This window comes from Denticeps clupeoides, chromosome 2 (assembly GCF_900700375.1).
Source record: "Denticeps clupeoides chromosome 2, fDenClu1.1, whole genome shotgun sequence".
Classification (NCBI taxonomy): Eukaryota; Metazoa; Chordata; class Actinopteri; order Clupeiformes; family Denticipitidae; genus Denticeps; species Denticeps clupeoides.
The window spans coordinates 3982082-4109828 of NC_041708.1; the positions used below are offsets into that span (position 1 = coordinate 3982082).

At 46.0% G+C, this 127747-nt stretch overlaps 8 protein-coding genes and 1 non-coding gene across 24 annotated transcripts in view; 2 read left to right on the plus strand and 7 right to left on the minus strand.

The window, feature by feature from the left end:
• The window catches only part of jmjd1cb (jumonji domain containing 1Cb), an 83732-nt gene extending 66799 nt beyond the window's left edge, over positions 1-16933 (minus strand). For all 3 annotated transcript variants that reach the window (XM_028968553.1, XM_028968552.1, XM_028968551.1), the window contains exon 1: positions 16504-16933. In XM_028968553.1, coding sequence (XP_028824386.1) covers positions 16504-16659 — 156 coding nt within the window. In that variant the 5' untranslated portion in view covers positions 16660-16933. The remainder of the gene's footprint in view (positions 1-16503) is intronic.
• Positions 16934-19295: 2362 nt separating this feature from the next.
• reep3b (receptor accessory protein 3b) lies at positions 19296-33320 on the plus strand. 2 transcript variants are annotated; one of them, XM_028968558.1, is made up of 8 exons: positions 19296-19651; positions 24641-24713; positions 28730-28806; positions 29080-29200; positions 29316-29429; positions 30757-30901; positions 31980-32122; positions 32489-33320. In XM_028968558.1, exons 1-8 carry the CDS (start codon positions 19620-19622, stop codon positions 32561-32563), a joined length of 780 nt encoding a protein of 259 aa, XP_028824391.1. In that variant the 5' UTR covers positions 19296-19619; the 3' UTR covers positions 32564-33320. The 2 variants fall into 2 exon arrangements, with proteins under 2 accessions (XP_028824391.1, XP_028824392.1); XM_028968559.1 differs by having other exon boundaries at positions 32492-33320.
• Positions 33321-49925: 16605 nt separating this feature from the next.
• On the minus strand, positions 49926-52356 carry cyp26a1 (cytochrome P450, family 26, subfamily A, polypeptide 1). The gene is made up of 7 exons (XM_028969615.1): positions 51952-52356; positions 51642-51866; positions 51262-51543; positions 51024-51173; positions 50813-50947; positions 50546-50698; positions 49926-50437 (listed from the first exon to the last, which is right to left on the minus strand). Exons 1-7 carry the CDS (start codon positions 52138-52140, stop codon positions 50099-50101), a joined length of 1473 nt encoding a protein of 490 aa, XP_028825448.1. The 5' UTR covers positions 52141-52356; the 3' UTR covers positions 49926-50098.
• Positions 52357-54399: 2043 nt separating this feature from the next.
• On the minus strand, positions 54400-85171 carry exoc6 (exocyst complex component 6). Of its 11 annotated transcripts, none has more exons than XM_028967315.1 (24): positions 84996-85170; positions 79751-79922; positions 78460-78507; positions 78235-78325; positions 77828-77873; positions 76634-76838; positions 76139-76291; positions 75278-75346; positions 72649-72732; positions 72501-72547; positions 72308-72428; positions 69632-69703; positions 69351-69448; positions 69150-69255; positions 68827-68936; positions 67564-67675; positions 67292-67426; positions 66743-66922; positions 66027-66056; positions 63353-63494; positions 59272-59345; positions 55803-55915; positions 55679-55690; positions 54400-55515 (listed from the first exon to the last, which is right to left on the minus strand). In XM_028967315.1, the coding sequence occupies exons 1-24, from the start codon at positions 85118-85120 to the stop codon at positions 55383-55385; spliced, it is 2478 nt and encodes an 825-aa protein (XP_028823148.1). In that variant the 5' UTR covers positions 85121-85170; the 3' UTR covers positions 54400-55382. The 11 variants fall into 11 exon arrangements, with proteins under 11 accessions (XP_028823148.1, XP_028823149.1, XP_028823145.1 ...); XM_028967316.1 differs by lacking the exon at positions 84996-85170 and adding an exon at positions 84185-84349; XM_028967312.1 differs by having other exon boundaries at positions 55679-55915; positions 84996-85171.
• A 2939-nt stretch (positions 85172-88110) lies between these two features.
• adam8b (ADAM metallopeptidase domain 8b) lies at positions 88111-96805 on the minus strand. Its single transcript, XM_028967516.1, has 24 exons — positions 96647-96805; positions 96422-96525; positions 96224-96312; positions 95867-95945; positions 95705-95781; positions 94381-94561; positions 94243-94308; positions 94101-94172; positions 93694-93863; positions 93517-93598; positions 93272-93408; positions 93019-93196; positions 92769-92858; positions 92350-92545; positions 91080-91179; positions 90429-90597; positions 90183-90260; positions 90014-90095; positions 89322-89442; positions 89089-89245; positions 88911-88958; positions 88697-88747; positions 88523-88605; positions 88111-88439 (listed from the first exon to the last, which is right to left on the minus strand). Exons 1-24 carry the CDS (start codon positions 96681-96683, stop codon positions 88409-88411), a joined length of 2478 nt encoding a protein of 825 aa, XP_028823349.1. The 5' UTR covers positions 96684-96805; the 3' UTR covers positions 88111-88408.
• Positions 96806-96914: 109 nt separating this feature from the next.
• Positions 96915-103866, minus strand: tubgcp2 (tubulin gamma complex component 2). 3 transcript variants are annotated; one of them, XM_028968802.1, is made up of 18 exons: positions 103692-103866; positions 103203-103361; positions 102791-102919; positions 102519-102695; positions 102238-102397; positions 101942-102149; positions 101533-101732; positions 101253-101442; positions 100814-100959; positions 100560-100740; positions 100308-100488; positions 99976-100148; positions 99761-99889; positions 99549-99669; positions 98097-98240; positions 97841-97969; positions 97531-97694; positions 96915-97232 (listed from the first exon to the last, which is right to left on the minus strand). In XM_028968802.1, exons 2-18 carry the CDS (start codon positions 103350-103352, stop codon positions 97157-97159), a joined length of 2658 nt encoding a protein of 885 aa, XP_028824635.1. In that variant the 5' UTR covers positions 103353-103361; positions 103692-103866; the 3' UTR covers positions 96915-97156. The 3 variants fall into 3 exon arrangements, with proteins under 3 accessions (XP_028824635.1, XP_028824644.1, XP_028824626.1); XM_028968811.1 differs by having other exon boundaries at positions 103203-103419; positions 103642-103708; XM_028968793.1 differs by having other exon boundaries at positions 96916-97232; positions 103642-103716.
• Positions 103867-107672: 3806 nt separating this feature from the next.
• On the minus strand, positions 107673-109332 carry rbp4 (retinol binding protein 4, plasma). The gene is made up of 6 exons (XM_028967918.1): positions 109224-109332; positions 109011-109131; positions 108782-108918; positions 108578-108684; positions 108132-108344; positions 107673-108040 (listed from the first exon to the last, which is right to left on the minus strand). Exons 2-6 carry the CDS (start codon positions 109110-109112, stop codon positions 108006-108008), a joined length of 594 nt encoding a protein of 197 aa, XP_028823751.1. The 5' UTR covers positions 109113-109131; positions 109224-109332; the 3' UTR covers positions 107673-108005.
• A 7581-nt stretch (positions 109333-116913) lies between these two features.
• On the minus strand, positions 116914-116985 carry trnaa-cgc (transfer RNA alanine (anticodon CGC)). The gene has a single exon. It is a non-coding gene; the product is annotated as a tRNA-Ala (tRNA).
• Positions 116986-118612: 1627 nt separating this feature from the next.
• On the plus strand, positions 118613-120357 carry LOC114784624 (gastrin/cholecystokinin type B receptor). Its single transcript, XM_028970143.1, has one exon. The coding sequence runs from the start codon at positions 118639-118641 to the stop codon at positions 119851-119853; it is 1215 nt and encodes a 404-aa protein (XP_028825976.1). The 5' UTR covers positions 118613-118638; the 3' UTR covers positions 119854-120357.
• Positions 120358-127747: the final 7390 nt, after the last annotated feature.

A 127747-nucleotide genomic window follows, 5' to 3' on the forward strand; every position in this document is an offset into this window, starting at 1 on the left:
TCCGTCGATATTCCCTCGGTTTCCTTCTAGCAGCAGTTTATATGGTTTTGAAATGTTCCTCTTGCAATAGTTCTGGGTGGTGAGTTTTGTCGATCTTTTTACATACCAGCATCAACGTGAATAAAAAAAAAACATGATCGCTATTATTATTTATTACGGACTTATCTGCATTTGAGTGTGTGAAGGCCTTGTACGAGGTCCCATCTTCATGCACATGGGGTTTTTTTATTGATTTGACTGCATTTAAGCACAAATCTGATTTTTTTTTTTTCTCCAAAAAGTACCTGCACGCTAAATACTTGCTTGCTTGAAAACGCACTCCGGTTTGCATTTTAACGGTAAACTCGGAGTAAAAGCGGTGGCCCACAAGCCGCGTCTGAAAACGGCTCTGGGGCTCGGAACGGGAGGCCCGGCGAGGACCTTGTTCGACACCGACAAAAGCAGGTCAACTGCATTCCTGTGTAATTGGTTATTCCAACGGTCCCCCAACGCCGGGCCTGTTGGACGTGGCGCAGGAGCACATGCGAGAGGCAGCGGGCGCAATTTATTCACCGTAAAGAGAGAAGGACAGCAGCGCCGCGGCCATTTATTCAGCCCTTCCCTTCGGTGGAGGAGAGGAAGTAGCAAGATGGAGATGATGGGAGCCAGGAGCCCCCCCCCCAGCCATCTGTCCAAACGCAATCTAAATAGCGCGGCCGTTTAACCGGGCGTCGGTGCCACGCGTGCACGCCCCACAGGAGGCGCCGTCCCTACACGGCGCGCGCACACACGCTCCCTCTCGCTGCATGCACGACGAACGCCCGCCGGTGACGCCGTGGCGGGCGCGCGTGGAAATTATGCAGCGGGCAAATGTACTCATGCAGACCGGCAACAGCAGCCGACAGGTTCGCCTCCGATTCAGCGAACGCCCGCCTGTACGACAGGAACCTCGGGGAGAGAGAAGTGCATTTGTTTTTTAATAAAAAAAAAAAAAAAAAGTGTGTCGATGAGCCAGCAGCGCACAGACCAGACGCTTAATCGTCTCCCGTGAACCCGATCACCCACGGCCCGGCTGAACCCGGGCTGGCGCCACCATACAGAGAGCCCCCGGTGCCCAGCGTACTCGCATGCAGGCCGGTCACGCCCCCACCGGAGCGTTGGGGTGCACGAGGCTGTAAAACGGAGGACGTCTCTCGGGGACATACCAGGAACGGGGCTGGCTGCGAGACAATCTGGCAAATGTCCTCGTCACCACCGAAGTGACGTATCAACCGGGTGCCGACTAGAGTGTATTTCGTTACGCTGAACACTGTGTGCAAGACACTGTTTTTCTGTCTTTGTTGTTAAAGAATTCAGTGCTTTATGATATAATTTTTTCCTCTTCCGTTACAGATAAAAAGCCAGATATCTGATTGTAACAAAGAGATACTGGAATTTAATTCTGCAATACACGGTGATTAATTTCTCTGACGTGTTTACTAAAGAACAATTCTCTACATGACGCACGAAACGTGTTTAATAACACAAGTTACTTTATGCCCATAACTAGTGGTCAGAACTACGAACGAGTGTGACGTGTTGTAGTACCTGTCGTGCCGTACTACTGGGTACTTCAATAGAAAGTTCCGACAAAAGCCAGACAAGCAGAAAACTTGTCTCACTTGTTAAAACCAAACTCTGTGAACTCTACGAGCATTAAGACAAAACTATTGCACCAAACATTTTGATGTATAATGGGTGTCAAAACTGTGCAACACTTCAATTAAATAATGTTTATGCGGTACCAATATATGCAATTAAAATTACCAAGATGGTGTGATGCACGGGACGACAATGTCACTGGTCTAAAAGCTACATGAGTGCTGTTAAGTTGTGCTGTTCAGCAAGTACTAAGAATTCAAATGTGGTGCATTGTATGAATATTTTAATTAAGCTGGATTCATATAAATATAATATTTGGGGTGTTAGAAAATACCAATACAGAAATATACTGTGATATATTAATGTGGTGATATTGTATCGATACAAGAACATCAAATATCAATATTTTTGTATACAAATTTTGTCCAAAATTCAGTTCCGAGTTATTTTGATTTGGCTGAATTATTAATGTAATGTGATCCATACAGATCGTCGACAGCATCACGTATGTCAGCTCTGTTTTTACCTTTTTGGTGAATTGTAGAATATCGCAATATTTACGGTGCAATTATATCATGATATCACAAAATATGTATGTATTGTGATTCATGTCTTGGGATCGTTGCCAATACACCCCCCTATAAAATATATAAAAAATTAACTTTGAATATGCTAATAATTTGCTTTGAATTTCATTAAAATGTACATAGCGAGAGGTAAATGTTTCAAATGTCTGCAAAACATTCAGGGTTTTAAATACATTTAAATTATGTGACGTTCCACATTATCTGAGTACACATCTTAAATATTAGGACAAGTAAAAGTGCAAATATTACAGATATTTTTTAGCATTTTGGTTTTATTTTCCAGAGAAATGCCCCAAAATGCATTATAGGTCATAAGGAAAATAATACACAACTCAACGTTTAGTTTAGTTTCAGTTAGTATAGTTTAGTTTAGTGTGTATATACATATATATTTTTCTTTTATGATTGCACTATGGGGGGTCTGTGTGAAACATTATTTCAATACACAGTATACTGTGTATACTGTTGTACTGACAATAAACCAATCTGGAATCTTGAAATTCAATTTTCCCATTTAATTCACAACTCTTAGTTAAATAAAGAATAAAAAATTATGAAATTTAGTAAATAAATACTACTGTGCTAACACTACAGTAGTGTGTTACACTACACTCGACTTTAGTACATTATGCTAGAACAGGTATTTCTCACTCAGTACACAGTATTACAGTATAACGTTGGTCTCATTAGAATAACATTTTAGTGTATATATCCCACCTCTAATGCCAACAGTGTTGTGACTATAGACAGGAGTTGGCACCTTCAACGATCTTAGCTTGACTCATTTACCGTTTAAGTGCTGTTACATTCGAAAATACATAAAAATTTAAATCAAGCTAAATCTCTCTGCTGTTATATCAGAGCAAAAATGTCTTGCCGACAATCTCCATAGCAACTGGCAACAGCCCTTTTTTTGTTGTACCCCCGCCATACACGAGGCACATGACGCGACATTCTGTGACCTTTATCTGCCGTGTGCGGCCATTTCCTTTCCACTCAAACAAGGTTTTTGTGTGGACTTAATGTCTTTCAGCTGTTCGGAGAGACGAGAATTCCTGCCGCTAACGCATAAATCTTCCCCCTCTCCCGTACGCACTGCGGCGGTGCTCTTTGTTCCGAACGCAGCGTCGTTAGGCCAGCGGAGATGCAAATCGCCTAAAGAACGTTTCCATTGTTCTCGGGGAGAAGATCGCGGAACCGCACTCGACTGACTTGCCAGGTGAACACAAAACAAACAAAAAGAAACAGGAAATTCGATTTTTTTTTTTGCCATCTTTAGCACACGCCCGATGAAGGGAGCCATTCCAGTTCACCTACGCCGGGGCCAGAACCTGACATCATGGAAAACAGCTTTTCACTTTTCCACAATCGTCCCCGGCAACAAGGCCCGAGCTTCCCACCGCAAATTCTGGCTGGAGCGCCGCAGCCGTTTGCAGTGGTCGCACCGAGGACAGCAAGGGCACACGTGCCCAGGACAAGAGTCGCCACGAATCACAATCACGTTCTTTTTTTTTTTCGCTGCCTACAGCCAAAAAAAAAACATATTCTTCATGGATACGCGAGGATAAATGAAAAAAGGCGAGGCCGAGCTGCGGGCGGCCCACCATCCTGTAAGCTGCCAACAGGCTGTTGCAATGGCGCAGCTATTCATTTACTACGTTTACTGTCTAGCAGGCCGCGCGGCGTTTCACAACACCCCTCCCTGGTGAATTAGTAAACTTGGACAGTAGGCAGGACACAAGGCTCAGAGGTGAAGCGAAGTTAACCGGGCCCCAGGCGGAGGAACCGATTACTCAAGAATGGACGGGTCTCCGCGGGAACGCTCCAGACGCCGGCTCCACATCCGCAACAAGGCGCTTCATAAATCGTTCAAATCGTTCGGAGGCGGGGCACGCCGGAGCGTGGTGCTTACCATTTATAAAAGCACTGTCAATCGCTTACACCGCCATTTTTTTTTTACTAACACCGTTAGCTGTAGCGTTGCATCTAGGGCTATGTGACTCATTTACAACTACATTTACATTCTTATCCAGAGTGACTTACAATCAGTAGTTACAGGGACAGTCCCCCCCTGGAGCAACTTAGGGTTAAGTGTCTTGCTCAGGGACACAATGGTAGTCAGTGGGGTTCAAACCCGGGTCTTCTGGTTCACAGGCGAGTGCGTTACCCACTAGGCTACGACCACCCTGATAACCAGCACTGTGACTCAACCTCGCGACACACCGGAGTCACAGTGCTGAATAATCGGGGATTTTGCCACCCCGATGGACGGATACCTGGTAGCAATTTAAAGCAGTTGCTGAAATCCTCCAGTCAGTAAAAATCTGCATCACTCACTCCCACGTGGCACTTAGCAAGCGAGAGCGAACGTAAGGGACCAAAAATGAAAAGGAAAACTTTCCAACAGACCTCGGCAGGGTTATGACGTTTTTCTAATGGAAGACAGACCGCCATGGCCAAATTACCACAAAACACAAACAACCACAAGCAGAGAAAATGGAAAAAGTTCAAGTCCACGTTCCAAAGGAAATTTAACTTGTCACTGGGCCAGCTGAGATAGGTCTCATGCCAGATGTTTCTCATATATATATATATATATATATATATATATATAGAGAGAGAGAGAGAGAGAGAGAGAGAGAGAGAGAGAGAGAGAGAGAGAGAGCGAGAGAGAGAGAGAGAGAGAGAGATTTATCATAATCACACCTTCACAGAGAATCTTGTTACAACAGCAATTAGCCCAGATCTCCGAACCTTTTGAAAACATGGCATAGGTGTATATTTTTGAGGCAGTAGCACGGTGAGTTCAGGATCATCGGATTTGCCAGTCAGGATTCGTCAATGATAGCTGCATGTTTGGTTTGGCTGCAGATGTGGACCCAAGACAGTGTTCTGGATGACAAACTGTCAGGATCCGGTCTGGAAGGGGCTACTCCGGACCCGGGGTTTCGTGCTTGTCCTGTGTTCGTCCTATTAGGTTTCCTGATTGTTTTCACCTGTGTATGATGGTATAAAGCTGCCCTGTTTGTGTCTGTTCGCCGCCGGGTCGTTGTTTGGGGATGTTTCTCCTGTCCTGTGCTCAATGTTTGCGTCCTTCTTCCTCGGCATGTCCAGCCATCATTACACAAACAATTACACACCAACCAAATGGTTAGTTAGATCTCTTCTTCATGATACAGACAACTAGCAGGCAGTCCTTTCTTGATTTTATCCTCTAACCTTAGAGCTCACAGTAGTTAATGCTGAAGAAAAGGAGCCCTGGGTTCAAGTGGAGTTTGCACATCCTGCAACCCAGACCTGGCTAAGCTGGCTCAGGACGTGGCTGGATCAGTCAGAAATGCAGGCTATGTCTCACCATCCAGACGTACGGCGTCACCCACTCGTCTGCGCGTCTCCTGATCTCCCGTTCTCAACCACAAGTCAGGGCAGAGTCGCGTTCTAAAAGCTGATTCATCAGCTGGAGCTTTCATTTTCTCCCAAGCAAAAGTGCAGCGAAACGCAGAATGTTCTGGCATTTCCAGCATTCCATTAGCACAGTGTCACATTCCGTGAGGACACAGCCAAACATCCCAGCATGGCCGCTCTGTGAGCACAGCCTGCAGGCCTTTTTCAGCGGGGGAGGGTCTAATCTACCCCACACCAAAGGATAATAATACGCTCTGGGGTGGAAATCGGCCAATTAGAGGCCGCAATCAAGTTCAGGCCAGGTGAACGCTGGACGCGGACATCCTTCGCTCTCCCCGCGGCTGGTTCGGCAGCCGTTCAATCTTTTCGCTGCCGCCTGTGAGGGCCTCAGTGAGATAATTGCGATGCTAAATGAAGCGCGGCCGCACTGGTGCACACGGAGAGGAGGCGTCTTGCCGGGCTGGAGAGCTGCGCTGTCGTAGCAGGTCAACTGGAGGCATGCACGCGACCTTTTATACTGCATTCATTCAGCCGGGCGAGAGTTCACGTACAGCGGGGCCGCCATACACGTTCATATCATACTGTACAACCTGCGATGTTCTACAGTTCACTGAAAACGTAAAAGCAGAGCTGACATACAAGATGCCGTGTACGATCTGTGTGGATCACATTACATAGACAATTCTGCCAAAACAACATAACTCAGAACTGAATTTTGGACTAAATTTGTATACAAAAATATCGATATGTGATGTCCCTGTATCGATACAATATCACCACGTAAATGATCACGATCATTTTGCTGTATGGATACACTCCGAACGTCCAGTGATGTAGAAATGCTAATGCTAACTATGCATCATGGAGAAGCGAAACAGACCAAAGACTGACATTCAAAGATTACTTCGCTCTAATTCCTCAATCTGAATGATTTAAACCCCACCCATCAATACGTCAGAAGCGCAATCATAATTAAAACTCATGTTTCTTTCTTGTTTTACCCATTTATATAGATGCAGAAGAGGCTTTACACAAGCAAACGAGGTCCATGCTTAGCATGCAGTACTGTACAGTTCAAATAGTGTTTATTAAGCATGATAAATTCGGTTAAAAATGGAAAAATCTGTTCGAGTGACTGTTTGTAATTGTGATTTGTTTTCCCCAAGTTGCTGTAACTGAAGAAATGTATGATATGAAGACTACACCGTCACACTGCCAGTTTAAAAATGCAAACGAATCCAAGATGGTTAGGCACAGATCAGGTTCAAATTAGAAAAAAAGTGAGTGGGGAGGAAAAAATATATATATTACAGCAAAAGACCCCGGGGTCAGATTTCTGAAGGAACGCGATGGGAAAACATCTTTCACACGGCAGCCAGGAGAGCTAAATAAGAGGTGGGAAGAGTGTGGGAGGAAGAAGGGGGCCCGTGGGATCTCGGCACTACGGCCAGATTTCCACAGCTCTCCCGGCTCCCTCCGCGAACCCCTGGAACCGGAGAAAAAATCCCACACATCCACAAGCTGGAAGGCGCAGAGAGCTGCAAGACAAGGGCTGGATAAGATGAGCCGAAAGCTGCGCCATTTTCTCCCGCCGCTAATGAGGACAAGGCCGCTACACAGCGCCGCTTTTGAGCGCGCCGTCGCCCACGCTCGGACGAAACCGCACTCTGACATGTTCTGGCCAGACCCCCGAATTCAGGCCCTGGGGGGACCAGCCGGCAGAGGGCCGGGTATTGCGAAAGCAAACAAGGTTCCAGATGAAGCCCTCCGACAGGATGTCAGCCAGGGCGTTAGGAAAAATCCCCATTCCCAGAGCTGGAGAGAAATATTTTACATTTGTACATCTGCTAACATGGAAGGGCACCGGATAGGCTCCCCCGTTAGCTCCTTGACAAATCCGACATATTTTAGTAAAAGATTCAGGTGAAGGGGCAAAACAACAGTCATGTGGAATGCTGTAGGACCGTAATCCCGGCCAATGTCTGGTTCTTGGGCTTTTTTTTCCTTCTTCTTGGGAAAAAATGACCCCCTTCCCCACCCCTACCAATATTATGAGGATTTGAGAACATTAAAAAAAGGTACCATAACACAGCATCGTCCATGCCTGAACGATGCATGCAATTTTGCAGCTTAATTTCAACAGAAGCGTGTTTTCGCAATGAAAGCTGCTTCTGTGCTTTTTTATTTATTTATTTATTATTTTCCTAATTTTATTTTTAGATTTATTATCATCTCCTTGGTTACAAGGCTCAAAATATCACCTTTAATCTCAGCAGCAGAGAAGAAATATGCAGAAAACTACTACTGTTTATGCCAGAAAAACAGAGCCTTGTGGCCTATTTCTGCTGAATAAGCAGAAAGACGATTAACACAGAGGCACATTACTGGTATGTCTCATGTGTTAAATCTTTAGCAACTGGCCAATTCAGATTATTAAGACAATGAATAGGAAGACCTGTCTGCATATTTCACTATTTATGACTGTTGTGACCATTGTGATCATTTCCCGTGGATGTTAATTGCTTTTTAGCGCTGCTATGAAATGCAGGATTAGGACAAAAAAAAAAAAAAAAAAAAAGTCTACTTAATATTTTTTAGGAAACCATGATGACATTTTGTGAATTAAAATAAAATAACATTCCATCTTATAAATGCTACAAAATATATAAAAGGATGTCTGAAACGTATCTCTCTGCTGAACTCTCTTTCCTTACAGCGAACTTGACTGGGAAAAAAAAAAACCATCTTATTACCCCAGCAGAACAATGGTCTCCAATTTCCCCATGTCGCAGCACTCCCATCTTTCCCTTCAGCCTGTGACATGGAACACGGGGCTGCCCGGCCACCACCTGCAGGATCCGGGGCCTGAAACGGTGGGAACAGAAACGCACCCAGGGCCCGTCCCCTGCAAGCCTCCACACAAAGCCAAACTATGGCCCCCACTTCTGCAGGCCCTCGCCACCAGGGCCTGGAAAGGAACAGAGCTCACTCTGTTTCGCCCTCCCAAATCCCATTCCAGGGCAGACATATCTGCAGCCCCCCCCCCCTCGTCCCATTAGGCAGGCCTTCAGGGACTTCCATTCACATAAAATTCACAACATCCTGCTCAGTAACTAAAAGCAATCAGCTGCCAGGCCTCCAAATGTCAGGGCATAAGCCAGTCTGTTTGATGAGGCCGCTTCCTCCACAAACAGTCCCGATTAATATTTTAAAGCACTTCTGATGATTGTTTTATTTGGTTAGGAGAAAATGCATCAAGCCTATTCCATGCCCTCAAATAAAAACTAAAAAAAAAAGAAAAGAAAGATGATTACTTTCTCAACGATCTATTTTGCGCTCAATACAGGAACGATGCGACGCGATGCTGCACTACTTTACGGTCAGTTGGCAAGGGAATTGCCCTGTTGGAGGGCAGAAGCAGATATTCTCTACGCAAGGGACCTGGTGAGATGTTTCTGGCCAGTCTGACACATTTCGTTGTGTCACCGTGTGCTGTGCTGCGGTGTTTCACGATGGCGATCACAATGATATGTAGGGGCAGTGGTGGCCTAGACGGTTAAATGGAAGGTTGCCGGATCCCGAGCTGCCAGGGTGCCACTGCGGTGCCACTGACCAAAGCACCGTCCCCACACACTGCCTTTCATGGCTGCCCACTGCTCACCAAGGATGAAAAAAAAATTCAAAATATAAAAACAACTACCCAGCAGTTCTTACCTGATTTATACATTTGCATAAATCCTGAGGACATCTGACCTTACACTAAGCAAAGAAGCTCCACAGTTTGAAAATAGCACCCAAAGTGCTGTTTCAGTGTTCCTAAAAGTCCTAATGAAGCCCTACAGACCCTGCTCTACCAGCCAGGGCCCTCCACGGCTCCCCATCCTGAAGGTGACTAAGATTGAAGAGATGGCATTTAGGTATTTCTGGGAAGCAAACAGCTCAGCTACCGGTTACGAGGACAACAGCGAATCAATTTGTTTTTGTCCTTTTATGACACGATAAGATGCAGCTTCCTTTCATGTGACGTATCCTCATATCATCCTAATCAGTGTTTTCAGATGCGGCAGATTCCCATTTTTGTTTATATTTCCTTTATCATTTAGCCTAGAGTTTAATGCAATTGATTTGTTGGATTTAGATAAAGTGTTTTTCCCCTCTCTCTAATCTTAAATGTGGCTTTCCAAAAAAAAAAAAAAAAAAAAAAAAGCCCCAGTTTGCCTAAAAAGGTACAAACATTATGGTTTAGAGCAACCGGCAAGTCGGGAAATCGGGAAGTGTGACCGTCATGTGACCACATGATGAAAGGCAATCCCGCCACACTCTAAATGAAGAGCTCTTACGCTCGGTGCCCACGGCTGCTCGGCTTGCCCGTCCGCTTAATCACAAGTTGCAATTTTGTGACACGCGCGGCCAGAAGACGACGCCGCCGAACCTCAACCCACCCTCAGATGGCAGGGCCCGGCAACTTCAAACGGTTGCACGAACGGAACATGCATCGGTCCAAAGAAATGGTTTGGGTTTGATGACGACTTAACAAGACAAGTCATGCTTTTTCGTTTACTGGCAAAAGTATTGCACCAGTTCCAATCTCACGCCGTGATTGGCCGACAGGCATTTCATGCATCAGGACCGACAGTACAGAACTACACAGCTCCAATCTAGAGCGAACACTGGGCTATGAAGAGTTAAAATATTGTTTTATGGTGTGTGCATTAAGTATTGAGAGCCTAAAAGCAAACTGCATGATTGATTAACAGCAATAAGATCACAGAAATGTTTGTACCCCATTTCCACATCTATTGTTTCATTGTTGTTATTAAAGCGTTACTCATCATGTCCATAAATTAGGTCTGCGCACCAGACACATCCTTCTTCAGACTCATTTTATAAACCATGACATTCTTACCGCGTGAATATTGCAAAATGAAGGGTGCAGCTATAACGTCTCCTACAGTTTCTACTCTATTCTATGTCAGTGTCTCACGGTCCATGCATTCATTCATATATTTATGGATAGTAATCATTTTAATCTCTAACCTGTACATTAATCATCCTTTACACATGGCCTCTTGTGAAACTTTGCTATGTATATTCGTTTCGTCTGGTTAAACGTAAAAGCGCATTACATTGTGCTCATACTACGTGCGACGACAATACAGAATCTAATCCAAGCGCCGAAAAAGGGGAGAGAAAAAAAAATGGCCGCACAACGCGCTGAGCACTCAGCTGCTGCTGAAGATCAAGCGGCTGGGAATTCGGCGAAGACGCAGCCTCAGCAGATCCCCGGGTCGGCGCACGCCTTTTGAGGGTCTGGCCAGAGCGTGGAAGGCCAATACAGAATCTTGCAAATTACCTGTCAATTTTCTGCCATTTGTTGCATTTGTTGCAACAAACGTGCACCGTTCGTGCATTTGCTATACATAACCAGCCGTAAAGATGTTGCAATCGGCTAGAAGATTTCACCATGGCAACCAACAAAAAACGGTCGCCGAAAAACATGCGAGTGCTTCTGTACGCAACAGCTGATGCAATAGCGGTTGGACGCGAGACGATGTCAAAACATCCTCTTTTAGTGCAATTTCACAAGGAATCAAACCCAGCGTGTGACAAAGAAAGACCAGAGGAAATGTCTAGAACCTCCGTGGGTGGCAGTGGTGGCCTTGCGGTTAAGGAAGCGGCCCCGTACTCGGAAGGTTGCCGGTTCGAATCCCGATCCGCCAAGGTGCCAGTGAGCAAAGCACCCCCCCCCCACTGCTCCCCGGGCGCCTGTCATGGCCGCCCACTGCTCACCAATGGTGATGGATTAAATGCAGAGGACACATTTCACTGTGGGCACCATTATCACTTTACTTTATTAGTAAGACACTCGCCCACTTACTACCATCGTGTCTCCAGGGGGGGACGGTCCCTGTAACTACTGACTGTAAGTCGCTCTGGATAAGGGCATCTGATAAATGCCGTAAACGGAAACGGACAATTGGTGACATTTTATGCTTACTTTTGCAGAATTCTTGACTAATGACAGAACGTAAGAGCACGCCCGTCTCCTGAGCGCCGCTATCTGGGTCAAACTGAGGTCTGCTTTCGCGGCGCATCTGCACCGAACGTGAGAGAAAATGACCATGTCGTCCTGCCTGGCGTCGACACGGAGAACATACGAACACGTCCCGCACCGACACACTTTTAATTACGTCTAGCCACGTTGTGATTAAAGCCACGGCGCACTAGGGCGGCGGCGTCCCTGTTTTTAATCAGCGCGCGGCATCGCCGGACTCGTCTTCTGCCGGTTCTCGACTCCAGGCCGCCGACGCAGGAAACGGAAAAGAAAGAAAAAAAAAAAAAAAAAAAAAACAGATACGGCTACATACAGAGACAATTTCAAACGCTGAGACATCCACCGCGAGTCACACGACCGAGCCCCTCCGGGTTCGGCGAAAATCGCAGCCGGCTGCTGCTCACCAGGATCTTCTTTTCCGTCTAACGAAGGAACCTTTTGTCCAAAAAGGCATGAATCACAGCGGTGTCTCGCACCGTTAGGCGCGGTGACATTTGCATGAGAATATCCGGACGTGCTCTCCTTGGAACACGTGTGTGTGTGTGTGTGTGTGTGTGTGTATTTTTTCCAAAACCAAGAGAGCTGCTCATTTAAATAGAGTCAACGGCCTGGTTTCTCTCGACGGCCCGGGGGGTTGTGGGGGGTGTGTGGGGTGGGGTGGGGGGGTGTGGGGGGGTTGTGGGGGTGTGGGGGGTGTGTGGGGTGGGTTGTGGGGGGGGGGGGTGTGGGGTGGGGTGGGGGGGGGTGGTGTGTGTGGGGTGTGTGGGGTGGGGTGGGTGTGGGGGGGTTGTGGGGGTGTGGGGGGGGGTTGTGGGGGGTGTGTGGGGGGGTTGTGGGGGGGGGGGGTTGTGGGGGGTGTGTGGGGTGGAGTGGGGGGGTTGTGGGGTGGGGTGGTTTTGGGGGGTGTGTGGGGTGGGGTGGGGGGGTTGTGGGGGGTGTGTGGGGTGGAGTGGGGGGGTTGTGGGGGGTGTGTGGGGTGGGGGGGTTGTGGGGGTGTGGGGGTGTGGTGGGGGGGTTGTGGGGGGGTTGATACGCCGACTCCTCCGTCGACATAACAAGGAAAAAGCTGTCTGGTCTGCAGATCACGCTGCGCTCTGGCGGCGCCTCCAACATCTGCTAAAGGTCAAATTTCCGCTGTATGGAACCAATCAATGGCGCTCACAGAACGCTCCCCGGCACCCGCAAGACGTCCCAAACAAAGAATACTGTTCCACACGAGAGCGGGAACCGCGCCCCTCGAGCCGAACGCGCAACTCGCGCTACGGAGCGCCGCTCTTTTTCCCACAAGCCCCTGCACCCCCCCCCCCCCCCCCCCACCAGGTTAAACAGGCTTCGGGGCAAAAGCAGGGCCGGGCCGGCAAACGTACTCGGAAATCTAACTCGGGACAGTGATGTCAGGAAGAATAATGAAGGTGCCGCGAGGGCCGCCGTCACGAAGCCTCCTCTCACTTGCGGCCATCGCTCTCGTAGATCCGGGCACGGCAAAACCAAATACGGACCCTGCCGAGTCGCGGCGGTGCGGGCGTGACGGCCTACGGCGAGGCGGCGGGGGGTGGGAAAAGAGACAAAAACAGCTCGGGCGGGGACGTTCATTTGTTTTCCAGATGTGCCGCCGCCTCCTCCTCGCGCGGGTTGCCGGGGCCACGGAGCGACGACTTCCCGCCAGAAAGCGGGCGCGCCTCGACGTCCTCGCCGCCGCGGCTACCTTCGCAAGGTTACAAGAGTTGACTTGTCTTTTGGAGGGAATTTAATTACCGCCGCATTCCTGCAGCCTCGTCAAGTGCCCGGCGCTGCCGCCTTCTCCTCCCCGCGCCGCCGCCGCCATAACGCTTTGAGCGGAGCCCTCGCGGTAACAGTCCATTTATTTGATTTGTGAAAGCGTGCGCCGAGAAAGCGAATGTACGGTACGGGGGCCCGAGTACGGAAAAAAAAAAGAAAAGAGGACAACATCTGGATTCACTATTCGCGGTGGGGGCGGCGCGGCCCTCGGAGATAAAGCCTCCGAAGGAATGAGTAATGTTGTTTGTGTTTTACGGCGGCCCACTTGCCGTCTTGGGCCGTCGGGGTTGTAAAGTGAGGGGGGGGGGGGGGGGGCAATATAACCATAGTTACCTTTGTCTTTAACCGGCAAAAAAAAAACCTCCATTCAACCACCGACGTGATTAATACAGTAAAAAAGACGAATTTGCCTCCGCTAACGTAAACCGACACACCCATGCTTATATTTACGGCATTTGAAAGTGAAGTAACTGTAATCTTGTGATACACAGCAGCACAGCACACGGTGCACACGGTGAAATTTGTCCTCTGCATTTAACCCATCACCCTGAGTGAGCAGTGGGCGGCCATGACAGGCGCCCGGGGAGCAGTGTGTGGGGACGGTGCTTTGCTCAGTGGCACCTCAGCCGATAGGGATTCGAACCGGCAACCTTCCGAGTACGGGGCCGCTTCCTTAACCGCTGGGCCACCGCTGCCCCAGACGCCCTTATCCAGAGCGACTTACAGTCAGTAGTTACAGGGACAGTCCCCCCCTGGAGACACTCAGGGTTAAGTGTCGTGCTCAGGGACACAATGGTAGTAAGCGGGATTTGAACCCGGGTCTTCTGGTTCATAGGCGAGTGTGTTACCCGCTAGGCTACTACCACCCTATAATATACTGGATACCAACGGATGAATAATGTACGATGCACCGCGTATCGATTTATCGTCTCGTCTTGAGTAATATTACGGAATTGACCGACGCCCGCCCTGTAATTAAAGCCTAGAGCCTTTTTGCATGTGACGCGGTTCTGTTTGTAATCGTGCATCCACCTACGCCGCGTACGGACGCGTTCGGTTTGCGGACGAGCACAATGGGAAGCCCCTACGACGGCGGATAATGGGATATTTACATTTACAGCATTTACCCGACGCCCTTATCCAGAGCGACTTAAAATCAGTAGTTACAGGGACAGTCCCCCCCTGGAGACACTCAGGGTTAAGTGTCCTGCTCAGGGACACAATGGTATTAAGTGGGGTTTGAACCTGTGACTCTGTAGTCTTCTGGTTCATAGGCAAGTGTGTTACCCACTAGGCCACTACCATCCCGTATATGCCCCCCGACTTGGAGCTGAAAGTGTTAAGTGCCAAGCTGTCATTCACCGGGCTAAGCTGCTGTTGCTATGGGATGCAGTCCAGCCATTGGCGAGCGACGCCCCGCTCTCTCTCTCTCTCTCGAGCGCGCTATCTCGCCCTGCTGTCAGTCAGAGCTCAAAGGTCCGGCCGACACTCGTAATGAGAGATTCCGCTCCGTTCCTCGCCACCTATTACGGGCAGAGTCGATTACCGCCGTCCCCGACGCCGCCGTTACGGGGGTCGGCGCCGTCATGTTTCCCCGCAGACGGGGAGACAACAAAGGCAACAAGTGGGAGGTGCACGTACGGGCGGGTCAATGGACAGTCGGGAAATAAATAAATAAACGGAGGTTATGCAATTCCAGCGCGTTGCAACACCATTGTTCTCCGACGCCAGATGCGCGTCTGCCCGGCCTGTTGGATGGAGCGAAACCGGACAGGAAGTGGGTCACTCCGGGCCACGTTCTGGGAATCGCGCCTGTCTCGGCGCGGAACTGACAACAAAAAAAAAAACGAATTTCCAAATCTATTATTCAATTATCAGACTCCTCCCCCGACTCGCCCGATAAACGCCATCACACTCATCGCTGTCAAATGTCCCAACAGCTGCTAATTCAGCACAGAAGGGGATTTTTAACGGGGTTACCGAGCAGAATAAATAAAGGGGTCGTCGGGTCGCGCCGACGACGGGGAGGCCGACTTCAGACCCGGGTCGAGGGCGCAGGTATAAATCACTACCACGGCGGCCGGGAGTCCGGCCATAAGGAACAAAGAGCCGTTCCCATGCATCACACGTCCGCGAACCCGGCGACGGTTCTGCCGCATCTCCGACGGCCAAAGCGCACGTCCATCGGCCGGCACAGCAATAACGTGGACGAGACGTTCTGCGGTGAACGTTTATCCGACGTTTGCAGGTTTTGTGTCCGGTTTGTAAGTGTGCAGTTACGCCGTCAGAGGCCCAGAACTCACTCTACACTCACCAGAGCCGGCGCTCACAATCGCGGCGCCCACGGTTAACAAACGGGCCATTCAGCGTGGAAAATTCTTCCCCCGGCCCCGTTTCTGCTGATGAGCCGCAACGCCGCGGCCGGTGACCTCAGGCCACGTCCCTGAACACGCTCGCGGCGCACTGTACGGCCCTCACTGTATAACCACAATGGCACCGACCCGCGCCATTCACCGCCGTCCAAACGTCCAGGGAACGGAGGACAATGAACCGACGTGTGCACCACACCACAAATTGGTACAGGTATTCGGGGGACAGTGACGTGCCAGTGATGGATAGTTCCAGGCTCGATGATTAAATTCCCTTTTCCACGGGGGGGGGGCTGGACGTGGCGTGTCACCGTCCACGCAGCAGCCTCGCACCTGAGTCTCTTTAATAAAACTAGGGGACGGCCACGCCACTCGGGTTTACAAAGGGACTGCCCCCCCCCCCCCCCCCCCAAAAAAAAAAAAAAAAAACAACAACAACAACAACGAATGCGCGCACACCTCGCGCCGTGGGCTGCGTGGAGGGGGGGGGTGCACGGAGAAATCCTGCATTTCGGCGATCTAACTCCACGCACGCAGCGCGGCTGTCGTGTACGAGCTCCGGTTATTGATTAAGAGGCTCGGACGTCGGTTTTTACACGTACACGTACCGATTTCCACGCAAAAAAAAAAAACAAAAAAACACCACCTCAGGACATGAGTCGGTGCGTGGTTCGGACAGGACACTTACCGCCAGCTCGGGATTGTCGTTGTCGCGGTGGGTGACGGCGCGGACGACCCCGGCTCGCCATCCCCAGCGCCCGATCTCGCCGAGCTCCGGCGGCGCGTCGCCGCCGACGCAGAGGAACCGCTTCCCCACCAGCTCCGGCCGCGCTTCCACCGCCATGGCCCTTCGCGGAGAGGGAGAAAACCCCTGGAAAACTTCAGCCCCGATGCCCCGGCCGATCGGACATTTACCACGCGAAGCGGTGCGTAAGAACCGAAAAGAAAGAAAGAAAAGAAAAGGGGGAAAAAAGGGGGGGAGGCCTACGGTTTCGTCCCTGGGTGTCGAGCGCGACCCGGGGGATTTAAATTTTCTCGCGGTCTCCACCCGCAAATATTCACTCTTTCGCTCCGCCGAAACTGAGCACTGGTGCGCATCACGGCAAACGTAGAGCCGGTATCCCTCCGCGCCTCCGCGCTCCGGCCGCGGCGCGCGCGCCGTCCGCTTCCGCGTTGCCGCTCGCGCGGAGCCAGACTAGCACCAGCCTGGCAAAAACTAGTGCGCGTTTCTTTAAAGGAGAACCGCTCCGATGCGACACTAGGCAACAACGTGCAACCGGCCACCAAGGAATGCAAGGGACAGGTGATGACAACATAGTAAAGCCAAACACTGTGCATCTTTAACAAAAAAAAAGGGGTTGTAACAAGGTTTCTGAACCATATTTTATATCTGTTTTTTATAACTGTTAATCTAAGATGCTTGCAATTTTGTTAACATAACCAACCCCCTATGTCAAACATTGATTGGATATGGATTTTAACCGAAACCTTTTATTATAGAATGTCTTTATTTTCATGAAACAATTCCATTATGTCTGTAGAAAAATAGACTCTGTTATCCCTTTGTTCTCTGAGCAGTGATAATATATTGTTCATCATCTCCAGCGCATCTCTAGATATCAACATTAATTTATAATCAATATTATTTGTGTGCTTTAGTCCTGTCCTGAACACAGAATTTCACAGTTACTGTCGGGAAGATTCTGTATGTGTGTACAAATTATCTTTGGCTGATATAGACATTCAGGGAAGATTCTGTGCTTACAGTATATTTGTTTCACATTACACATTAGCTTGTCCTTCTGTTCAGGTTTAAAAAAAAAAAATCAATGATGTTGTAGGTTCTGTTGTCCTCCATTCACTGCTGGTTTACAGCTACCCTGAGGCTGACCGTATGCGATGTGCTCTGATGAGTGTAAAAGGAGGGCTGTTGCATGTAAAGCATGACCACCGGAGGCAATCAGCCCCGTGTCACCTTCAGGTCAAGGCAGTAAGATGGAGAAAGACATCCAGCCGCCAACAGAATCACAAATCATAGTGCCTCAGACACAGCTGTTAAGGTGTGGAAATGCAGAGCGGCCAAGCCAGACACGCTGAGGCTCAAACTGCCAATGCCACACCTCAATTTTTTTCAACACACACAACTGGATCCAGAAAATAATCACAAATTTAAATATAGATTTTCATTACGCTACTGTGTTTGCAATTTAACCTAAATTTAATTAAATAGTATTTGGTTATATCAATACAAATCTGTATCTTTTTAAAATATGAAATAACATATTCATAAATAATGTATTAAGTTATGACTTGGATTGATCATTAGAGACAATATCGTTTGGATACGAACATAAATAATTCATACTACCAAAATAGGCTAATTACGGTTACCATCTCCATGATGTGCATGATGACAAATTGTATTACCTCAACCTGCAATTATAGCACAGTGAGAAAATTAAGCCTTGTGCCCGCTGTTCGTAGACCTCAGAACAGCGTTTTCTTATCTTTAAAAATGCGATTGTCACACATAGCTGCGTGTCTTTCTCAGTGTCTTGTGTGTGTTTAAATCTGGATTAGGTCATGTGAACTTGGATGGTGTGGCCTTGATCCCCTGTGTAGTAGGCATTAATCTCTAACTGCAAAGCCTTCCGCCATGTGTTAGCTGAAACAATGACCCTGTATTCTCACGGAAAAAACGATTTTTGTGCTGGATTCACCAGTTTTATTCCACTGACTCTCAAATCAGTACCAAAATTCTTGAAAAAAACAAGCAACCGAATTGTTCAAACATGCAACGATTGAATGTGCTTATCCAAAAAGTAACAATATCCAGTGAATCTGCTTCTAGCACATTACTGACTGTATGTGTGATTTATTATTTATAGTTCTACTTCCAAAAGGATACCTAAAGTACATCCTGTGTATTAAAACCAACCATAATTTATCACAAAAACATGAAAGTGGGGGGTTGTAATATTTCATAATATTTAATAAAGATTTCATGATAGTTATTTTTTAAATTGCACTCCGGTTAAATAACCGAATGTAGGCTGTGTTGTGTTCTGTTAAATTCCACATATATGGGACATGTATATCGACATCTACCATAAACACTCTTTTTTAGAATTGTATGAAAACTTCGGTGCAACTTGGCTGTAAAAAAAACTGTTTGCGGTTGAGGCGACACGTTTTACAGAGATTTGTGAAAACGAACTCAACACACTGTATCTAATTCGTCCGCCAAGCCGCGCTTAACGTAAAAACCAATCCGTGTCCAGTGCGCTGATGTGCGGTGCGTTGTTTTTATAATTAAAACAAGGCTGCGCAGTGTGGTTGGCAGATCCGTCACCCAATCGCCTTAAGAGTTTATCGTAAACAAAAATCCCTGTCCAATCGTAATGCCTCGGGGGCGTGTCTTCCTAATCTCTGACGTCAGAGTCAACGGACGCACCTTGTTACCAAAGCACAAAGCAACAGAGGAGTGGAGGGTTGGGGAGGCTAAAGGGGGGGGAGTTGAAAACAAAAAGTTACGCAGCGGCGAAAACCTGCCTGTCGCGGTCGGAGCTGCGAAACATACCGAGGCCATGGAGTGAAAGCGCGGAGTGAAAAGAAATGTTCGGGTCCGGAAGAGTCGCGGTCGGCGGACGTTAAGAGCTCGAAGTTTCCCCTGAACTTTAGAGACGGCTGGCTAGCAGATTAGCTTAGCCTAGCTTAGCCTAGCCTAGTTTAGCCCTAGAACCCGGCGCCGGGCCTGTCCGTCCTCCTCCCCGCCTCACGTATGCCCTGACCCGCACAGGAAAGATGGTGTCGTGGATCATCTCGAGAGCTGTGGTGTGAGTTGTGATCTGACGCTATTCTCTGATTTCCCGCATCTCGGTTGTGTTGAAAGTGGAAATGTATCGCCAGCCATCGTTTTTTTTATATGTACGATTTTAACGCAATCGAGTAACCAATTAACATTTTGGATCACCTTTACGATGTGTAGTGTCACAAATGAATATTTACGACAGCATATTCGCTTTAGTTGGAGCAGATGCAGACAAGACTGTTGTGTGTGTATGTGTGTTGGCGTATTTATATCTCTTTACCTTGCTGAGTTAATTAACTTAAATGATATTAAGTTCATATGTAATTATACATTATTTCAGCGTTGTCTTGATTGCACTTTGCAGTGTTCAAATTGCAGTTTTATTGCAGTTTTCACGAGTCTTCAATTAGTATTTTCTTTAGAACACATAAATAGATAGCTTCACCAAACCCTGCACACTTGGAGGGCCGTGTCATGCTGGAAATGGTCGTCCGATTTCACCTGATGTGTTCTTTTCATTTCTATTCAGGCTTTCAAATCTTGTCTAGGTAAGTAGGCGTATGCATCTGTCCAACTTATCGAGGGGGTGTAGAAAAGCATTAAAAAACGCTGTATGGCCTGCGTCTAATGATAAGGCCTCGTCAGTGTTATCGCTAAATGCAGTTGTCTGAAATCGAAGCCTCGATCATGCGATTTCGTCGTTCAGAAGAAATATATTTGGTATGTAGGGGGCAAGTATTCGAGCCTGCCACACCCTAAACATGCCCTTTTAGGCCTCGTTGTCTGTGTTGTTTCGACCTTGTTTTCTCTTCTTTTGTTCATGCCGTGCTGCTGGAACAGTAAATAGCGGCCCTCGCTTGAGAGGGTGTAAGTGATGTTTCAGCCGCCCATGATGAGCGGTATACTGCGGTACGTGAGGGTGTGTACTGAGATATGTTGCCTCTGCAAAATAAACGAAACTGATAATAAACTTTATTGTTTTTTTTTAACTGTATTATGAAACACCGAATTCAACGTTCCACGTTCCTGAAAAACAAGAGTGAACTGTCAGTGAAATCTGGCCCGAAAGCGAGCACGTGACTGGAGACGTCCGTCAGAACGAGTCTCGCTGCATTGCTGCCCCGCAGGTCGGTGGGGGCCGACCTCCTCCCATAGCACAGTTCCTGTCCGCTTGCTTCGTGCGTATAAACTGCCTGTTACTTTATACCCTCCCAGCTGTACGCCGGGTTAGAGAGCGGGCCGACCTGATTTTCCTGTGCAAGCAGGCTTTGATTTTCCGTAGGCACGGCCGCTGCGTTCCATGCAGCATGCTGAATATATTGATCACCAACCTTGCATCCTCCTTTTAATTGGTCGTTGAACACTTTTGGTATTTGCCATTAGTTTCATTAGATTTGCAGTGAGTAGAATTACAGCCTTTATATCAGTTTTATATTTGCACTTTATATCAGTTATGTGTATGAACGTAATGTACTTTAAATTCAGTTAGATTTTTTAAAAATATGGTTTTGTTTCCACGACGATATGAGTCTAAAAAAGGCATTTTCTTAGAAAAAACGCTGTTTGAAAACCTTGCAAATATTTGCTATGCAGTTACTTTGACGCGAATGATGACTGAAACAGACTTTCAGTTCTCAATACATGGACACTGGATACTGTACTGAAATACAGCCATTCATACGTTCCATAAAATGTGGGGAAAAGTAGAGCAAAAGGCATCTAAACTCCCTGCTACGCGAGTTTCTAACAGATTTGCCTTTTTAAGGGAAAATGGCAAGCCGTTCCAAACTGAACCAGATGTTTCCATTACAGGACCAGAACCGTATTCCATTACAAGCCCCCAGCATCTGGCTCATCTCGGGCCGGAGCCGGCCCTGGCCCTCGTGGGCGTACAGCGTTAGGGTTTCTGAGAAGGAAGCTCGAGGGCTGACCTTAACGCACAACGTCAAGGCCTGTCTGAGAGTCGTATTTTTTCAGCTGGGCCCCGGCCTCGCCAAATTGTTTCAAGAGCTCGCTTGGCAGGGCCCGTTTCCTCCCCGGCGGAGGAGCGATGTGCGGCGGCCTTGCTTGTTTTTGTTGTGATGGGAGTGAATGAGCTTTGCGCGGCAATTATTGGATCCTAGTGGCCAGGATGTTACTTTGATACCATGATATTCACAATAATTGGATTTATACCCTCCTCCCTTTTGCCTTTTTGTGTGACAGTGACAGAAAGGAACTTGTGTGAAAAAATGATGCAAGACTTGCTTTTAGGATGTTATTACACCTGTATTACTGGAAAGTGCAGCAATTATCTCTTGACGAACATCAGGACTAATTTCCGGCCCCAAGAAGGAATAATGAGTCGATTACACAGGCCTTGGTTGGGTGAGGTTTGTGTTTGGTTGTGTAGAGGGTGTGTTTGTTGGCAGTTAATACTGCAACCTGACCCTGGAAACAAGAGCTGCCTCAACACGGCCTTGGCCTCTGCTAAATGTTATAGCTAGAAAATATGCCAACCGCCGCACCGTTGAGCGATGTTGCTACACCGCACTGGTAACTGGGCCCGGTGCAACGTATCCCCGTGTCCCATTAACAACCGGTGGTGGCGTCTCGTGTGTCGTGGCCTTGTAGCATCAGAAAGCTGCTGTATAATGCAACACCGAACAGGCAAACCTGATATCCCTAATGTAGCCTGCATTACTCTCATTATCTCTGGTACTGGCAGAGCGCGGCGATAATAAGGACAATAAAGATATTTACATTTATGGCATTTATCAGACACGATTTACAATCAGTAGTTACAGGGACAGTCCCCCTGGAGACACTCAGGGTTAAGTGTCTTGCTCAGGGACACAATGGTAGTAAGTGGGTCATGAACCTGGGACTTTATGACCGAAAAAGATATGCAATATATGGCCATCAGGAGTGATCAGGACTTTACATTGGAAAATGATATCTGTTGCATTATTTTTGATCACATTTTAATCCAACTGGATTATATTTTGATATTGCATACACATTGCATGTTTTTAAGAGTTGCAGAATGATTTATGTTTTTCATAAATGCTACAACATGCCATGTAGTTGTAATTAGTTGCTGAAACTGGTCATTATATATGAAATATCTTAATTTAAATATTTAAAAATGTTAGTCTGTCAAACTTGTTATGAGATCATGATATTGTGTGTCTTGAATAATATTTAGAAAAATACATTTTACATTGTGCAAGTGGAGAAGGTTGTAATAACCTAATGGGATAAATAATGTTGTAGTATTAATTACATGTTTTATGCACTGAAGTATGATTTTGGCACAGTTCTACATGGTCCGTATTGATGGCAAAGCATTTTTCTGTCTGTTCAATGGCGTGCTGCTAATTTTTATCTTTGTCCACCCTAACAAGCCGAGGATCCGTCCCCATTTAAGCTGATTAGAACTGTGGTCACCGTGAATGAAAACCACCAGTTATTAGCCAGGCCCGACCTCGAGTAACACAAGTAGCAGTTACCCGGAGCTTCAAATTACAGCGTTCCAGGTGAAGGAGAAACGCTCGTGTGGCGCTGCTGACTATTGTTAGAGCCTCGCTGCTCCGTAGTTTCTATGGCAACGAGAAAATAAACGCCTGCCGAGGTGGATCCCTGGACGAGGTCCAGGGAACATGAGAGAGAATGAAAGGGTTTTTCTTTCTTTCTTTCTTCTTTTCTTCCTTTCATTTTATAGAAATACACTTTCAACGCTTCATCTGAAGTGATTACCAGAAAGACCTGTTTCCTTACGTTTAGGGGAAATGGTCCTGGAACAACTATGTGCCATTCTACGGTTACACTTAATATTAATATACGCATAATGAGATTGATTCCTGTCATACGGTGTACTTTAAGAGCATTGTCTAGTTTAATACACATAGTGAATTTTGCGGCTGTAATAGTGCCGGACTTGGTGAATGTGGTGGCGGATGCGAGGGTGAACGCCTGCCCAGTTTAAATCCACAGAGAAGAATGGGGTAGCATTACAGCATTAGAATTATTAAATGTAAATGAATTACATAGTATAAACCATATGTAAATTGGCTGTAAAGAACGTATGATAATTGGCTGTTTTTTTTTTTTATTTGTTTTTGCCAACCCGACACCAAGGCCGGATATGATTTGCTGGGAGAAATGAACAGTGCAGCTTAACCGTGGGTTTCTCCTTCAGACTGAATGGGGAATTCAATTGAGATGCTCTCTCTAAAGTTCGCCACTATATCGTCACGAGCTATGTACATATAATTTCAAATTAAGGCACAGAGTCGATATTTAGACTATTGTAGCCTATAATATGTTTTGATGCGACAGACGTTTGCCAATGAGAAATGTGTTTTTGCATGAAAAAAGGGTTTGAATGAATATTGAAAATGCGTTAGACACACGTGTTTATTTTTTGACAATTTTTGTCACTGAGGTGATTTTTGGTTTTCGAACGTCAATAAAGCAGTGCTGGTCAAATGAATAAAACAGAACCCTAAAATGTGAGAGGGGGGGGCATCGTTCCCCAGGGCTCGCCCGCAAATCCTAGCCGAGTGGAACGTTAGAAATGAGGCTCAGCTGAGCGCGCAGCTTCCAGATGATGGACCTGGCAACGTTCCCACCTGCAGGGGCACGAGCTCGGCGCAGGTCAACCCCTCGCCGGCCGGACGGGGACGCCGCTGGACACAATCACGCCAGCTCTGCGTGTGAAATATGGGCCTTTCTTCGCCCCCCGCCCGGTTCGCAGGGGAATTATCTGCCATGTGTTGAGCGTCTCTCGAATTTGGCACGGGCGAAGGGAGAGCGGAGGAAATCGCTGTTTATCTTGCGAACGCAATCAGTGGCAGGAAATTCACGGGGTGCCTCCCGGTCCAGGCAGGACACCCAGGCGGCTAACGTATACAACACCGGCCTGTTCTCCTCTTTTCAGTGTTATTTATCTCTCGGGGGAAGTGTATTGTTCCTTTTTTTTTTATTTTTTTTTTAAATTCTGACTCTGCACAATTCCCTGTCTCCGTTTCAGGCTGGTGTTTGGCACGATGTATCCTGCCTACAACTCCTACAAAGCGGTGAAAACCAAAAACGTCAAGGAATACGTAAGTACACAAGCAGCCCAGCAGGACTTCAGATTCAAGCATTTGGATGTTGGGATGTGGATCGATCCAGAAAAAAAATGAGCGATTATGCTGATTTTGAACTGCGGACGTCTAATTGCGCTGATAAGCCCAAGTGTTATAAGACCAGTGCAAGTTTAGGGACTATTTCTGCCTGGGTGTCTGGGAGGGATGGCGTACTTTCTGGTCACGTGGAAGACAAGCTGTTAAAACATGTTTCCCGTTGGTGAGGTGCTGGCAAATGTTTGATTTGCACCATCAAATGCAACGTTAAGTGCCTTGCTTAAGGGTGCGGTAGCCGTCGGAGGGTTTGTACCGCTCTGGCCTAGTTTGGTTTGCAACATACCTCTTCGTTCTGGACCGAACTCAAGCATTGGGATTGGTGAGCCAGTGGACTATTCACATTACTGTTAGTTAGCTGCCTGATAGCTAGGCTGCAGGTCTTCCAGGTGGTCCTACCCCACTCGGCCCCGCCCTGCTGCATGTGATCAGCGGGCCTGAACACGAGGGTGGGAGGCGAGGCTCCCTCCCGATCCCTGTCGGGACTCGCAGCCTGCCGGGCTGGGGTTTTTGCCGTAGTGACTGTGGGTGGTTGAGGTGGGCGGGGTGCGGAGACCTCACATGAGCGATTTGAGCAGGTGATCTCACAGGAATGCTAATTTGGGGCGCAGCCGAGGCCGCGGTCGCCCCACACCCGTGACAATGGCGGTTCTCCCAGCGAACACGACTCTGTTGCTGTTGCTGCATTATTCCCACCAATCACGTGCATTGTTCCAGGACTTCCATAACCCGCTTAATCTATTTGAGCTGGATTAGTTTTACCCCGGGAGGTTCCGAAATGTCGCTTTTCAGTGATTTGTACAGGATAAGCAATGCGTGTAATGTTCCCCAAATTACCACAAGGTAGCCTTGAGAACAGTGTTCGGCTATTAAGTGGGCTAGCTAGCGTGCAGTTCATTCAAACATATCAAATGCCATCGCATTGTGTTCTGACATGTTCTTTGCATGACTCTTCATTTCCCAAACCATTCCAATTGGGTTTTCGTCAAAATTGGCGGAACTCTCGGAATATCTTCGAGGCCGGTCTTGCACAGTTTTTTTTTTTTTTGTCGTCAGTAAAAAAACAACAAAAAAAGGGGGTTATTACATTATGGCGCATTTAAATTAAGCAGGTCTTGTCCAGGAAGCAGGTATGCATCGACATTAACTGAGGTTTCTTTGGAGCATTATATCGGCCCTCACCGAATGGTGTTTTCCATCAACTGAATTGCGTAATTCCAAGTTCATGGGTCTGATGCTGAAATCAAGCCTGAAGGCTTTTAGAAGAGGCCGAGACCCAGTGCTGATATCCATCTCGTCCAAAATGGATTTTCCCCTCCTGGCCAATGTCTGATTTCCTTCAGAAAAGTATAATTAAAAACCAAACCCGGGGTCCCTACAGTTTTAGAAACATTATGGGGGGAGTGAGTGTATTCCTGCACGTGTAACAGCTTTTCGGACCCAGGCGAAAAATATTTCATCGACCTGTACGTGATTGTAGTGTAAAAATAGTTTCGGGTTTCGTGGAATTAATGGAAGTGTGTGTCGGAGGAGTGAACGTAGACGGGGGATTTGATCGATAATGGCAGCCCTGGGTGTTTGTAATAACCGTTTTTGTCCAAACAAGTGCATTAGCACCTCATAAAGAAACGGGGAGCTCTAACAATGCGACAGAATTAATTATCTTGCGTCCTTTTCGGCGGGAGGCGATGGTTAAACTTCCGCCGGATTTTGGTAATGTAACGCGAGGCGTTCACGGCCAAAAGGTTAGGCTTGTTTGTGCCGTTCTCTCCAGCCTCGAGTGTTCGGGATGGAAACTGGGAGCGCGTTCCTGCAAAACACGGTTACTGGCAGGCTCCCGGAAAACAGAAGTTCCAGCGCCCACTGCCACAAAAGCACTTTCTGTGCTCCAAAGAAACATGTCACGACTGCGGTCGGGGTTCGTCTTTGAACGGCAAGGGAAAGGCAGGCCCGGCGATCTGAGAATCACGTCTCTTTCTCTTTTTTTTTTTTTTTTTGAAAGCCGACTCCAAAATAACCGGGACAAACACAGCTTTGTGTCGGCCTTCTTTTTATATCCCGCTGGCGTGTTCGTGCCCAGGGAAGGCGCTTCCGACCGTTCCCATGCGTGATTCACTGTACTCGCTGCTCCAGGGATCACGTGAGGCAGGTCGCTCGAAGAACCGGTCAAATTTCGTAAAAAAACGGTGTCCGTCCAGAGAAAGTAAAGGAGAGGGCGATCTGCTCCTTTAAGGAAGCCAGAACCGTGCAATCCATCACATTTTGGAGGTTTTATTTCTTTTCTTTCCCCCCCCCCCTCCCCTCAGACGAGGAATGCTTGTCTTGGACCAGAGCCCGTAACTGCTGGCTGAACAAACCCTCCGGTTTTCGGCCGCGGTGATGAAGCGGACCGGATTTTTACCCGGTTCCCCGTGCGTTTTCCGCTGCCGCTCTTAGTCCCTTCCCTTTCGGCCGGGAAGCGCGTTTGGATGCGGCGCATTGATCGGCCCTTCTGGACGATCGCCAGGCCCAGAGCCCCCGCAGGTTCACCGCCAGGTCACCAATTAAATGTGACGACGCCTGTCAGGCTAGTAATTCCAGCGCCGCGCAGATTCATTTTACTTTGTTCACTGAGCCTGAAAATATCACCTAATACTTCGGAGAGCCGCCGACTGGAGGGGGGCGGGTCACATGACCGACTGCACCACCTTTTGAAATTGAAATGCTAAGAAGCCCCTGAAAGCCGGTGCCGCCTGGAGCCGCGGCTGAGGGAGAGGGCAGAGCATACAAAGCAGGCTGCGCCGCTTCGGAGAGGGAGAGAGAGGCGGGGAGAGCGAGAACTCGCCGAGATGGAAATTAAAGTCGCGGTGGTAATGATCCCCCCCCCCCGTTTCCTTTTCTGCACTCGGGCCGCGCTTCCGCCGTTCTACGGGAGACGCATTGCGATTGGATTGACGTTAGTGAACCAATCTCTGTGGTGAGATTAGCCGCCCGTCGGCTGAACGCAGAGACCGCCTGAAGAGGCGGTCCAGGGCCCGGCGGTCGGCGTTCCGGCCAGCCCGGAGCCCCTCGGTAGACTGCTGCGTACCAGGCGGGGCTCGGTAACGATAACGATCGGCGGCGGCGGCATCGTTCGTGAGCGCCAGTGAGTCACTGTCGGTGCGGAACGGGCCGCGCCGGCAGCTGGGAACGCTCGGCGTTTTAGCGGCCGCCATCAAAGCCGTGTGACGAACACTCCCAATTAACGCAGGTCATAATCAGGGATGATGATCCAGCACCAGAACTTCCCTTTTCGTGGACACAAATGGTTTATCTGCTCTTTTATTCGCGGTTTTTAGCACGCGGCAGCGCCATAAATTCTTGCTGTTTCGTAATCCGGAGACGATCATTCTTCATGTCCGTCTGTCAGTGAGGATGAAAGTCAATAAATTTCCAATTATTGCTGTCGGCGCCGTAAGACGGGCGTTGCAGCCGTCCTGCTCGCCGGAGGAGGGTCCCACACAATGCTTGGGATTGCAGCTCCTTTGTTCGCGGCTTTTCCGTTTTTAAAGACTCCTGTATCATAACGCGCTGGGGTTCTGACGTCTTGAGAAGAAAGGGGAACGTCCAGATTAATTTATTACACCATTAATCGTGCAGCCTGTAATTGTGCCCTGGGGGTGGGCTCCCTTTTTTTTTTCCCCCCTCGGGTGCCCACGGCGTCGTCTCGGGCTCTGTGTCTGATAAGCATGCCACCGAGCAGATAAATTTGTCCCACGTCTGGAGAAATATGACACGGGTGTTAATTAAAACCGACTCGAATGCAAACCGTGCCGCGGCGGCGGTCATAAAATCGGGACAAATAGCCGCGCTCCGGTTCCAAGTCCGCAATGTGAGGTGGCTCTCGGTTGGCGTCTCGGGTGGCCAGGAAGCGGGACGGCGCCCTCCGTGCCCTCTGTAATGACCCTCTGTCCTCCCAGGTGCGCTGGATGATGTACTGGATTGTATTTGCGCTCTACACCGTGGTGGAGACCATCACAGACCTCACCGTTTCCTGGTAAGAGCCTCGGCACAAGCTGCTTCGTTCACCTGAAACAAGCAGGCAGTTCTGATGGTGCTTTTGTTATGCTACACAAGATCTTAGGGGCATGGGGGGAACGATCAGGGATCATTGAAATGAAACTTTCCTTTTTAATTTGGAACCTGGAGAAATCAATTTGTTGGCATTTAGTCATAATGACTGCAATTATGTTCCTGATTAATAGAATGTCATTTGATTCCTTGTTTGTGTGTGTGTGTGTGTGTGTGTGTGTGTGTGTGTGTTGCGAAGGTTCCCCCTGTATTATGAATTAAAGATTGCTTTTGTGATCTGGCTGCTGTCACCCTACACCAGAGGGGCGAGTCTCATCTACAGAAAAGCCCTGCACCCACTTCTGTCCTCTCGAGAAAGGGTAACTCGCCGAGTTAATGCAACGCTCCTTTACCCGGCCATGGGGGGGGCGGGAAAAAAAGGGAGAGGTCCATAATGTCCCCCCCCTCACAAACCAACCTTGTTTTTTTCGCCAGGAAATCGACGACTACATCGTTCAAGCCAAAGAGCGGAGCTACGAGACCATGGTGAACTTCGGCAAGCAGGGCCTAAGTATAGCCGCAACTGCAGCTGTCTCCGCAGCTGTCAAGGCAAGTGCAGAACTGCCCTGTGTGTGTGTGTGTGTGTGTGTGTGTGTGTGTCTGTCTGATTGTCTCGAGGTCAGTGTCTTGCTAAGGTTGCCATTTCTGTATTAACAAGGTTGTCGGAATTCTAGCATTAACATTGATTATTGTCTCTTGTGCAGTTGATTTGTTAAAATGTAGTCAAACCCGATATGTTGATGCTGAACAAGTGTGCTGGTCATCCCGGAACTACGAGAAGTTCCCGCACATGTTTAGAGCGATTGCTTTTGCTTTTATTTAGCCGGCAACAGCCCTAGGTATCGTTTAAAAAAAAATAAAAAAATTAATTGATTTTCTATGCAAATAAGCCTTCGTTTTGGTATCCTCATATAGTACTGCTATGTTATGTGTGAATGAATTTTGCATATGGTGTAAACCAAAAAAGTAACTCCAAAACTTAATGATCAATGTGTTGACTTTCATATTGTGACGTTTCGTCAATGTTACCCAGCCCATGTTATGATGGTTTGGATTTGCCAACAACTCCCATTTTAAGAGGACAAAAGTGATCAAATTGATGTCTTAACTACGCACAGCAACACAAAGCACTGCTTTCAGGGGCGAGCGCCGCAGACCTGCCAAAACAGAAAAGTTCCCCTCCCCGAAGGACAGGCCCACAGCCATGCGGCGGAGGGTGTTCCTTTCATTCCGGAACGCTCGACTGTAAGAAAGGGTCGACGCGGTGTAGGGCGAACCTCTCAAGTGGAGCCAGTGAGCTTGTAAAAAAAGCCCCGGCCTCCATTAGGGATGCCATTGATCATGTTTTCAAAGGCTGGCGCTTTGTTTTTTTTCTTCTTCTTCCTATTCTCCGACTTTCCTTCCTTTCTTCTTCTTTTTTTTTTCTTCCCTCGCCATGTCCTGCCTCATTGTTGCGCCCTAACTCTGCTGTCGATCTCTTTCTCCTCTTGCCGTAACACTTGATTCTCTGTCTGATAGGAACACCGCTCTCCTTGCATCTGCTCTCTCAGCTAGAGGTAATGACGCCAAAAGATCTCTGCTGCATGGGCCACTAAAACCGCCGGCACCGTCACTAACGATGGTCCCAAAGGCCGATGGTCTCGGTTACTGTCGTCCTGCCACGCTTCCTGCCGCTGGCGGCGTGCTAACCGATGATGATCCCGTAGTCATCTTCCGTGTGCAGTGTCCCAACAGTAATAGTGCTAGCGCATGGTCTGTTGAATGCCTGAAATGAGAACGGGGGTAGATAGTGGTTTTTCGGTGAGTTGTTGCGTACGTGCCGCGGCGTGGCGCGCCGGGCATTCCCATCCTCTCATCCCGCTGCTCTCTCCTGCAGGGCCAGGGAGCCATCACCGAGAAGCTGCGCAGCTTCAGCATGCACGACCTCACGCAGATCTCCGAGGACCAGTCGGGAGAGCAGATGGGCCCGCCCTACGGCAACCCCGCCGTGAGGCGCAACTACGCGCAGCCCGACGGTGCCGGTACGCTCCTCCCTTCCGCTGCCCTCTCGCGCGATTAGATCTCAGACCCCGGCGATAACGCTCCCTCCAGGTAATAGATTGGTGTTTGTCGGAGCATTTTAAGGCCGGTTGTGTTCTGAACATGAAACGCTCCGGTGTGGCTTCCTGGCCAGATGAGGTGGGGGAAGAACGGAAGGAGGGGGGAACCATCTCATAGTCGGGTTCTGAGCGGAATACGTAATGCGCTCTATCTCGGTATGCTAATGCCTCGCGTTTGAAATTCCACCGGCATCCAGGTCATTTTCATCTTGTCTGCAACGAGGCGGTCATAAAGAGCACCGGGGAGAAGCGCCGCTGCTTTCTCGGAGCGGCAAAAGCCGCGAGGCTGCGCGCCCAATCAAGTGAAACGCTAATTGAGGGGCTTCGAGTGAAAAATAATTATTGGCGACAACAAGCTTGGAATGAAAGATCCGACCCGTATTACCGACTACGCCGCCGTTCAAACAAGGAACTGCCAGCGTGAGCCAGGGTCAGCTGAGGGTACTGAGCACATGGCGTCATCACACAGATTTCTCATCCCTCTCCCCCCTCTAAAGCCACCTCTCTCAGCCGGAACAGGCGTACCACAGCCTGCGACCAAAACCCTATCCTCCGCGTATCCTCTGAACCGTGCGTGCGTATGCTACATGCAAAGTCTTCTGGGAAAAAAGCAGTGTAAATAATAATAATAATAATTGAAGAGGCTACGTTAATTGCAGGGATCCAAAAATGTTTGAGGCTTCGGTAGCAAACAAAGGAAGGTGGGATGTGCGTTTTTCCTGTGTCTCCAGCGCCCCCTGCTGGGAGGAGTGTCACCTGACCATCGTGGTTTATTTAAGTCACGTTAGAGGCTACATCAGTATTACCGTGGTGTGGCGTGCGGTCTGACTGCCACACCGCTTGGAAAGTGGGAGAGGAGGAGCGCGTTTGCAGAGCCAGCACCCGTGTTCGGCACGGAGATGGAATCACATGAGCCGGCCGATTGGAGCCCGTCAACACAATACGGCAGGCGAATACTCACTATTTAGTGTTAATTTCTGTTTGTCTCCGCCCCCTTTAGAGTACTATGGATATGACCGGGAGGAGAGGACTGATGAGGAGGAGGAGGAGGAGCCCACGTTCTCTGAGGATGAGGCTCTAACGCAGCGCGGCATTCGCCGCTCACAGAGCGTCAAAATCTCTCGATCAAAAGTGCGCAGAGATGTAAGTCTCCAGAAGAGCCTCTCACATCATTACTCTGGCCGTTTTATTGCAAACAGAGTTCTTCCCATATCTCAGTTACACAGAAATATGTCCTGTTTTTGAATATACAATATAACTAGAACTACTTTTGGTACTGCATCAACAAAAGAAATAGAGGTAGTTTAGCTAGCATCGCTATATGTAACTTTGCTCCACTGTCAATATTAATATCTCAACCTAAAGTAATTAACCCCAACACTACATGCCCATGACTTCAGCGGCACTATGATGTGAGAGTCCTGATAAACAGACTGGCTTTCATGTGTTTATATGCGAACGTTTTTTTCGGATTACAAATTTTACATTTATTTATTTTTGTTTCTCAAGCAGGGCCGTTACGGATCATTGAAAATCAAAGGCAAGCGAAGGCCAGCGCTGAGTTCTGTCAACTATGCGGCGTGAGGCGATCCAGGATCTTAGTACTGATCAGAGCGACAATCAGCTGTGAGAACGCTCGTGTTGGTATTCATATCAGTGTGTGTAAGTGTTGTAGGCCTCTGTTTTGATGAAACTGTGCCCATTTTGACACCAAGTTTATTTATTGTGCAAAAAGCCCAAATATGCAAGGACGTGTGCGTTTGTCTGTAGGTTATGAATTTAAGGCGTTTTCTAATGTTATTATATCCTCAGTTCTAAGGTATAGGATCAGCTTTTTGATCATTGTAAAAAAACATTTTATATATTGTCGGGTGTGGGTTTTATTTTGCTGTTACTTTCCATGTGCTGCCTTGCAGATTGTATTAGTAGTAGACTTTTTAAATTGTAAACAACATTTTTGATCAATGAAAAGCAGACCAAAAAGTGTCCCTTACCTTTTATTGAGGAAAATACCTTTGAGATGGATAAAGGGATTTTTTTTTTTTTTTTTTTTTTAAGAAAATATGTTTTTATGAGTGAAATTTTAACCAGTTGACTTGTGCATACAGCTGTCAGACGGTACAAAGACTTTTTATGGAAACCTTTTTTGCACTTTGTCCTGCCTCTCATCTCAACCAGGATTGTAGCCCTAGTTTGGGACCAAACGTGGGAATTACACTCTTAATACCATCTGTGTACCTGCTGGTGGGGTGAGGACTGCTTTGGGAAGTGCGTGGATTGGGTGTTTTTGTTCTTTGAACAAACTGTAATTGTGTGACTGAATAAAGCTGGTTGAGAGGTACACGAGGCTCAGAGTGGTTGGTGTGAATGAAACAATACAAAACAATACAAAACCGACAGTACTGATTGGTTGGGTCCTGTACTTACTCCGTTGCCCTCATATTAGTACATGGAAGGGTGTCAGACGAATAACCATGGTTAAATGAACTTCTCTGGGTTCAGAAAAGCCTCTATGATTTTGTATGGAACGGAACTTTATCACAACCAACAATTAAAATGAGGAAAAAAAAAAGGTTGCCGGTTCGAATCCTGATCTGCAAGGTGCCACTGAGCAAAGCCCCGTCCCCACACACTGCTCCCTGGGCGCCTGTCATGGCTGCCCACTGCTCACTAAGGGTGATGGGTTAAATGCAGAGGACACATTTCACTGTGTGCACAGTGTGTTGTGCTGCTGTGTATCACAATGACTCACTTCACTTTATCACAATTTGTGGTCCCAAAGAGAGCGCATGGCTTTGACAGTTAAGACGTGAACGTGAAACATACATTTTCTTCAACAACATTCATTTGAACCTGTGGGCCGATACCAAGCACGCACTTTTAAAGTTAAAACCCTTCAAATTTAGTGGCACCTTTTATGTTCCTTTGTTTTGAGCTTGAATGTGAATCTTCATATGTTGGACAAAGCATGTGCAAAAAAAGCATAGCATAATACCAGATATAAGCACGACAGTGGTTAAGCCAAAATAAATACAGCGCTTAATGTTTCTTTAAACGTATCTGGGCATTACTATTGTCTGTTAAAATAATTTTCTCCTTTGACATGAATATATCAGGACCTTAGCGTCGACGTGACTGAAAGCCCGCCATTTTCCTCGTGGTTCTGTTTCCCGCCTCTAGGTGGCAGCATTTCCACGTCTCCGAAACTTAAATTTAAATTTGTTCAAATAAATTAATTTTGAATGCGTTGTATGCTCTTAACAAGGTCATTTTCTCAAGTACCTTTTAATATCATCAGCAAACCACACGTAGTGGTTAAGACACTCGCCAATGAAACCGGAAGACCACAAAGTGCCAGGTTAAATTTTTACTGTTTTTTTTCTTTTGTTTGTTTCAACAATTTTGGCTTCTTATTTATATTTAAGTCTGTACGAGCAGTGAAATGCTATTTTGAGAAAACAATATTCAAATTCAAATCAAGCGTTTTCTTGCTATATGACAATGGCACACAGACGGCCGCTAGGTGGCACTGCAGCAGTACTAATGAACATGTAAGACTCCAAATTGGAAATAACTCCAACACATGCATTTAAATAATAATTTGAGGTATTTTTTAAAAAATGTGAATAATTATGCTGGCCATGTCCTGTTCTGAATGCAGTTTCGTCATTCATCAAAAATGCAATGTAAGGTGTTCTCCCTCACCCCACCCGCCCCCTATGAATTCATGCTCTGGTGTCAAATAAGCAAGACTCGAAGCAGGGGGACATGAGGATTCAGTGTTTTCATGAAGCTGTGTCCTGCATCGCCCCCTGAAGTAACCCCTCATGACAACCATCACACCGGCGTGCTAAGCTGAACCGCAATTCCCCGTGCCACGCGCCACCTATGTTATTGAGCTGGAGTTATGAGGAGAGTGGGTCACATGTTGCTGAGAAGACGCCAGTGAACTGACAACTGCCTGGATGCCCTCCTGGCGGCTGTTTATTTCTAGGGGGGCTTATATGGGTGGCGGTTTACAACAAGCAGGCCTTGTTCCAGAAGCAAGTTTGAAGCTCAATGTGATTGGGCAAACAGGCATCCACGCACACTCACGCCCACAGGAACCAAAACAGGAGTTCATAAAGGGGTTCAGCGAGAGGTCAGTCACACACTTAACCACACGGCTCCTTCCACCACTGTTAGTGAAATGTTTCTTTAATTGCTTGAATTATAAGGTACTTGTCCTCCTTTTTGTGTGCCCTCCTCTTCCTCCCCCCTTTAGCAGTCCCCATGACCCCTCAAAGACACTCAGGTGGGTGGGAGTGTGTGTGGAGTGGGAGGAGCAATGCCTACACTGACCCACGGCTGAACTTTGCCGAGACTTCCTCTCGCCTCGGCAGACAGGGTGCTGGAAAACAGCAGTGGGGTACAGATGGCTCTCATTCTCTCTTTCCCACTCCTCTCTCTCTCTCTCTCTGTGCCTCAGCCGCTCCGGTCCATTCGTCTACCGCACATTATCTGCATTTGCTGTTGTTGTAGCGCCAAACCCCCCCCCTTCGCTCCCCTCCCCAGCTCGACCCCCAGCACCCTTCAGCGGCACTGTTTGTGAAGAGGTTATCACGACACTTTGGGCCACAGGGAGGTCAGTTTGCCTTGCATGTGTGGAAGGTCATTTTAAAATGCTTCTATATATATATATATTTTTTTTTTATTTTTATTTTAATTTTTTTTTCGTTTTCACATTTAACGTTCTTCACAAAAGCACACAGATGAATAAAATGTGGTGAAAACTCAGGTAGCGCTCGCCTGGCCACGAAAAGAGCCCCAGGAGCCCCACGGCTGGTCTTCAGGCTTCAGCGGAGTGAACATGCGCCGAGACGGATCATGCAAAACAGTTAGTGGGGACTAAGCAAACAGTAGGACCCTTCAAAGTGAGAGGACGTGTCATAAATCCAGGCTGGTGACAGCAGGCGGTGCACCTCCTTGGCTTCCGCGGGCCACTGCTCCTCCCAGGCAGTTCCCCGTACGAGCTGCTCAGCAGCAGCCAAACAAATAGCTCAGCGTGGAGGAACACAGGTGAAGCCGGCCCAAGGCCATCATCCCAGTTTGTCACCTGCTTTGTCACCCGTAGGACCTTTTCCTACAGCTTATGTGGAACTTTTTTTCTCCAAGTGTGGCTAATATGAAACTGCAGTGAGAGAAGTTCACGTGTGCTGGTGTACGTTCAGGTCCACGTGGTGCAGAGAGAAGCTTTCAGGTTTGGGTTGCTTGGTCAGTCTGGAGGTGTGTGTGTGGATGGAGTTTGGGGCCAGATGTGGTGACCGTGGTCACCGAAGCGCCACCACCGTGGTCCATGTTTTGAGTGTTCCACCTGCGCATAGTTGAGACAAATGTCGCTGCAGAGCGAAAGACTGCATTGTGATCAATTTTTCCACATTTTGTTATGTTACAGCCATATCCCAAACTGATTAAACTCATTTTTCCACAGAATTCTACACACAACACCCCATAATGTCAGCATAAAAAAAGTTTACTTGATGATTTGGCAAATTCATTAAAAATAAAAAAACGGAGAAAGCACGTGTATATAAGTATTCACAGCCTTTGCCACGAAGCTCAGGTGCATCCTGATTCCCCTGATCGTCCTTGAGATGTTTCTGCAGCTTAATTGGAGTTGCATGGACACGATTTGGAAAAGGACACATCTGTCTATATAAGGTCCCACAGTTGACAGTTCACGTCTGAGTGCAAACCAAGCATGAGGTCAAAGGAATTGTATCAAGGCACAAATGTGGGGAAGATTACAGAAGTTCACAACGAGTACAGTGTCCTCCATCATCCATAAGTTGGAGAAGTTCAAAACACTCTTCTGGAACGATTGGGGGAGATAGGCCTCAGTCAAGGAGGTGACCAAGAGCCTGATGGTCTCTCTGTCAGTGCTCCAGAGGTCCTCTGTGGACAGAGGAGAACCTTCTAGGTGGACTCTCAGCCCATGAGAAACAAAAGTCTCTGATCTGATAAGACAAAGATTGAACTCTTTGGTGTAAACACCAGGCATCATGTTTGGAGGAAACCAGGCACCACTCATCACCAGGCCGATACCATCCGGTGATGCATGGTGGTTTTTCAACTGAAGGAGGACTAGGAAGGACTAGTCAGGATGGAGGGAAAGATGACTGCAGCAATGTACATCCTGGATGAAAACCTGCTCCAGAGCGCTCTTGAACTCAGACTGGGCCGACGGTTCATCTTTCAGAAGGACAACAACCCTAAACACGCAGTCAAGATTTCAAAGGAGTGGCTTCAAGACAGCTCTGTGAATGTCCTTGAGTGGCCCAGCCAGAGCCCAGACTGGAATCCGATTGAACATCTCTGGAGAGATTTAGGCCAAGCTGGCCAAGGATCGGTGTGCCAAGCTTGTGACATCATATTCAAAAAGACTTGAGGTTGTAATTGCTCCTAAAGGTGCATTGAGCAAAGGCTGTGAACTCTTATGTGCATATGATTTCTCTCTTTTTAAAAAGTTTAACAAATCAAAACCTCAAGTAAGAATTTTGTAGTATTCGGAGCGGAACGAAATTTATTTAATACATTTTGGAATAAGGCTGTAACATAACGAAATGTGGGAAAAGTGAATACTGTGAGTACTATATCTGCTGTTTGAAGAGGCCTAAATTTGACGTCATAAAAGATTAAAAATATTGAAACAGTAACAAATCATGTCACAAAAATCCTATAAGAAATCTGTAGAGACTGTAGGTCTGTATCTGGTGTAAGTTTGCAACTTTGACTTTTTTTTGTTGCTTAACGGGAGCAATCCGTGAAAGCCAAATGGAGGCAATCTACACACACACACACACACACACACACACACACACACACAGCTGTTATTCACAAGCCCCAGCCTGATGGCCACCAATAAACAAGAAAAGTTCACATTCCCAAAGGTACAGGGGTCGGGACCTCAAAATAAAACGGACAAATCTGATGGCGGAATCAGCGCGTGTCGCTGTGGAAGGGGCGGTGTGTGTGGGCAGGGGGTGTCGGGGGTAAGTGCAGGGCAGATTTCCTGTGGCTGTCCCCTCGCCGACCCCCTTGCCTCCTCCGCAGATAAATGAGCCTGTGTGTGTGTGTACGGGTGCCTGCTCAGCTCACCTGTGCCCGGGTTTTCTGCCGAGGCGCGTCCCCGTGGCAGGTGCAGTTGCGCCCCTGAAAACACGCCGCCGCTCCTACGTCCTGAAGTCCCGGTTCATGGTTGACACTCTGGTGCCATCGGTCCTATGGGGACGTGGCAGCGCGGAAGCTGTCCCTACCCCCTCTGGGCGAGTCATGAAGCCCTGGACAGCGGGGACCATTTGCTCCATGGCTTTCTGGCCAAACGTACAGGTGCTGTTTCTTTTTTTCTGGCACACGGGTCATAATCGTTGTTCATTACGCACGAACCCATTGAATTAGTCCAGGTTTTTGCACAAAAACAGGCCTCACGTTGAACCTAATGTTTTGACGCCCTTTTGCCGGGCAGCTTTTGGCCGCAGCTCAATGCCGACTTTTGTCTTGGCCTCCTGTCTTTGTGTTAGACTGATGAAAGTGACCCAGTTGAGCGCTCCGAGTGCAACAACAAGGGACGGGAGCGTGACACAGGCTGACCCACAAACCACCAGGCTGCGGCAGCGGTTCCTGCGGCCGCCCACAGGAGAACTGCAAGGTGCATCCAACGTGGGTCTGCGGGGGGCTGCGGGTCTTAAACCGCTACTGATGTATTCATATCGTCAGACGTGACCACTAGTCACTAATCAGAGTCAAGAACAACCAACTGAATTTCGCCATCGGGCGGGCTGCCTGTCATGGCTGCCCACTGCTCACTCAGGGTGATGGGATAAATGCAGAGGACAAATTTCACTGTGTGCACTGTGTGCTGTGCTGCTGTGTACCACATGTGACAATCACTTCACTTAGAACTAAAGCATTAGCGCCGAGGTCGGGCGGTTAAGCTCCTGCCATTGCGGCTCTCGCCGAGCTCGACCCTCGCCGAACCGGAATTTCTGCCCTGTTCCTGAATGGCTGCGGCGTCGTTTATGCCCTTTAATTTGAGGCCGGCCTGAAAAGAGCCGCAGCGTCACTCCCCCAGCAGCCGCCTGTGCCACGGTCGGAGTCGGGTTCAACCGCAGTTCAGGGTGAGGCAGGGTGAAAGGAAATGTGCCAGTCTGCTCTTTTAATAGCTTCCACCCAGAGCTGAAGTGTTACGGCTGAACACATTAAACGCTGATGGAAATTGTCTTTGTCACCATAGCAGGAGCTTTATTGGATCAGTGGACATCATAACAATTTGCCACAAGGATCCATATTCACCCCCCCTCCCCCCCCATCTGTTTTTCTGTGTCTTCTCAGGCCAGCTGTGTCTGTATAACTGGTTGGCGTACCGTTAATGGCGATAGGAATGATTAGAATCTATCATTGCAGAAATCTCGGGTGTTTATGGGGCACATGGTCCCAACTGATAATGGAAGTGCATCCCCACGGTTCCTTATGATGTGGTTTGATGGTAAAGGACACTTCACTCTCGCTGTAGAGTTCAGCTTGCTGAAGAACTTCCCCAAATAGAATACAATACAACTAGTTTTTTGGATATGAAGTAGACAGTTGGTTTAGTGTATTAAGAGTCAGGAGTGTAACGTGGAGCAGAATGTTTGCTAATGTCACATCCACTTGTTCACACATCAGAATATTTGAAATAACCTGCATGTTGGTGTTGGTAGTGGGCGTGGTCACGTTTGTGGCGTCCACTGACATGCCCTGTGCACCGGGGGTATTAGAATGGAGTGTAGAGAATGGAGGGAAATGGGGGTGAAAGGGAGGAGGTGGATGCTGCGCTACACCTGGGCATGTGACGCGTTGGCAGGAGGGGGTTTAAATCACCCAGAGTGAGGAAGTAGGGTGAGTGAGAGCTGTCAATCGTGCTAAAGGCTCCTGCTCTTTTTACGCTGTTCATAAAAATATGTTGCGGATGTCGGGAATGAGAATGCACCAACAAAAAGTGTGGTTAGTTCCAACCCTCCAACATCACCAGCATGCAGTGCTTTCTTCCTGTTTATTTCTCCAAATCCAGAAGACACTCTCACTCGCCATGGACCATCATCTCATTTAGCACCATGAAAAATGTGCGGAAAGAGAGAAACAGCCCCATGTTTATCAGTTCTGCCACCACTCCTTGTCTGACAAGGATCATAATTAACCAGGCCATGACACGTTCCCTCACCGCAGTCCTCTGCATATCTCACCCGCACTCTGTCTCTCTGCATTAATCGGTCCCTTTCGGTTCCTGCCTACACCTGACAGTCCGTTCTCCGTCTTCGCTGATCCTGTCAAATTTGCCAACAGTCTTTTTCCTCTCGCTTCTGGCCACCTTCTGATGATTGCCACAGATGCTGAAAAGATTTACCGGCTCCAGTATTTTCAGTCATGCCTCATTCGATTACCTGAGAAATGCTACCTGGATGTTAAGAAAGAGTTTTGTACAGCTTGCACGTGTTTCAATGTCTCGGCTGACAGTCGGGTACCAGTGTTGGAGGAGCATCACACATGGAACACAGATCCTGTGAATCGGGTGGAGGTTGCATTCTTGGTGAATTCTGGCTGAACCCAGATCTTCTGCAAACCAGAGAGGCACTCTTACTGACAGACGGAGAGGGATGGCAGCCTCTCAAGGTGAACCGGAGGGCAGATCAACCAGAATCCCAGAATCCCTTTTCTTTAAAAAAAAAAAAAGACACGTAATGCCACTGCCGGTCAAGTATGGCTCCTTGCAGCGTCTCCTCACCTCCACAACCTCTTCCCTTCTCAGAAAAAAAAGACGAGACCGTCCTTTGATGGTGACAATGAAAGATGGGCAATGCTAAAACAAACATGTGGCTATGATTGATCATTTGATGCATGGCCTTAACAAAAGTGAAAATGGATGACGAATGTGAAGCTGAGGGTGGGAGGTCTCTGGACCAAGGGAGGGGGCGGGTATCTAATGCTATTTTTTAATCCTACCTGAAAAGCAGATGCCAGATTGGTGGTGAAATTCCGAGAATGCACGAGCTCATCGACTCAGAACTTCTTCCTCTTTGTCATGTCCGCATTCACCTACCCCCTGTGCACGAACAATTCCAACGCTGCTATCATTAATATGCCCTTACGAAACAAACATGTATTGCTATATACTAGAATTTACATTGCAATACATCGGTAAATATATTTCAATATACTTTACCATATATTTGCAGTTATATATAATATCATTTAATGTAGGAGATTTTTTCAGTATATATAATAATGTATTAAATAGTATAACAATGTACAGTATAGTTCTCAGAGGTGTTTAGCACTTGTTGGCCCCTTTTCTTTCACTCTGTGGTCCAGCTCACCCCAAACCATCTGGATTGGGTTCAGGTCCGGTGACTGTGGAGGTCAGGTCTCCACTTTTTGTTAAGTACATAACTCCACATGTGTTCATTCATAGTTTTGATGCCTTCAGTGAGAATCTACCAACGTAAATGGTCATACAAATAAAGAAATGGTTTGTACTGTGTTCAATATATGAAAACGGGAATAATTGTAGTATTTTCATGGGTGGTAGTAGCCTAGTGGGTAAAACACTCGCCTATGAACCAGAAGACCCGGGTTCGAATCCCACTTACTACCACTGTCTCCCTGAGCAAGACACTTAACCCTGAGTGTCTCCAGGGGGACTGTCCCTGTAAATACTGATTGTAAGTCGCTCTGGATAAGGGCGTCTGATAAATGCTGTAAATGTAAATGTAAATGTTTCATATATTGTCATATATCCTATTTCATATATTTATATGTTGCTTGCATGTAAAATATATTATTATAGAATATATCAACATATTTTACTATGTACAGTTCGCAATATATAAACACCCACAAAACATATTGTCACAATATATATTGAGGACTATATTTTTGTTGCGTATGGATGTGCGAACAATGATAGCATTTCGACCTTTGACACAATGTTTTTTGAGGTCAGGTTAGCTTTCATTAGTGCATCTAGTTCTTCTTTTTAGCTGTAATGGTCTCCCCCTCTACCCCAGAGGAGTTTTTTGGGATAATTGCAAGACTGGAAGGTATTTCCCTTCAAGTCAACTGGTCTTATTGCCTCCATGTCCATCCCACCTACCCAGACGTATTGGGGGTCCCATAAATGAGGAGTCTATCAAAGCATTTCACTGGAGCGTCTTTCATTGCACCACCTTTACACCCTCCGAAGTGGGAGGTGGCTGAAGATCTGAAAGCATTTCTCTCCCACAAAACAGCGCTCTGCCTGTACCACAATACGACCTACGTGTGTCTCGGGCGTAAAATGCAAAGTAGCCTGACGATGGCACGAGGATAGCCCAGTTCAAAGGGGCCGACGGCGCCTCTCTGGCTTTCTCTGGGGGACAATGTGCTACTAATTACCGTGCTAATTGTGTCCTCCCGACTGCTACGACCGCCAGTGTATGCGAAAATATCTATTATATTTATTGCACTACTGCTGCCTGTGCCTTGAATGGCCCAGCAAGCTTGTGACACGCTAGTAAGAACAAGACGTGGGAGGACATCGTGAGACGGCGTTTTGACAAACCCGCACCCCTGGCGTTTCCTTGCCACTCCTAGACGCCTTTGTACTCCCTTGTCCCTGGGTCCCTAGTCCCGTTTCTGCCCCCCCCCTTTTTATGAAGAGCCCTGAGACTATTAACATCTTCAGGGCTGACAGGAAGCATGAGGAGCAAAGCTTACAATGAAGCCTCCTCTAGACGCTTTGACTCCAGCTTAATGACAGCACTTAACAGGTACCACTTGAGGCAGGAACGTGGCGAGCTTGTGCCGGTAAACAACTTCTTATCTTGGCCTTTGGCCTTTCCCTCCCTCCATGATGTTTCCCTGGACGGGTTTCAGAAAACCTGTAAGGTGCAGAAACTTGCGGAGAACTTGAACGATATTACAAACACACCGGCCTGTGAGCCAGAAGAGCACAAAGTCTCAGGTTCACACCCCACCTACTACCATTGTGTCCCTGAGCAAGACATTAATTAACCCCGTAAGTCGCTCTGGACGAGGGCGTCTGATCAGTGCTGTAAATGTAAATGTAATGACGAATTTTGGCATAAATCAAAGTGGCACTTGAGTGGATGAAGCATTGCACTTTAATAGGCCATAAATAAGAATTAGCATCACAGGGGTTGCGCAGAGGTCAGCGGAGGCCGGAGAAGAGCGATGCAGAGTTCACCGGGAGACACGATGGTTAGGGACCCTGACTGGTTTCCCAGCTGTACTCTAAACTTAACACCCCCCGCTAATCACCGACCATTCCCCCCTCATCTGTCCCTGTCTGTCTCAACGTGGCGGCACCTGGGTCACCCCGTCCTGTCCCACTGTCTCCGACCACACCCAACCCGCGCTCTCTGATTCCGCACTGACCTGGTCCTGCGGACCTAATGGTTTGCACGTGTGTGTGTAATATCAGCGTCTGGTAATGCGGTGAAAGTTCAGAGACCTCAGGCTGGAGAAGGTTTGAGCGTTTTCCCATGAACTGAAGGGGACACCATGTGCCTTTTTAGTGGCCATGGCCAAAAGTTGCCCTTGAAAATCGGCCACAAAACGTTCTTGCAGCGCTTATCATCTTGGGAAAGAGCACGCATTTGACTCTCTGAGGCAGTCACGAATGCTTCTACTGTTACTATTGTGCTATTTTGATGACATTTAATCCTGATACCAAAACTGGGTATCGCACAACAACATCCAGACATCTGAGACAGAGAGGGAGAACATCCAGAGCCTGCGCGATGTCCCGCGTCGTGGCCGGGATTAAGAACAGGAGAAGACGGCGGCGGCTCCTGATGGATGGACGATATGAAGGATGAGGTGGCTGAAGGGCGAGTAAATCTATCTGCATGGCAGAGCACTCTGCAACAGATAACAGCTAAAAGTGTCTCCGGGGGTCAGAAAGCACAGCTAAATGAAGTCCAAGACACACGAGGGATCACATCTGTGTTTGAAAAAGCTCAGATCAATAACAGCCCTTCTTTTTTAACAGGTTATAGGTGTTTGGTCCCTATTCTGATGTCCAGCTGAGACACTGCACTACCTGACATGGGAGTGAACCCATGGCAGGGTCAGTCGGGGACGGTAATGGGCCCCGAACGAGGGCGAAATGTTGCAAAGCGCCCCTCTCCTCTTGTGGAGGGTAATGGGAGATTTGTGGCGGGCCAGGCAGAGGTAACTCTTTCAGCATATGTGTGCGGAGAAGCATCGCAGGCAGGTCAGCCTCGGCCGGCGCTGCCCTCCGGGTGAACCGGGCAGCCCCTCTCGCTTCGAAACGCCCGGCGCGGCAGCCGTCCGAGCCTTCCGGAACTGGCCGAACAGTTAACACAGTTGCCAGTGAACCAGATGAAAGTGAAAGTAAAATGATTGTCATTGTGATACACTGCAGCACAGCACACGGTGACACAACGAAATGCGTCCTCTGCTTTTAACCATCACCCTTGGTGAGCAGTGGGCAGCCATGACAGGCGCCCGGGGAGCAGCGTGTGGGGACGGTGCCTTGCTCAGTGGCACCTTGGCGGGTCAGGATTTGAACTTCCTCAACCACTAGGCCACCACTGCCCCTACAGATAGCCACAGAGTCACAGGTTCAAACCCCTCTTGCTACCATTGTGTCCCTGAGCAAGACACTTAAACCTGAGTGTCTCCCTGTCACCACTGATTGTAAGACGCTCTGGACAAGGGCGTCTGATCAATGCCATAAAGGTAAATGTTGTGTTTTTCCCACCCGACCATTGCCTGGGTTCACATGCCAGAGCAAGTTAACAGAGCTCCGCCTGTCCAAACTGAGCACTTGATGAATGAAGCGACAAACCCACCAGTGAGGCATGATGATGTGCTCAAGAGCTTCAATAAAGAGGTCAGGCGTTCGCTTTTCAGACAGCTGGTATTTCAAACGAAGGCTTTAGTCGAGTTTCACGTTGTCCACCACTGACTGCGGCAATTTACTGCAACGTTGCAGAAGCAGAAGGGCCAGGCATCATGCTTGTTTTGTGGGGACATGAATTGGTGACTCTTAGCTGCCCACGCTGTAGGAGGACCGGAGTTCATGTGCGGGACACATGACTCCCTGGGGGCGAGACCGGCACAGGTGTTTTGCTCAAAATCTCCATGTTTCAGGAGCCTCGAGCGATCCGATGAGTTCAGCGTGGCCCCTCGTCGCACGTCTCCAGCCTGGGTCCAGGGTCTTTAAAGAGGCAGGTGGAGACTCGGGCCAGAGCTGGACGTGAGGCGTCTGCGACAGCGGCTCCTCTGTGATGCAGAGATTAAGCTTAACAAAGGGGGGGAGACAGACTAGAGCCTCCCTTATCTGGCAGCCCCACAGCCTGAGCGCGGCGCCTGTTCGCTCAGATTCTTGCGTGGCGCGTCTCGAGGAGGCGTGTCGAGTTGGCCCCTCGCTGGCGCGCTGATCAGAAACCTTCACGCCCAAACCGACCTCCGTACGACTTGTGGCATTTTCCCCGCGTCCCTTCAGCAGAAAAATTGTTTCATTATCTGAGGGTGAAACGTTATACCTTTCTCTAGGTAGCAAAGCCAGAAATGTCATTTTTAATTTATACTGTCATACCAACACTCATATAATATATCAATAAAAAGACACATTAGTATCAATACAGAATATGAAAGTACAGTCAGTATGGCAACATCTTATGAACGTGCGTCTGTTTATGTAACAATGTGCAATCTCTCATTGCTATTGTTGTTATTCTTAATAATTTGTTGTTTATGCCACAAAATAAGTGAGAAGGGTCGGAAATGAGTAGAAATTTCGTGACATTGCCAGGTTTTCTTCTGTGCATGCCTTAATAGCAGGAAGTGCTCCAACAAGACACTTCCCGTGACGATTTATAAGGACACTAAAGTCATTCCTACACCACACGTTTCGGTGGCTTAGCGGGCAAGGAAGCAGACTCGTAACCGAAGAGGTGCCACTCAGCAGGGCACCGTCCCCACACGCTGCTCCCCGGGCGCCTGTCATGGCCGCCCACTGCTCACCAAGGGTGATGGTTAAAAGCAGAGGACACATTTCATCGTGCGCCATGTACTCTGCTGTGTATCACAATGACAGCACAGCACGATCACTTTTCACTTCTGCACCGGGCCAGTGGTGGCCTAGCGGTTCAGGAAGCGGCCCTGTAATCAGAAGGTTGCCGGTTTGAATCCCGTCACTGAGCAAAGCACCGTCCCCACACGCTGCTCCCCGGCGCCTGTCACAGCTGCCCACTGCTCACCAAGGGTGATGGTTAAAAGCAGAGGACACATTTTGTTGTGTCACCGTGTGCTATGCTGCAGTGTTTCATAATCACTTCACTTTCACTTTTTTATTGTTTTTTATTTTGTTTCAGAATGTAGAAATGATTACCACAGCAGACTGGTGGGTGGGAGGTGGTGGCAGCGCAGGTACCTGGCTACTTCCTCGCAATGCAATGATTTTGTTATTGTGCCACTCGGGACAATGTTCTTCAAAGGCTCAGCTCACAGAAATGTGTCAGGGACGTGTCACATCCTCTGAACAGAGAGTCCTCTGGCCCCATGAGGTAAGAACGGCCTGACGCCCCCTCGTTCGGGGTTTATGACTGCAGACGCATTCGCATGTATGGGATCATTCAGAGGCCTGTGAGGGGAGTGTATTGTTCCACCTTGACGCCTTATCAGGTTGCCTGAGTTCAGGCCCCAGTCAGTCAGCTATATAACTCATAAGATATTGCCCTGGCTTTCACAGTGAGGACGGATAGGTGTGACATCCTTTTTTTTTTTTTTTTACTGTTAGGGTGTTGTTTTGTCAACAAAATCATATTATATTATATTTTCAGGTTTTGTATTTTTATTATTGTTACTATTCTGAACACCTCCACATTCATGGACAATGTTCCAACTATGGCCCATTAGGTATGGGAAACACCAACATACATTTTAAGAGGTTTTAAGAGTTAAAATACATGCATTTAAATTATGATATACCATTTAAATCAAACTTACATTTCCCCCCTTTCTCTGTTGCTATGATTACTGAGCATGCAAAACAGTATTTTATATTGTGTGGTGTAAGTGACAGTAACCCAAGGGACACAAATGTGAAATGATGTAAATATTACATAATTTTTATGGTTGACACTTTTGTGTATGGCAATTTTCTTTTCCTCTTCCCATCAGCAAACCTCTATGACCGGCATTACTCTCCGTGTTAATGGATCTGGCCCAGATTACTCACCTACCTGGTGACTGCTGGGCCCTGACAAAGTTCATGGCTGCGCTGAACTTTTGAACTTATCGTGAAATGTGATAGGGAGCGAGGCGGGGGGGTGGAGGGGGGCAATAAAACGTGTAACTGAAAAAAAAAACAGCAACTCTAAAGACTCAGCAAAACGTGACCTGCTGGCAACCGAAATTACAATTTGCCCATAAGAGAAAGTTTATTTAAAATGACCCCAAAATTCTGATTTCTGAGTGACCCCTTTTGTCATCCATAAACACCTAAATTATTGAAACACCTAAATTCAATACTATTTTGTAGGATAAGTAGCTCGTCCAACCACTTATCTAATACATTTGGAATTGTCCTAACGAACTGTATGTATGTGAGGCTTCCACAGGAGGCTTTTGCGAGGCTCCAGACCTGCCGAACCCCATTACCAGGATGCCAGGATGGCATGCCCGGGGCCCTTGTCAGTAACGGGTTATGTTGGAGGACGCTCGAACTTGCCCGCCAAAGTTCAGAAGAGCGTTGCCGCCGGAATGCGGCTGCAGCAGATGTCGTGGGACAAAGGAGGTGATTATCGCTCCTCTCACCTCTGCGTGTCCTGCTATTACTGGTGTCCCCTTACGCGTTCAGGTCACCGCACCTTCTCCCGAGTTAATGTACTGCACGGATGCTCGCATCAAACACACGTTACGTATTTTTTAATGCAGAAAAACAACCTGCAAAAGGCAGAGCTGGTCACGGTGCTGGTCTTCTATGAGCCAGAAGACCCCAAAGTCACAGGTTCAAACCCCACTCACTACCATTGTGTCCCTGAGTGTCTCCGGGGGAGACAGACTGTCCCTGTAACTACTAATTGTAAGTCGTTCTGGATAAGGGCATGCCATAAATGTAAAATGTAAATGTAGGTAAGCAGGAGTGGTATATAAAATCATGCCGCCAAGCATCAGCCAATGGCCTCCAAGCTTCTCCAGTGCTCGGGTCCAGCGCGTGAGGTCACTTTTTAAAAACTCCATTTCAGCTCACATGGCCAGATGCTTTTCCTTTTCAAAAAGTGAAAGTCTTTTTTTCCGGCGAACCAGGTAACGTCATTAATCACTGTCAGTTTTCCGTGGCCTCCTGATGCAGAATCAGGTTTCCTCTCTCGAAGTAATGGAGGGAGTTGGCTTTCATGCATTGCCCTCCTAATTGATGGTCTCGTCTTATCTGAAATGAGTTAATTTTCACTGAAAATGCAGTGAAATGCAGTTTCACTGAAAGCCGAGAGGTGCCCAAAGAAAGGTGGCATTTGAACCTTAACAGGGAACCGTACGCAGAACGTCTCTCTGCCAAAGCTCCGCCCCCCCCGCCTTCCACCGTACTTCAGGCTCACCAGAAAAGAAGATCTCAGCACTGGGACGGCAAACCCCCCCCCAGCAGGTCCCGTGTCTGATAACCATTCAAACACACGCACGCAATATTTACTAATCGATTAGTTGCTTCGTGTTTCATGCAATTAATGGGTTATCATCAAATGCAGTTCTTTTTGTTGCATCTGCAAGCGCGGGCAGCGTAGAGAGGCGGGGGTCTTCAGATTCTCGAGAAATGGACGATTTCATGTCCCCGTGAGGTCACATCTCTCTCTCCTTTTTTTTGTGAGGATGGAGGGGGGGGTTGCTGAACTTTGCCTGACCCAGAGGACCTGTGTAAAGCCCCCTCTTGATTATAAATAATAGCAATGGGCTGCTAATAGGTAATCCGATTGAGGCCGGCAGGGCCTGATATGATACGGTGAAAGGGCAAGAGTGCAGCAGACATGTAAATGCTTTTAGGGCGCGCCCTCGTCGACTTTCATGGTAATGAAGAAGTCGTTCTCACTCTCGTGCAGGAGAGACACGCACATCTGTTAATGGAGCACCGCAGGCTCGTCACCTCTTCCGGCGGGGCAGAAACAGGGGTCAGGGCGCCATCGGAAACACCAGATTCTGTCAAAACGTCCTGAAACGGCTGGCTCGGGACCAAGTATACACATTTCCAGCTGCACCTACACTGATGGGCTTCAGTCCCATTTTATTAATTATTCTATAAATTCTGCATATGCTTGCAATGTTGGAATAAAAGTGACCATTTTAAAGAAAAGGTTTCCGGTCACTTCAATTAGACTACAGATCAGGCGGAAAAAGTTCATCTATCGCCGGGAAATGGACCTGTGGTGATAGAAGGGTGGGGGGCATGAAAGGTGTCAGAGGGCCACTTTTCCCGAGAAAGGGCGCTTGCACCTTGGAGTCACATGACCCCCTCATATTACTGCCATGTTTAAACTGAGTGTTACCAACAGGAGTTTTGTGGTCTTGCTGGAACATGGACATATATCAAGTACAAGTGAAGTTGTGATATTCTATCCACTTGAAACACCAGAGGTCTGATTTCCATGAGCCATGACCAACAATTAAATTAGATTTACATATTTATCCATACATTACACACATTCAGCCCAAGACTGAAGAGCATGAAGCAGATTTCAATGTAAAATGTTTTTATTAAATAAAGCTCATAATGTGCAGCTCATTAAATAGGTTTGCATACAATAAAAAAGCCTATATATATATATATATATAAAAAACTACATTACAAATGTACATCACAGACACTTGAAAGAAATCGCAGTGATCCATGAAACAGTAGTGCCCTGTGTTAAAAAAAAAAATAAAAAAAATTATATGTACACAAAAATCATCTATTGTATTAACACAGCAAAAAAAATAAAATATGATAATATCATAATAATAATAAATGTTAAATACAAGGCGATAAATCTCTACACATTTTAAAATAAGTCCTATGTACAGGCTCTCGTGCTGACGGGGCTAATTGCTGACGCGGCTGCTGAACTTGGTGGGGAGATTGTCCACGGGGTAGACCGTCGGGCCGGTCTTCATGGTCGGGGGTCCGTTCAGCAGAGTCCAGTTGCAGTGCTGGCTGAGCTCCACCAGGAAGATCTTCAGCAGCACCTTGGCGAACTCCTTGCCGACGCACATGCGGGAGCCGCCACCGAAGGGGATGTAGTTGAACCTGGAGCCGTCCTCCGAGGCCTTGGCCATGAAGCGCTCCGGCCGGAACTCCTCTTTGTTGGGGAAGACCTCAGCCACGTCGTGAGTGTCGCAGATGCTGTAAATGACGTTCCAGCCTTTGGGGATCTGATAACCCTGGGAGAAGGAAAAAATATATATATTATAAGTAAATATAATAAAAATATTAAAACTTTTTTGTCGAAGATGCGCATTTTCTATCGGGTGGCGCAGCGGGACACTCACATTCAGCTCAAACGTCTTTAGGGCGACCCGGAAGCCCCCGGGAACGGGGGGGTTGATGCGCAGGGTCTCCTTGATCACGCACCCCGTGTACTTGAGCTGCTCCAGCAGCTCCATGGTGAGGGTCTTCCCTGGAGAGTACAAGCCCATCTCCTCCTGAACACAAGAAAAAGTTAATTATCATTAATAATAATAAATGGCACCATATATATATATATATATATATATATATATATTTTCTCTCGAAGCGGAAATGGTTTCCCGACCCACCTTCTCCTGCAGCTCCTCCCTCACTTTCTCAACCACTTCCGAATGGAGTCCTAAGAACATCACCAGGGACGTGGCGGTGCTGGCGGTGGTCTCGTGGCCCCCGAATAACAGTTCAGTGGCCGCCTCCTTGATGGCCTGAGAACCACATTCAAATCACGTTAGCGACGGTTGTTAGGCGGGTAGACGGGTCGGTAGGTAGGTAACCGCGTACCTGGACGCTGAACGGTTCTCCGGATCGCCTGCAGTTCTCGATCAGCAGCTGCAGGGCGTCTTTGTGCTTGCGCTCGCAGTCGTCATCCTGGATCTTCTTCTTGATGTTCTCTTCGATTTTCGAGTGGATAAAGTTGCGTGCCTTCAGCCCCTGGGAATTCGGTTCAGTGTTGTAATGAACGATTCAGGAGACTCGATTAAAATAAAGAAACTTTTTGTGGACTTTTGTGGAAGCTCACCCTGTAAAGGCCGCTGAAGGGCACGTCGATGGGCAGGGAGAAGAGGTTCTTGATCATCTCCTCGAACGCCTCCACCAGCTCCTGCTCGTCCGTCCGGATCTGGTCGGGCTCGAAGCCCAGCAGGATCCTCATGGCGATGCGGAACATGAGGCGCTTCATCTCCAGGTAGACCAGCACGCAGGGGTCGCGCCGCAGCCAGTCCCGCAGCGCGCCGCGCACCTCCTCCTGGATGACCGGGACGTAGTGCTGCAGGGCCTCGCGAGAGAAGGCTCTCACCACCGCCTGCGAGATCGGGGACGGGGAGAAGGTCGAGGCGGAGTTAAACGGGGACCCCGGTGGGCGACGGCGGCTCGGTGCGCGACTCGGGCCTGCGCGCTCACCTTCTTCTTGTTCCGGTGCTGGGCGCCGTGCACGTTGGAGAGGGTGTCGGAGCCCAGGATGGTCCTCACGGACGCCGGCCACTGCACGGAGACCAGCCTGTGCTCGCCGAGGAGGATCTGGCGCACGTTGTCGGCGCCCATGACGCGCACCGTGGGGTTGCCGAAGAGGTGGGTCTTGTAGATGAAGCCGTACTTCTGGCGCTTCATCCTGAGGAACTTCCTCCGCTGCTTTCCAAAGATGGAAGAATTAGCGCCGCGTACCTTTACGCACCCCAAAAAAAAAAAAAAAACCGAGCCGCGCGGAACGTACCTGCAGGATGAGCTGGAGCGTCTCGCCGATGAACGGCATTCCCATGGTGCCCGGCGGCAGGGGGCTCGGGCAGGCCGGGTCGCGGCCGCGGACCACCAGCACCTCCCACAGCTTCGCCGCGGCCAGGAGCAGCAGCACCGGCAGCAGCACCGTGCACAGCAAGGTTACGGCCAGCGTGTACAAGCCCATGGTGCACCGCGTCGTCTGCGCGCGGCCCCCGGCGGCCGCGCGCTTTTATACGCGCGCGCCGCGCCGGATAAATTAGTTCACGCAAAGTTCATCTTTAATTGTCGCGCTCGCCCCGCCCACCGACGCAGGAGCCGCCGTTTGTCGCGGGGGCGCGTCTTCGTGCCACCTCCCGTCGCAGCGCGGACAATCCCGGGGATTTCACTGTGAAAAGGGGGCTTAGTTCGCGCCGCGCGGCGGGACGCGAATATTCCGCGAGGGGGAAACGAATTAAAGCCGCTCGCTCGTTTATTAACGTGTTAATTTCCACTTTTTTTTTTTTTAATTACATTTCCAACCGAGCATTTTTTTCCCCCCCAAATAAAATGTACAATATATATTCCGAACGAGGGTTCGATCCGACAAACTTCTCTCGCACGTACAAAAACCTTCTGGAAGCGTCTCTGTCCCACATTTTACATATACGTGTATTTTTGGGAGAGAAAATGATAATATTAAAAATTACTTCTCGTTCATTAGAAAGTTTTGTCTGGAGGATGAGTTTGAACAGACTGTATAAAAACCGGCTGCAAATGTGAACAAATTGTCGCAGCGACGATTTGGTCGCACTTTATAACCAACAATAATAATTATGTATAAACCGGATTTCATTGGTCAACTGTTATATTTGCGGGTTCGAGCCCCGGTCCGTCGCGTCGTTTACCGACACCGGACGCTGACGTAAAGAATATGACGCGCCGGGTTCAAACGCGGGTCAGCCAGCGAGGTCGCCGGTACGCAGCAGCGGAATTCGCCTTCGACGCTTCCCTCGACGCTCGGATGCGCGTTTTTTTTTTTTTTTTTTTTTTTTTTTAACGCGACGCATCGGCAGTAATGCTCGCATAATAAACTCCCGGACGTTTCGCGATTTCTTCTTTTTTTGGTGCAAGTTCAAGTGTAGTTCACGATAAAATTTTATTTTAAATAAATAATAATAACCGATCACAACAAATCGACGATTTACTGTCCGATCCCAAAAAAATGAAAGGACTGGACGTTACGGCAGTCACGTGACTGCACGTTTATACCGTAAACGGTGCCGTAAAGGTACACTTCGCTCAGAATCGAGATCAAAATACATATTTATCCTTCCATAAACATCCACCCGCAGCAATGGAGACCATGCACTGGTCGTGTCCCTTAACCTTAGCACGTTTCATGCTTTTTTTATTAAGAAATTCCATGGCATATTAGTGTTATTATAGACTCCCAAGTAATATTTGCATATGCACATATGTCCCGTTACGATGTGTTTTTTTTTTTCTTCTCTTTTTTAGCGGCATTTCGGGCGCGGCCGCTGACCCGCTTGTGACCCACAACACGGACCCTGACTTCCCGGTGAACCCTGGCGAGCAGCGCGCCAAGTTCACTGCCCGGCGCCAGTTACCGCGGCGGAGCTTCATTATGTTTCATACATGCACCCATTTTATCTACAGTCTCAGACCTCCTCATATATGTACATATATCTATAAAAAAAAAAAAAAAAACGAATCAACCGCTTTATAACGGGCTATGACGCGACATTTCACCACGTGACCGTTCACGTGCGATTTATGGCTTTTACGCGGCACATACGGCGTACGTGGGCATATATACACATACATATATAGAATATATATATATATATATATATAAAACATATTTTTACTCCATTATGAGGCCCATTAACCTGTTTTTTTTTTTTTTAAAGAGGATTTATTTTAAGCCTTTAAAAAAAAAAAAAAAAAAAAAAAGCACCCCATGCGCAAAAGAAATCAATCAGTTTACATTTACAGCATTTATCAGACGCCCTTATCCAGAGCGACTTACAGTCAGTAGTTACAGGGACAGTCCCCCCCTGGAGCAAGTTAAGGTTAAATGTCTTGCTCAGGGACACAATGGTAGTAAGTGGGATTTACTTGGGTCTTCTGGTTCACAGGCGAGTCTTACCCACTAGGCTACTACCACCCTACTGTTGTAATTGTCATTGTGAAACACGATGTGCATGTAACCCACCACCCTTGCTGAGCAGTGGGCAGCCATGAACGTTGCCCAGGGAGCGGTGTGTGAGGACGAGCGCTTTGCTCAGTGGCGGATCGGGATTCGAACCGGCAACCTTGCGACTGATCCGCTCCCTTAAGAGCTAGGCCACCACTGCCCCCGCGGCCCCGGTCACATTACTTCCTGACAATTCAAGAAACCCTTCGAACAAAACAAAAAAAAAAAAAAAATGGTCCTCGCAGATAAATAATTCAAGTATCACATTTTATTATGGCAGACAAACGTACTGAAATGGGGAGGAACTCTCCGATTCTCTCGGCCTTCACGCCGGAATGCCGTGTGCATTCGTTTGGAATACGACAGATCTGCTCGACATATTCAGCATGAAGGAGATGCATTTGGGTACAGCCACCTCTTAACATTGCTGCCGCAGAAGTAGCTCTTCTGCAGTTCTTTTATTTTTTAAAACAAAATAAGTGGTGTATGTACAATGGCAATTTAATTACACACGCAATATATTAAAAATGTAAAAACTGAAAAGAACTCAGTGCAAATAAACGTCCAAATACAGAGCGCAGTTCAAAGTATGTCGAGAAGCGTTAATCGAACAAGCAATAAATGTTGATGACGTTGCCAGTAGACCAATTATTGCTTTTTCCCGCTTCATCTTAAGCATTCAGCTTCTAAAGCATCAGAACCAAAAAAAACTTTCATTTCACCCTGAGGAGAAAACAAAAGGAAGAAAATTAATAATAAGAATACATTTGCATTTTGGATGCAAGCAAACTGCTTTGTGACTTGAGAAAAAAAAAAAAAAACTGATACATTATTTATAAATAAAAGTTCCACCAAAAAAAAAAAAAAAAAGAAGTCCTCTGCCGTTTTAACCTCGAACAAGAAGCGACACGTCATGCTTTTTCCCCGCTTTGTTTTTCGTGCTTTTGAAGTGGAACTGCGGACCCAACTCGGCGCCAGCGTCGCTGGCCGAACGGTATTTACAGGAGAACGGCGAACGTCAGTCTCACGCGTGGACTTCATGGTCCCGTCCTCACGCCTCCCGCCGCTACCTCCCCACGGCCTCCTCTGAGGCGATACAATCATTGCACTTTCACACAAACCAACAAACAAATGAAAAAACATATAAAAATAATAAACAATAAAAATGACACCCCTCCCGGGCCCGCCTCTTCATCCTTCCTATGTACATAACTGAATGACACGCGGCCCTAGGAATGCTGGGACATGCCATTGACCAGGCTCCTCAGCTGCTTCACCACCGTCTCGATCAGCTTCTGCTTGTCTCTGTCGTTCTTGCGGAACTGGGAGAAGATGTTGTTCTTCTTGCCCGTGTCCTTCATCCTGCGGACGAGAGGTTAAAGGTTAACCGATTCGTCGCTCTGACCTGCCACCCTACTTTCCTCCCCGTGTGGCGTGGCATATGGTTACATCACGCCGCGGCCCCGTATGCAGCACGCAAAGCGAAGGAGCGTAACGAGATGCCCTCGCAGCCCAGGGTACGTACCCTCGGTAGACTCTGGAGCGGGTTAGCGTTGGCGAGACAGAGAAAGGGAAGGAGAAGGATGACTAAAGAAGCAGAAAGGCATTCCGGGCGCAAAGAGGCAATGATGAAGAAATAAGACAAATACTTCTCCAAAAGTGCGAGGGCGGTGGAGGGGTTGACCCGCAGGTACTTGGAGGTGGGCTGGCCGTAGTCCGCAAGGTATGTAGACCAGTCCCACACCATGAACAGGTCCAGCAGCTACAGAGAGAGAGAGAGAGAGAGAACATTTTATCGGTTCTAGAAATATCTCTCTTTCTTCTTCTCTTGGCTTCTCTCGGTTAGGGATCGGCACAGCAGATAGTGGCCCGCACAATCGATTTTGGCATGTGGATGTCTTTCCTGACTCAACTCTCCCCATTAACCCAAGCTTGGGACCAGTAGCAAGAATTTCGCCGTCACCGGTAGGTATTTGTGCTCATTTTTAAATCCAATCACAGAGCAACGCTTTGCACGTTTTCAACCCATGGCGGTCGGTGGAGATAATGTTTTAGGGGAGGGGTGGGAAATTCTCTGGCCGGACAAAGCACAACAAATGGGAGGTAACCTGTCCCCTTATGATCACATAAGGGGACAAATTCCAGATCAGACCGTCTGGGCTGCCACTGTCTGAACAGCGAAGCAGAACGGCCAAAGCACGCTTACCGCCATTTCTAGCAACTACAGGACCATAGACAGGCCAGGGGAACACGTATTAAATGTTAAATAATCTCACAAAATGACATTTTCGTAATAGAGCACCTTTAACAAATAGCTTAAAGTTTCAAATGGTGCAAAAAACTGCAGCAAAAGCCTAAGGACAAACATACATTTGAGTTATCGATCGTTGTCATTCTGCCTCTTTTATGATTCTAGCAATTTGGGCATCATCTGGACAATAAATAAATAAGGACAACTATATGTGACCAATCGGAACTATAAAAAAAATAATAATACAACACTTCCGAAGGCACAAAAAAAAAAAAAAAAGTCAGTCAAAGCTTCACGTGAACATATTTCAGTGCAGCCCTGAAGTAAGTCACAGCTGCTGCTGGGTCATAAGAGCCCCCTTTTGACCTAAACTGTGTCATACTGAGTCTTACTACCTCGGTGGGTGCGTGTGTGTGTGTGTTGAATGTAGGGTTGGGGGGTCTGCTGAGGCAGTGGGAGTGGGGGGCACTTAAAATGCAAAAAAGGGGAAAAGAAAATCTCCTGGTGACCTTTGGTTAACCCAACCAGGGCCTGATCCTCCTACCATGCAGCCCAGGCCGCGGCGCTACTGTGGCCCTTTCGCACCTCCGACTCAAACGGCGGCCGTCACAGCCAGACGCTTTGTACTTAATAAGCTGTGAAGAGGGGAGATTGCAGGGCCCTCTGAGAATGTAAATCAATTATCAATTAATGGAGAAGGGGGTAATTGCATGCGGACGTTCGTTACGGGGGCTGGAAAGAGGCGGGGCCGCAGGGATCGTGCCATTTTCACACCTACTGTGAGGGCTTGATTGGAGGAGCCTGCTTTTTGATGGCTGCTATTTAGGGTTGTTTACTGCTCCTGCTGGGCAGTTACATGCTCTTTCCCACCCAGCACTGGAGTGAAGAAAGGGGGAGGGAGGTGGGGTTCGGACCCCGGCGCAGAGGTATCACACAATAAAATGGACTTTAGAGGCCTATTTCGATATTTATGTCCCAGGATACTGCCATGCTTCCTATTCAAGCTGTGCACGGTAGACTTTGGAAGCTCTATAAACAGCAAACTGATGTTTTTTTTTTTTGTACAGTTGGTTTGCATCAGCCTGTCGAAAAGACGATAAAACAACATGTTTTTCTGCATTCTTAACAATAGTTTTTGTAGTGCAACTGCCAATTTGTGGCGTGCGCTAGGCTTGTCATGAAACTGACATTTCAAATTTGATACAGATATTAAACACTTTAAAAATATATATATAAAAAAAAAAAAAAAAAAACAATATCTGTAGATAAATATACACACATACGTACACTATATATATTATATACACAAACACACACTATATAGAGTAAATGAATAAATACATTTTTAAACCACTTAACATATAAATAAATAAATAAATACACACACACACACACACACACACACACACACACACACACACACACACACACACACACACACACACACACACACGGAAGTTTGCCCCAAAACTGAAACAGCACTTGCCCTGGCCCACAACTCGCATGGGGGGGTGACGGGAGTCGAGCACTGGGGTGTTGAGTGATACGAGATGATATCAGTATCAGCCTGCAGTTCTGACTTCGAGCCAGGAGCTCTTTAGGGTGAATGCTAATCCCCTCTAAATTGCATTCTTCCACGGGGCAGAACACTGCAAGCTGGGCCCTAACTCACGATGGCCGCGGCATGAGCTTTTGGCCTGCGGTGACCTAATGGTCCCCGTTTCACCCACGTCCTTATTTTAATCTCACCCATCAAATAATATTGCTTTGCTCCCCTGAAGATAAAAGAACCCACTTCCTTATCTCAGTTTGGTTTTGACATGTAACACTGGCAACAATTGCGAGAAAAATCCCAACGGCGGCAACAGATTTCTGCGACAAGCTCAAACTTGAGACCTTTGTGGAAAACACTGAACGTGATTTTGAGACGAAATGACATCACAAAGGCAGTGAATTTCTTAAAGCCCTGTTTAAATCTAAATAAGTCAATACAAACATCCAGAATTCATTAAATGCTTTGACTGATCTAATGTTGCTTGTCATTGATGGTAAATTCACATATGGGCAAGAAAGGCCAACTGTGTAACTAGGTAAGCAGCAGACACCGGCTGACCCCTGCACCGAGGGTCAAGCAATTTCCACTGGATCAGTCCATCCAGATGACCACCGCTGGCTAAAGGCTTCTCGCCGGTTCAGAGACCCCGAAGAGTGAGCCAGGCATGGGGTGAAAGGTCATTCGAAGCTCATGGAGTCTGACCCTGCCCAAACCTCAGGTTTGCACTGTTGAGACACCTGTACGTCATGCAGAAGCAGCTGACTTATTCATTAATCATATTTACCTCAAAATACCTGCAAAATGTCCGATAACACGGTTTGGAGGAATACAGGTACAGGCTCAGAATTATGGGCAATCTGGATAAATTAACATCAGAAATTACTAGGGGGAAAAAAAAACATGGAGCCGTTTAAATGATGTAAAGCAAGCGTGGAGTAAAGCTGGGTGCCGCCGGCCGGGGCGGCTCAAAGAGGCCGCGCTCTTGTGACCTCCACCAGTAACAACAAGCACCTCGGGCCCAGCTTAAGAGGTCAAACTCCAGTCAGCCCCAAAACACACACACACACACACACACACACACACAGGGTGAGAGAGAGAGGCATGGCCCCAAAAAAAAAAAAAAAAAAAAAAAAAAAAAAAAAAAAAAAACATGCTCCACATCCCAGCCATGGATCCTCCAAGCATCTGCTGAATTCCCATTCAGAGGAGGAGGGCTGTGGCTGGGGCGGGGCATTCCTCAATACACGGGGGCTGGCAAGACAGAAAGAGAATTATATATAAAAAAAAAAAAAAAAAAAAAAAAAAAAGGTACCTGTCTGAGGTCTATGAAGGCCAGTTGTAATGTGTCCCCCTGGAATCCTGGTACTGGCTCTGAACTGGCAAACACTGCAAAAAAAAAAAAAAAAAAACATAACACATTAAAATACATGTGAACTTTGATTTTGGAAAAACGCATACTTATAGTTTATACCACAGTCTGGGTGAATATTCCACCTGAAAAGTGCTAAAGATGAGTTTAGAATGCAGTCAAGAAGTCATGTTAAGCCGATTCTATTTAAATGGATGTCAAAAAGTTTTATTACCTTTGGCAAGTGACTGTGCTCTAAATGGGATAATCTGGCTAATCTGTAAAATTGCCTGGATTATCCTGAACACGGACACTGCTCTGAAGTGTGTGCTTTACTAGAGCACGGTTAATCCACGGTGACATTGACTTCAGTAGGTAATTGGCCTCTTAGGAAACCTTAGAGCACTGTAGCGCCGTCACCCGTCACTCTGCACGTGATGCATTCAGAACGTGAATGAAGACGCCTCTGAATAGACGAATGTCATTCACTCAGCAAGACTCTCGACACCCCGCCCTAAACGCACCGGCCGCCTCCCACAATCCTCTGAACTGCCGTTTGAAAACCACCTTGCACGATGCTTCTCTCAATACACACACCAACACGTCTGCAGGGCGATTATCTGGAAAATGAGGCCTAAATGTTAAAATGTCAAAGTTCAGTGTGTGTGTGTGTGTGTGTTATACTGAATAGTGCATCAGCCTTAATTAAAATATTCATACAATGCACCACATTTGAACTCTTAGTCCTGGCTGTCATATGTTAAATTTAACAGCACTGTTGTCCTGTGCATCACACCATCTTTATAATTTTAGTTATAATTTTTATCATTTTACTGCATAACCACATTATTTCATTGCACAGTTTTGACACCCGTTATACATTGAAATATTTGGTGATAATTTTGTCTGAATGCTTGTAGAGCTCCCAGAATTTTATAGTGGAAGTTGGTTTTAACAAGTGAGACTAGTTTTCTGTGTTCCGGGCATCACATGGCACATTTGCAAACTGCTTGTGTGGCTTTCGTCAGAACTTTCTATTGAAGTACCCAGTAGTACGGCACGACAAGTACTACAACATGTCACACTTGTTCATAGTTCTGACCACTAGTTATGGGCATAAAGTAACTTGAGTTATCAAAATGTCCTGTGCATCACAATCGTCCTGCAGATAGTGAAGGTGTTCCACCTCAGACACTTACTCCACACTCCCAGCCCCAACCACAGCATCCAGAACACATCCAGCACAAGATTCTAGTCTGTCTATCTGAGCAGTCCAGGTTAGGAGGGAACTAAGGATGATGAAAAGCAGGAAGGCAGTGGCTCAAGATGGCATCAGCTCAAGGTTTGTCACGTCCTGCGTGGATCAACTGTGATGGGTGATGCTGCACATTTTTAACCTGAGCCTGAAGCTGGGAGAACAACAGATACCAGTGCCGAAGACTCCACATCCTAAGGACTTCAACAGATACATGCCATTAACACTGAAGAAAGTAAGGAGCTTGTGGTAGGCTTCCGGAGGTACAAACATCCTCCACTGCAACCAGTGATCATCCAGGGTCTGGACAGGGAGGCTGCGGACAGAAACTACTGGAACCTTGGCGTTCATCTGAACAAACTAGACTCTATTCAAGAAGTAGAATGACTTTTTGGGGGCAGTGATGGCCTAGCGGGTAAGGAGGCGGGCCCGGACTGCATTCTTTTACAAACATCATAATATTTCAACGATAAGACAGAAACATGCAGAAAAACAGGTACACACATTTGTAATGTCAAGAAATTACTACTGTAATGCTGCACTTATTGGAAGCCTGGCATCATCGCTCAGGAAACATTTCACATCACACCAGTTCTGTCTTTGCTTCATTGGCTACCTCGCACAGCCTAGAAAATACATCCAAAACATACAAAGCTCAATATAGACTGGTCCCTGATCACCGGAGTGAATTATTAACAGAGTACCGCCATACGCGAGAATTACGCTCACAAGACCCCGGGCTCTTACTGGTACAGAAAATGAACAAATTCTCAGCAGGTGGACAGATTCTGCTGCAGAGCTCACCTGCTTTGGAACAGCCTTCCAACAAATGTTCGGAACACAGACACTGTGTCAATATTTAAATCCAGGCTAAAGACATCTCAGTGGCCTGCAAAGTTGAAGCTACAAATCCATTTCCTCAAATGCCCCGTATCATAACAGTTGTGTTTAGGTTATATACTACCGGACATCGAGCTGCCTGCACTGATTCCAGATCAATCAAGATGGCTGAGATTAAGTGTCGGGTCTCCTAGGTATCAATATTATAATATCCCTACAAAACATTAAATTCTATGGGCACTATTTTCAAACTGCCGCTAAGCATTTGACATTTCTCAAGAGTTTTCTAAGGATTTATATAAATAAACAGATAAAACAATCTTTAATGATGTTGGCGCATGAGATGAGTCTATGGATAAATAATCCAGAATGAGGAAGTCGCTCGATTAGATACCCACAAAGCAACAAGCAACTAGTTCTTTCTTGGTTTATCTATTTCTGTAAATCCCAATGACGCCCTTGACCTTACACCAGTGAAAGATTTACATCAGTGTTTAATTTCAAGTGGATTAGCCTTTCAGACATTGAAGAGCGAAAGTGAAAACTCATCCTACATACTGAACAGTCATACTTGATCTCTAACAAGGGCTCCGCCCCTTCTGTATTCGCCACCGTGGATGTTCTGATAACGCTGTGTTACCTGTGAACAGTGCATTATAATGAGAGTGGGATTGTGCTATTACTCTGACTGCGGCGGGCCAATGAACATGAGCCGCCGAATCACATGCAGTCTTCAGCCGACACCCACCACCATTTTCCCGTTTTTTTCCAACATGTTCCCAAATCAAAAGGCAAGGGGTCATTTGACGGAACTACAGGCCCTCAGACATGCACCAATTCATTTCAGATCGCCCAGGGTGGTAATTTGGCGTCGGGCTGTAATTACACTAATAGTGGGGCGGCTGTCTGAATGTGGATGTGGCACGGCAACAGGTACTTTTCAGGGAAGTGGATGTTTTCCCTGCTGGGCGGGAAACCACAGGTTAGCAGGTGGGTGGAAAGTACAAACCTTGCAGAAGTCAAAATCCCGAGGCTGTGGACATAAAGAGATTTGGAGACAAACTGTTCTCAAGGTGGAACATCAGTTCCATGTACCGGAGGGCACGAATACTACGTTTGTGAAACCTGCAGTGAAATAATGGACTATGAGCCACTACATTGCAATTATGAAGACTCCTCCTTAAACAATAATTACAGGTGGAGTGAGTGTTGAGGTGATATCGTACATCATTTCTTAATAGATTTCTTAATCTGCGCACATATCGCAACAAGCCAGAAGACCCAGGTTCAAATCCCGCTTACTACCATTGTGTCCCTGAGCAAGACACTTAACCCAAAGTTGTCCCTGTAACTACTGATTGTAAGACGCTCTGGATAAGGGCGTCTGATAAATGCCGGAAATGTAAATGTAAACTGAAACCAAACCAATCACATAAACTGAAATTAAGTCAAACCATTTGCATTCACTCAAAATGGTGAAACCATTGAAAATATGAATCTTGGACACACTTACTCAATGGAGTCTATGGAGACTTTAAGACTGTATTTTGAAGACTAATAAAGGAAACAGTTTGTTCCTTGTTCTTTTGTGAAACAGACCTTTCAGCTCATGAAAAGTTCTCCTAGCCCGTCTATGGTCCTGGAGTGGCTAGAAAAGAGTGCTTTGGCCATTCTGCTTCATCATTCAGAGATGAGATGGTCTGATGGTTGGATCTGGAATCTCCCCTTACGACACCATAAGGGGAAAGTTTACCTCTCTTTTCTCATGCTTTTTCCACCCTCTCCTAAAAAAGTAACTCCACCAGCTGACAGTCAAGGGAGCCTCCAAAGATCCAGTGGGTTAATTGAATCTTTTCTGGAAAAACGACGGCACGACATCCTGTCTGCACCAAAGACTGTGGTTGGTGAATGGTGGTGTTGATGACGTCATTTCCGACGCTGCTCACTTACATTCACACTGTATGACATCCAGGTTGAACTGCTGAATGGCCCCCATGCTGATCTGCTTCAGCTCGGTGTCCAGCAGCATCTGCATCAGGGAGGTGGCCAGGTGCTTACAGGCCGACATGCAGGCCGTCTGCGCCACCTTGCCCTGATGGAGAAAACAGAATCACACACACACACAGGAGATGGTTGGTGGTTAGGCTCATGTGTCCTGAGCTCATGAGGGGAGAGTGGCAAACGTCAAAAAAAAAAAAAAAAAAAAGTACCTTATTTTTATTATAACATTATTTCTCTTACCACCTCACACACTCACACATCAGAATTACACACACAGATCAGAACCATACATGCAAGTAAACAGGGCTCCACCATTGGTGCTGAAATGAGTAAGGCTGTGCGACTGTACAGAGGAATACACACACCTCTCACACACACACCCAGACATTTACATGCACTATAACTGATATGCTTGGCATACATGCAGATGCCTGGTACAGGTCTACAGAGATGCATGGTCTGGTTCGGTGGTCCCACGCGGCCCACACCATGAATCAAGGTTTCTGAGTGCTGTCGCTCGCAAAAAAGAAAGAAATTCCTCTGTACACCAACAACCTTGATCATTTCACAAATTCAAAACCTACGATGTACAACGACGACATCTGAACACAGGAAATTTCCCTCATTTTATTCATTCATTCATTCTTCCTGGGGGTTTTAACCATCAACACAGATAGAAAATAATCAACACACAAGATAGATACCCTAAAAGGTGTAGTAATATTCTAACAAAAAATTCTGCCATGTCCAAGTCCAGCTATTCAACACTTCTAACAAATTGACCAAAGGACACACAGTTCTGTGGGCCACAGTAACTGATGTCCTACTATTGATGTACTTCCAGGAGGGTCAGTTTCGATGCACAAAAGTGTGAAAGCAACCGCATCGCAGGTAAATGAATGAATCGAAATGGAAATATAATCTCTTAGGGAACCTGTTTTTTGCAGGATGGGAGATTCAACAAGATCAGGCATGGGATGAACTCGTAAAAGGCTGCTTTAGGGTTGCACCGATGTGGCATCTCTGCTACTGGGAGCGATTGTTAAATTTTTTATTATAAGCGTTTCAAATTATAAACATAAATAAATAAATAAAACTCGCAGAACACCGCAATGACGGCAACCTAACCGCGGCTGATGCGACGCAGGATCCAGCATGTCTAATGCTGACAATCAGCGAAAGGGGTAAAGTACTAACGTGTCTGTAACGAAGCAGCGATGCTGATTTGGTGTCGGGGATGTCTGGTGGGTCTGCAACCTCAGCCTAGCAATATTACCTCGGACATTATTAACAGTGAAATTATTACAACCGCTTCAGAATTATATCAAAATATTGCATAATACTTGATAATATAATGTCCCACATAATGTCCTATAATCAGTCCTAAAAACTTGCCTATAGAGATTTCAGGTTGCAGACTATGAGATATTTTTAACGCAGCACAGCAACTAAAACGATGCACTTAGCATCAAGAACAGGAGAAAAGCAGGAAGCATTTTGGGATGATGAAGCCCCGTGCTTTACACCAAAGCCAGCAATCAGATCCCATCAGTACACAAAGAACCATCTCACTCGTTTTGTGAACTACATCCCAGATTTTCCACAAGTAACAGGATGTGGTGAAAAAAAAAAAAATAAATCTCACAACAGACCTCACAAGGTCTCAAACTCCACCGTACAGCTTGCCGCGTTGCGGAGGCTTGGGTGTAGGAGGGTTCGGCCTGCACACGTCTGGAGCGGCTGCAGCTCCCGAGGGTGAAGGGTGAACTGTAGGCGGCCAAAGCCCGTACGCCGAAGCAAAACATTCCTGGGACGGCTTCCAAATGAACATTCCCCACGCAAACCGATAGAGACATGCTGGAGGCAGACGATTTAATTCATTTAGAAGTAAAAGGCCCCCGAGTGAGTGGCCGTTCATCGAACAATGATAAGGCAAGAGTCCTCCTGCAGGGCTGTTAATGAGATTAGAGTAATTATATTTTATAGACTCAGCTCTAGTGATTAAGTTTAACCTGCTAAATGGCTGATAACCTGTTACTATCTTACTAACTATGTTACTCACATATAAAACAAATAGAGCCACTTAAAGCAACAATAATGAATATATAAAACGTTGTACCACCATTACAATATCTTCCAACTGGGACCCAATCATGAGGTTTATGCAGGACATTAGACTATCCATTTGTCTCTGGTTTCATATTTAGCGAGTGCTGGAGATATGTCCTGATATAGTATGTTAAATGGAAAAACCTAATCCAATGAATCAACAACTACTACTACTAATAACAATAATCATAATAATAATAATGCAGACAAATTCAAATGCTTCCTAATTCTACATGCAGAAACAGAGGTTCGCCTTCACCAGTCATAATTGATACTCTGAACTTGATTGCGTAGGATTTTTAATTTTTTTTTTGGTGTGTTCCACAAAAACAGTGCCCATGGTTCACGTACGATGAGACTTTGCGCGGAGAAGCAGGTTAGGTCTGTGGCTGGCGGCCGCTCTGGTTGACGTTAAGAGACATGTGAGAGGAAGCGAAAAACAAGCTCGGAGGCGAGTCCACAGGACAGACAGGTGCATGCGGTTCCCTCCGGAGATGCAAGGAGGTTTACTTACCGACATGGCGGCATGGTCATTGTTGTTATTCTGAGCGCAATCACCAAACGAAAAATATAAAGAAAGATGGACAAGGGGAAGAGGGGAAGAAAGTGTGGCAACAGTAAATGGAGAGAAAAGGAAGTTCAGAAACAAAGCATGCCTGGCAGGAAACAAAAAACTAATGCATAGCACCAAAGGAGGCCGGAGGAACATTCACACTCTTTAAAGAAGAAAAGACAACAGAAAGCAGGGGGAAATTAATAAAAAAATATAAACTTGAAAAATGTTCTTTTAATAGTGGGACAGGGAGGTCAGAAGAGTTAAGCAAGCAAGCAGCCCCAAAGGCATCCAATAACTATAAAACAAAAAAATTACCATTTGTCCTTTTTAAACCCTAGTTTATATATGTATATATAAAAACCCCTTATTTATACATGTGCCATTTTCAGAAATAAGATTTTTTTTACTAAATATCATGGACATTGTGATGGACCTTCATCCAGGGTATTAAAGGACTCATCTTCACTTCCTGTTCTCGACCTTCTTGTGACAGTATCGACATGAACCACAGATTCTGGTTACCATGCGGTAACCAGAATGTAAAACCTCACACCATATCCAGACATAAAATAGGGACACACAAAAGGTCAATAAGATGTATGAGCACTGAATGAGTGTGTGTGTGTGTGTGTGTGTGTGTGTTTGTGTGTGTTATGTGTGATATGTGAGCTCACCGGCAGGTGTGTGAAGACCTGAAAGGTGCTACGCAGGAAATTAATGAGGTCCATGAGGTAGCCGCTGGCACGGCCGTCCGACTCGGCCATGCCCCACTCGTAGTCGGCAAGTTGGATGAACTCATCAATCTTCTGGTTCAGTTTGGTGTAGATCTCGCCCTCAGCTGCGTGCCGTGCGTCCTGCCGGAGACAGAGGTCAGAGGTCAAAGGCCACACTAGCTGTATCCCTGTTTCTGTAATTCAGCAAGTAAAGGCTATGTAAATGACGGGTTCACTTAGAGTTTGGTTGGGTGTGGCTTAATAGTTCACACTGTTCGTATACTTCTCAAGCCTCCGGCACCTGACGCGCAAGCGGCAGACCTCAAAGCTCTAAATTAAATAATAATCACTCTCGGGTAAAAAAAAACACATTTGTTTAAGCCTGAAGGTCATGAACTTCTCGACACAGTCAGCTCCATAAAGTTTATGGCAGCACCATCATAGTCAATGCTTGTGTGAACACGTTGTACCAGGTTGCCAAGGTTGATTCCCCCCTACTAATTAACATACCTTGAAGGTGGAGAGGCCGTAGAGCCGGGTGGTGTGCACGGTTTCCGGGGAGACGTTAGTGATGTTCGTGATGAAATCCTCCAGGTATTTGCAGGCCTGTTCCAGGTGAGTAGTGTTGATAATGATCTGAACGAGCTGCAAGACAATTAAAAAAAAATAATAATAAAGTCAATGGCAAGGATGAACGTAACATGCAAAAAAATTAGAAAGAAGGACCAATTACATACTACAAACTTGGTATTTTCCTTTATGAACTGAATCATCGCAGTTACCTCTGTTAGTCCTATGTGGGGCTTTTTAATTAAGTTCTGCAAGCAGCCACTCAGTGTGCGTGTCAGTAAAAGGTTGGTGGATTTGCGTAGCATGTCATCGATCTCCGTTGAGCTGAAAAAGGGGAGGGGAAAAAAAAGAACAAAATTTCACATAACCGATGTTATTTTTGACCAGTCACATAATGGAGTTTACATCCATTATGTGACGCCCATGTCAGGTATCATCGCCACTTGGCTTGATAGAAAATGTGGCAAAATACAAATGATGGCAAGATGAATGGTACAAAACGGGGCCATCTATGGAGGATGGCTGCAAGGTCAGTGATTTGGAAGGAGGGATCAGGTAGAAAGCCACTGTCTGGGAGGCTCATCGTTACCAGCTTATTAACATGTTAAAGCCCCCCGCAGGGAGGATTGAAAAGTTGCATCCATTAGCATTGTTCAGTGGCATGCCAGGAGGGCCAGGAGAAGAAAGGGGCTTAAATCGCTCCTTAAGCCTCAAAATAGCGGTCCCAGGGATAGGCAGTGGATGCTGAATGGGGGGTTGGGGTACGAAAATGGACAGATTAAGACGTCTTCTCAGTGTCTTCTTTACTTTTATGAAGTTAAAAAAAAAAAAAAAAAAAAAAGTTCTGAACATAAGAATAAGCCCAAATGTAGAAGTGGCGGGCCTAAGCGCTTGCCACCAGGGCACTATGGGATGTCACTACGCCATCAGCGGGCGAGGCTGGCACCCCGAGCACCACTCTTGGATTTGCAGGGACGCACAATCCCTGGGAAAGGATTTGGGGGGCCAAAGACAAGTACAACACAGACCCCCCCCCCCTCGGAATTGACACAGGCGCTAGGAATGCTGCAGAGCTTATGGAGAGAACAAATATTGGCAGGAGGTATGAAAGCAGGCAGATATTATGATGGGGCGTCCTCATCTGCCAGTCAAAAACAGCTTCTTTTTCTTTTTTTTTTTTTTTTTAAAGGGGCTTCCCATGGCTGGACATAAAATCACAAAGCACTCAGGCTAACTGAATACTGGAATATAAACGCACGATACATATATTCTGTTCTTCATTTGTACCTCAACAAACTAAATCACTTACTCAGCTACGTAACCGTACCATGGCACCTGAGAGCAGATCAGAAAATGCATTACAAATTTCATGAAAAGGGATATTTTATGGCTTATTACACTATTTTCTATATATATATTTGGTTATAAGGGTTGGTTATTATGTGCTCGGAGCACTACGGATGGCCTAGACTGACCTGCGGTGCAGGGACTCCGAAAACTTAAGGCTGGCGTAGATGAACTCCTTCACTTGGATGTAGATTTGAGGCACTGACTGGGACATGGGGAGCTTCTTTGGAAACTGTTGCTGCAGCACAGAAAAAAAAAAAAACACACAAAAGAGCTTCAGCGCTCCAAAGAATGTATTAAAAGTTTTTTTTTTTTTGTATCCGGTTACAGGACGTAATTTAGAGACGTGAACCTCGATCTGCGGTGATATGATGGAGTGAACGCATGGTGTAAGGGACTACGGGACCATCTGTTAGACCTGCATTATGTCCATTAATTTTAATCGTTTTACCTTTTCAATTTCAGCATCGTGAAATGGGAATCGGCTAATGACCGATCGGTACTCCTCCTCGTTCTCCACCGGGATGGGGCTGTAGTTGTCCAGCTCAAATATCTCCCTGTTAACACCACACATGCGCGCACACACACACACACACACTGAGGGTCTGAAGCTTCCCACAAATGCAGGTATCTCTACACCAAACGCACGTACCTGAAAACTAGTGCCCACTTCTTCAGCAAAGTTTCGTTGTACTGGTCCCTTATTTCAAAGAGGAGGTCGAATAATCTGTTCACAGGGAATCCATACCCCTGTCCCACAGGTCAAACAAGGGCAGAATAGTTAGAAAATGTTAAATGGACACATCCACAGTGTCTTTCTTGCTGATTATTTGCAAGAGAGCGGTGTCTTCTGGTCTTCAAGTGACTTGTTTTGAACATATGAGGTTCTGATGGAGGCAAAACTATTTTCACACTGCAAACACCATTTCTTACCTGTAACGTGTCGGCAAATATTACAATCAAGTTCTTCAGCTCTAAAACCAGGTCAGGATCACTGCAGTACGACTACAGAAATGCAGAATAAAAAAAAAAAAAAAAACGTTAGAACAACAACCCGTTTTTATTTGTTTCATTAAGGTCTTCACATGTACATTTGCAGCATTTACCAGACGCCCTTATCCAGAGTGACTTCCAGTCAGTAGTTACAGGGTCAGTCCCCCTGGAGACACTTAGGGTTAAGTGTGCTGCTCAGGAACACACTGGCTGTAGTGGGTGAGTGTGTTACCCACTAGGCTACTACCACCTTGTGCAATGCTACTTGTAGGTATTTGTTCTGCTTGTGTCACAAGAAGCTGGCCAGAATCACACATGCGAGTCTGATTTGCCCCTAAACGTTCCATTAGCATCGAATGGGTAACTTATTGATTAAATAACTTGGGCTGTAATAAATGAGTCTTAAAGACACATTTGCATGTGAATGCCATGCCCTCGGGGCCTCGTTGATGAAATGGAGGCGTCCTTGTAGGGGGAGGTCTTTGGGGAGTGGGGTGTCTGTCCCAGGATTAGAAAATGCCTCTACACACAGGTCCTTCCTCCGGGTCACAAGAACCTCACAAACTTGGGGCTCCATTTAGGCACAAAGCCACCGTATTTGCAAACTGGCATGTAAAACGTAGATTATTTACACAATCTACATCTCAGCAAAATCTGAGAGTGTGAAAATATAAAGAAAATAATGACAACGTTTATGCATAACATCAAGTACATGATCAGGAATTACATTTACGGCATTTGGCAGACGCCCTTATCCAGAGCGATACGTGCCAACGTGCTTAAGTTACCATCGATGAAGAGATCAATTCCGGTTCACTAGGACCCCCAACTATGAATACATCTATTTTATTCACTCTGTTGTAGATTCTGTACACAAGTTCGACAACAAGAAAATTACAATTTAATCTAAATATTCTTTAAAGAGGAAGGTCTTGAGCTGTCGTTTGAAGGTGCTCAGTGACTGAGCTGTTCTGACCTCGAGGGGAAGTTCATTTCACCACCGAGGGGCCAAGACGGAGAAGAGTCTAGATGAATGTCTTCCTTTTACCTTCAGAGATGGAGGGACCAAGCGAGCAGTACTGGAGGCTCGGAGTATATGAGGTGCAGTGTGAGGTGTAATAAGGGCTGTGAGGTAGGATGGTGCTGCTCCATGTTTGGCTTTGTAGGCCAGCATCAGTATTTTGAACCTGATGCGTGCAGCTACTGGGAGCCGGTGGAGGGAACGTAGCAGAGGGGTGGTGTGGGGGGATTTGGGAAGGTTGAAGATCAGTTGTGCTGCTGCATTTTGTATGAGTTGGAGAGGTCGGATGGTACATAGAGGTAGACCACCTAGAAGGGCGTTACAGTAGTCCAGTCGTGAGATTGGACAATTATTACAGTAGGGCTGGGTGATTACAAAAAAAAAAAATCTAGATAAAACGATTAGTTGTGTTCCGTTTTGCATTGTATTTTCTGTTATTTATTAACTAGTGTCTTTTTCGAAGATTATTTACTGTTAATTTATATTCACATACTTACATATATTACTTATTTTATTTAATAACATTTTGTCGTGAAGTGAGAAGTTGTTGCCAAAGTTCTCTAAAGACCGAAAGTTTCAAAGATCAATTTTGCCAAAATCTGGCAAGCCTAGAATGAAAACAAATAATTGGTTAGAAATGCTTTGAACTTTGATTCCACGTAAACCACCTTCTTTGGCAGAGCTGCCAGAAAAGTCGGCGCTTTGCCGCACTCCCCTCACCTGCTCTGGGTCCACCACAAGGACCTGCGGACCAGTCCAGGGGCCGCTGGCGTGGTGATTTACGACCCTCTTTCGACGCTCTCGTAGGCTTTCTCTCGCTCTCGTTAAACATTTACATAAGGAGGCTGCCCTGCCCTTCACTGACTGCGGGAGTGCGTAAATCACCCGGGCAAATAAGCACTAGCCGGCCGGTGACACGCAGCATCAGTCCGCGCCTCAGGCGACACTTATCTACCTCCAGCACACTCCGCGGACGCAGGCGTATGATCAGGGACATAAGCACACTCACCTTATACCATAAGGTGCCTGTACGCCCATTTCCAGCGAATGGCCCAGGAGCACAAAAAGAGACTTAAACCATGGCCTGTTTTTGTGACGTTTATTTTAAAAACGGAGCATTCAGAAAGATAATTGGAATCATTTCCTGGTGAGCCCTTTCAGCGGCTATCTATTCAATCTGATCTAATGAAGAGGTCAGTTGAGCCTAATGAGTACAGATTGCAACAATAACAGCAGATTAACTGTGAATATTCTAAACTGCTGGAATGGGAGTGTGTTTGGAAGGGCCCAGTCAGTTGTAAATCAGTGAGGGATTATGCAAATACCCCGTGGCTGCGGCACAGTCTGAGTCCCAGCGGGGGCAAACAAAGGGGTTGAGCCGGCCCTCTCCCACCGCTAGCGAACTTTCAATCACAAAAAGGGACGCAGCCCAGGCCACACAGCTCAGCAGAAGGAGCTTTTCCAGCTTTGCATGAGACTGAAAGCAGTCCGCCCCCCTGTTCACCTGTTATGAGCGTGCTAAGGTCAGAGTATTCTGGGTGCGCGCCTTCTCTGTGCTTTTGTGAATTTGCATGCATGCATGCATGAAAACTTACAGAATGGGTGCGGAGCACTGCAATGATTTTGGAGAGGGCCATGTTCCACAGCTCGTCCGTAAATGCCCTGGTCACCAGGCCCTGTGTGGCGTGCAAAATGTGGTCCTCCACCACAAAAAACCTGTTAAAGAAAAAAAAAAAAGTCAGCATGTGTCTCTTACAATCAGTAAATACAAAATGCGGTGACTCTCACCCAACAATTTGATTGAAGTACTTTCTGTAGCCTTCAACAGTTTCATGCTGGAAATAAAAACACGGAGCAAGCGTCCAAAAGGTAAATGGGATTTAAAAAAAAAAAAATTTAAATAAGAAAAATCTTAATTATTTAAAAACACACTTACCATATTGGACTGAGGCTGCAGTACAAGCCTTGCCTGTTTCTTTCTCTGTTTACGGTAATAATTTTCAAAGGTTTCCCTGTCACCCTGAAAAAGGCACATGCAAAAAGCTGTCTTAATGATATGTGCGATATATTTTTTTCCACTTCCAATTGATTTATATGGCAAACAGCATGTGACATGTGGCAACAATGCAGCTTTGTAACTATCCCACGGGGACAAGGCTTCGGGATTCACCTTTATGATGACACCAAAACTGCAAAAAGGTTGAGACAAGCTCAAATAAGCAAGAAAGGCGCCGAGGGCCAAAACCTGAGCTCATTGACTGATTTATATCCGCTGTTGTCTGATGGAATATGATGATAGCAACAGGGTCCACGATTTACACCATGACAGTGATGCCCCGGTGGGCGACAGTCCTAAAAACAATCATATATCAAGCCCCAATATGAATTTCTCGCCCTCTTCCATGATAACTGTAAATTAAGTTGCTTATTTAGCTGTGAATAGATAAATAAATTAAAAACAATGGATATAACTATCCATTTACTTAAGAGATAATACATTAGATGACATGAGAATATAAACTGCACTCTGTATAGATAATTTGGACAATCACAATGAGAAATCATTTGTGGATTAAATTGCATTAGATTACTGCCATTTAAAGTTTTATGTGAAGATCAAAAATATCAGGTCACAATTGATACAATTCAAGATTGTATTCTTCAAGGTCAATCGCAATCAAATAACTCTTCTGCATGAATAAAAACAACAGGTACTTTAGTTGAGGTACTAAAAATCTAACATACACTGTGTTAAAATGGCAAAATACAGAATAAATACAGAATACAGTGCAGAGTAATAAATAATAAATAAATAATAATAAAAAAAATCAAATAAAAATTCCTTCATAGAGCCAATTAAAAAGACAATGCAGCATCCTACCGATGTGCTGTACAAAAAAGTGCAATTAAAATACTTGTGATAAAAATGTTTGTCACACACAGTTGAAAACAATGGGGAAAATTAGTTTTATGTCTAGATTTGAAAGTTGGAATTCATTTCATAATTTTGGAAAGCTAAAACTGGAAAAGGATGATAGCGCCCAATTTTTTTATTTATTTTTATTTTTTTTAAAGTGTGTGTGAGACCAGCAGCTCAGCCAGGTAGGGTGATTCCGTAAATTCCGGACTATAGAGCGCACCTACAAATTTTTTTTAAAAGGCAAATAAGCCGCATTTTCTATAAGCCGCAGGTGACCCCATTGAAACATTAAATATTATCGGAGCAGGGCATCAGGAAAGATGTTTAAAAAAAATAATAAATAAAATTAATGCGGTAATATCCACAATTACATATATACTGCAAATGTTTCTTTCAGAACAGTGCTTTTAACAGTACTAAAGTTGTCTTCTTCAGTCTCAGAATTAAACAGCCTGAAGGTGTGCAATTACATTGTCACACACTTTCTTGGCGAAAATACAGGAAAAGCATCGTAATTGCCATCGTAATTGTCCTCCTGTGCACTCAGGTTTACATGCAGCAGCTCTGTTTCCTTCTTCTTCTATTTCCTTCTTTTTTACAATGAAGGTCTATTCACAAAGCATAAAATGACTGATCCGAAAAATTAAGTGTGAGTGAGTTTGCTGAAACGTTGTCATTGGTCCACTATGACCTGTTCGGTAATTTCATTGGACAAGCTTAAATATGTTGGTGGCAGGAAGCTAGTTAGCTTATAAAAATCCATAAATTAGCTACAGTTCACAAAGCATGTGAAAAAAGTAGCTGCTTATATGCCGGAATTTACAATACTCGTTTTCACTAAACAGTAACCAGGTTGGGTGCACAAACTTTTGCATTGCGCTGCATACGGCTGTAGCTTCAGGTATACAACGTAAGTATGAGTCCGTCTGTATTCAAGCGCACGGGCAGAAGCGGATTCTGCTTTTGACCTCCGTCCGTTAGCATTTTGTGTTTGGGGTGTACAGGAGAGGAGCCCACCAATGTTCTCATTAGCTGAGCCATTCAGGGGAAACCGCGAGCCATCGACTCATCCTCCGCCCAGTGAACAACGCTGCAGTTTGTGCGCGGCATGAATGCCAGCAGCTTAGCCCTTTTCCCCCCCGGTTTTGTTTTTACGGTCGAGACGGAGGTTACGGGCCGGTCAATCCTATTAGACACTGGAGGCCTTTTTTTTTTTCCTCCCCCTGTGGAGTTTAAGGACACGGGATTAGTTCTCACCAGATGAGAGGAGCCTGTGCGCAGCTAAACCTACCAAACAAACACGCTCCTGGCCCTCGGCGGCTTCCATTCCGTTTAAACGCACAGATTATAGCGGTGGTATGCCAGTAAAAACCGTGGAAATCCCCGTGCTTGGATAAGCCACTGGGGATTGGTGGACCACTTTGCTGGAGAAGCGCTTCACCGATAACACACTGATCAGGAGGGCGGGGCAGAGGAATGTGTACGAAATGAGAAGGCAGGTACGTGCCCTGGACTCCAGGCAGAAAAGGAAAAATCTGCAGAATCCACGTGGGTTTCAGCCGGAAAAGGCAGTTGTGGATGGCTTCTCACCGTGAAAATTAAACCCTCGTAAACGAAAGCAGACGTGTACACCAGCGAGACTCACCAGCACGGTGTAGATGTGCAGACACCTGTAGACGGGGGAGAAGTCCACAAGATCTTGAGCCGTTAAAACCTACGAAGAGAAAGCGAACGATACTTGAATAATTTTCAACAGATTATATTTAATAAGTAACCAAGAGATGTTTCCAGGGCAACAAGGGCTACGAACAAGATGGGGGTCACTAACACTTTTTCTGAGTCTGATTGACACTGAAACATTTTATTTCATTTCCTACCCAAAAAAGTATTTCTTCTCTCGCTGTCATACACATACCAAACAGCAATTATTGTCCAAAACAGCTAGATAGCTAAATCCCATTCAGTCTCTATGGAGCGGTGGTTAGCTGTCTGAAACACAATCGATGGCTACTGCCACTGAGGGGCAGTAATCTTCGAAAATTTGATTCACAGCATGAATTTTGATTGGATGATTTTAAGAAGTAAAGTTCTTTGGTCATTCTGCTTCACCGTTCTGAGAGCAGCAGCTTAGAAGGTCGGATCTGGAATTTGTCCCCCTTATGTCCCCTTAGTTCCATCATGCGAGACTCTGAAGTACCAGTATTTTTTTCTGGTAAAGCACCAACGCAACTTCCTGTTTCCGCGAATGCCCCCTTAACTTGTATAGGCCGCTCTCCTCCTCGCCCTGCCTCTCTACTCCTCATTAGCATTTAAAGCTACAGACACAGAAACGGTGCATCCTGGGGAAATCTCATTGCGCGACTGGATTCAAGTGGCTGTAATTCTGCACTATTGCTGAATTTTGGAAAGAGACTTCAGATACAGAATTAGGGGACCAATAAGACCGATATAAATTGTATTGGCCAATGGTTTGTTTAAAAAAAAAAAACATTTATGCCTTCTATACCTCTTCATCTGCATCATCCTCATCGGCCCCTTCTTCGGTGTCAAGGCCATTCTGCTGGGTGGACGTCCTGCCATTTAGGGTGTAAAGCGGTTTGGGGAAGCCCATGCTGGCCTGTTTTTGAACAGCACTGTTGAACGTCCTGTGTTGTTGAGCCTGAAACACAATGGCCAGACAAAGTGTTTTCCACACGCCACATTTTCAACAAGTCCCTTAAATGTGGTAGCACCTAAAACATGGCTCTCGTGATATTAGTTAGTATGGGGCAGTAGTGGCCTAGTGGGTAAGGAAAAAGACCCGTTGGAAGGTCACCGGTTCGAATCCCAAACCGGCAAGGTGCCACTGAGCAAAGCACCGTTCCCACTCACACTATTGTTAAATGCAGAGGACACATTTCGTTGTGTAACCCTGGGCTGTGCTGTCCATCCGGTGACTTTCTCTAACTGTTGGTTGGTATAAAAATGAAAAAAAAAAAAAAAACACTTTAAAGGCTCCTACCTGTCTCATGGCAGTTTCGCCAATCTTATCTGAATGCTTCCGAATGCTCTCAAGGAAATCCTTTAGGTCTGACATGGAGATGTCCTTGATTTCCTCCCGGAGTTTTGGAAGGGTCTCAGCCATGATTTGACAGAATCGGTAGTGACTAACCCGAGGAATATAAATATTCTCCAGCTGCTCCATGGTTTTCAACGCTGCATAATATCTGGAATACAAAAAAAAAAAAAAAAAAAAAAAAAAAAAAAGTGCTCAACAGGTAATGACAAAATAAGCCCCCCAAACCCCCCTGCCCTTGTATTTATGATAAATTATAAGTAATAACTATAATATATGCTTCTGAAAAGTGAATGGTCATTTCAGTCACTATCATGGATTCCTTTATTTGCCATGTAATATTAATAAAACCAGCCAAACAGGACGATTACGTCCCTGGACCATGGTACTGCTGAGAATTGTAAATCTAATTTCAATAACCTTTGCCATTATTTGCACTGTTCGTGCTTTATTTACATTTTGAAAAGTGAATCTCGGATCCTCCCGATCCAATTCTGCTGCCTGAACACAACCAGGTCGCATGAAGGTAGTGAGGACATCGCAGAAAAACTAGTCATTGGTCACCGAGTCTTTTATTTGTAACACCCTATGACACGAACTGAACGGACCAGCGCCAAAGTGGCACTGTGGCCTTGTGGGGTGACTGACGCCCCTTCACAGCAAGCCTTCACATGAGAACCCTGAGAGAATCCCTGCCTGATTAGACCATGTCCGGGGCCCGGTCATTAGTGCACCGCGGCAACACAGCTCTCGCCGGGCCAAAGATGGACTGCGCTAATTGCCTCAATTTGGATGAAGCCCGGTGACAGCTCGGCGGTAGCCAGTGTTGTGAAGAAGGGCACACACAAGGTCAATTGTCTTGCATTTGAATAGTTTCACTAGCCCATGATGTGCTATGATTTACTGAGTAGACGTTAATGGACAAGGAAGGGTCATTATTTTCAGGTTCAGGGCAAAGGCAGGGTGCAATCAAGTGTTTTTTTTTTATTTTTTATTTTTCTTCAGGACACACCAGAATAATGCATATAGTCACTTCACATCATATAAAGGTTTTGAGAATGTATGCTACGTTAGTTATTACTAACGTAGTAATAAAAACTAAACTAATGAGTGGAACCAAGAAAATAAAAATAAAATTACCTTTTAGATTCTAGCTGTTCCTTAAGTTTGCTGTACATTTCAAGCACTGAAAGAAATAAAATAATCACTTTCAGCAAATATTTCATTAAATAATTAATGACAAAGATTTAACACAAATCTTCATGGACTATCTTGCTTATACCAGTCACCCTCCAACAAGATTAAAAATGGATAAAATTTAACCCCATATAACGTCAATGGATCAGAATCACACTCAAACAGACCATGTTAAAAGCATATATGAATAATTAATAAATGATAAGTGAATAAATCCTTCAAAGCAGGATCACAATCCTATTCTTAATAATTCTAAATAAAAAAAAATATATATAAAAAATTTACATTTGAATTCATATTCATTCTTCCATGAAGAATGAACATGTGTGTATGTATGTCCAGTGCCTGACCGGGAATGCAGAGCTGCAGTTTCTCCACGGTGGTGGCCATGTTCCTCTGCTGAACCCTGCAGCGAATGACCTCCTCCATTTGGGCTGTCACCTTACATAAGGAAAGGTCAAGGAGTGTCAGGGCCCCGACAATTAACAAGACAGTTCACCCTGCGCTATTGTCTACATGTAAACTTCTCTCCTTCGCCGCGTCCATCATCCCAACGGCAGACACGCTGACAGTACCTCTCTCCCGGCGTCCTGGAGTCTTCGATTGGTGTCCGTCACTTGGACCTTAAAACATAATATCACTTTTGTTAGACAAATAAGGCCGTAATTCCCTGTTGTAACTGCTCACCCTTGTAATCAGATCATGCTTCATGAGGGCACACAGACAAAGGGCCACAAATTCAAATTAAATGTGCAGCGGGAACTTGAACTTTTGCTCGGCCGGGACGCTTTTATGCACCCTAATCGCTTGTGACAGGACCTTCCAACAGATTCTGTGACAAACTTCTCAATTTTACTTGGGATTTTTGAACTCTACTTGTTCCTCCGGGTCTTGTCAAACAATTCAAATCAATGACCCAATTGACCACTGGTCCCCTTCTTGATAACCTCAATGAGCTCTATGCGCCATTCATTGTCTGGGGCCGAATGCAAGGAGCATTTTCTGGTAATTAAACACTGGGTGGCTGGTTCACATCAAATGTGTGGGGAGCCTCCGAGGCCCCGTCGGGCCGGTGTCCGGTACCCGGGCTCGCAGGTGCACGGGGCGCACGGCCGCAGACTTTCCCACATATCGAGCCTCATTAGGTCACTGTCGTAAGAAGCCCCGTTCTGGGATTTTATAAAAATCTCATTAATCCCAACAGACAAAGATGCGTGGTGACCCCCATTGACGCCGTACCATATCACTTGTTATCTGAATATGCTTTATGTAATGCCGGTCTAATTGCAACATTTGGAGTCATTCTGTGCTGCGTATTTCACGTGAATGGAGCTAAAGAGAATTGGCGTATGCCACCGTGCTGATATTCAAGAACAGCCACTTTCAATTATTTCATGATATTGTACCTACAATTTTTTGCATTTTGCTTTAACATTCCATATTACATATAATTTCAATTAGTATTATTATTACTTTGTTTATTTGCACAATAGAAAGAAAGAGAGTGAAGTGATTGTCACTGTGAAACACTGCAGCACAGCACACGGTGACACAACGAATGTGTCCTCTGTATTTAACCACCACCCTTCGTGAGCAGCCATGACAGGTGCCCAGGGAGCAGTGTGTGGGGACGGTGCTTTGCTCAGTGGCACCTCAGGATTCGAACCGGCAACCTTCTGACTACAGGGCCGCTTCCTTAACCACAAGGCAATCACTGCCCTACTATAGATGCTAAATAAATACATATGCCTTGCACATCTGAATTATGTTTTTTATTAGGATGAATTATGCACTATATAATATATTTGTATACATACACACACAAAACCTTACGTTTTAATAAAAAAAACTCTGCCTTCAACTCACCATCAGCTTCTCAGCGTCTGCTCGGACCTTGAGCAGCTCGGTGATGGCGTCCACAAAACCCTGATGGTGGAAGTTACACATTTTCTCGATCTCGCGGTCATGGTTGCGTATTCTGGCGTCAAGTTTCTCCATAAACCGTTTGTGTGCATTAGGTTGGTCATCGTATACGGATCTAAAGGGGAAATAAGACAGGGCGACAAATAAGTTCAGGGTCACCTCAACCTTAAAATAAATAAACAAAAGATTTGTGATTATTTTCAAGAACATAAAATGAAAAGTATTTCAAACCAATTAAAAACTATACTCAATGCAAGATAAGACACTAATTACAAACAGTGAGTAAGTTCAAACATTCATTTTACTTGAATGAAGTCAGGTGAAAGAGTAGCGTTTTAGAAGCAGCCTTTACGTGGTCAGATCAATCCAGGTGATGGATGTTGGGGTTGGAGTCAGAAGATGGCGGGGCGGCCACCACAGGTCATGCCAGGTTTTAAAAGAGAACAACGTCGGCCTCCATCAGCACCCGACCACTTGAACTAACGGGTTTAATAAGTAGCCACAGATCATCTGACCATCCTGCGTTCAAACAAGCAACACAGGCCAGTCAATATCTGACCTCTGCCGGTCCTGACACTGTGACTGGTCCAATCAGGAGCCTATCTCTCTCAGGGATAACAGGGGGCGGAGCTCGGCAGGTAAACCCGCGAGGTCTGGCGCCGGGGCGCGAGCAGGTGTTGAGCGTTCAGCGCCGGGTTCTCCCGGAACGATGGCCACGGTTCAGCAGCTCCAGATGGCAAGCTGGGAGGAAAGCGGTCACTCACACAGCATGGAGGCGGAGTCAGGGAGAGCTTGTATTTATCACGGTCAAGAAACGCGAGGTGAACATGCCGACGTCCCGAATTGGGCCAGATTTACAATATCGGTACTTTTTTTTAACGTGAGCATCTTGACTAAGCTGGTCCACTGGAGCCTCAAGAGACATAATATTGTATGTTATTCTCATGCCACCTACTGGTGAAAAGTCACAATCACTAGCTCGTAATACCTTAAGGTGTAAATTAAGTCTAGTAGATCAGAGGGCACTGGACAGTGGGTATCACGTTCAAAATGGAGAAGAGCGTTTGATCAGTGAAACCAGGTGATGTGAAGGCAAGAGGGACCACAAAATTCCAGCGATGGGGCAGTGGTTGGCCTCGTAATCGGAAGATGGTTGTGGACTCAAACTGCCACCTTTCACGGCTGCCCACAGCTCAATAAGGCGATGGGTAAATGCAGAAGACACATTTCGTTGTCACTGTGATGCACAGCACACGGTCACACAATCACACAAAATCACTTCACTTTCTCAGACCGGGAGATTTTCCATTTTCAGGCCGATTGCGCCCTCTGCTGGACAGGAACTGAAACCAACTTGCACGATAGGTAGCAGAAATACGACTAAAATTGTAACGTTTTCCTACCCTGACATAAGTAGGTTATGGGTTCTGAAATAATAGCAATAATTGGAATTCCCTCTGCTATGGCCTGCTGAGGTTTGAGTCTCATCTATGATGTGAAAAGTGCCGTAAAACAACACGTCGGCATGGTCTGCCATGCATGCTAAAACACAAAATAAAACTCACAGCCCAGTTCCTGCACACAGACCAGCACCCAACCCCTACAGCAACAGGGAAAAATAATTAACTTCTGCAAAACTGACGTTATTGGCTCCGAAGTCCAGCTGAAGAACAGGACAGCCACCTTTCTGCAAGACCACATGATGTGAAGTGTCACTTTACAACTTACTGTTGGGAAATTGCTGAGAACGTAGATAGCGCTGATGTCCCGATACTGTCGATTTTGACAGTTCGCTACGATACAAATCTGCGCAACTGAAGAATAAGAAGTGGCCCTAGTGGTTAAGGAAGCAGTACAACGTAACTGAAAGGTCAAAGCACCGTCCCCATTATTTCCTCGCCCCTTTTACAACAATGACACACGAGTCATGTCCCAGTGATTAGCATCAGCTTCAGAGGAACAATCCTCTAGTGGCTGGACAGCGATTCCATGGACACACAGAAGAAAGAAAGAAGAATGCAGAAGAAAGACGTTTACGACCATTAACATCCCATGGTGCACAGGAACAAACGGGACCAAGTTGGAGGAGTGCTGAACGGCGGTGAGCCTTGGTGACAAAACATCCACCCGGTGTTGAACAGTGGAGGTCACCGCACCCAGGTGCTTCCTCAGACCTCCACCCAACCAAATGGCCGACCATAACACACACACAATGGCACAATTCCTGTGTATTATTATATTATTTTGTGTGTAACACTGTCTCGAGCAGTGACTGGGACAGTCCCACTGGAGAGACTCAGGGACACGATGGTAGCAAGTGGGGTTTGAACCTGGGACTTTGTGGTCTTCTGGTTCATGATCGAGTGTGTTACCTACTAGGCTACCAGGATCTCCATTAATGTCACGCCAAGTTGGTCTTCAGGATTTACAATGCATGACCCTTGCAAGTTATCTGTACGTTGGAGAGGAGGAAAGAACATTTTGTTAATATGGTTCCCTCCATTCTCTGCACTCCTAATATAAACGTGACCGCGCCCACTATCAACATGCAGATCATCAGAGCTTTAATACAAGCATTCTGGGGGGCAAACAAAGCACCCTGGATGCAAAATATCCCGGTCACCAAATTACAAGGGCGAGCGGAAACACACACACACACACACACACACACACACACACAAGCACGATCAGCAGTACAAAGGTTGGAAAAGGTTTCCCCTCTTCCTGTTATTCTGAGCCGGACACTGAAAGGTTGCGTCCTCTCGTCCACCCGCGGGCAGCTGACTGAGCTGAATCCAGGAGAACTCCTCCCACAAGCTCAGTAGCCCGATATATATATATATATACGGGCCTATATATTAATACAGGCCTAACTTTAATACACCAAAAAATGAAGACAAAAAAAGTAAAAAAAAAAAAAAAAAAGTAAAAGAGTTAATGCCCATTTCTAAATCGAACCGAAGGTTTATTAGCATGTGTTTGACTTTGAGACCAACGCGACGCACGCCCAGCCGGCAGAACAAGGCAGCATAGCTGTCATATTTTGTCACAGCCCGACGAGGCAGAAGTGAATTCTTTAGCCCCGGGGCACAAGGATTCTCGGGAGTCCCAGGTTCGAACCCCGCTTACTACCATCGTGTCCCTGAGCAAGACACTTAATCCTGAGTGTCTCCGGGGGGGGGACTGTCCCCGTCACTACTGATTCTAAGTCACTCTGGATAAGGGCGTCTGCTAAATGGTGCAATGTAAGTTAACGGCGACACCACTAATGTGCACATATGGGTTGAATTTCTGATATAAAAAAATATGTCAGTGTGACACACAATGAAAGCATAAGACGCAAAACAAACACACATGGGAGTAATAATTTAAATAAGCCCTCGTACAGACACTCCACGGGTCCTGGGTGGGGACCAACACAGTGTTTTCGGTGGACGAGGTACGATCTCCTGATTTATAAACAGCAACTCACAGCTAATAATTGATTTGGCTGTGTATGACACCCTTGTATGTCTGGTTGTGGATAAAAAGACACCACAAACTGTGTCTTTTTGTGGGTTGCATAAAGGAACAAGGTGGTCTGAAACCATGAAAGCAAAACTTGCGCGGTGTTGATGGAGAAACTAGTGTCACGTTGCTGGCTGTGTTTATAAAATCGGCCACGGTCATTCGCTCGCTGAATATTACAATGGAACTCGATCGAAATGAAATACATAGCCATGTCAACAATATACAGAAGCAACGTAATATTGTGAAATAATTCAACACATTTTGGCATGCAGTGCCTTATTGTGAAATATACTGAATTCTGCCACATAAAAAGGTACTTATTAGTGTGAAAATATTATTTTATGGTCACTATTGTTACCAAACAACACAGATTATTTCAGTTTTTTTTATTCTAAAATCGATTTTTTAAAATTTTTTTTAAAGACAGACGATGACAACCTTGAGCTACACTCCCCGGGTTCACAGCGGTCATCTCTCCGCGCAGGACGCACAGGTGGCCGCGCATTCCGCTCTGTGCCGCAACGCGACGGCCGCAAATAGATATTAATGTGCGCCGCTTTCTGAACGTGAGGGGCGGGGGCGACATTAAACCTAAACCGAGTCCCCGCGGTGTGACGCACCGCAGCGACGCGCCGGCGACAGCGCGGCAAACACGACGACGACGCGACCAAAAGGCGCTTTTTTTACGTCCCTGACCGAAGTGCCCTCGGCGCGCCGTTACTTCGGCCGCGGGCTGTCAGCCATGTAGCCTCGCGGGACAGCGTTAGCTAACAAAGGCCCGGAGCCGCAAAAACGAGCCCTGCCCGTCCACGGTTCGCCGTGACGGGAAAAAAACCCGGGGGGCGGCGAGACGGGGCATCTCCTCACCGCAGGGTCGGGCCGACGCAGGCCGTGTCGGTGCTCTCGATTTCCTGCAGGATGCGTTCGTGCTCTGTTATGCTCTCCAAGGTTTCGGCGTCCGCCATGTTGGTTTTATTCATCGCGGCGGCGGCGGCGGCGGCGGCGCTCCGGAAGCGGTGCGGCTGAGACGCGGAGGCCGCGTCCGACCGACAGGGGGCGCCAGAGGGCGAACACGGTGCCGCATAAACACGCAGTTACGAGGAAAAAGAGCGTCTGACTCGTGACAGTCGGCGATTAACGTGGCGACAGCGTTGGTATTTATTATTTAAAAAAAAATACTACGTTACTTTCTTACCGCAGAAAAATAGTGCTATCCGAATGTTGCATTTTCACAACATGCTGCTACCTCTACAAAAAATTGTGCACAACAAAATGTCACTTATTCAGATCACTCATCTAATTAATGTCACTTTACGATACCTGTCACAGTTATTTATTCCTTTTTTTCTGCACTATCATTACTGTTCTGTTCTTATATTCTCTTCTTGCTCTGAGCGTGTGATTAGGACAAAAGAATTTCCCTCGGGATTTAGTAAAGTTTAAATAATTGCCCAAGATGCACCTCTCCTCCTTAATACCTTTGAGTGCCGATGTTCACAACACCACAGTTTGCACCAATACTTAAACTGTTAACACGCGCTTATCTTACAACCTGTTATTTCTCACTACTGCCTATTTATTCTGTCTGCATGTGCTGTGCGTAACAAAATGTAAAATAAAATCAAATGTAAATGTAAATCTTGACAGACAGGTACATTTTTAGTACTGAGAATCATACCTTAACGTCGTTCCTAAAGGCAAGTCTACCGACTCGAGTTCGGCGAACACGTTCCCATAAACCTTTCCTTCTTTCACGTCTTCATCGGGTAATCTTGGCAAGGCCTTGTTTTTGTGGCCTTCCATTTCTCGCGCCGCTTCGGAGCTTGTGGCACACGAGGGGAAGTGTGCCTGGACTACACACCTACTGGTGTCAGCGAAAAAGCGAGCAAGGGGAAATGGTGGCCTTGTGATCCTTGGAACTTTGAGTCCAACAAAACCTCCCCAATTGCTTTTGTTAAATATTGTTCGCGCCTTTAGTGCTAACCTGCACTCACAGTTGTAATGTATCTTCTGATGTCTTTTTTAACATAATGGGCACAAGAGTTTTCAAATTAACCAATTTCTCCTGTTTAACCTACTGCTAAATACACACATTTTTAATACAAAACACTTAGTAGGTGTGTCATCTTATTCTGACAGAGCAGTAAAAGAAAACTGCAGTTCAGGAAAATTGGGCAATGGATTGCATCATAACCTCCTTCTGAAAGAAATAAAGCTGCAATCAAAAAGCACGCAACATTAGAATCAAGCTATTTATGAGTAATAGTAAAAATTTATTTAAAGTGCTGGTTTTTGAATTGTGTTATGTTGCACTTAAAAATGTCGAATTCGTCCTCAGGACAGTCAGGATTCTGGTGGTTGGGTGGTGGTGTCCTAGTGGGTCAGACACTCGCCTATGAACCAGCAGTCCGCGGTGTCAAAGGTTTGAACCTCACTTACTACCATTGTGTCCCTGAGCAAGACACTTAACCCTGAGTGTCCCCAGGGAGGGGACTGTCCATGTAACTACTGATAGTAAGTTGCTTGGGACAAGGGCGTGTGATACACAGAGTCCAACTTATCGCCAACAGAGGGCAGTATGTCCATGTGACAGTGATGAAGGAACTCAGGTTTTGAATGTGCCCTGCTTTGTTCCTGCAGAGCTTTACTGTCATCAAAACAACGCAGAAAGAAATAATCAGACATGCCATATCTTTACAGGCTATGATTCCAATTTTTACAGAAGATGAACCTTGAGCACTACTGTCACCATCTTCGGCATGAGCAAGTGTTAAACATAGAAACGTGGTTGGTGGTTGAACTATGGTGGTTGAGAGAAGCCAAATGCATGAAACACCATCACCCAAAACTTTGTTTTACATTTACAGCATTTATCAGACGCCCTTATCCAGAGCGACTTACAATGAGTAGTTACAGGGACAGTCCCCCCCTGGAGGGTTAAGTGTCTTGCTCAGGGACACAATGGTAGTAAGTGGGATTTAAACCTGGGTCTTCTGGTTCATAGGCGAGTGTCTTACCCACTGGGCTACTACCATCCTGTTTTGTTTTCTGCATAACCATTGGTGAGTTAATTCTCATAGTTTTGAGAATTACTCTGTGTGTTGCATTTATATATGTAATGTTGCATTTATTTGCGCAGCCCATTAACACAAAATGCCATTTTTTTTCCTTTTCATGTGAACTGTCTCCTCTTCCAGCTACAGGGATGGGCTGCTTTTTTACGCCTGAATGGGACCCGGGAACAGGAGAACCTGTGAGTAATTATGACTCAGTCATCTTAACAGATGCATCTCTCATCTCTCCAGATGACACAGGATGTGCATTTAAAATGTTGGTGCAATAAAGAGGGGTTATAATAACGTCGGAGCTCTAATGGTGGATGTTTGTTCCTTTGTGTCACAGTCTCTGAAAGCAGTCATTTAATAGAATTACTGAAGGCGCACATTTCAGAAATGCATCAGAAAGGAAATTTTGTGCCCCATCCCCTTACCAGTGTTGGCGTTCAACTTGCTCACGTTTGATCTCCTGGGTGGCTGCGTGACAAGCCTGGCTTGGCCTGGGTGAAGTAGCTACATGCTGAATGACTAAAACGGCAAGAACATTCACACATTTGCCAATTCAAGAACAACCTAAACAGTAAAAGTAGCAGATGTGCTGGGAAAAATGACGTTTGTAGGGTCATATAAAAAACTCGGCGCATGCTTGATAAATTGGTATATAAATTGAATGCACCTCCTGTGGATGTGCAATGACAAGTGTCATTATCACATCCTCTAAATATCAGATCTGTAATCATTCATTTACCCGTGATTCAGACCATAAAACCGTGAGCAATCGCCTTCATGCAGACATTGATTCAGGGTGGTTGGCATGTATGAATACCCAGATTCAAACCGATTCTCAACTCAAACAAACGCCAGAGGCAGGCTGTAGAACATATACATATACTGCATTCCTCTCTGTGTTACCATCATTCCAGTCAGGGTCTTCCTTGTGGACAGGAGGGTTTGAAGAATGGAGGGATTATTTCACAAGAGACCACCAGATGAAGTGGATGCTAGGGGTGATGGAGAAGTCACGCACAACTCATACGTTGTTACCGGATTTGAGTGCACTCTCACGTGGCAAGTGAATTTTCTGTGCCACAGTGTTTATTTTCAATATTGCATACCAGTGGTATGAGAAAATGTGCTCATTTCGGGAGGTGGGAATGGGGCAGGTGTAAAAAAAAAAGATAATTGAATAAAATAAAAAGACAAAAAAATTGTATTCATTAACATGACAAGCACAGATATTTTGTTTTTATAGAGAACCTTCTTTGTGACCTAGTGGGTAAGGAAGTGGGCAAGGAGCTGCCACTGAGCAAAGCACCGTCCCCACACACTGCTCCACGGGCGCCTTTAATGGCTGCCCACTGCTCACCAAGAGTGATGGGTTAAATGCACATTTCATTGTGTCACGTGTGCTGTGCTGCAGTGTTTCACAATTACAATCACAATCACTTCACTTTCGAAAGCTCAGCCTAAACAATGAACATATTAATATTACACCTACATCATTCAGTAACAGTCAAACCTTTTTTTTTTTTTTTAAAAAACAGTTTTTGTTCTTACATTTTAATTGAACACAATATCAGAATTCAATACAAATAGTCACAGCTTTAGGGATGAATTATCCCCCCAAAACATAAAAATATATAGGATTGTGACTGAGCTGATCATGTGTGGAAACGTGTTAAAATGAGTTCCAGGCAATAGAATACTGTACATTTAAAGTGCATTTATTATTTTAAATATATACAAGCATAACATTCGGTATAAAATAATTTCAAATCATAATAAATACAGTAAAAGAAACAGGCAATAGGAAAATACAAAAGTGCTTTTTTTTTCTTAAAAATGTAAGGACAGCCTCATATATGCATATATATATTTAAAAGATTTAAAGCTAATAGTAGGTTATTCATCGTGTCATCATCAGTAACCTTTTAAGGCTGGGCGCATGTGAGCTGTTCTCAGAACAGCTTCCACTCATTGGCTGAGTCACACGATAAGTTCAGAGCTATTAATCACCGTGGCATGTGGGCAGGGCTCAGCGCAACTTTTCTTTCTCTTCCCTCGGCCTGTTGGGAACAAAGACCAATTGAATTAGTAACAGAATTTTACCATTTACATTCAGTGCACGTTTTAAACAAAATATGAATACAGAGTCGCCGGCCAACGTTTCCGACTTGCCCAAAGTCCAGTCGGCTTTGCAGCTGGTACTGGAGGTGGGGTTGGTTTGCCAGGCTGCAATCGGCAGAAAACAGAGTTGGGATTTTATTTATTTGGTTCAGGGATCATGTCCAAATTTGGCTGAAGGTGTGACGGTGATGCTCACGTGTTTCACTTGAACTGGAGGTAAAGGCCTTGCTGGAGATACAGGTTTCATCTGTAGGAAGATGAAGAATTTTCTTCATTTAATAGATCACATCTTGCCAAATGGTTACATTAGGCAAGGACCCCTGTTTTCTTTATGCACTATAGGCATCATTTCACATTTATTTACATGAAATTGCACCTGGAATTTGGGCATTAACAAGAGAAAGCTGTACCTGTACATTACACGACTGGGGACCAGGTTTGGGGGAGTTTTGGGGAGGCTGTAAAAATGGAACCAATTACTTATTTGTACATGCGACTCATTTCAAAACCAAGATGGCTTGGGCCTTTTTAAAGACAAATATCATCGGGTCCAAATCATCTCAAGAACTAATCCTGGTGGCCACATACCAGTGGAGGTGGACGGGAGGGAACCACTGACACCGTAGAAGGACTGCAGACCTGGCTGGAGGACGACTCGATGAATTTGGGCAGACTAATCTGGAGTGGGGTGCTGCAGGCCATCGGTTTACCATCTTGGTACGAAGACCTTGCAGAGCGTGGTTTCCTGCGACCACATGTGTCATGTCGGTTACATCAAAACTACTATTTCGCAACTAAAAACTAATAATAAACAAACATACTTCTTGTTGACGCAGTCTAGCCCCTTTCCGCCTTTTCCAAATTTCAATGCAGTAATAAGAAGAGCAGCCAGAAACAGCAGTGCTAATGTTGCTGAAACAGCAACAATTACAATATGATTATCTGCAAAATAAAAATGTAAAGATGTAGATATGCAGTACAGGCCAAAAGTTTGGACACACCTTCTCATTCAATGTTTTCTCTTTATTTTCATGACCATTTACGTTGGTAGATTCTCACTGAAGGCATCAAATCTATGAATGAACACATGTGGAGTTATGTACTTAACAAAAAGTGGAGACCTGGCCTCCACAGTCACCGGACCTGAACCCAATCCAGATGGTTTGGGGTGAGCTGGACCACAGAGTGAAGGCAAAGGGGCCAACAAGTGCTAAACACCTCTGGGAACTCCTTCAAGACTGTTGGAAAACCATTTTGGGTGACGACCACTTGAAGCTCATCGAGAGAATGCCAAGAGTGTGCAAAGCAGTAATCAGAGCAAAGAATTTAGAATATAAAACATGTTTTCAGTTATTTCACCTTTTTTTGTTATGTTCATAACTCCACGTGTTCATTAATAGTTTTGATGCCTTCAGTGAGAATCTACCAATGTAAATGGTCATGAAAATAAACACAGTAAATGAGAAGGTGTGTCCAAATCTAAAATATACACCCAGTATGCGGTGATGTCTACCTTTGAGGTCTGTTATTTTCGTGTTGCAGTATGGTTCTGCCCATCCAGGATCACAGTGACATTCCTTCTTGTGGTTACAAACCTTATTTGGTAAAAGAAAAGAAAATTTTTATTCTAATAAAAATGAAAGAATAAATTAAAGCGACCTGTTCTTTTCTGAATGACTCACCCCATGGCCACTGCATTTTAATGAACAGTCGACATTTCCATACACAGCGACATCTTGACAAACGTGGTCGTAACACACCTGTCAAATCAGATATGCATGCATAATAATACTGTATTTCAAGTTATTATACTTCATGCATTAGTACTGATAATTAGTGTTACAGAATGGGCAGAAACAGCTAAATAATCAATATTTCCACACCTTTAATGAAGTGTTTTTTTTTTTTTTTTTTTAAATACGCTGTACCTTGTTATCTCCACATTTTGTCCCAACTGGAACCATGCTTAGGTTGTCCGTGTCAGAATCATCGGCTACTATGTTGCAGTTTCCTCTGTACAACACAAAGACGCCCTTCCGACCAACAAAGGGATTTTCACCTCCACCGGTACAAAAGATTTTACCACAGAACTTACTCCTGCAAAAAGAGAACAAGTCGGCATTAGGAGTGTAGAGAATGGAGAGAAAGGGAGGAGATGGATGCTGCCCTACATCTGGGCGTGTGACATATTGACAAAAGGGGGGTTAAATCCTCCAGAATGAGGAACTAAGCCATGTTTCAGAAAACATCATTAGTCCATCTTCTGGGTGTCAGAAAAAACGATGAAAGTGAAACGATTGTCACTGTAAAAAAAAAAAACAGCACAGCACACACACACACAACAAAATGTGTCCTCTGCTTTTAACCATCACCCTTGGTGAGCAGTGGGCCGCGATGACAGACTTTGCTTTGTTCAGTGGCACCTGGGCAGTTCGGGATTCGAACTGGCAACCTTCTGATTATGGGTCCGTTTCCTTACCTGCTAGGCCACCACTGGCCCAGGCACTGATTATATAAGGCCTACAGAGACGAATTAAGAAGACACAAGCCAACAATCAAGGAACAAAAGAGAAAGTTACCCTTCGGTGCAGCGCTTGTAACCATTCGTGGTTTTTCCACAGTGGGAATCCCTCTCTCCTCGCAGGTTTATATGAAAACAGTTTTGTCCGACTTGCGCTCCTGATTTAACAAAAACAGAAAATAGGGCTGTGAATTGATTAGAAATGAAAATCACTATTCAGACTAAACGCATGCTACAATATTAAACTGTTACCTAGACAAGTGTGGGAAAGAGACACTAGCCACAACGTTACGATTGCAAGTACAGGCTAAAGGAATCAACAAACTGTGGGATTGTAGCATTTCGTTCAGCAGAATTGTACAAAGTGTTGGAACTTTTCAAGTGCAGAGCAAGTGTCAGCCAATCAAACCCATTTATGAAATTGATGGGAACGTGTTGGCCAACCATCTGAGTGTATTAACGGGTTAGGTGAAGGGAGGGAGAAACAACAATTGGTTGCTGCTCCTGTGCCCCATGCACAACAGACACGCCCTCAAGTGTTGATGTGGCATGTACAGTAACTAAAACAATGTTTATTTGAACATGTTAAAGGTCCTCTATTATGATTTTTTTTGCTTTTATATCAGCCTTATTGGTCCCCTAATACTGTAGCTGAAGTTTCCTTCTGAAATTCAGCTGTGGTGCAGAATTACAGCCACATTGATCCAGCCCCTTAAAGAGATTTCCCCAGGATGTGCTGTTTCGGTGTTTGTAGCTTTAAATGCTAATGAGGAGGAGAAGAGCAGTCTATAGAAGGGGGCATTCACAGATATTGTCATCATCATGTCCTGTTTGGCGCAAACAGGAAGTCGTGTCCGCAATAAAAAAAAAAAAAAAGTAACCCACTGCTGAGTCAGAATACATCAAATTTTTCGTTACATCCAATCACCAAGCAAATGCAATGCTTTGCATGTCTGGAAGCCATGACAGTCCGTGGAGTTCCTTTCTTAGCGGAGGGGTGGGAAAAAGCAAGAGAAACGGGAGGTAACCTTTCCTCTTATGATGTCATAAGGGGACAAATTCTAGATCAGACCATCTGAGCTGCCACTCTCTGAACGGTAAAGCAGAATGACCAAAGCACTCTCTACACCTATCGCCATTTCTAGCCACTGCAGGACCATAGATAGGCTATACAAGGATAGAGGATCTCGTATTAAGTCACATTTTCGTAACAGGGGACGTTTAAATATTAATTCACAATGATTAATGAATTAGATTTGACAAATTATATATTTTAAGCAACTAATAAAATGACATTTTGCTCTAATTTTTGTGACCGTACAAGGTACCTGATCCCCACAGTCGAGTGCAGTGCTGCTGAAGACTTGGACACTGGCCATTGTAACAGTAGCCATCGCCTGAGTTGCACGGCCCACCATTCATCACGTAGGAATCTACCGGGCAGTCCTTCGAGTCCCCGGGGCAATATTCGGCAAGGTCGCACTCGTTGGTGGCCATCCTGCACAGACTGCCAGCTTGTCTGAGCTGGCCAATGAGACAGAATGCATGACCGAAAAAACCGGTGCAGTTATGCAAATCAAATAAAACATTCTAAATGTATAAGCACTGATTTAATACTTTCTGGTGTTCTGGAATAATCCTGTTCTTGCGAAACACTTGTGATAGAGAATGAATGTACATTTTTATTGTGAGGACGAAACCTTCCATAGACATTTCCGGGGGTATGTGGCGGGGTGCGTCACCATACCTGGCAGTTCTCGCAGCAGCCGCCTTGTGCGCATCGTGCGCCCTCGGCCAGGCGGCAGGTGGCAGGGTTACAGCACGGGTTGTTACAGTCCTGTGGGGAAAGAGAAGAGGAGTCCCGGCAATTGGAAAGCAGGTCTTCCTGCATCGGGGAATATAGCACCCGAGGCAGGAGGCGTCTACCAAGAACATTAGTCAGCGGTGACTAAAGATTTACGTAGCCCGAGGCCAAGACACCATTACGTGAGTCTTACGTTCACTGTTCCGCAGTCACACTCCTCTCCCACGTCCAGGAAGCCGTTACCGCAGACCGGGCCCCCGAAGGCCCTGTCTGCTTTCGGGGCGTCTAGAAGACAGCTGGGGTTGGCGAGGTCCAGAAACTCGCTCAGCTGGCTCAGACTGCAGTCGCTGAAGAGTTCGGGAAAATCCGAGCTGAGGGGGGAATAAACGGCCGGTCCTGATCCGAGTCCGCTTGCGCCTGAATCTACGAAGCAAAATTGGCCTTACTTGACACGATCCGTCATGATGCACTTCTGACCGCCGACGCCACAGGTGCAGCCGGCTTCGTCATGCGACATGCCCAAATTATGGCCCATCTCGTGCGCAACGGTAGCAGCTATGCCCAAAGGGTTTATGTTGTGATCCTGGAAGCGAACATGAACCCATCTTAACTGCCAGAATTGGCAACAATAACGCGTAGAAATGCACCGGTTATGTTCTTTTCCATCACATTTTGCGCGTGCAGATTGTACCTGGTTGATTCCGGCAGATTTTTGCATGCACATCGCGTATTTGGTTGCCAAACCAACAGTGTCGCCTAGAAAATCGATACCCCTGCAGACACATAGGGACAAGTAATTAAAAAAAAAAAAATATATATATATATATATTCCATGTGTTTATTTATTTATTTATTAAACGATACCTACGTGACAAACTGTGCATTGTCGTGCCTCATTCGTTTGACGAGGCTCTCCTGGCGCCAGTCGAGGAAGCGGGTGAGGGTGTAGTCAGCGTTCGCGCTGACGCGGATCTTGTCTTTGTCGGACCACACCTCTAAGCCCACCAGGACCACCCGGATGTTGACTGCTTGGTAAAGCTGCAGGCGAGGGCAGGAGTACAAGTTCTATCATTTCAATGGTAGGTTTATTTGACCAGTGAGAATTTTTTTTTTTTTTTACTATACTACTAAAATATAGTACTATATAGTACTACTAGCAATGCATTTTTCTGAATATTTTTCTTATTGTTCTGTTTCTCACTGTTCAAATAAACCTTCCATTGAAATTGTAAAATGATCATTTCTTTGTTAGTATGCAAACCTAAAAATCCGTACCTTGTCTATGTGATTTGCCACCTTGAACATTCGTTCACGGATTTTCTCCATGTTTCCTCCGAAGGTAGAGTACTGCAACAAAACGCTCTCGGTTACACACAGACACGGAGCGAATCGCGAAGGCAAAGCAGTCTCTTCGTACCTCGGTGTTGTCGACCACCAGAACCAGCTCCACGAAACGAGGAACGCTGAAACTCGACTTGGCTTTCTACGTAGAAATGGAGTTGAGCGTTACGCTACCTCGGCAGGGACAGTTTTTCCAGATGGCTGCAGTCCTTACCTGGCCGCCGGCCTTGACCCAGCCTGACGCTCTGGGAGCGAAACCAGACGTGCTGTTGGACTCTCGGCAGGCGCTCCTCTTGGCTCGCCGGGGCTCCGGTTTGTAGAGGGCGTGGTCTCCTGCGGCGCCATCCTCGAGGGGCTCAATCAGGTAGAGCTGGTGCCCGACCCTTACAAAGCCCCTGCAAGAAACGTGCATGTGACCGAATCGAGAACGTAGAACCTGAACAAAGTTCCCCGTAATTGTAGCAAAATTTGAACTCGAGGCCAAATGTGTAATTCAGCAGAAAAGAAGCAACACATTAGCTCAGTGTTTAAGATTGAGGTGGGGCATCCACTACCAGTCAAACGTTTTGAGGCACCAATTTATGGATCTTTTTTTTACATTATAGAACAAATAATGAAGTAGAAAAAAAAAAAAGTCTGATAGCAGCATTTCACGCACTTGGCTTCTTTTTAAGTGAAAGTGAAGTGATTGTCATTGTGAAACACTGCAGCACAGCACACGGTGACACAACGAAATGTGTCCTCTGCTTTTAACCATCACCCTTGGTGAGCAGTGGGCAGCCATGACAGGCACCTGGGGAGCAGCGTGTGGGGAGGGTGCTTTGCTCGGTGGCACCTTGGCGGATCGGCATTTGAACCGGCAAAGTTCTGATTACAGGGCCTCCACCACCTTAAGTTGGACAATGGGGACGGTCCAGAAGGTTTCTGCTAAACCTTCTAAATCAAGCAGCTTTTGATGATGACAATGGTGAACAAAGCAGCCATGAATTTTATGTAATAATAAAAAATTCAAAAACAGATTCATCAAACATATTTAGTATTTTTTGTTGTAAAGTATGATTCTTGTATTAAATTCTTCTAAATGGCTCCATAATTGGCGTGTCCAAACTTTTGACCGGTAGTGTTTATGGAATTAAAAAATTTGGACTATAAAAGCGGGGTCACAATAATAATAATAAGAATTATTATTATATGATTAATAATCTCTTAAGTGTTATTTGTGTCTTTGAAACATATTAAAATAGACAATAAAGTGCTGGGTCCTAGAATGCTACACAGCCATTAACTTTCCTATAGCCGCTTAGTCCCATTACTCAGGTCCCAGGACACTGGGTGCAGCCCACCATAGGGGCCACACTCACACCTATGGACAATTCAGAGTAGCCAACACAGCTAGCAATCTGGCCTTCGGATGGCGGGGAGGAAAACGGCGAACCCTGAGCAAACCAGCGGAAACACGGGGAGAGCATGCCCAAGGTCTGAACCGGTATTCAAACTCACGGCCGGTTCCATAGCTTAAGCACTGCCCGAATACGTACGTAATTCCAGCACAGACTCCAACGCTGACTGACGAGTCCTCCATCCCTTCAACGTGGCCATGATAATAACAGTGATCCTGCGGAAGGTAAAAATTAAAAATAAAACTGGGCAAGTACATTATTTACCATCTAGTAGCCCCAGGCTTATTATGGAAGCCATACTTTGTAATTTGGGGACAGTGTCTTGGGGGTTCCATCTTCCAGATAATACGTCTCGGTATAGTTGGGTCCAAAAAGCATCCTAAAAAAAAAAAAAAAAAGTCCCAAAACATATGCATGGGTTATGGGTGGTAGTAGCCTAGTGGGTAACACACTTGCCTGTTAACCAGAAGACCCAGGTTCAAATCCCACTTACTACCATTGTGTCAATGAGCAAGACACTTAACCCCAAGTTGCTCCAGGGGGACTGTCCCTGTAACTACTGATTGTAAGTAAACGCTGTAAATGTAAAAATATGCACTTTTTTTTTTGGTTCAGCTATTAAATCTCCTTCAGAGATGAAGGGCATGGCGCCGGTACCCGTTTCTCTGCAGATGGAGAGTCCGCTTCCTGCCTTCGAGAGGCAGTCGGTAGAGCAGCTCGTCGGGATGCGGGCTGTCGCGCGTCGCCTGCACACAAGAGACGCGACCGAAAAGCTGGTTGAAAGCGGCCCGCGTCCCAGCGCCAGCACACTTGAAAGCCCCGCGACAAGAAATGGAGTGACCGGGCTCGTCTTACCTGGTCAGGAACGCCCCTTTTGTGCCTCGAGTTCAGCTTTTGGGGTCGGACAACTTGAAGGCGCTGGGCGTGCGGGAGCGTCCCGACACTCGCGCGGAACGTCGCTGCAACGTTCGGGGAAACAAAACGTTTCTTAAACGTTCCTCAAACGTCCACGAAACGTGCTTTTCCCGGAGACCCGGGCTTCGTAAAGCGACTCCCGCGCAATAAATGTAAAGATCTTACCGCAAAGGAAGGCGACGGTGAAATAAAAGGTTCTCATGGTCCCGTCAGCCGCCGCAGGACCACAGGACCGTGTGACCGGGCTGGGTGTGGGCCAGCAGGGTCTCCGCCCGCTACCGCGTCCAGGAAACCACGCCGCTGCGAGTCGTTAATAAGAAACCAGCAAACCCCGCCCCCACACGCGAAGTGGGCGGCGCCGCCCGGGGGGTACGGACACTTCCGCTGGACAAACGAAGCCTTTTACAGTGTTGGATATTTTTTATTTGTTATCAGGCTGAATAGGTTCTCAGTCAGTTTTTTTTTTTCTGAAGACGTCTTAAATAAGTGCTTATTTAAAAAAAACAACAACACAAAAATGTACATAAGAATACCACTGCTGCTCAGTCAATATTCAGTGGAAAGACCTGTCCCGCATGTCACATGGTGTTTTTTTTTTTTATTAAGGTCACGAGAACTGCACGACACACAGATTAGACCCCTTTTATCAGTTGGTCAGGAGGTATGAATGGTCCACTACGCCGCAGCTTTCTGGCTCCGCTCCACGGCCATCCTTTCCAGGCGTTCCGTGTAAAATCCGTTGAAGTCCAACCTGTAGAAATGTATTATAGAATTATAATTAGCACAAAATATACAAAATCATACACATTATTGTAGGAAAACTTTTTGTGGTTTCAGTTGTCAATTTGTTGTCTTACTTTTTACAGGCACTCGCTAGTTGGAGTGGGGGTGCAAAAAAATTGTGTAAGGCGCGATGCATGTCATTTTCATGGAAAGGATATTGGTCACATTATTTATCTTGTATTTAAGTTTGTAAGAATTATGATGTGTAAAAATAATTCCAGGGCATTCCTTAATTGGGCATTTCACACCAGGGTGGGCCGACCAACCTGTAGATGATGTTGATCATGCTGTGCTCGCAGTCATTAGTGCTGTAGATGCTAAGCTTGTCCAGCAGGTCCAGTAGCAAGGTGCTAAAATTGCTGTCGAACTTGCTAATGGTGGCTTCAAAGCCAGAATCTGTCTGCAACGCGTCGACATGCTCGGCCAAAAACTGGGAAAATAAGCAAATGATGCCATGTTCAGTACCTGCAAATTTTGTGCTAAATCAATGCATGTTTAACGGCAGGCAGTAAAGAACAATAAAATAATACGCTTCATGCATTTAAGATGGAGACGTAATAGTGACAGCTGTGGGACCTTGGATGTCAGCTTCTTCTTCTCTGCTTCTTCTGTCCGCTCCATACGAGTGGGTGGGCCGTCCATGGTCCCGTGCTCCAGAGTCAGGCGGTTCATCTCGTCATCCATCCTCAGGCTGAGGCTAAACCTCTGACAAAGCACACCGTATATATAAAATGAAAAAAAGCATCACTTGCGGTACACTGGCAGCCACAGTTCCCCGCGCAGTAACCAAAAAAAACAAAACAAAAGAAAAATCCAGGGCATGTGTGCAAACCTGCATGCAGTTGCTGAACATGACGCACACAGACATCAGCTTGGAGAAGATCCTCAGCAACTCTGGGTTGGTCAGCATGCAGTCTTTCAGGCAGTTGTCCAAGAAGCTTGTGTGATGGCACAGGACGTCGTCAATGTTAGAGGCCTGCACAGAGGGGGGGGTGTGTATATATATATATATATATATACACACACACACACACACACACACACACACACACACACACACACACACACACACACACACACACACACACACACACACTTACATAACATAATCAAAGAAGAAAATAACTAACATCCCATCAATAGACAAAAAGATATATACACTCACCGGCCACTTTATAAGGCACACCTTGCTAGTACCAGGTTGGACCCCCTTTTGCCTTCAGACCTGCCTGAGATATTGGTCCATAATGACATGATCGCATCACGCAGTTGCTGCAGATGTCACCTGCACATCCATTATGCAAATCTCCCGTTCCACCACATCCCAAAGGTGCTCCATTGGATTGAGATCTGGTGACTGTGGTGTCCATATGAGTACAGTGAACTCATTGTCATGTTCAAGAAACCAGTCTGAGATGATTAGAGCTTTATGACATGTGCATTATCCTGCTGGAAGTAGCAATCAGAAGATGGGTGCACTGTGGTCATAAAGCGATGGACATGGTCAGCAGCAATACTCAGGTAGACTGTGGCATTGATCAATTAGTACTAAAAGGCCCAAAGTGTGCCAAGAAAATGTCCCCCACACCATTACACACCCACCACCAGCCTGAACGGTTGATGCAAGGCAGGATGGATCCATGCTTTCATGTTGTTGGCGCCAAATTCTGACTCTACCATCCGAACGTTGCAGCAGAAATCGAGACTCATCAGAGCAGGAAACATTTTTCCAGTGTTCTATTTTTCGGTGAGCCTGTGCGAATTGTAACCTCAGTTTCCTGTTCTTAGCTGACAGGGGTGGCACCCGGTGTGGTCTTCTGCTGCTGTAGCCCATCTGCCTCAAGGTTTGACGTGTTGTGCGTTCAGAGACGCTCTTCTGCATGCCTTGGTTGTAACGGGTGGTTATTTGAGTTACTGTTGCCTTCGTATCAGCTCGACGGCCACAGAACTGCCGCTCACCGGATGTTTTCCCTTTTTCTGACCATTCTCTGTAAACCCCAGAGCTGGTTGTGCATGACAATCCCAGAAGATGAGCAGTTTAGGAAATACTCAGACCAGCCATGCCACGTTCAAAATCACATAAATCACCTTTCTTCCCCGTTCTGAAGCTCGGTTTGAACTGCAGTTTGTCTTGACCATGTCAACATGCCTAAATGCATTGAGTTGCCACCATGTGATTAGCTGATCAGTAATTTGCGTCATCGAGCAGTTGGACAGGTGTGCCTAACAAAGTGGCCGCTAATCTCTCTGTAACCTCAGGTAACCCTGCACCCGACATACTCACGGATTTCAGATTTTTCTCCATGACGTGCCATGTTGGCTCCATGACCTCAAACATCATGTAGTACTCGATGTTCTGCACAAAGTTCAGCATGCGCTGCCTTAGGGCGAACGCTGCAGCAAACCTTCAGAGACAAAACGCGCCGCAACAGACAATAAATGGTTATTGAGGGGGGGGGGGAATAAATAAATCAATGAAATTGATTAAAAGCTCACCACTTTGCAGAGTGCAGGGAATACTGCTTGGCCAACTTGTTGCTTATCCAAACATTGCAGAGCAGCCGTTCCACGTGCTTGCAGTAAAACATGTGCCGAAACAGCATCTGGTACCTGGTTAGTGCTTTCCTAAAAAAAAAAAAAAAAAAAACCCCACAAGAAGATTAATTCCCCACAAAGGCAAGTCATCCCGTCTAACCTGCACGGCTCCGTACCGGTTGATGATGAGTGACAGCGGCCACTTGACAATGTAGTCGAAGGAGAAGGCCTCCAGTCCACTCAGCGCGAGCTCGGTGGCTTCGGCGTTGATGATCGCCTTCTCCTGCTTCGTCTCGATGGCCAGAACCCGCAGCAGCTGGGTGATGACATCGTGCTGCATCAAATCGATCTACAGGAAACATTCGCAATTATCTGCCGTTCATACATTCATAACACGTCATGTGTATCTTGTACAAAAAAAAATTGATAATTGATAATGCTGATTATTTACGGAAGTTACAGAGTTTAACCAGTAGATGGTGGCGTTACGCAGGCCAACATCTTTCACCTTTAAATCATCCTTAAACGGGTCTGTGTTGGCAGTGCTCATTCTCAGGGCCAGCTCCAACAAGGCCTCCAGGCGCGGGGGAATGATGTCGTCCACCGGCTTCTTCAGCTCCTCCTCAGTCAGGTCCATGAAGTGAACAAAGAAGTCCCCTTTGTCCATCAGGAAGTAATGTTTTATTGACCTGCCAAAACAGATGCGCGGCATAAATATGGGGAGTTTGACGAGACGTTCACCTCAGGCGTGATCGTTCACCTCAGACGTGACACCAGCTCTTTCTCCTCCATGAGGAAGTCAAGGAGGACCTTGCTGGCATAGTTGTAGGCCTTCTCAATCTGCTCCACATAAGCCCTCTCCTTCAGGGTGTACAGAACTTCTTTGGCGTCCGGGCACGTCACGTCACGGCCGCACTCTCGCACAACGTTTAGATATTTCCCTGCGGACGTGGGACAACGTTAAGCAGCTGACCTGCCGGTCTCCAGGCCATCGGATAAATGGCGTCAGCCCACCTGTGCTCAATATTTTGTCCGCCATCTTCTGGAGGAACGACGGGATGCGGAGCTGCACTATGGTGTAGCGCTGGTCCCAGTATTTGTCGTTGTAGTCCTCCTGGATCTTCTCCTTCTGCAGCTCATGTTCCTCGACCATAAACTCGCTTCACAAATCCAAAACAAGGCAACATGATTAAGCTAGTTTTGCACATTAAGTTCCCTCTCTTTCATACAGTAATTATCCGCTCATTCTTTCACTTTGCAAATGCACAGTCGCATCTGCACGCACACAACTTTTTAATTGATTTATATTAAACAGTTTCTTAACCTAACAAAGAAATTATTTCATTGCACAGAGAAATGAAATTTCTTCTGTACACACGTCAATAAATGCTTTGAATCCTTGAATCTAGTGTGTGACCCGTGTGTGTGTGTGTGTGGTAGTTGTGTAGCATACCTGTAAGGGTCTTTGATAATCCCCCTGTAGATCCACTTCTCCAGGATCTCAAAATAAGGGACGCTGGCTGCTTTGGTGAGATACAGGCAAAGCTCTTGGGCCTGGCTGTCTCCCGTGTAGTTAAAGGTCCGATCGTGGAGGAGACTTAGCGTCGAGCCACCCATGCAGTCTCCCTTGTCAACAGACGTGGCTACAGAGGACAAAAACACGTCCCTTCGTTAAAACAGAGCATGGGTCGATCTAGGAACCCACGATGGGGGCTGAGGAACGCAGACAGTACCGATAGACGCCAGGATCTCCATGGTGCGCATGGTCGGCTGGATGTAGAACCACAGCTTCTGCAGGGTGAGCAGCCCCTGTCTGTGGAGGTGCTCCAGCTGGGTGACCAGGATGAGGTACTCCTTCATCAGAGTCCTCATGGCAGCTGTTAGGGCGTGGTTCACCTGTCCGTACTCGAACGAGGACTTTTCTTCAGTAAAGCTGATGGAGGCATGTTTGAATTATTACTATTATTAACTGTAAAAGCAAATAAATAGCAGATTTCATGGATTTATTAAGTATTGGATACACTGCAGTATTTTTTTTACTTTCTACTTACAAAGAATTGAGAGTTTTTCCTGTTCCGAATTATCTCTGCGATTTTAAGATTTGAGGGAAAAATCTTCAGGAGCCCCGCCAGCCTTACTTACCGTGCAATGGTGGAGTAGCAGGACGCAACCGGCAGTATCCTGTTGACCAGCTCTTTGATGGACATGTCCAGAGAGGAGTCGACGACAAAAGAGCGACTCTGCCTGCCGAGCACAGGCTGCGCAGCGATGTCTCTTCCGTCAACGCCGATCAGCACAAACAGCAGGTCCTCCACCAACGCTTGTTCTTGTGCTGCCAGCGGCATTGTACCTAACCCAGACAAGCAAATATTATAAACAAATAAACAAACAAACGCTTCACATGCCATAGTGTACATTTTACACTAGCAACAACTCACCAACGGGTACGGTCGGTTCCCCGACCGGAGCCGTTCCTGAGATGAAATCCCCGATGAGAGCCGGCCTTTCGTACACCCAGTTTGGAAACACGGGAATCGGCTGGGTGGGGTTCTTCTTGTTGTGTCTGTCCCTCAGCATCTTTCTGGTTACTTCGGCAGACTGCATCAATTCACAGAAAAAATTAATAAGCCAACAAAGCAAAGGTCTCACTTAAAAATATATAAAGAAAAAAAATGCACAAACAGACTCCTTCATTTCTTCTAGTATTTGTCAGTGGGACCTGTGGTACGTTGGAGCTGGCTGTGACGTTCCCCAGCTTCTTCCGTAGCTCCTCCAGTTCCTGCATGGACATTTTAGTGCTGGTTTGAGGGACGTTAAACGTTGTGGTGGTGCTTGTCGTTGCATTTGCAGGCATCTCTGTCCGCTCCTTGGCATTCTGCTGCAGGTACTGCAGGGTCTAGGAAACACAGAAAGAAATGATGCAATTACGTCATGAGTAGTAATTAAACAATCAAATTCATATATTACTTGCATAGGAAAACACTCCACTACCTCCTTATCTTCAGTGAGCTTTGACAGCAGGTAAACAAGCGGATCCAGGTTCCTCATGTTCTTCGACTTCAGCTCCTCATACTTCCTCAGAAAGTCTTCCGGGCTCTTGGAGTACTCGGCTATTTTCACCTGTGGGACAAGACCTCAGGGAAGTTAGCGGTGAGTTCTGTATTCGATAGACATTCATGGGTTTTTCCTCTCACTCATTAAACATGATCATTTACAGTAATATCGTGCCTTTCAGCTGGGGTCAACCTACATGTGTAAATCCACGTACTTCATGCACTTTCACACTTGGGAAAGTGGTAGATAATAGGGTTAGGGACAGGTTTAGGGTTTTTATTTTGAAACGTTGCATACAGTCAAAAGTTCAGCAAAAAGTTCTGCTCAAACGCAGTGCGCCACCGCGTACCTTGGCGCTGTGTGCAGACACCGTGGTGGTGACGTACGGGGTCCGGTTCTTCTGCAGCAGGTCGATGTAGACCTCGGCCCCGTCTCCACCGCGGACCTGCAGCAGGCTGAGGAGCTCGTTGACGTCGTGGTGTATCCTGAACTCGCTCATGTTCTCAGGCTGCGGGGGGGAAACGACGCCATTGACGAGCGCACAGATTCCACCCAGCTGTGGGTGTCTTGCAGTAACAACAGGACACGGAATATTTAAAACCTACATCGGGCATTAGAGATAATTGTCTCCGGCTAACTGTCTCTCTAAACAACATCTCAATTAGCATAGCTCGCTAAATTAGCTTGCTGTCGAATTCTGGCATGGACAATGAATGGCAAAACCAATAACATATAAAACACATCACTCTGCTACAGAACGATACATATTAATAATAAAAAAAACACACCAAAAAGGAACCGCTAGTCTCATTGGTGTTTGACCGGGCCGATTTCTTACCGCCAACTAGCGTGGTGTCGGCAACACAAACAGCACTGGGTCAGAAATCGAGGCGTCAAAACAAAGGCTGTTCTTTAAATCGCCAGCAAAAACAAGAGGAAATGGAGAGTTTTAACTAACACGTTTCAAGAAAACTTTAACACTGTTAGACAGGGTGTGACAATTTTGTGAAATTGCTTCAGATAAGTCAGACTAGAGCTTGTTGAAATCGACATGCTCTTATTTTGATATTGTTTTGAACTGCATGCAGCACATGATATGAATGACAGGAAGTACGCCGAGTTGTAGTTTTTTTTCTGTCACTAGACGGCGCCAAAGACTGAAAGCCTGTAGTACAAAAAATATTTTTTTAAATTCTATAACGATTTGTTTAAATATAACAGCCACTGCAATGGTTAAGCCCAATACAGACAAATTCTATTATTTTTCTGTTTATTAATTAACTATACAGGCATTAATTATGACATTGGAATGCCACAAAGAATGCAAGAAATTCTAAATCTTACCAAAAATGTAATATAATCTAAATAGTGTTCTATGAAAAATACATTTGCAACGAGAAATGAAATAGCTTCCTATCCACTGTAAAACTGTACATACCTGTGGCATGTAATGTGCATGTCAAGTAATGACTATATTGTTTTTGGTCTTTATTCTGTGATCTTGTATAAATAATCCTCCAATTTCCTTGACCCCTTTGTCTCACTTTAAATGTCTTTTCTCTAAAATTTTCTCTGCAGGAAAATAAAGAAATCAACATAAGAATAATAACATCACACCTTTCCAAATCTTTGACATTAACAGACCTTACGAAGGCACAGTAGGGGTAAGAAGAAGAAAGAAACATTCGATGCCAGCGCTGTTATGGCAATTGCCAATTAATATGTCATTTGGAACTAATCATTTGCTTTGAGTCCACAGGTGACAAATGAAAAGTGAGAGTTGTTTCTTCCCAGCCTTTGATGTTGTCAATAAGCCTGGCTGCTTCTGGTCTGATGCAGTGATTTTCTTGAGAGCTCTATTGTTTCACGGTGCTATGACAACCGACAAATGCTGGAAAGCCACTCGCTATAGAATACACATCTAGCTTTCATTTGAAGAAAATAAAAAGAAAACTCATTGCTGTGCAATTCCAGACCATTCCTGCTGGTCTGTTTGTCTATCTTACAAGATGTCTTTTGGTGTAAGTGAAATGTGAGAGGCTCTTCAGGGAATAGCTTATTATCTGCTGTCATTCTCAAGACCGTATTTAACTAACGCAAACATTTCTGAAAAGTAATCAAAGTCGTTATTAAAATTACTATTCGGAGAGGGGCTTAAATCAAAGATTTTGTCTACGTCTGGCAATGTAGTGGTTGCACATCCACCTATGAATCAAAAGGCCATACAGTCCCGGGTTCAAACCTCACTTACTACCATTGAGTCCGTGTGCAAGACACTTAACCCTGAGTGTCTCCAGGGGGACTGTCCCTGTAACTACTGATTGTAAGTCGCTCCTGATAAGGGTGCATATTATCATTATGAAGACGATCTCAGTGTACACACTCTGTCATGTGTGAGGTCAGCTGCTCCGGCGCCTTTTATCACGGCGACGAACCTTCAGCATTTCAGCCGGTGACGTGTGGTGTTTTTGTCTCATCCGTCATGTTCAAAGTAACAGTAATGAAGACACAAGACTATGACATAACATTTGATGTTATTTATGTGTGTGTGTGTGTGAGTGTGTGTGTGTATATACACACACACACACACACACACACAGTACAGGCCAAAGTTTGGGCACACGTTCTCATTTAATGGGTTTTCTTTATTGTCATGACCATTTACGTCGGTAGATTCTCACTGAAGGCATCAAAACTATGAATGAACACATGTGGAGTTATGTAATTGATACTTCATATAATATGATACTTATGGCACCATTCTTCACAGAACCATGTGTTTTAAACATTATTATTCTTGCCACATTTCACCATCTATGACCTTATACATCTGTTGCTGTCACATTTGCCATCCATTTGCATACAGGTCCTATACACAGGTCACAGTCCCTGTGTGCCAGAGTGGGAATATAACCCTTAATAAAACAAGCAGTTGTCTACAGAAACAGCGAATCATCTCCCTCGTAAACATGTCTTCCGATCAGTGAGGAGGACAACTTAGATGCTGATGAGGATTTGTTTTAAAAGGCTGTGAATTACGCAGGGCCGGCCCTAACAAATGTGGAGCCCCAGGGAAGATTCTAAGTGGCGCCCCTTGCATCGCAGTAAATTCCACTGCTGCTGTAGATATATACTCACTAGAAACTGAACAGCTTTGCATTAAACATTAAAGCTTGTTGACCATCCCACCAAGGAGCAAGTACAGGCTAATTAGATGGAGAAGTGCCATGGTGGCCTCATAGGGAAGTTACATACCATTATTATTATTAACACTACTCAATGCTTGTGTCAAAAGTCACAATGACTTTTGACATAGTGACCTGACAAAATGCTATAGAATACTTACATTCCTTCAACACAGTTAAGAATAAAGATTTTTTTGCACAAAAGTGTTTCATGTTCGTCATGTGTCGTTATGTTTCCTGATCGTGTTCACCCGTGTTTGATTGTATTAAGCTGCCCTGTTCGTGTCTTTTAGCTGTCGGGTCGTGGTTTGGTGATTATTTTTAAGGGGTCAGTAGGTCTATCAGTCAACACTGACTCCAGGCAAGGTATCATTGAGAGAAGGTATAGCACAGTAATCAAATACATCGATTTGTTTATTCAGCAGATGTAAGCTGGGGGAAGCGTTACGAGCTCTAACTGGATGATCTGACAAAGTTCAACAGAATAATAGTTTAAGGCTGGAAGGGTTTAGAAAAAAGATGGATTTGGAGAAAGATTTGGAGAATGATTTTGTTCTCTGGAAGTGTGAAAGTGCTTACACGCTGGTACAAATTCCTTAAATGTTCCCTGTACCAGCTGATTAGGTACTTCTGCGAACTAAAAGACAAGTTATCACCTGATCTTCTGAACCCCCTTCAGGCTCACATTCACTGCCTATACTCCCGATTCTTATGAAATTACCTGTTTTATTATCTGATTTACTGGGATCTCATTAAAGAAAGAGCTTGAGTTTCAGACGCTTCCTTATCACTAGATCGTCCCAGCAGCAAGCCATATCAGCTTCGTAAGAAACAATTGTGCATTTTTATCCAGCTCACGCATGGAAACAGGCATGAGCGCATATCCCACAATTTAAGATTCAACATTTCAGATGATGAACACACCAGCTCACTCATGGTCCTTTGTTAGCTCGAAGTAACTAGTGTGTCTTTCAAAATGACTCCTTTTCCAGTTTTCTGTTTGGCGCTCGATTGACATTTTAACAGCAGCCCCGTAAGTTACAGCCACAGACCGTTTCCACCGGCCGTGTTTTGAATCTCCGGTCGGTGCTGAACACATTTTCCCCTCCATCTGCGTCATGCAAGGGGCCTGGAGAAGATCCAGCAGCGGCTTGTTTATGACCAGCGGTGTGAGGCCAACGTTCCAAGCATGCTGGAGTTGGAGAGGTGAACGAACCCGGGGCGTCCAACAGCAACAAGGCGAAGAGAGAACGCTTCACGCATAAAACGTCATTTTTACCCTTTCATAAATGTCAGAAATGATGCATTTTGGGTATTTTTCCTCCTTCTGTAAGTAAAAACAGAAAAGCTATAGAAATCTTCAAAATGTAGATGTTTTCATCCCTTCAGATCACTTTGGATCAAGTTGGCAAAAACACACGTTGCTCCTCACAGGGAAATAAATATGGCCGTGCTCAGAAATGTATGGATTTGTGTGGAGATACCTTCCCGCCTCTTCTCAGGAACAGAATCTTTAAATTAACACTCGTAACACCCAAATTGCACTCGTATTTCATCATCTCATCCATACCTCATCACCCATACCTCACAATTTTGCTCTTTCACGGAAAAAAAAAGGCAGAACGTTCAGAACGTTCACATATTTAAAGATTTTTAATGAACTTTGGGACAGTAAACCACATGACGGAACACGTGATGGTTCGCGTTGGCAGGTCGCCGGTGCCACCGCGAGTGACGGTTGCGGCGATTGCGTTACAGTGCCCCTGTTCAGCGTGTTCTGAGGAAAGATGCTGAGTAAACACGGGAGCTGAGGCCTGATTAAGGGTGAGGCCGGTCAATGTCTGTCCATGTGGAGGTTCAGTCGGTCCAGTCGCGCTGAACGCCGGCGTGCAGTTTAATGCATGGCGGTGAGGGGAGGGGGGGTGGACAGGAGAGGAGAGAGTCGACACGCCTGGGCGCTGCTTCCGCTACTTCTGGCTCTCGGTACTTGTCTGGCAGAAATCTGCGAAAAGAAGCCGAACGGAGACGTTTAGTAAGGACGTTGCTTTGCTTGGCTGTTTCGTGAATGGAGCGGTGAGGGTGCGAACGCTCACTGTTGTGCGTAACGCGTCTGTATTTGCCCAGGAAGCAGAGCTCCCGCTTCTTCTGCGTGACGATCTGCTGGTCCTCGGCCCTCAGGCCTTCGGGGTGGCGGGAGAACACGAAGGAGTAGCCGTCCAGGCAGGTTCCGTCGGTGTCCATCTGTCGGCAGGAGTAGTGGATGGCGTAGTTCTTGTAGTCGGTGTGAACGACCCAGTGGTCGTCATCTGTATGGGGGTGACAACAGGGCCGGAGTTCACGTTACTTTCACACGAACCTATGCACATTTCACATGGTAGTAGCCTAGTGGGTAGCACACACGTCTATGAACCAGAAGTGTCCCTGAGCAAGACACTTAGGGACAGGGACAGGGACTGTCCCTGTAACAACTGATTGTAAGTCACTCTGGATAAGGGCGTCAATACCGTAAATGTAAATGTCACAAATGTAACATCCTTACATCCAGACTGCAGGTAGGAAGCCGCTCCCCAGTACTTCATCTTGAACTTGGCGGGGTCCACGGTGTCCTCGAAAGTGCCGAACATGTTAGCGCATATCTCCCAGTTGCTGAGGGCAACAAAGAAAGGAAATGGCAAGGTCGTCAAACACAGGACAACTCTGGCTTTTCGAATGTTCCCACCATGAGAACATGGGCAGCACTTACTTCAGGATGATGACTCGGCCCACGGCGGTAGCCGTCATCACACCGCTGTCGTCGACTTGGAAGTTGGCAATGATGTTGTCCAGCAGGAAAAGCCCGGATGGGTCTTTTTTGGCCACTGCATACCATGTGCCTGTGTACTGCAAACCCAAACCAACTCAGTTAAAAAATAACGACACAATTGTCCCATCATTTTGATGCACAAATGTTTATATTGTAAAAAGCGACTTACCCTGGTCTTGTCGAAGTTCTGCATCACCTGAATATTCTCAACCTGGCAGTCTTGTGCCCAGCTTACAGCCAGGACACAAAGGGTCACCAATATTCTAAACATCGTTTCCCCACTCCTGTACCTGAAAAAGTTATGTTCAGATTAGCAGCGTCACCCTGTGAGAAGCACGAACATGAAGAACCGTTCTTTCCCCTCTTTTGGTGCAGAATGTACCTTCAAGACAGTCGGGGAAGAAGACTGGCGCTGCAGCGTGGCCCCTTTCACCCAAAAACTTGGGCTTTTATAGGATCCAGCCACGGCCGGGGTTTCGCAAGCGCAGATCACTTGGGTAAACATTTTACGTAACTCGGTTTGGGGTGGGGGGTTCATGCGCTCCAAGCTGTTTGGGTAAAATTGCGGTGGGGTGGGGGCTGAACAGAAAGGGAGGCGCATTCTGCCTCAACCTTTGGGACTATGAAAGAACTTTTGCTCCAGAGCCTTAAAACATCTGGAACACCCATTGGCTTACATAAAGTCACTATATTTAAAGGCCATTGCGCATAATTAAATAACTGGATATTTCTTTAAACTGTCTATAGAATGCAAAACTCCTGCATTATGTAAAGCAATGTATTTTGAACAATCAGTCATGCAACATATATTTATTTGCTCCTTTTAAAAGCACATCTGGAATAGATTTGCAACTTATGTAACCCACTTTTTCTGAACGTATGCTTGCAGATTGCATGACTTGAGAAGAAGTAGTCATGAAATAACTCATGACTGCTATTTGACCTACAGAAGATGCATCAACATGTCACTGACTTTCTTTTAGTTTTTTTTTTAGTTAAATTGTGCCAGATTCTGCAAAGTTCGTGGAACAAACCAGACACAGTTTGGGGAAAATCGTCCGTAGTTCTTTTCTAAGTTGAACGTCGCTAGGTTCAGTTAATTATCTCAAATCAAAAGTTCATTCTGACATTGACAACGAAGCAGCCAGGGGTAAAAAGTGTCACAATGTGAAACTGAGGTCAGTTTAACCTTATTGGGGGTGACGGTGCCGCATAGTCTACAACATGGATATTGGATTTTTTTCGGTGAGAAGGGGATGGGGTGTTTGAAATAGGTGCCATAGGCCAATGTGTGGGGGTAATATTAGAAGTATTAATTAAAACTATGCTTTCAAGCTGCTGACCTTTTTTATTTTCGTTTGAATTGAACAGAAATAAGTGTTGCAGGAGCATTTCATAACAGCACAATAGCATCATGTAATGTTAGAGACGTTCCATATGGAGGTTACACAACCCGTTAAGCACTATTTCATTTGTTTTATCACCGGCAAGGGAAATAAGTGTGATGTTGTTCCTGAGTCCAAGTTTGACGACTGGGGGTCCAACCGAAGGCCAAAAAAGTTCATGTGTCATAAATGTTAATTTTTTTCAAACAAAACTGTGTTATGTGGACACTTTGCAGATTCCAGATGTGGATGCCACACTGTAAATACAAAACAAATAAAATTATGCTGTAGCCTATGTACAAAACCCAGGGCAAACTGACACCATTAATTGAATTCTCTTTTGTTAAAATGAAACAATCCTTCAGTTTGACTTTTCGCTTCACAGACATTAACAGCAGATGTTTAAATACGCACCTCGCAAATTCAACTGGCTGATTAGTCAGTGCTATTAAAGTTTTCTGCCCAAAGCACATTCTCAATCTTTGTAATGTGCCACTATTTACCAGGAAAAATCTACAGTGCATGTGGAAGTCACTACGCTCTGAAAAAAAGGGTGGTCGTGGCCTAGTGGCTTAGACCCTCGCCTATGAACCAGACGGCCACAGTCACAGGTTCAAACCCCACGTACTACCATTGTCTCCAGGGGACTGTCCCTGTCACTACTGATTGTAAGTCGCTCTGGAGAAGGGCTGATTAAATGCTATAAATGTAAAAGAAATTAATTATGCACCTGACCGGACTGCATTTTTGCAGCATAACTAGCATTTATTTGAACCATTTTATTTTTAACATGGGCTCATCGGTGGATGTATGATAAAGAGCACAGCAGATTTTGGGGGCGGGGCTGACCTACATCACACCTGCAAAACGGGCTACAGCATGTACAGATTGCTTCCATGTTGAAAACAAAAACTTCTAGCCCAGTTTTTCTGTGTGCATATTGGTCACCTGACCACAGATAACAAGGGAGAACTAAAGAGGACTGGGGGGGATTTTTTTCTGGATCAAACAACCCGTTTTCTGAAACACGTGGCATATAGGGCCAAATTCTAAGCCTTGAGGTGCATTTCACAATATTTTTGTCCACATTACCTCTTGGGAGCAATGTTAAAACAAGTCTGTAGGAATGTTCCGTGGAGAAGCACGTGCCATTTGACAATGATGAAAGTCAAAGCCTGTGGAAGCTTGCACTGTCAGGAGACTCTGGAATTTTTCAGGTTCTGTCAGGAGGTCGTGCCTGAAAAATGAACTACCATGCGCCAAACGGAGAGTTGATGTTGAGGGACAATGAAATGACTGAAACTGAATAGAAATTGCCCCTACAACGCGAACCGATGCAGGAAAAGTTACTTTATTTTCCACATGTACCAAGTTTCAAAGCACACCTAAACAAATAACACTGAATAAACACAGTTATGTGAAAGTGTGTGGAATGTCACTCTTTGACGTTTTCTGGTGTTTTCTCGTCAGAATTAGATGACCCCAGAGGCAAATGAGGATCCAGAACATGACCTTTGGTCTGATATGATTGCACCTCAACAAAAAAACCCTGTAATAATATTGCAGTTACGAAACACAACTGTGAGTGTGCAACCTTTTAAATACGAATTTCCACCAGATATAAAAATGACTGGCATCCTCATTTATTGCACCTGGTTGCAGGTGCAGAACAAAGACTCATGGGTTCCACTGGATTCATTTTATTTTGTTTAGCACGAGAGACAGTGGCGTCTCTGGTATTTGTATGTAGGCCTCGCATGTAGGTCTGGCATCAGGTCTTTAGAGTTCAGGTCAGCTGCCAGCTTCCCCAAGCATACGGCACTAATAGCCAAATCTGAAGGATAAATTCTCAAAGAATGACTTGCACAGCTGCACGGTTTAATTTTACTGCTATGGTACCTATTTATTTATTTATTTATTTATTTATCCATTTATTACTTCTGATTAGTTGATAATAAAGGCTATTCTTACAACAGCCAGAAAGCTATTAAGCCTAGTGTGTCATGACCCGGTCCGGAAGAGGCAACTCCGGGTCTGGGATTCAGAGCAGAGTTTCATGTTAGTCCTGTGTTATATTGTTACCTGATTGTTTTCACCTGAGTATGATTGTATGAAGCTGCCCTGCTCGTGTCTGTTCGGTGTCGGGTCGTTGTTAGTTGATGTCTCCTCTGTTTTGTTCACCACGTATTAAACCCCTGTTTCGTCACGCTGTGCATATGCGTCCTTCTTCCTCGCCATGTCAAACCAGTGTGAACCTGGCAGTTCATGTCCGGGCAGAATTTGGCTGGCCGGACTTCCTGAAGTAATTTCATTTCTACTCTTGACAAGATGCACCCTAAATCAAAAATCTCCCCCAGGAGGTTAATTATGAATTAATCGTTAAGCCACTGGGCCAGTTATCTTCTTATGATGTATATGTTATAGGGTCATTAGTGATAACAGAATAATGATACATATTAAGATGTAATCTGATCTGGTTGCCGTTGCTGAGAATGCTGTCGACATGGAGGTAAATTATATGGGCCAACATAAGAGGTCAGCTGGATGTGTTTAAGGTAAACGCAAACAGGACTAATCTCATGAGTCAATATGTAAAGTTCTCCACTGACATAATTCAGCCTAAACTTGTATTTTTGTTTGTATATCCTTGACCTTCATTCAGGAAAGATCAGTTCCAACTTGTCTTCAGAAATCCAAATACACAAATAAAGCCCAATTCATAAACTAAATTGTGGTTCATGGTAGAGAAAAACAAGACCTCTTCAAGATATTTCATTCCTATTCTTGAGAAGATGCACCCTAAATCAAACCTTTGATAATTTGAGATTTGATCATTTTGAATTATTTGTTAAGTCACTGGGACAATGCTGTATTTTAGCAGTATTTACTGTAGCAGCAGACAGTCATTGATAATATAAACTGATTTATGTCTGAATTTAGAATATTGATCAAGAAAAATATGCAGATAATTATGGTTTTTAACAATTCATCTGATTTTAACTATGTATCTCAGTCTGTTTCTCCAGATCACGAGACAGCTATCCAAATTAAGGTTTAAGTTTTGATTCTTTAAAGATATATATCTTTTTCAGTCAACACAACCCAGTTTAACTCAACCATGTATTACTGGACTTTAAGGTTCGAGTCCCAATCTGCCAACGTGCCACTGAGGTGCCACTAAGCAGAGCACTGTCCCCACACACTGCTCCCCGGGAGCCTGTCATGGCTGCCCACTGCTCACCAAAGGTGATGGTCCAATGCAGAGGACACATTTTATTGTGTCACCGTGTGCTGCGCTGCAGTGTTTCACAATGGCAATCACTTCACTTACAAGTTTCCGGAGGAGGACAAGGGGGTGCTATTTGTACTCAAAGGGAGATTCAGTTTCTGTTTATTACAAAATGTCTTAAATTGTCTGATGCTATGTTCTATAGTTCCTTCCACTAAATACAGGTTCAGTCCCCATGGAGCAGCACAACATGGGCCAATCAAATAATTTGTTATAATTATGTTTATAAAAAATAAATTGGTAAATAACAACGTGTTGTTACGCTTCATTAGAATTTAGTAAATTGATAACCCCAGTTTGACAAGCCCGTTTCTGTTGGATTTTGTAATTTCGTGCCTTTGTCGCCATCTGGTGGTCAACAATCACATCCCATAATTATCCACAATCTGACCAATGCCAAACATATTTTCTTGCTTTGATATTTGATATTTGATTACAAAGTCTTGTAGAGCAATATACTAGATTTACATGCAATTAGTATAATTAAATATAATGTATAGCATAATTAATTATAATCAAATAAATCAAACAATAAAGGAATACACTATGTACATTTTACCTTTGTAAACACATACAAGCCCTATTTGAAAATGTCATTTTCTCACAGTGCAGTTTTCACTAACAGGACGGTCTGTCGTTTTCACCCATGGGTGCTCCGCACTCAGAGCCGGTGTGGATTACTGTTTGAGGTCGTGTGTGGGATGAGATGCTCTCGTCTGCCTTTTGTTTTCATGGCCACGTTGACTCATTTATTCACATATCGCATCTTTTGTGTTACCTCAGCCGATAAACATCGCGTCCACAGCTTTCAAGTGGGATGCGCTGGTGCCATTTGTGAGTCACCCACCAACTTAAAAACACCACAGAGAAACTACTTTATTGTGAATGAAGTTCTCGTCTTCCAAGCCAAGCTGAATATTTACAGGAAAAAAAGGTCCCATATGGCTTTACGGTAGCTAAACTGAACTAAAGCCCAGAACAGATGGCCTTGCCCTTCAACAGTTGTATTTGCATAAAATCCTAATTGTTTCCATCGACAAGTAGCGGGTCACCGCTTGCGGTTAAAAGGTGTCGATTGCGTCAAAGCGGCAACAGGTTGGGGTTACGTGACGCCTGTCCCCCTGCTTCATTTCGCGTCCATAGAACAAGGGCATCATTCACGGTCCTAATCCGTTCCCTCTCACTGCTGAGAAGTGTCTTCTTCCTGTACGACGGATGAAATATGAATTGCTCTGCAGCGCCTGGGGCCCTGGGCTCAGCGTGAGTTACGACGCCGGCCTCATGAATTTTTAAAAGGAGTCACATCTTCGGTGGAAAGGGTCTGTCATTTTTAGCTCAGGTGGCCCTGGTGCACGTAATTTTTTTTTTTTGTGGCAATGTTAACAGCGGTGGGAGAGATGGAATGAGATCCCAGTTGCAAAAGCATGGCCTCCACTCAGCCAGTCACCGTCCTCTCCCTGCAGGGGAGGGAATAAGGTCCAGAATTACTGCTGGAGATAACCTGTCCGGAGACCAACCACGGTCCAATTCCCCTTAAACACATTTAGACGTTACTGTGAAACGAGTGTCCACCTTCAGTGTTATAAGGATATATTTATTTAGCTAATTATTTAGTCAGTAATTTGCATTTTTCTTCATCTTCAAATTGTGCAAACCCATATATCGCAAAATATGGTATGAACCTTCACTGGTCTCACGATTCAATTTGATTATCAGTGCCTGGACATCGATGCATCACGACGCAGCCCATAAACTTTCTACATGGTCACACGGTGCTTTCAAATTCAAGAGTTTGGGCCTCGTAAATCAGCGTGGACGGTTTGTCTAATTTCACTGCAGTGACAGTGTCACGACTACGGACTTACGGGGGAAGGAAGTGCAGAGGTCTGACATACTGGGAAGGGTTTTTATTATAACAAACAATAAACACAAAGAAAGAATGGCGCGGTGGCCAAAAACGGGAAATAAAGGGGAACAACACAAACAAACCCGCAGGCGTGTGGCGATTGCCAGAACTGAAATTACTAACACCTACACGGTTACAATGTCAAGTTCACGAAAATGCCAGAGACCTGGAAGGGGCGGAAACATCCGGCATTTAAGCGCTGTCAGGATTGGCCACCGGTGTTGAGCACAGCTGCAGTCAATCCTGACAGACAGAAGGTGAAGAATTGAATCAACATTATTATTATACTGTAATACAAATCAACAGTGAATAAGTACATTTCAGTTTTTCAGTGTTTTATCAACTCAGTCACAGCATAGGAATTAGACGTTTTCCTTTGAAAAAGGTTACAGGCAATCCCATTGAAAGAGAACAACACGAAGATTCCGTTCAAGGCCTCTGTTGTAAAGATTAAATTAAATAACATTTGTAATTTTTAACAATAGTTAACAATGTAACTTTAGACCTGATTTATAGAACAAGAATTTATTTTAGTGTTATTAATTCTGGTAAAAATTGGTAAACAGTTGCATGTCAAAACCTTTATTCAAATATAAGCAGTGAACAGCAATACTGAGTGTAAAAAAAACCACATAAAAAGCGACATCTTAGTTCAAAATAATTAAACTGAACATCCCATTTCACACTATTCAGGACTATTTCAACTGTGTACAGGTTGAGAACTGTACACGTGTGAGAACTGTCCACTGCATGGACGCTTTGATTTGCAACAATAATCAGAAAAATGGTTTGTGTTCAGTCCGCGCTCCCCTGACGCCACAAACGAGTGAAAAACGCCTGGTTCAGACGTCCGTGGCGTCAGGTGAGCGTGAACTGAACACAGATGGTTTTTCCGCTCGTTGGTGACGATCATTTTCCTCCATTCCTGCTTCGTGTAGGTCTTTCGAAGTGGCAGAAAGAAAACTCGCTCGCTTGGATTCTACTGGTCGCACGAAAAGACGTCAAAACTCGTGCAAAACTCCAACCCGGAGCGCCGCTGTACTCTGTAGATCAGACCGCCACAGTCACTACCGGCACTACTTCTTAAGAATTTTTATGCACTCAGTGAAATTTGTCCTCTGCATTTAACCCATCACCCTGAGTGAGCAGTGGGCAGCCATGACAGGTGCCCGGGAGCAGTGTGTGGGGACGGTGCTTTGTGGGGACGGTGGCACCTTGGTGGATCGGGATTCGAACCGGCAACCTTCTGATAAGGGTGGTAGTAGCCTAGTGGGTAACACACTCGCCTATGAACCAGAAGACCCGGGTTCGAATCCCACTTACTACCATTGTGTCCCTGAGCAAGACACTTAACCCTAAGTTGCTCCAGGGAGACTGTCCCTGTAACTGCTGATTGTAAGTCGCTCTGGATAAGGGCGTCTGATAAACGCTGTAAATGTAAATGTAAATAATTACGGGGGCGCTTCCTTAACCACTAGGCTACCACTCACCATGGAGATGCTAGGGATTGAACCCAGGACCTCATACATGCGAAGCATTAGCTCTACCACTGAGCTACATCCCCACATAGTATGATCGATTGTGTTCTGCATGGAAGACAAGGGTAATCCAAAATTCATAGTCGGGCGAAAAAGGTCAACGTGAGGCGATTGTCAGAAAGCATAAGGAACGCATTACAGTAAGTTGATGGCCACCAAGTATTTATAGAGGAGGTGAGTGGTTGCCCTCTGCTGGCAGGGAGGCGGACTGGGAACCGCGAAAGGCGGTTTTAATAAAGGAAACCGAACAGGTGGCAGCTGGGAGGGATTAGCAGCCATGGACGTGTGTGTGCTTTGCCGCACCTGGCTATGCCAAGACTACCCTGTTTCATTTCACTACTAGTTTCATTTTGGGGCGGTGGTGGCCTAGCAGGTAGGGAAGCGGTTCGAATCCCAGCCCGCCACTGAATGCCTGTCAAGGCTGCCCACTGCTCACCAAGGGTGATGGTTAAAAGCAGAGGACACATTTCGGTGTGTCACCATGTGCTGTGCTGCAGTGTTTCACAATGACAATCACTTCACTTTCACTGTACACAAAGAGATCTGATACATCTGCAATACAACTGCAATCCCTTACTTTTCCACAATTACTTGCATGAATAATGAGATATAATACTGTACGACCATCAATCACCATGAACAGGTATGACATGACACTGCTGAAAGGAAACACCACAGTCAAATTGCAATTTGTGTGGTTTTATGAACATTGCAAAGAAAAAATATACAATTCAGTGTATATTGGCTCGTGTATATCATCTCTTGAGGCGGTGTATTAAGGAGTCATGCCGGGGTTTCATTCACAGTAACAGTTTCAGGTTGCACCGTGCCCACGAAAACTGACCCAGAGTCAGCCTCGCACCGCAAAAGCACCAGCAGCATTTTGGGTCCAGCGGAGGTACTACTACTACTACTGCACCTCACAAATATTTAATAAGCTCCCTCGAGCGCGACAGAATGTTAATTGCCTAATTAAGAAAGGAGACTTCTGCTTCTCATGAAACTTTATCACTTTTGCACATAGCGAAGCAAGATGAACTCAGCTTAATCTGTTCACCTCTCAACATGAAGATTACGTTATTCTGTATAGCGAGGTGGAGTGCGACACTCTGGGAGAAAATAAATTTCAAATGAAATCTCACGGTCAGCCCTGGCTACGTAGGGATATGAATATATTCTTAGTCGTTTTAGCGGTATTTTGTTGCCAAAAAGGTGCGAATTTGGTGTTAATTTAAAAATAAATTGAAAAATTAGACATTAAAATGGACAAATTATGAAGCAAAGTTTTGATTGAGGTCTGTTTTTGGTATGTTTCAAAGTTCTCAGTGCTCTTCGATAATGTGTTTCTTTAAATGGTTATAAGCTGGGATTATGTAATAAATACATAATTGCATAACAGAAGAAGGTGTATCTGGTAAGAAGGTGTATGGCGTGGAGTGAGATATTATTGAGATCTCTCCCTTTGATCCGTGTCCATCAGCATCACCCACTCCACGCGGGGAGGAAGGAGGAAAAAGCACCACGTCCTCCCAAAGGTGCCGGATTCTCCCGAAGAGGCGGAGGGTGGCTCGTCGGCAGCGTCCGGAGACGCGCAACATGAGCAGGTGCCTCACGCATGTGGGGGGTTATTCCACAGCCCGGACCGGCACCGAATTGGTTTTTTAATTAACTTAACAATCATGAACATTTCCGAGATCTACTCCAAATTCGGACGGCTTTTTTCCAAGAACGCGTCGTTCTGGGGGCGCCTCGGCGACTCCAACGGGACCTTCCCGGGCGCGCTGGACCTCGGCGACCACCTCTTGTTCTCCGGACGCGAGCCGGGCACCATCGTGCTGGTGATCATGTACGTGGCGTCCTTCCTCGTCGGCCTGGCGGGGAACGTCGCGGCGCTGCTGGTCCTCGCCAGGAGGAGGAACCGCCTCGCCGGCGCCTCGGCCACCAGGAAACTCCTGGCCAACTTGGCCGTGTGCGACGTCATGGTGGTGTGCGTCTGCATGCCCGTCAACCTGGGCCACCAGGTCTACCGCGCCTGGGTGTTCGGCGACTTCCTGTGCCGCGCCGTGCCCTTCGTGCAGGCCGTGTCCGTGGCGGCCAGCGTGCTGAGCCTGGCCGCGATCAGCCTGAACCGGTACTACAGCGTGCACCGGCCGCTCCACGCCCGCGCCTTCCTCACCGGCCGCCGCGTGCTCGCCGCGGTGTGCGCCGTGTGGGCGGCGTCGTCCGCGCTGTGCGCGCCGCTGCCCTTCATGCACGAGACGCGCGCGCTGGCGCTGCCGGGGGGCGCGCGGCGCGTCACCGTGTGCGTGGAGAGCTGGCCGCGGGCGCGCCTGCGCCACGCGTACAGCGCGCTGCTCTTCTGCGCGCTCTACGGGCTCCCGGCGCTCTTCAACCTGGCCGTGTCGTCCCTGACCGCGTGGAAGCTGTGGGGGGCCGAGGACGAGCTCCACGAGCCGGACAGCGCCGTGACGCGCGCCGCGCCCCGGCTGCGGATGCGCAAGAAGATCGCCAAAATGGTGCTGGCCCTGGTCGTCCTCTTCACCGTGTCCTGGCTGCCCCTGTACGCCGTGGACATCTGGATCGACCTGAACATGCCCGGCGCGTCGGAGCACGACGCCGTGGGCCAGGCGGGGCACGAGTGGGTGCTGCAGGGCCGCCCCTTCGCCCAGTGGCTCGGCCTCACCAACTCGGCGCTCAACCCGCTGTGCTACTGCTTCGTGGGGAGCCTGCACCGCTCGGCCGGCCGCTTCCGGCGGAGCCGCCGCGGGACGGCGACGTCCGCGCTCAGCCTGCGGCGATCCTGCGACCGCAGGTCCGCCGAGTGGAAGCGCCACGCCGGCTTCGGCGACCGGAGCCTGTCCTCGGTCACCGTGTCCGAGACGGTCTTCGACTGAACGCCGGTGCGAGGGTTCTGACCCCAACTTTGTGACGTTTGGACATTTTGTGATAATTTGAAAGACCGGTTTCGTGCAGTGAATACAGTTCGTGTTATTTATAGTGAATGTTTTTTAAATTAAAATTCAGAATTTGTTTTTATCCAAAGCGACTTACTAGGAGAAGACACCGGCAATTCGGAAACCCATTCGGTTTCCATAGATTGTGAGTTACGGAACTAAGAGCCCCGATGAGGCCTAACTTGTCAAGAAGAAGAACATGCTCCGGAGTTGTTAAGTGTGTATGTGCTTGTTAGACTCTATTGAAAGGCTTTTTAAACAAGTGAGTTTTCAAATGTTTCTAAAAGGTGGCGGTAGTTACGCCAAGCCGAATGGAGCCGGGCAAGTCGTGCCACCAGCCAGGGACAACAAAGGAGAACAGAAGAAACATCTCCCAAACATGGCCATTAAATTCCTGATATTTTCATTGCATACCTAAATGAGATTCTAGTAATGAACGCGACAGGGGACAACGTGAAAGTCCTAGATTGTAATAGATAGGAAGAACAAAGTCTGTATTTTTTGTTCTTACGGTTCTCTTTAGGTTTTTTTTTTTAAACCACGTTATATGCTGGTAATATATAACTGTCTGTAATGGCTGTGTTCATTAAATGGTTGTAGTCTTCGCCGAATCCTTTTTTTCGAAGGCTCTCCTGTAAAAGTTCCACAGATGGTTCCGCGTCTGGTAGAAAGTGAGGCCGCGAAAGTGACGGCGGCGTATCCGGGAGTCTCCAGATGGCGCTGGGTACGGACTGTCAGCAAGTCACGAGATGGGCCAGCATGGATGGAAAGAAATCAAGTCAGGCAGGATGTGGCCGACCGGATGAGCCAGGGGACGGTGGCAAGAGAGAGAGAGAGAGAGAAAAAAGAAAAGCTGGGATTAGATGTACTGCGGAGGAGTCCGTCCATCTCCTCGCCTCTCTGTAGATCCTGTGGACCTGCTGTCCGTGTCTGACTTCATGAATATTTTCACCGCTGACAGACACCGATTGCCCGGTAATGAATGTGCCAGGGAAAGTAATGAGAGGTGACAGGCCTTCGCAAGTGCTTCACTCGGGCGACCGAGCGGCCTCAAATTTAGAGAGAAGGAGAGAACGTGAGTGTAAATGGCGAGGCCTTCAAACGATCGGGATTCCTGGTGGGCTCATTTCAATGAAAACATTCAGTATTTACAGGGACAGTCCCCCCCTGGAGACACTCAGGGTTAAGTGTCTTGCTCAGGGACACAATGGTAGTAAGCGGGATTTGAACCTGGGTCTTCTGGTTCATAGGCGAGTGTGTTACCCGCTAGGCTACTGCCACCCTAGGGTCTCTCAGGAACAGTGTGCAAATTGCTCAGTTTCTCGGCACATTTCTTTGCCTCGCGAAGGACTTGCGGGGATCTCACATGGTGAGCTACGGGGGACAGGAGGTCTGCGTCGCCAGGCGGAGATGTAACAGGTGCACTTCAAACAGGGGAGATGGGCCGTATAAATGATTTCCTCCATCAAGGCTGCTTCGACCGAGTCATTTATTTAATCCGAGCTCAAACACGGGCGAGGGGCTTCCGGCGCGGCACGTGGGCGCAGCTTCTCGGCGTGGAACAAAAAGCAGATTTCCTGCCGTGTCAGAAGAACGGGAGGAACATTGGCTGTAAGTGGAGTGTAATTCCCGAGCTCTGGTTCAATTAACAGTGGATTCATATAGGGCGTCTTGCCAGGGTGGATGGGGCAAAATCGGATTTGCGTCCCTGTGAGCGGCTCCTCGCTATTTTTACTATTTTTAAAACGTGAAGAAACGTGAAAAAAAAAAAAAAAAAAAACCCCGCTTGGTGGCCTCACCATCTGTCCCGCATTCTTTAGCAGCACTAAGTAAAACAGCACGACGTGCATGCCTCCGTAAGACATTTATAACGATAACGCATGCGTTTCCTATGTTACAAGGGCCTTGTAGACGTGTTATTAATCCTTTACCGAGCATTACTGGAACCAGGAGTCAGGAGTGGAACGTTGTTTGGAAGCTTGGCAGCGAAATCCTCCAAATGATCCCAAGGAAGTCGAGCAAGCCACTTGGCAGACCTTTAACATCCTAAAACGGCGTGGGGATGAGCGCAACGTTCGGGCCCACCCTGCTGGGGGCCCAGGGAACTCGATGCACGGATAAACGTCGCACCGCGCTCCTGCAGCAGGCTCGCTGGGATGTGCACGCTGGGAAAGTCTGTTCTGCTTCACGTAGCCGAGTCGTTATGGAGTTTCTGGGGCCTGATCCGTAATGTCCAACAGGCCAGCCCGTGCCGGGTAGGCTGTGAATCACTCTGTAAATCACCACAAGATAAACCGGCATTTTAAAAATATGCCATTTGCCGCCGTTTTTGTGTTATGTCGTGTTGACGTTGAAATATTGCGTTTAAAAAAAGGGGGGAAAAAACACGGAAACGATGCAAATTATTATTCTCGCTGATGACTACATGAATCTCTTTTGCTTCCAAACAAAGTAAATATTAAGGCTTAAAACATAATCCTAACTAAAATTGAGGCCAATAAAATAAAATTGTGGATGGTAAAGCTTTTTACTGGAACATATGCAGCTTGCCAAAAGATGGCCTGAGGCTTAATCTAACTTTTTAAAACACAGCGTAACGTCAGGATTCTGTGGAACTACTGGAGGACCCAGAAAGCCACAGACCTCCAGACGTTACCTTCAGAAGAGGAAATAGACCATTAAACAATTCCAACCGCGTAACCCCATCTTGGAAATGAGAGACGCAGCCAGCACGATCATTCAAATGGTATCATGCCTTTTCCGTTTAGCAGTTGGCTAACAAGGGAACAGAGGGACTGGCTTGTACCGAAATGTAATGGACACCATGGCCTTTGTTGAGAACGTGGCCTCCGAAAGGCATTCAGAATGAAAAAACAGCAAACGGCAACATGTTGGTAAGGTTTTAGCCAACAGGGTGGTAGTAGCCCAGTGGGTAACACACTCGCCTATGAACCAGAAGTCCCGGGTTCGAATCCCACTTACTACCATTGTGTCCCTGAGCAAGACACTTAACCCTGAGTGTCTCCACAGGGACTGTCCCTGTCACTACCGAATGTCAGTTGGTGGCCTAGCGGTTAAGGAAGCGGCCCCGTAATCGGAAGGTTGCTGGTTCGAATCCCGACCCGCCAAGGTGCCACTGAGGGGCCACTGAGCGAAGCACCGTCCCCACACACTGCTCCCCAGGCGCCTGTCATGGCTGCCCACTGCTCACCAAGGGTGATGGTTAAAAGCAGAGGACACATTTTGTTTTGTCACTGTGTGCTGTGCTGCAGTGTTTCACAATCACTTCATTTTCACTAGAGAAGAGCGTCCGATAAATATTGTAAATGACGGACATAATTACACACCAACAAAACTGGTAAATAGTTTCTCTTCTTCAAGATACAGAAACAAGTACCAAGTGGCTCCTTCTTGTTTTAACTGTTGATGTAAATCCCGAGGACACCTTTCACCTGGCACTAGTGAACACGTCCCACACTTGATAAAAACAGAGCCCTGGGTTGTATAGTGCAGCTCCAACAGGCAAGTGCCTTTCCTCAAATGACACGGGGAGCTGAACCCTCCTTGTGTATCAAGGCTCGCTCTTGCTCAGAACTCGGCTGGGCATAATGACAGCCATCTCACATTTATCAACACAATTTTCCAGCGGCCCTAAAATTGAACCATTAAATTTACCGACTGTGGGCAATTTTATGTGGGCAAATAACAGCATTTGAATAAAAAAAATGGTGTTTGGTCCCACAGCACTGAAAGTGTGTGAAAATGGATGATTAGGCTACTGGACAGAGGTCAGGACTGTTTGAACGATGTGAGATAGATAGATAGATAGATAGATGGATGGATGGATGGATGGATGGATTATTTTCCCTTAGTTGCATTTGAATTTTATGAAAATTGAAAGGTTGATCTCAAATACTGGTGAAGGTCTTCCATAAGAACCAGTACAGTTCCATGCGTTGGCATTCTGCAGTAATGTAATTGCTATTAATGCTCTGTGGGTGGAAGAATATGACTATAAGTTGAACTGTGAGACCCCTCAGCAAGGGTACAGTTTAGTTTTTAAAGCCTCCTTATTAGAAACATAATAGGCGGTTATTAATCACACAGTCTACACACTGTGCGAGAACAAAAGCAGCAGGGATTTGCTCTCCATTATGGATTCAGGTTGCGGGTTCACGTACCTTGAGGGCCACAATGGCCTCGCCGTTGCCCATATTAGGAAGCTTAAGGCTCATTTTACGTCTCCACACCAGTCTAGCAGCTTCCCATGAGGAGATGTCTGGCTTCAAGGTTGGAGCTTCAATTAACCAGCGCTAATTATTGTTACTTGGCATTTTACAGCAGACACACGCGTAGGTTTTTTTGGATTCTCAGCGCACGGTGGGGGTGGGGGGGTTGGTTATTTTGTGATTTCCTGTTCAACTCATATTAACTTTACATGAATCAGTGCATGCCTGTGACTGGCTTATAATAATCTTACAATTAAAATAGAATTATTTAGGAATTGATAGAAATAGATGACATTTTACCATGGCATAAGGACAAATTTCCTCTTTGGATGAAAGTATTGACTAGAGCACCCATGGCCACTGTCTTCACTAACAGAACGTAGAACTAAGCACAAACAGCTGGAAAGCTAGACTCTACACAGGGGGAGAAGGCATTGATCGCTGCTCAGTCTTCACTTCAGCAAAGCAAAGATGTGAATAATACATCAATATATCAAAGCTGGGGCAACAAAGCTCAATTTCGTTTGACTACATGCACAAAAATCAGTTTATGCTCTAATCAGTGCTCTAATCAATGCACAAAAATCAGTTTATAGTCTAATAACAACAGGATGACAAATGTGAGCTTTGGATGAGCTACAATAGAGATATCAAAAGATCAAAAAGTCGTGTTTCTCTAATGTACCTCATTTAAGTAGCCCAGTAAAAATACACCACTTCTCCCGTTAATGTAGCCTACTGCGCAACTTCAAAGGTTCATGAGTAAAACTTTAGTGCAAGATGACAGAAACATTAAAATGCATGCCGGCTGAACCTTGCCTGAAGCCACAAAGAGAAAAGGGGGACCATGCGAAAGGGACCATTTTCTATAGTGAAAGTGACTGTCATTGTGAAAAACAGCACAGCACACAGTGCACTCATCAAAACGTGCCCTCTGCTTTTAACCATCACCCTTGGTGAGCAGTGCACAGCCATGATAGGGGCCCGGGGTGCAGCGTGTGGGGATGGTACTTTGCTCAGTGGCACATCAGTGGCACTTTGGTGGTTCGGGACTCGAACCAGCAATCCTCTGATTATGGGTCTGCTTAATTTCCCACTAGGCCACCACTGTGGTCACCACTGTGGTCCCTTCGTGGTTGTCTATTTTGGGGCAGTGATGGCCTAGCGGTTAAGGAAGCGGCCCCGTAATCAGAAGGTTGCCGGTTCGAATCCCGATCTGCCAAGGTACCACTGAGGTGCCACTGAGCAAAGCACCGTCCCCACACACTGCTCCCCGGGCGCCGTTCATGGCTGCCCACTGCTCACTCAGGGTGATGGGTTAAATGCAGAGGACAAATTTCACTGTGTGCACTGTGTGCTGTGCTGCTGTGTATCACATGTGACAATCACTTCACCTTTACCTTTAACTGCGCCAAAACAAGGTGGGTCCTCAGGCTCGGGTCATATGGCTTTGCCACCTTCCCCTTTTTGTCCCAATCCTATGCTCCTGTGTCTGTCATGCAAAACAGAGAGGCTCAGATGGTTCTTTGTTCCTAGGGCCATACAGGAGTGTGACTGACTTGTATGGCAAATACATCACCCTGTTGTTTTGTCTGTATGGACAGTTTTTAACTTAAAAACTCCAACTTTTCTTTAAGTGTATTACATTTGTTTATGTATGGTTAAGTAATAAGCATTTTATTTGATATATTGTGTTGCCTGTTGCACTTTAAAAAGATATGGAACTGTCACTGGCCGAGTTCGGGGACGCATTCGCAGGCATGCTTGGAGCGGGTGGAGTAGCCGTCGTACTGGGAGAGGAGGACCGGAGGCGCTTGGCCGGTGATAGTGCGGCCGGAGGTGAGCTGGAACGGGAGCGGGGCCGAGGTGGTAGTAGCCTAGTGGTAACACACTCGCCTATGAACCAGAAGACTCAGGTTCAAATCCCACTTACTACCATTGTGTCCCTGAGCAAGACACTTAACCCTGAGTGTCTCCAGTGGGACTGTCCCTGTAACTACTTATTGTAAGTCTCTCTGGATAAGGGCAACTGATAAATGTCGTAAATGTAAATGTAAAAATGGAACATGCATTAACAACAGACTTTTTTGCACTATGGATACCATTGCACCTTTCTGAATTTTTCCACATGGTTCATTTAATATGTTACAACCTAACTGTTCTCTAAATGCCACACATTTCATACCTTCTTTTGAATTTTTATTGTATGTATGTCTGGATGTCTATCTAGTTGTGAGACTCCACCTCATTGAAGCTGTTTTTTGCTAAAATACTGTGTGCACCCTACTGTACAAAAATGCACAGACCAAATGTAATAAAATACAAAATGGCAATAGAGTGAAGCTGATGTTAGGCTGGGCGGGGGTTATCTCCATTTTTCTCCATCCCCTGCAGCGCTCCCCATTGTTTGCTTTTTCCTGGCTTCTCTGCCTGAAAGAAATCCGCCCTGTTCTGTCTGGAGTGCAGGTCTCCATAAAAACTCCATAGGATCAACTTGACCTGTTTGTGACATTTCAAGGTATAAAAAGAAACCCGAAAAGATAAAAAGTATGAAAAAAGAATGGCACTGTCTGGATTCAGCAGGCATGAAATGATAAGATCCCAATAACCTTAATCCTTGGGCTTTCTTAAGGCCATTCTGTATTATTTTACAGCTGGTATATAACAAGTGTTGTGACAGCATTTACATTTTACATTTACATTTAAGGCATTTGGCAGACGCCCTTATCCAGAGCGACTTACAGTGTGCCTCCATGTTACCATTGATGAAGTGATCAGTTCTCCTTCATTATGACCCCCAACTATGAATACAATCTTTTTATTCACTCTTGTTGTAGATTCTGTACACAAGTTAGTCAATAAGAAGTTTACAAGTTAATCTAAATATTCTCTAAAGAGGAAAAAGACAGTGACAGAAAATAATTACACTTCTTAAAATCTTTCAGCAGGATGACTATAATAATAATAATTGTACATAAATGTAAAAATGTCAAACAAATGAAATAAATATCATGTGGAGATGCAGGGATTGAGTGAATCAATGGTCATTATGTCTCACTTGGGGGTCTTTGATTAATATTCTTTTTTATTTTTCTCATTGCGGTGCGCTGCACAGTGAATATTACCAGTGCTCAGAGCTCCCGGCTTTCATTTGTTTGAGGACTAGATGAACGGTGAGGCCTAAGGCAGAGGAAAACAGGAGAAAATATGAGAGCAACGTCCTAAACCAGATAATGATTTGATTTGTCTCAATCTTGCCGTTTCTGCCTTTGAAACGGCACGGGGCGGGGGCATTCGCTTCGTCTCTGACATACAACACTAGGGTAAATTGAATTGAGAGGTATTTAGGCTCTTTGTTTTTCATTCGTAATGTGCGGCTGGGGTTATAACTCAGCATTTTGTGCTGAGGTGCACGTTTAATTGGGTCTGCCGAATGAAGGAGGAACATGTCTACTGGTGAAGGTGCACATGAGGAGAGGAGTGTGCAGAGTCACTTACTTCTGCTCTTTTTGACCCCTTGACAGAGATCACGGGCAATCAGGGCAACACACTATGGAGATAGTTTAGTTTCAAAATTCACAAATAAATATCTTTCCATTCACAAA

Excerpts from the sequence above, each read along its gene's own strand:
- reep3b (XM_028968558.1), top strand. The coding sequence starts at position 19,620 with ATGGTGTCGTGGATCATCTCGAGAGCTGTGGT. Across the intron at positions 19,652-24,640 it reads ATCATCTCGAGAGCTGTGGT|GCTGGTGTTTGGCACGATGT; the intron begins GTGAGTTGTGAT and ends TCTCCGTTTCAG. Across the intron at positions 28,807-29,079 it reads ACAGACCTCACCGTTTCCTG|GTTCCCCCTGTATTATGAAT; the intron begins GTAAGAGCCTCG and ends TGTGTTGCGAAG.
- cyp26a1 (XM_028969615.1), bottom strand. The coding sequence starts at position 52,140 with ATGGGCTTGTACACGCTGGCCGTAACCTTGCTGTGCACGGTGCTGCTG. Across the intron at positions 51,174-51,261 it reads CCTTCAGCGGCCTTTACAGG|GGGCTGAAGGCACGCAACTT; the intron begins GTGAGCTTCCAC and ends CCGAATTCCCAG. Across the intron at positions 50,699-50,812 it reads GGGAGGAGCTGCAGGAGAAG|GAGGAGATGGGCTTGTACTC; the intron begins GTGGGTCGGGAA and ends TCTTGTGTTCAG.
- exoc6 (XM_028967312.1), bottom strand. The coding sequence starts at position 85,120 with ATGGAAGGCCACAAAAACAAGGCCTTGCCAAGATTACCCGATGAAGAC. Across the intron at positions 72,548-72,648 it reads TGCAGCCTCAGTCCAATATG|CATGAAACTGTTGAAGGCTA; the intron begins GTAAGTGTGTTT and ends TTTTATTTCCAG. Across the intron at positions 68,937-69,149 it reads ACGATGCTGAAATTGAAAAG|CAACAGTTTCCAAAGAAGCT; the intron begins GTAAAACGATTA and ends TCTGTGCTGCAG.
- adam8b (XM_028967516.1), bottom strand. The coding sequence starts at position 96,683 with ATGAGAACCTTTTATTTCACCGTCGCCTTCCTTTGCG. Across the intron at positions 93,599-93,693 it reads GACAATGCACAGTTTGTCAC|GGGTATCGATTTTCTAGGCG; the intron begins GTAGGTATCGTT and ends ATGTGTCTGCAG. Across the intron at positions 91,180-92,349 it reads CACTCGACTGTGGGGATCAG|GAGCGCAAGTCGGACAAAAC; the intron begins GTACCTTGTACG and ends TTGTTAAATCAG.
- tubgcp2 (XM_028968802.1), bottom strand. The coding sequence starts at position 103,352 with ATGAGCGAGTTCAGGATACACCACGACGTCAACGAGCTCCTCAGCCTG. Across the intron at positions 101,733-101,941 it reads TGCTACTCCACCATTGCACG|CTTTACTGAAGAAAAGTCCT; the intron begins GTAAGTAAGGCT and ends TGCCTCCATCAG. Across the intron at positions 101,443-101,532 it reads GGAGATCCTGGCGTCTATCG|CCACGTCTGTTGACAAGGGA; the intron begins GTACTGTCTGCG and ends TGTCCTCTGTAG.
- rbp4 (XM_028967918.1), bottom strand. The coding sequence starts at position 109,112 with ATGTTTAGAATATTGGTGACCCTTTGTGTCCTGGCTGTAAGCTGGGCA. Across the intron at positions 108,685-108,781 it reads GGCCGAGTCATCATCCTGAA|CAACTGGGAGATATGCGCTA; the intron begins GTAAGTGCTGCC and ends TGTTGCCCTCAG. Across the intron at positions 108,041-108,131 it reads CAGACGCGTTACGCACAACA|ATTTCTGCCAGACAAGTACC; the intron begins GTGAGCGTTCGC and ends TTCTTTTCGCAG.
- LOC114784624 (XM_028970143.1), top strand. The coding sequence starts at position 118,639 with ATGAACATTTCCGAGATCTACTCCAAATTCGGACGGCTTTTTTCCAAG.